The 131949-nt window shown below is 40.1% G+C and overlaps 1 protein-coding gene across 3 annotated transcripts; it reads left to right on the top strand.

Annotated features, from left to right (window-relative positions):
* Positions 1-45099: 45099 nt before the first annotated feature.
* Positions 45100-129953, top strand: Dhrs4 (Dehydrogenase/reductase 4). 3 transcript variants are annotated; one of them, XR_011017542.1, is made up of 8 exons: positions 45100-45486; positions 45572-45700; positions 90073-90328; positions 94587-94733; positions 103011-103145; positions 113417-113472; positions 125845-127325; positions 127382-129953. XR_011017542.1 is itself a non-coding variant. In XM_067145950.2 (7 exons), coding segments are annotated over exons 1-7 (840 nt in total). In that variant the 5' UTR covers positions 45100-45484; the 3' UTR covers positions 125960-129953. The 3 variants fall into 3 exon arrangements, 2 of the variants coding, with proteins under 2 accessions (XP_067002051.1, XP_068081236.1); XM_067145950.2 differs by having other exon boundaries at positions 125845-129953; XM_068225135.1 differs by having other exon boundaries at positions 45101-45443; positions 125845-129953.
* Positions 129954-131949: the final 1996 nt, after the last annotated feature.

Below are 131949 nucleotides of genomic sequence, written 5' to 3'. Positions count from 1 at the left end.
ATGAGGAGGGAGTAGCGGCGAACACCAAATCGTGAAGTAATCGGAGGGCGGACACAGACGCTAAGGGAGCAGCCTCCCATCCCCCCCCACCCGCCACACTGTGCATTGTGGACTGTAGGCCAATAACCCGCATCTCCAAGAAAACGTTATTACTGAAACTGCAACAAAGAGAAAACAGACGACGATTTTGGCATGAAACAGGCCACGAAAAAATTGATGTTAGAATATACGAACATTGAGGCAAACAGGAAGACTAAAACAGAGCTGCGCAGAGATGACGAACTACCAACTTGCTATCTGGGGATTAAGTGAGGTCCGATGGAAAGACTTTGGAGAACATCGAACACCAGAAGGTTTCACCTTCCTTTATTTAGGCAATGAAGGGGGAAATGACCATAAAGAAGGCATAGGAATGATCTAAGCAAAACAGCTGACAAAAGCCTTATAGAATGTAAACCGATTTCGTGAATAATTATGACAGCATGATCTAATACCAATGTCAGGAACTTCAGCATAATTCAGTGTTATGCACCAACTGAAGCAGCAAATGACCCAGACAAGAATAATTTTTACGCCTCACTAAATGAAACGATGTATGGAAATAAGAAAAGAGATAAAGCTACTCGTCCACGATGCAACTAAAAAGGCATGCAACTTCGATTTGAGCAAGAAAAGTTGAGTGGCTTCGTGTAAACAGTCATGCAATTCGAGAAGTTGCACGCACCACTCGAATTCTGCGCAACTTCCAAATTGCGTGCAAAGTCAAAAGTGGCATCGTGTACACAGCGGAAGAGAGGAAGTTGCGCCATCTGAAAGTGGCGTGAAAAGTTTAGATCATTTTTGTGGCGCAACTTTCTGACGTGGCCGTCTGCTGTGACATTATACTGATGTTTGAGAGGTTCACACTCGGGAATAAATTAACGTAAATACGTACCTGTATATCCTTTATTGTAAATGAAATATAACATGCCTCAAAATAGATACCCATCTTAGTAATAATTGAATAATTTACGTAAGTTCATTTACAGGTTACAATGTCTCAGAACACGAAATGAACGAAGGAGATGACGAGAAAGCTGATATATTTAGTTGAAACAGAAGAATGTTTATGGAAGTTTGAGGCAACGGACTACAGAAATAAACAAAAACGGCAGAGAGCGTTCATCACGATGTAAATAGCATCACAAACTTCAGATATTACACGTGAAATAGAGCATGTCGGTATCAATGACTGATAACTGCCACCTGTAACAAAATAAAATGTAGGAAATTACAATAAGCTAAAAAAAATTATTCCTTATGTGTACTGTATAAAATCCATATTTTTAAAAAATCGGCTTACCTGTTGCTAAATATCTCAATGTCAACACAAGGCGTTTCGTTGGTGATATTCATTTTCTCATTAGCGTGTCTTTCTTTTGTATCAACCGCGCTGCTCTTCTCGGCAGATATTCAAAATCAGTCGCTGACTTTCGCAGGATATTCTTGCAGAAGACTTGGTCTCCCATGTACAATTCCTGTAGCAAGTTATTAACAACACCACAGTATTCACGACCTAAAATCCGTTTCCTCGTCCAACATTTCCGTTTCGCTCTTTCTCGTCTTTATTTTCGTCGCCATAATAAAATTAGCGAAAAGCATGCCGCCGATAACACCTCGCCAGAAGACATGCTTGCTACTATCAACAGCCACATTCGCTAGAACAGCTGACTAGGAAAGTTGCATGCGAGAAAACTTGCGCTACTTAAATAGCGTGGTGTAAAGACTCGGTGCAACATTTCCTTGGGCGTGCAAGTTTTCGTGTTGCGCAACAAGAAAAAAGGTAAACTTGCGTTCTGTGTGTAAACAGTGCCTGCCATTTTTCTTGCGCAACACAAAAGTGGCATGAAAGTTTTGTTGCATCGTGGACGAGTACCTTAACAATATTGATGGGAGCTCTAAATGCTAAATTGGGCACTGATAGTGAAGGAGTAGAACATATAATGGGAAACCACGGTTTGGGTGAAAGAAACGACAACGGAGAACGCTTCATTGACTTTTGTGCAGAGAGGAATATTGTGATCGGTGTAACTATTTTCCCGCACAAGATTTGTCACAGGATAACATGGATGTCTCCCGATGTTGTGACGGAAAATCAGATAGTCATGTGGCCATTTCGAGAAAATGGGAGTCAATAAAACGACGTTAGAAATAGCCGAGGTGCAAATGAGGGGAACGACCACCATGCCATCCTATCAAATTTTCGAATTAAGTTCAAAGAAAACAAGCAAGGAATGGACAACAAGCATAGAAAATATGATGTGATGAAACTAAGAAATTAAAACCTTAAATATCAATTTAGATTACAGTTAAGAAACCGTTTTGAAGTCCCTGGCAAGGAAAAAATGAGGGTACCTTCGAAGAGGAATGGGAAACGTGAAAGTAGATATAGTGGAAACTATTGAAGAAGTGCTAGGATTAAGAATAAGAGGAGTACAAGACTGTATAACAGAAAATACATGGCAGAAGATCAAAGAGAGGAAGGAAGTTAAACCGATGCAAAACTCATCACCAGAAACTCACTGTACAGAAGGATTATAATGAAAAAATAGGGCAATGAAAAGAAGTGTTAGGAAAGATAAGCGAAAGTGGGTGGAGGACCAAGCGTTCAAACCAGAGTCTGCTGCTGGAACAGGGGACTTGAAGACTTTATACGAGGTGACAAAAGCCCTCTTAAGGAAGAAGACCAATAAAGGAGTCCGTAGGGTTGGGAACTATGTCCCTGTTTCGGCACACTGTGCCGATGCACAGTTATGTTCCGCTGTTCCGAACACCGAGTGTCAATTATTCCGAAACATTCTCAATGAGACCGAGATAGTGACTCCCTGTCCCGTCAGAAGCGCCACTATGCACTGCCTTTCGTCTAATAGCTGTCTTTTTTGTTAAGAATGAAGCCATATTTTCCATTGTCGACATAGTTAAATGCAATAAAAACTTTTCAGTCTGTCAAACACACAGCAATTACAATATAAATTATAACACCATGAACATATCTGTAAATACACACTAATATACAAAAAATGACATGTTTCGTTCTACAAGAACATCCTCAGATTCTATCAAATCACTTAAAACATGCTTATATATGTACAGTATTGATTACGTTGTGTAAACCTGTCAATGATAGACAGTTTAGTGTTGTTATATTTATTTAATAGTTTATAGTTTATCTACTGTGATTGGAGGGTGCTTGTTTTCTTTCGCGATTTGTTTAATGATTTGTACCTCTTCATTGAAATCCATATCAATGAGCACATAAGAAATATCGCCGGGAAACCACCACACATGACAAAGAAAAATACGTACTTCTCAACAACGTTAACAATAACACATACCGGTACACGGTAGCTAATAATTTCAAGAAACAAGGTTTATAAGTAGCCTTTAGAACAAATAACACACACTATAGAGACACATCAGCAAGTGCAACCTAAACAAGAACCCATTCTCAAAGTCAGGAATATATGAACTCAAGTGTCAAGAACCTCACTGCAATGCCACATATATAGGTCAAACGAAACGCCATTTCCACACAAGATCCAAAGAATACAAAACGCGGTCAGATATAATCGGCATTCAGCCTTCGGGGAGCACATATACGACTGTTCACACCATTCACAGACATCAACACTGATCTAAAAATTTTACACATCGAAAATGAAAGTAAATCTTTGAATATACAGGAAGCAATAGAAATTTACATCGCAAAAATGCTAATGTAACTAACCTAAATGACATTTAAAAAATTTCCCCCTCTTCGCTCTATTCACATAACATCTGTACAACACGTCTCATTAAGTCAGCTTTTATCTTAATAATAAATAAACTTTAATAGTCTCTATTTTAATTCCCTACTTTATTAACCTGAAATCTTTAATTTGCATTCATCCATATTACATAAAAGTACATTATAACATGAAGCAGGTCAATAACCTTCACTCCCCTCTCCAATATTTATGGAAGTTTCCACAACGCTCCACAAGGCCCCTCCCATGCTCCTCCTGCCTCTCCGCGAGCAGTGTGCTGCCCAGAACTTTCCATGAGCACAGTCCTGAAATAGTGATTGGTGGCAACGGACTTAGCATCGGCAGTCTTGATAAGTACGTAAGTTTCTACGTAAGTTTTCCATTATATTAGTACTTGTAAACTTATTTTATTTTTGTCATTACTGGCTCATGTTATCACAAAAGTGTCTATCATTGACAAATTTACACAACGTAAACAATACTGTACTTATATAAGGGTGTTTTAAGTGATGTGGCAGAATCTGAGGATGTTCTTGTAGAACGAAACATGTCATTCTTTGTATATTAGTGTGTATTTACAGATATGTTTATAGTGTTATAATTTATATTGTAATTGCTATGTGTTTGACAGACTGAAAAGTTTTTATTGCATTTTACTAGCTGACTGTCGATACCGGCTGAGTGCCGCCAAGTGCTGGCGTGTTCCGTGTTCTATCACATGCTCTTTGTTCTGTGAGTTCCGTTGCACCGGCAACTGGCCTCCGGTACATGCGAATTACGTAATGTGTTCTGTTTTGTTTTCAACTGTTTTGTAAGAGTGTTTTCATTGAAGCCTAGTAACACAACCGTACGCAAGACGGTAAACTTTGTATAATGTCGCATCGGAGTCCTGTTTAGGATTATTTTACGAGAATAAAACCAGACAGAGTGAAATTTAAATTATGTTTTTCTATTTTGTCTGCAAGGGGATCTTCAAGCGACACAATGACAAGACATTTCAGACTTAAACATCCCATAATTTTTATTTTGTGTTCTACTTCCACATTGTGTTTAAGTTTTATTTTCATGTTTTGCTTGTATAGCTTTACTTTTAATCTCCTGTTCCGCGCGTATATATTGTTTAATTTTTATCTTCGTGTTTCGCTTGTATGAGTTTTTATTTTCTTGTTCCGCTTGTATATCGTGTACGTAAATAGTGTACTGACGAATGTCTCTTCATCTGTGCGAGTATACTTTTAATTGGTGAAAATAACATTTAACATTTGTAAACACATCTACTGCCAGTGTAATTGTGACAGGTGTACCATATTTAAGAATGAATGAAAACATTCTTATCCTAAAAACAACATTTAGACATAAATTTTTGGGTGCGTATTTCAAAGTTCCGACTACTTTCTTCACGCGCCGTGAAGTTATATCCAGTCCCTAATTACTCAGAATATGGCTGATACATTCAAACGTTGAAAATATACCTTATTAGTTACTTTTAAACAAATATACTCCCATTATAACCGGGTTATGTGTATTTCATATTGACCGAAAACAATTTAACCTAAAAGCAGTGTTTGAATGTGATTATTGGGCACGAATTTTAGTGTTCCGAATGTTCCTTCACGTTCCGTGCAGCTTTATGCTAGCCGTAACTACACACAGCACGTTCGGTACAGCAACCCTTTCCCGCTGATGCGGAGCATGTCATGTTGCCTCACGAATTTCTCTCTACTGCGCCGTTACTGTCCCGTGTGACCTGTGCCAGCACACTGTACCGAAACATTCCACCTCAAGCTCTTAATGTTGCGGAACAACTGACTGTTCCGGCTTGTCCAACCCTAGTCCCTATATGGAGTAAGGAAGGAAATATGCTTACTGGAGAAAATGAACAACTAAAGAGATGGAAGGAGCATCTCGAGGAAGTGTTAAACATGACTTAAAGGAGCAATTCAATGAAGTGTTAAACATGACTTAACTTTTGACATATTCCCTGTTGCCTCCTCTGAAGCATAGGGCCTTGGCGAATTTTCTCCACACAGCACGGTTCCTGGCCATTTTTAACTGCACTCCAGGTCTTGCCAACCTCTGCAATTTCCTTTTCAATCGTCCTCTTCCAGGTCTTCTTGGGCCTATCTCCCTTCTTCTTCTTCTTCATACCGAAGGTCGTAATTAGGTTATCCGTTCGGTTTTGTAATTTTGCTTCAGTTTCTATAATCAGATTATTTAGGAAGAGCGAGTGATCAACCCACTGCTTCCGAGTGCCTTGACGGGGCTGCCATCTTAATCCTGAAGCATCAAGCTGATTTTCTGTCGGGGTTTCTTCCCTTAGCCTTGGAAGTTTCTACTTCTACTGCAAGGCAGCAATTTTTGTTCTATTTACCCACACAAGGAGGGTTGTCCCTTCCGCCAGTTCCACCGTTCCGCAATCCGCTGAGATCTTCACCGTAACCCTGGCAAGGGACCGTTACATGGGACTACCAGCCAGTTCAACTGGACCAAGGCTTTTTAAAGAAGTGTTACTCTTCTATCACTCGCCCTTTGTCCTGACTTGTAACATCCAGAGTCTGGCTTCCCAAACATTGGGCCCAGGTTGGTGGGGTTAAGTGTTAAACATGGACTGGGGAAATGTTCGAATGGAAGAATAAGGGGAAGAAAAATAATTCCAGAAGTAATAGACACAAGAATCAAGATCGACCCAATTACGAAGGAGGTATTCATCACTGCTATCAGGAAGATGAAAAATGGTAAGGCACCAGGAATTGATAATATTCACCCAGAAAACGTAAAGTAAGACATTGAACTATCAGCTGAAATATTTTACCCCCTGCTTGCCAAAGCGTGGGAACAAGAACAGATACCAGAATTTTGGATAAAAGGACTGCTTGTGAAACTCGCAAAAAAAGGAGATAGGTTGAAATGTGACAATTGGAAAGGTATTACATTACTGTCAATTCCAAGCAAAGTGTTCACAGGGATCCTGCTCAATCGAAATGTAAATATTGTAGACCAGAAACTGAGAAGAGGACAAGCGGGATTCCGTAAAACTAGAACAGGTGTTGACCAATACAATACACTAAGGATCATAGTGAACAATGTCAGGAATGGACTACGACATTGTATCTTATGTTTGTAGATTTCCTTAAAACATTTGACTCCCTGAGAAGAACATTTGTGTGGAAGGCGCTGGCCAGGTATGGAATACCTGAGAAATTTATCAACCTGATCACGAGAGTTTCTACGATAATTATAGATGCTAAGTGATCCATGAAGAAAAACTGACCGAAACAATCGAGGTGAACTCATGAGTTAAACAAGGGTGTATTCTTTCTCCTGCCATGTTACCATGGATGTGGTAATGAGGGAGGTGATGTTTGGAGCCAAAACTGGACGTCAAAGGAAAATAATGCAGCACCTGGAATATCTGGATTTTGCGGAAGATGTATGTGTCATATCTCAGAGTTTAAAATATGGAAAAAAATGAAGCGCATACAAAAATGCGCAGGTAGAGCAGGAATGAAGATCAAATGCAAAAAGACAAAGGAAATGCGAATATACAGCAAAATGACCCAGATCGGAAGTTCCAGATAAATGGAGAAGAGATTGAAACGGTGGAAGAGTTTCAATATCTAGGTAATATAGTGACAGAGGGTGATGGTACCGGCGCAGATGTTAAGAGTGGCATCAAAAAGGCAAATTTCGCATATGTTCAGCTGTATGCGATATGGAAAGTCCGTGACATCTCAACCAAGAAAAATCTATGCATTTTCCGTAGCAATGTTAAAGCAGTCCTCCTGTATGGAGGTGAGACCTGCAAAGTAACCACTCAGATCACCAGGAGTCTGCAGGATTTCATCAACCGTTGCCTCAGAAGAATTCTCCGGATACAATGGCCAGAGAATATCACAAATGAGGAACTCTTGAAGAGGACAGGATGACCCCACATAAAACAGTACATAAAAAGCCCCCTGTGCTAAGTTGGGCTCATCAGTTTGTGCCTAACACACCCACCATGACGCATGGCTAGTGCATACCGCTGGCAACACTTGTACGAACGGAAGTCACCAGACACGTTTACACATTGTACGAAATAACTCAGCTTTTCACACACATTCATTCACTAATAACACAGTGCTACGCCCACGCTGATAGCGAAGATTGTGCGTCTACTACTGCACTCTTACGGCGACTTGAAGAAATATTGGAATTCGCGCCTTCGTGTGTTAAGGCTCGTTTATGCGGGTAGAGTAGCGAGGAGAGTTGAGCAGAGAGTAGAGTAGCTGCGTTACTCTACTCTACCACTGTCTGGTAGAGTTGACACTCGTATCGTTCATACGGGAGTAGAGTCATACAGTAGAGTAGTAGCACCATGTCAAGGCGTAAGCACATCGTAAGGAAGTGTTTAAAGATATATTAGTGCAAGAGGTTAGTGAAGCGTTAGAAGAAGAAGCAAATGAGGAAAGAAGGGAAGTAGGCACGATACAGTCGGGGCATCAACATTAATTCTAAGAGAACTTGCTACAGAGGATAAAGAAGAATACAGATAGTGTATGAGGTTAACGCCTGATAACTTTCAGACATTGTTAGATACTATACACCGCAAATTCAAAGACACGACACAGTGATGAGAGATACAATAACACCGAGAGTTAAGCTTGAGGTGACTGTGAAGTTCTTGACCACTGGTAATAGCCATCAACACACTATAAATCACGCTTAGCGTAGGCCTAATTTGTAGCAGCTTCTTCGCCATAATTATTGATTTATTTATATAGTTTTTTCTTCGTTGCTTGTACGGCCCAGGTGTAGAGCCTAAGCTTCAAGATCTGACACTGTCCTGCGAACAATAATTATTTTGGATATTCCAAACAAATTATGCAATTATTCAATTTGTTGGGGAAATTACTGTTATTGTTGAAAATTAATGGCAATGGCAAGTGATATGTAGAAGATCCCTATGCGGGTTATTAATATAATTAAAGTACACAGTCCTGCACCATTGTCTTGCCTAACTTAAACACGTCGAGACACATGATGAACACGCTGTGTAACACTGAAACTCGAGAAACCTTCATTTAAAGGGACAATCCAGCTGACACTTTTTATATTTTATGTTGCATCTTCGAAACATAGGTACAATCCTTCTTCTATCGAAAAGAGGCAAGTCTGTTCTCCATTATAGGACAGTACACCTGCATTTGCTTGACCTCTAAATGTGTAACTCCCCTTAATATCACTCAGCTATAACGTTACGTTGTGGATGAATAGGCCTAATGTACTTAGATTTTAGTATTACCTTGCAAAACATACTTTACTAAACCACTTAAGAGAGGGAGTGTAGATGTCTGCGGCACCACCTCCAGACTTGTTGGATTTACGAATTTTCATCAGTTCTTGGTTGTAGGTACATTGTTTTCTTTATTTTATATTTAAGTTCCATTAAACCAAAACCCTCTTTACCCATTTTCGCAATCAAGTCCTGTTCCGTCGCCCATCTCATATTCTTGTTTCGTAAATAATGCTGTTTATGTTTTATAAACATTCTTTTTCACGGTAAAGTTCAACAAATTTGCATGTTTCTTCTTCCGTCCACTTCATTTTGCCGCCAAATAAACGCACAGATTCTCAGTTTACCGAACGGAATATTGTCTGTACACACATGGGAATAGACGAATGGCGTGCGAACGGAAAAGTCGAGCGTCCTCGGTCTTCTCCGCCAGCTCTTGGAGCTCGGTTCCGGTGGAGGGGGAAGGATAGTGGTAGAGTTACTTTACCACAGCAGAATTCCACTCTACTCTACTGCCTACTATTGAAGGGTCAAACTAGCTCTTTTGAGGGAGCTAGTTCATTCGCTCCCGCACCTAACTGGGAGTCGTTCAAAAGAGTCGACTCTTGGGAGCAGGAAGGTTGGAGCGAGCCGAGGAAGTCAGAGGCCGCTCTCCGCCTCCAGGTTCGTTCGTTCATTCGTTCATCCGGTTTAGGACAGACGGCTCTTTATGACTTCTGGTCGCTCTTTATGACTTCCTGGAACGAACGAGATAGTGCAAATTGTTTACATTTCCCACAACAGATGGTAACACGATGTCCAGTTTTATAAAACAAAAGAACAACTAATATATGCACCCTTTGCAACATCGGCAATTAATATAATTGTTACCGTGTTTTGTGGATCAACAGAGGTGACAGAAGGTGCGGGCTGGAATGGGTCTAACTACAAGTTCGAAAGATGAAATAAATTTCAACAAAGGTTATATTTTCAAAACTTAACAGTGGTGACATAGAATTTGAAAACTTAACAAGTCAACAACAAGTCAAAATCAGGTACAAAAAATTATAAGTGTTAGGGGATAATTACGAGATCTGGGCTTCGAGACCCACAATTACAATCCTTGAGCTATTAGCCCAATTTTTGAAAGTACAGAATTAAACAAAGGGGCAGAAAACTCCATCATGCCAAGGAGCACTTGCTCCTAACTACAATGTTAAGCCTCCTAGAGGCACTTTCCAAAATACCAGAAAGAGGGGACCTGCTCTCAATTTTACAAGCCTTATCAAAGGCCACAATAACCCTTACTCGTAACTGCCCTCAAGGCACACATACAGTGAAACAGGGGTATCTAATATCCAACCTACAGGGCCTTTTCATGAAGAAAACAAAACATCAGGATGAGTTACTGGCCCAAAGTACAGAAGGAACTGGAAGCGTAAACGTGCACTCCAAAATACACCTTTAAAACCTAAGTTGCTCTAGGCCGGTACACAGGGGCTAATCCCAAGCTAGGGAGGTGACCCGTATGAGAACCTTAATACATAAAGGAAGAGAAGAAACGGTTATGAAAACGTAGTCACCTCAGTTTCAAAATGAAGGGGAGTTCGAGAGGGTAAAGCACTCTCTATCCCCGCTTTACAGTGAAAGAAGTTTGTAGATTTTACATAGACAGAAAAGGAATTTACATTTTAAAAGGTAGTTTACATACTAAATGTTTCGAACCCTTCCCGAGAGTTAAACTGCTGAGCTAGCAAGAAATGAAGATGTTAAAAGGCCATTACCTTGTAGAAGAACAGCTGCTAGAAGAAAGAGGCGCTTCCCGCCCCCTGCTACATATCCACACACAGAATTAGATGTTGTACTAGTGGCACCGAGACAAGAAAATCAGCAGTTTTTATACCCTCGTGGAAAATTCGAGGCCTTTCAGGAATGAGTAGACACACCCTTTCGCTTTTATTGGATATTGGATAGCTTAGAGCAACATATCTATGTCGAAGAAGACATACATGATTGGTTGGAAATAAATTAAATTTGGGATTGGCTAAATTCAAAACAGGCGAATAGAAAGGATTAATGTTGCCAACCCAAAGATAACAGAACAAAATATAGTAAAAACAAAACTTATGAATACTAAATTTCTTCAGAAAAGTTCATTCCCTTACACCAGAGTGTATTCCCATGGTTTTTTGTAGAGACATCTGTTAGAGAATTTCCACACTTCTTGATCCATGAAAAACAAAAGTAAATCACAAACACTCAGTGACATATTCTGATAAACCGTAGAACTAGTTCAGTTGTAAAGTTCAGAACTTCTCCTATAGAGGAGCTTCAATATCAATCAATATCAATCAATACTGATCTGCATTTAGGGCAGTCGCCCAGGTGGCAGATTCCCTATCTGTTGCTTTCCGAGCCTTTTCCGAAATGATTTCAAAGAAATTGGAAATTTATTGAACATCTCCCTTGGTAAGTTATTCCAATCCCTAACTCCCCTTCCTATAAATGAATATTTGCCCCAGTTTGACCTCTTGAATTCCAACTTTATCTTCATATTGTGATCTTTCCTACTTTTATAAACCCCATTCAAACTTATTCGTCTACTGATGTCATTCCACGCCATCTCTCCGCTGACAGCTTGGAACATACCACTTAGTCGAGCAGCCCTTCTTCTTTCTCCCAATTCTTCCCAACACAAACATTGCAACATTTTCGTAACGCCACTCTTTAGTCGGAAATCACCCAGAACAAATCGAGCTGCTTTTCTTTGGATTTTTTCCAGTTCTTGAATCAGGTAATCCTGGTGAGGGTCCCATACAGTGGAACCATACTCTAGTTGGGGTCTTATCAGAGACTTATATGCCCTCTCCTTTACATCCTTACTACAACCCCTAAACACCCTCATAACCATGTGCAGAGATCTGTACCCTTTATTTACAATCCCATTTATGTGATTACCCCAATGAAGATCTTTCCTTATATTAACACCTAGATACTTACAATGATCCCCAAAAGGAACTTTCACCCCATCAACGCAGTAATTAAAACTGAGAGGACTTTTCCTATTTGTGAAACTCACAACCTGACTTTTAACCCCGTTTATCAACATACCATTGCCTGCTGTCCATCTCACAACATTTTCAAGGTCACGTTGCAGTTGCTCACAATCTTGTAACTTATTTATCACTGTATAGAGAATAACATCATCCGCAAAAAGCCTTACCTCCGATTCCACTCCTTTACTCATATCATTTATATATATAAGAAAACATAAAGGTCCGATAACACTGCCCTGAGGAACTCCCCTCTCAACTATTACAGGGTCAGACAAAACTTCACCTACTCTAACTCTCTGAGATCTATTTTCTAGAAATATAGCAACCCATTCAGTCACTCTTTTGTCTAGTCCAATTGCACTCATTTTTGCCAGTAGTCTCCCATGATCCACCCTATCAAATGCTTTAGACAGGTCAATCGCGATACAGTCCATTTGACCTCCAGAATCCAAGATATCTGCTATATCTTGCTGGAATCCTACAAGTTGAGATTCAGTTGAATAATCTTTCCTAAAACCGAATTGCCTTCTATCGAACCAGTTATTAATTTCACGAACATGTCTAATATAATCAGAAAGAATGCCTTCCCAAAGCTTACATACAATGCATGTCAAACTTACTGGCCTGTAATTTTCAGCTTTATGTCTATCACCCTTTCCTTTATACACAGGGGTTACTATAGCAACTCTCCATTCATCTGGTATAGCTCCTCCGACCAAACAATAATCAAATAAGTACTTCAGATATGGTACTATATCCCAACCCATTGTCTTTAGTATATCCCCAGAAATCTGATCAATTCCAGCCGCTTTTCTAGTTTTCAACTTTTGTATCTTATTGTAAATGTCATTGTTATCATATGTAAATTTTATTACTTCTTTGGCCTTAGTCTCCTCCTCTATCTCGACATTATCCTTGAAACCAACAATCTTTACATACTGCTGACTGAATACTTCTGCCTTTTGAAGATCTTCACATACACACTCCACTTGTTCATTAATTATTCCTGGAATGTCCTTCTTGGAACCTGTTTCTGCCTTAAAATACCTATACATACCATTCCATTTTTCACCAAAAATTGTATGACTGCCAATTATGCTTGCCATCATGTTATCCTTAGCTGCCTTCTTTGCTACATTGAATTTTCTAGTAAGTTCCTTCTATTTCTCCTTACTTCCCCAGCCATTTCTGACTCTATTTCTTTCCAGTCTGCACCTCCTTCTTAGTCTCTTTATTTCTCTATTATAATAAGGTGGGTCTTTACCATTCCTTACCACCCTTAAAGGTACAAACCTGTTTTCGCATTCTTCAACAATTTCTTTAAACCCATCCCAGAGTCTGTTTACATTTTTATTTACCGTTTTCCGCCCATCATAGTTACTTTTTAGAAACTGCCTCATGCCTGCTTTATTAGCCATATGGTACTGCCTAACAGTCCTACTTTTAAGACCTTCCTTTCTATCACATTTATTTTTAACTACCACAAAAACAGCTTCATGATCACTAATACCATCTATTACTTCAGTTTCCCTATAGAGCTCGTCTGGTTTTATCAGCACGACATCCAGGATATTTTCCCTCTAGTAGGTTCCATCACTTTCTGAATCAGCTGTCCTTCCCATATTAACTTATTTGCCATTTGTTGGTCATGCTTCCTGTCGTTCGCATTTCCTTCCCAATTTACATCTGGCAAATTCAGATCTCCCGGTACAATCACATTTCTTTCCATGTCGTTTCCCACATAGCTGACTATCCTATCAAATAATTCCGAATCCGCGTCAGTGCTACCGTTTCCCGATCTGTACACTCCAAATATATCAAGTTGCCTGTTATCTTTAGAAATGAGCCTTACACCTAGAATTTCATGTGTCTCATCTTTAACTTTTTCGTAGCTTACAAATTCTTCTTTCACCAGAATGAACACTCCCCCTCCCACCATTCCTATCCTATCTCTACGATACACACTCCAGTGCCGTGAGAAAATTTCTGCATCCATTATATCATTTCTCAGCCATGATTCAACTCCTATTACAATATCTGGTAAATATATATCTATTAAATTAATTCTATTCCTTTCTTTACAATACTTCTACAGTTCAACACTAACAATTTTATGTCACCCCTACTTGATTTCCAGTTCCCTGTTCCCTTATCACCGCTCACTAGGCCATCCCGTTTCCCTGAATGTACCTCCCTATTACCCTTCCAAACAAATTTCCTAACTTATATGTACCACTGCGGTTTAAATGAAGGCCATCTGAGCTTGGCGCGACATTTGAACTTGCGTCGTGGAGGTGTACCGCCCGGTACAATAATGATAAAGCTTTATATACAGTAAGGAAGAAGTGTATCACAAATATACAGTATTAATGGATGACTCGCAATATTACTTTGCCTATGTTCCTTTCTTCTTAAAATGATGTCTGCGCCATTTTTCATGGCACGTTATTCATTACTCGTGTTTTGGTTCGTACTCGAACCTGTATATCTGTTTTTTCTTATGCTTGATTGTCACTTTACAAAAGTCAATGTTTCCTGGTTTTGTCGTCAGAAGGCAGTGCTACGCCATCTTTAATTTCCAGGCCTTGCTTCCTGCCCTAATGATGCAATGATGGTTATTCCTTGCTTTTCCAATGGAATCGAGGAGTAAAACAACAACTAAACGAGACCGCTTTTCTGACCTATCAGAAGGTTTTCAGCAGATTTAAAATATGATTATCCCTATCTAACTATTTTCATTGTTCCTTTATATTTTTCAGGTACGTAGGCCTACATTTTATTCTATCTTTTTGGTACTTTCATTGTTATTTTACCCTTTGGTGTGTGCTGTTCTGTCGTTGGGCGCACGGTTGTGTGTGTGTAAATCAAGGTTCTTAAACACTACTAAAGGTTGGGCCAACGCGAGACGAGTTGCTATTGGTTAACGAAATGACGTCACAAAAAGAGCAAAGCAGCCGAGCCCAGAGCGCGCAGATCAGTAGGAATCTCGTAATACCAGCAAACATTACAGTTTCTCAGAACTAACTGCAGACCAGGCAAAGTTTACTGCTGTAATAAGACTGAAAGAGGGTACAGCATAGTAAGTTTTCATTATTTCTATTACGAATAAGGCGTAAATGTAACGTGACGGCACACTGTCCAACGCCTGAAATTTATTAACAAATCCAATTTCCTCTATTTAGTTTGAGGAAGGTTACGCGCTCTCAAATCTGTCAACATAAACATTTAGATATATGAAATGTTTGTAATATTAAATGTTGACAGCAGAACTTCCGTAATTGAAGTACCGTATGTTAACATACGATACACTGACTCACTTCCGCAGATAACGAGTTTAAAGCTTAACACATAACAGCAGCAGTAGTAAGTTCATATTCGAAACCATGCATAGATATTCCTACTTTTTAAAATTAAAGAGTAAGAAAGAACAGGAAAAACACTTAATTACAACACAGTCCTACCTGTGAGATCAGATGTCATGAAGTGGTTGCTTTTGAAGATAAAATCCACTGCCGTGCATTTCGCCGATGAGCTGCTATGGATTTTTCAGTCCTTGCCCGAATGTTCATTTGTCGTATGCGTATAAATGTTCTCGTTCTAACATACATTTTTACTATTTCTGGTGGTACAGCGGGGAATTTACTGCTAATTATTTGACACACTTTGCGTATAATATTACGTATGCGTGACAGTTCAGCACGTCCGTGAGTGTCCGTGATCTGTTCTTCTCCATTTTTTGCTCCGAAGACTGTGGAACTGACGAATTTCTCAGGAATAATTGTGCACTTACTGAGCTACTACTGTACATGCTACCGGAAAGGTTCTCTGTAGGTACTGCATCTTTTTTTCAAGATCTCCTTGGGAGGTAAAGGCAGCAATTCTGCTCTTAAATCGCGAACATAATTGGCGTCAGTAAAATGCCGCGAGCACACAGTAGAAGTAGCTATATTGAAGAAATCCTTCCTTTTACATTTTTGTATCCAAACTTTTTGCAGGTCTGAAGCTTTAGGAAATGAATCTGTTCCTTTCGTCTTTCGGCTGTATGACAGACAGCCAGTTACTGCACATCCAGGCATTGTTGTCAGTTATTTCGAACAGATATTATCTGGTTTAGCCTAACAAATTTAAGAAATTTTATTCACACTCAAAATTTCGCAAAATGACACGGAACTGTATACACTACTATGATTCTATGAACACACAGAAATTTCACACGCAAATATAAACACTACAATGATACTATGAACACAGAAATTTCACACGCAAATATGTACACTACAATGATACTATGAACACAGAAATTTCATTCCAGCTACTGTTACACTCTTCACACAATTAACGAAAAGAAAATAAGTGCACCTCACTGCACGAAACACAGCAACTTAACAGAGATCACAGAAACGAACTACGACACACACACTACGCAAAATACAGTAGGCCACTATATAAACCAATATCAATATACGGAAATAAAGTACGTGTAGATATTACGTGGAAATCCTTTCTTTATAAGACAGACAGCGATAAACAACGAAATAAGATACACGTGCGGTTGTATGCTACACGGTCACGGTGCTCCTGTGATGACGTCACGAGCAGGACGAGGGAAAACTAACATCTACTGCGCAGCCAATCTGGGCCACCCGTGGTGTGTAAATGTGTCGGGCGAGTTAATTGCCTATTTCATGTACGGTCCCTGTGATTTGAATTTATGTACCTCTACATTTATTATTCGATTAAATGAGTGTTGGTCATTCGGGTCAGAATCTACATAATTGGATCTGTATGGATTGTGACCTTGTACACCTCGTGTGCCTTGGTTTGCCTATTGCATGAACCTCTTGTTCGATGCTTCTCGTTTCTACGGAATATTGTCACTTATATCGACGCAGTCTCTTTTGGTAACCCAGCTTGATGGGGAGATCGTTGTGTGTGTAATTGCCCTTTGGACGAACCGATGGCCTCACGCCACATATTTATTATTGTGTTCGTGTGGATGGTTGTGCGTGCGTGGGTGTTGTGTGTATGGATTTGACGGACCAGAAGCCGCACTATATTATGTATATTTTGCTCCTATTAATTCATGTGCTGTTTTTTAATATTGCACCTCCATTTATCCTCGTACCTGACCGGGCCTTGTGTCTGACTTATTTTTGATGGCCGGCATTTTATTTCTCATTCCCGGTTTTCTTTTTTCTCATTCTTCTGCTTACTTGACTATTGACGTGCGCAATTTTGTGGTTTCCAGCCATGGAGGTTCATAACTGATTTTCTCGGCCCCCTTTGTCCCTTTTGACGCATGTTTTTTCTCCTTTCTGATGGGTCATCTAATGAATGCTATAATGAACTAAGAGTAACAATATAAGTAAGTGAACATCGACCGTGTGGACGTCTTGTGAAAAATGAAGAGAGAAGCATGATAGTATTGTGTAATTGAACGTTTTAAGTTGAGCTTTATTACCGTTCGCTATTTGGTGGGAAGCTTGGCCGAGAAAAATTTGGATGTCATGCTCTCTGTGTATGTAATTCTTTTTGAAATTTTTGTATTTCTTTTTAACATTTTCTATTCAATATCCTACTTGCACGTTTCATTGATAATCTTTTCTTCTCAATTTTCTCTTTCAATAAACTGGGTATTTGTACGCTAATTTGCTTTTGATTTACAGTAGCGTTAGTCCTTTAATATTATTACTATTATTAAGGGACTGATCTACAGTTCAAGGCTGATATGTGTCGCCTTTCCCTATCGCGATCACCGGACCTCGTGTTATTGAGTGCACTCGTTTCCTCGCGTCTTCCCGTATTAATTATCTCCTTTATCCTTTTTCCGTGATACGAGTGCGGGTAATGGCTCATGTCTTTCAAGATTGAATGCGCCGTAACGAGACGTACGGTCAAGATATTGGCACTACTTACACGTTAATAAATAATTGTTTAAAAATGTAATGGGCTGTAAGTTACTATAGTATATACTATGGCACGAGTCATTTATTCATAAAAGCCCAAAATAGTGTTATTTTACATTTGCTAGATTAATCATACACCTCTTTGTATGTCGGGACTCGGAATCGTCTGTAGACGACTTAGGTAGGTACCGGGCGGGGTGTTGTACTCGGTAGAGCAGTTGCCACGCTCCAATCTGTTGAGACTCAGCCCTAGCTTGGGGGATTCGTCATATAAGTTACTATAGTATATACTATGGCACGAGTCATTTATTCATAAAAGCCCTAAATAGTGTTATTTTACATTTTCTAGATTAATCATTGCTCCTGTTTTTATTTGAAGGAGCGAGATGGCTTGAGATAATTCACCTTTCGCCACAACATATGGCAACACAATGTCCAGTTAGGCACTCTATTCATGGAATAAAACAAATGAACATTTAATATATACACTGCTGGAAACATTGGCAATTAATCTAATGATAAAGCTTCATATACAGTAACGAAGAAACGTATCACGATAATACAGTGTTAATGGATGACATCTAATATCACTTTGCCTAAGTTCTATTCTTCTTAAAATGATGTCTTTCAAGATGGAATGCACCGTACGGGACGTATGTTCGAGACGTTGGCAATACTTCCGTTCGATCCCGGCAGTCTAGATGAGCATTATGACAAGTGGGAGGCCTAGGATTCACCGCTATCTAGCACCACGCGTGACGTCATGCAAAGACGAACATAGCCAACTCCACTCCGACCCCAAACAGTATCTTACTCCAGCACCCGATAGAGGCCAGCGGTTGCGCGCTCAATGGGACTCGCATTAATGTCATAATTTAGCCTTTTTTCGCCATCTCCGTCGTTGCCCTCCTGTGTTCCTGCGCATTCTTTTCTTTCAGCCAGGTGATTGCTCACCTTTAATTCGTTGCCTTGCCGAGGTAACAAAGCAAATTGGCTGGCATCACGTAGGAGGTCGGCCAATCCACAATGCTCTTCACATGTGTCGTACGCTTCTTCCCTCTCGATCTCACCGAAGATACCATCCTCACCGACCTTCGTCCGACCTGCGCATATTGTGCTTGCCAACTCTACACCAGGGCTCTACTTACACAATTCTGCAGCTGTTTCTACTATTCTCAAGACTGGCGCCCGCATCCGTCATCACACTTACGTCACTGAACCAACTCCGGAGCATATTTTAGTGCAGCTCATAGACAACGACACACCACTGCCTGCAACCACCGCTCCCCCCCCCCCCCCCCCGCGCTGCGACCACACACCCTCCCTACCGCTCACCCCCGCCACCTGTGTCCAGCACTCCCATTACTTCAGTCGCTACAACCACCACTACTACCACCACGATTACCATCTCCGGTCACACCTCCTCCTCTACCGCTCCTCTCTCTAATACTACTATGTCCCATTCCTCCCCGCTCATGATACCTTCTCTCCCTCTGCCTCCCTCCTCTGTTCCACACACCTTCCGAATGTGTCGCTTCAGCCATCTACCGAGCGGCTTTCATCTTCCGTTCCTCCTGGCAACATGGTGACTTCATCACTGGACACACCGCCTTATACCAGCACTACCACCGATAGCTGCGTCGTCTGCGGTGTGGAGCCCAGCATACCATCAGCTTTCATCATCCAGGAACTCCGCCGGGCAGGGCTCCCTGTACGCCGAGCCTTCCGTATCTTCAACAAGGATGGTCCCACCTATCTCGTCAGGCTTCATCTCCCTACTGCTCAAGACGCCGAACGCCTCATCGCCACTGGAATCCACATCACCGACCGCCACCATAGGATAGAACCCTCTCGTTCACCTCCCCGCACGTCACCACGTCCCCCGACACCTCATAGTCGTCCCCGGCCTACCCCACCTCCCTCACCACATCGTCCCTCATTTTGTCCTTATCCACCGCCGCCCCTTCCTAGTTGCTTCTCACCACCACCTTCCTTTGACCTCCTTCGCCTTTTCCTCACTTCCTTGGTAAGCTTCTCCTTCTTTTATCACACCATAGCCCTTCACCTATTTCCCTCGCATCTGGTCTAAACCCTCTCATCTTCACATCACTGTTCTATATATTCTTGTATTGTCACTCAATAAAGCACTATACCAAAATATTCACTACACCTACCTTAGCCAAGAGGCCTTTACATCCCCTATTGTTTTTAAAATCACCTTTTCCCACCTCCTACTTCTCACAAATCTTCCCAACCCCGCCCATGCTCCTGGCCAGAGGGAGGGCGTAACGCTCCAGGTGGCCCACCCCACCCCTTCCGGGTGGTGAATGAAAACTTTTCACACACACACACACACACACACAATTGAAGAAAATATTGAAATATACACTTTCACTGTAGTACACATTTTATAAATGATGACATGAGATCATCCTCAGTAGTAATAATTATTGAAAATTGTTGAAAATAACTGGAAGTATATTTTAAAATTAGAAGTTTTTCAGAAATACAAATACAAAGTACGCCTACACACTAAATTTTATATTAAAATAAGTATCATTTTGTCAGAAACATAATGCTGAACTTCAGCGGGATAGGAATATACCATAAAATAATTTTATTCAGAACTGTTCTGTTAGATTTGTGTCTTCAGACAGAATCCCTGGAAAACTCTCTGTAAATAAGGAATATTTATTCACTGTTAAAAAAAGAATATTTTCATGACAGCAAACGATATTTTTAAAATTCAGTGGAGCTTTATTATCAAAGTAAAACGAAGATTCGGTTAGTTACCAGCTCTCAATAATTAATAACATTGTACAAAGTAAATATATGCAATTTTTATTCAATAATAGCTAGTTATCTCCCTAGAAATTATATCTTTAATTAATCTCCGTTTCAACCCAAACCTCGTAATTATCTCTATTTCTGTTTATATCTCCATGGCAGTGAGAAGGTGAGAAATACAATTGGGCAACCATCAACGCTTTAATTTAATTTAATTTCATTTCATTCAATCATTTTTGTTGGCTTAATGAAATTCAATAAACTTTGACCTGTTCCTAAGCTCGTGCTAATAATTCCGGCATTCATGACGGAACACGTGATTGCCTATAAATATGAGAAAACCTCAAGAAACGCACATGTCAAATAGAGAAGAGAACTGTACAACTAGCCATTGATTAACTTACAAAAATAAATAAATAAATAAATAAATAAATAAATAAATAAATAAATAAATAAATAAATAAATAAATAAATAAATAAATAAAATAAAAAAATTACGAAAATAATATTAAGGAAACAAACACTAAATTATTACACAAACCAGCAACAATTAACGCAGCTAACACAGTACTTTTGCTATTGCCTTTACGTCGCACCGACACAGATAGGTCTTATGGCGACGATGGTGCAGGGAAGGGCTAGGACTGGGAAGGAAGCGGCCGTGGCCTAAATTAAGGTACAGCCCCGGCATTTGCCTGGTGTGAAAATGGGAAACCACGGAAAACCATGTTCAGGGCTGCCGACAGTGGGGTTCGAACCCACTATCTCCCGAATACTGGATACTGGCCGCACTTAAGCGACTGCAGCTATCGAGCTCGGTAAAACACTGTACTACTCCGAATATCACAAAAGCGACTGAGATCAAGCCAACCCACGTGGCGATAGAGTTCTTAAATGTGGCATCTCTGTTATAGTTGCCATAGCGTCAGACCATTTTCGAGAAGCGTTAGTCAACTTTTTCTCGCCGGTGGCGCTAAACGTCAGCCTTCAACTCTCGTTGGCCCAACTATAGCTCTCAAGGAGCTAGGAGTAGATACAGTAGAGACAATACGTGACACTTTTCGAGATATCGAGGGACAGCGATTAGAGCTCTGTCTAGCGGAGTGACCTGAGAGTTACTGATTCTGTCATATGAGCACGTGTATTTGTTTGTGAAATTTTTGGGGTTGTTTATGCGTTTGCTTTAAGTTGACACAAGTAAGTAGTAGCGTGTATAATTCCTGTATATCTTCTGTCAATATGAGTGGAAAGATATGTGCGGCGTTTGGCTGCAATAACTATGAAGTGCAGAAGGATTCGCGGTCTTTCTTCCGTTTCCCTTGTGACAAGAAAATGTAAGTAAATACTGTGTTTTCATATATATTCTTCCAGTTACAAAGATATATTTATAGAAGGCCTACTTCCTAAAATTCTGACCTGTGCGACCCATATTTTAACTGGCTTAAAATATAATAAGCTTATTTTATTGTATTAGTGCAGCAGTTAACCTTCGATACCGATGTGTTGTTGTAGGTGTGATCTGTGGGTTTTGATTTAATTCAAGAAAATGCATATGCGTATGTGTGTGGCTGATTGTGTTCCAAGTTACCCCATTTGAAATGCCGTAATGCGTTGTCAAGCACTGAAGAAAATATGGGTGATTTAAGATATGTGATGATGCAAATTTCCTTTACCCTACTGTAATGCCAGGTATTGCTTATAGGGAAGTTTTGAAAGTTTTTGCGGCTAAATTTATAGATTTTCTTTATGTTTATGTTTCTTTATGTTAAAAGGAAAATTGTCCAGCTCTTCAATGTAAATTCATTGAATCGTGTGTGTAAGGAATGCGCCGATATTTTTATTGACAAGTATCCTAATGTGATGTACAATGCATTTAAATGAGGAAAAAAGACAAATATAGCCGTGAAAGTTCAGGCAGGTATGCTAAAGCTAAAAAAGTAATGCATAAATGAAAGTTCAAGCCCTTTCACAGCAGTCCATTTCACATCTTGATTATATGTCTAATTTGTGCTGTTGTATGTGTGATCTGTGGGTTTTGATTTAATTTAGCTAATGCATATGCATATGTGTGTGGATGATTGTGTTCCAAGTTACCCCATTTGGAATGCCGTAATGCGTTGTCAAGCACTGAAGAAAATATGGGTGATTTAAGATGTGATGAAGATGCGAATTTCCTTTACCCTACTGTCTTTATATAATAACCTGTTAAGTAATTCTTCATTTATGTATCCAGAATTGCTTTAGCAGCTTTGAAGTTAATATTTTAGCAACACTTTCTTTCTAGACGTAATTTATTTATCCATTCCCGTATATACATCTTCACTGATATTTGAATTTAGCGCGAATATTCAGGTCACGCCACTAGGATCGCCGCTTGCGAATTGTCTCCCATTTTGGCAAGGCTAAATCCGGAAGTGTCGCGCGTATTGTCTCGACTGTATTTGCTAGGAGGGAGCTAGCTCATACAAGAGTCGACTCGTAATTGAACGACTACCTCTCTCAGTCTCGTTCGCTACATCGTCCAGTGCGGTTGGAAGTGTGCGAGGTTTCGTGTATAGTGTCACTGACGTTTCTAGAACTTGCGCTTAGTTTCGAGTTACCTCTGCGTGTGAGTAGTGCTGTGGTGTCATGATTACTGACAGTGGATGCGATGCGGAGTCTAATCCTGCATCAAATAGCAATGTTGGTCATGAAGAAGTGGTGAATATGGATTTAAATCTGAACGATAGCTCTCTTAATACCTCTTCTTCGCAGCATAAAACCCACCGTAATACTTACCTTGCACCACCTGCTCAACCTCCTAACAATGTTGCCTGTACTATGTACCCATTTATTCACCCAGTCCCATATATTGTCTTTGTCTCCTCCAAAAGTGGCAATAATATTGGTAACCTTCACCCTGTGTCTCCTGGTCGTTTACTGCATGAACGACCATTTCCTGTCAAATCAATTCAGTATAAAGGTCGTAATAGGATACATGTAACCTTTAACTCTGCTGCTCATGCTAATGCCTTTTTGAAGAATCAGTTTCTTTATACGCAAAGGCTACATGCCTTTATACCACACTCCAACATCTTTCGAGTCGGTATTATCAGAGGTGTAGATAAAGAGTTATCTGAAGCAGAAATTCTTACTTTACTCAAGAGCGACATTAAAGTTCATTAAAGTAAAGATTGTCTTTTGTTCAAAAACATTGCCAAAATTTGTCTCCATTTATCAGGTTTCATTGCAAGTTACACCTTATATCTTCTACCCAATTATTTGCTCCAAATGCCAATGTTATGGTCACACGATACGAAATTGTCAGTCTAATACATTTCGTTGTCCCAACTGTGCCTTAAACCATGCCACCTCAGACTACCTTGCCAATGTAAAACTATGTTTACATTGTAATCGGGAGCATTCCACGGGCTCATCTGACTGTCCTGTCCACCTGAGACAAGTGGAGATTAAGAAGCTCATGTGCATTGATAATATCTCATTTTTCTGAAGCCGCCTCCAAATTATTTCCACCTAATTTTTCTGATTGTAGTAACCTTCAACAATTTCCTCCTCTTCCCACTCCATCTTCTCCTCCCATGCCAGAAATGCCTCGCAAACGTAAATTCACGCAAGTGATCGTAAACGACTTGTCTTCCAAGCCACCTCCCGGCTATGCTAGAGCCGGCTATCTCCAGATCGTGCAACCCACTCATTCCCTGCGTTCTATGCAAACTCTGTCTCATCAATACCCCATACCACCCACCCAGCCAGCTCCATCCACATCGAAACTAGTAACCCCTTTGCAACCCGTACAACATCCATTACAAACAGGTAACACGCCAACACAGCGGGAACACGTCCAACAGTGTGTTTTCAATCTTCTAATGCAAATTATGCACCTGCTTGGGGATCAACCCACTATTTCACCCGTGCTTAGTCAACTACGAGAATGTTTATAGTTTATCTTTCATAATGGTAGTGAGCATTCTACAATGGAATGCTGGAAGTTTACAAAACAAACAATATGAACTAGAAATTCTAATCTCCCCAATTAGTAGCCCTCCAAGAAACTTGGCTCTCACCTAACACTAATTTCTATTTTCCAGGTTATTGTATTGAACGGCATGACGGACCAGGGTTTGATGGTGTAGCTTTTATGATCCATAACTCGTTATCATTCCCTCAGTTACAACTGCAATACATCATACTCAATACATACGCCCTTGGAATTCTATATCACAACACATACGCTATAAATTTATATAATCCACCAGATAATTACCTCTCCTTTGCACAATGGTTAAATTTTTTAAACCAATTTCCATCTAATAGCCAACTCCTTCTTTTGGGAGACCCAAATATCCATCAAACTCAGTGGGGAGCTCATGTGGACACATCCAAAGATACACAGTTCTTAAATGCTGCAAATCAACACAATCTCATGATTCTTAATGATGGTTCCCCTACTAGACTCACTCCTCCAGGTTCGTTGCCTAGCGCAGTAGATATATCACTTTGTCGTTACAATCTCGCCTCTATAACCACGTGGAGAGTATTAGGAGACACTCATAACAGTGATCACTTTCCCATCATACTTATGGACTTGGGCATATCACTCTTAACCCTCCTACCATCTATTCTCCTGGTCAAATTCACTCCCTACAACATTTTGATGCTTTGTGCTTTAAGTCATTCATGGTACAACAACTGGAGAAATGCCCAGTGACAGCATTATCATATCATTTAATTATACAAATGATAGTAAAGTATCTTGACCTCTACCACCCATTTAAAATACCTTCGAATAACACGACATCCTGAACCTCTAAATTAAAGTGGTGGGATTCTGAATGCCACCCGTTAGTACTCAAACGAAAGAGACTTTTCAGAATATATCGAAAAACGTTAACCCCCTCACACTATTTTCATCTTAAGCATCATATTGCACATTTAAGACGTGTTTTCAATTAAAAAGAAGACAAGCCTGGAAAACCTTTATGTACTCCTTTAATACACATATTTCTGCATCTCAGTTGTAGAACGTCGTACGTGCTCTTACCAGAGCTTCGAATCATATCCCACGCCCTCATATAACGTCGAATATTCTTAATGAATTTCTAACATCCCTAACTCCAGATCATGTGGTCCAACCTTTCACCCCAACTTACTCTTCTTCTTCTAGTCAGTCTTCAGTCCTTTCACGTCACATAAGTCTCCTTGAGCTTACATCCATTCTTAACTCTTGTAAAACATCCACACCAGGTCCCGACTACATTTCTTATATGTTAAGAGAATTACCTATCAAAGACCTACAAGTACTTGTACATTATTTTAATTTTGTATTAACCACTTCCACTCCACCTCCGGAATGGAACACTTTTTTCTTAGTCCCTGTTCCAGTGTCTCGTCTTCTCATGACAACCGCTAAAAATATCAGGGGCATAATCTTAGCATGTTGTATATGTAAAGCATTACTCAAGATAATGATCCAACGGTTTCTTTGGTTCTTAGAGTATTATTCCCTCCTTCCAAAATACCAATACGCATACTGTAAAGGCAGAAATGCTCCGGATGCGATTAATATACTTATCATCGATACATTTTTAGCCAAATCTAGGAAACGGCACACTGTCACTTCCTTGATATTCGAGGAGCCTTTGACTCAGTACCCCTTCATCTGTTATGGGACGTGTTATCGCGGAGAGGAATCCCTACTACCTTCGTAACTCTTCTGCGTAATCTGCTTATATATCGCACTCTTATTTTCAAAACTCCTCTCAGTGCACTATCCCCTCGTCAATCGACAGTCGGGCTCCCACAGGGAGATATCTTTAGTGGACTACTCTTTGCATTATATTTACCCGACCTTGAACAACTAGCCCTCCAATTTGCCAGAATCCTCATGTATGCTGATGAGATAGTGATTTATTTTTCCCATAAAGACGTTGATACCGCTCTGCATTGTATAACTCAACTCCTGATTAATGTCCAGTCCTGGTTAAGCACACATGGATTATCATTATCTCCTGATAAATGTTCTGCGCTAAATTTTACTAACAAGCGCTACATATGAAATTCCTATCCGTGCACATCATAAATATTTTGGCATTATAATTGATCGAAAATTAAAATTTTCCCAACATTTTCACCGCCTACGAAACAGTACTGCCATATGTATTAAACTACTAAAAGATATCACACGTCGTTCCTGGGGAGCTGATCCGGTCACAACAAAATGAGTGTACTGCGGAACAATCCGTGCTCGTTTTGATTACTGTGCACACATAATTGATATTGCATCCCACTCCGCACTTCAGTACCTCAATACTATACAACATCAAGCACTACGAATTTGTTTTGGCGCATTATATACCACTCCCACAAATGCACTATTAGTAGAAACCGTGAACCTCCTCTTATTCTTCGCCGAATAGCTCTTGTCTCTAAATATCTTCTCAAACGACTTCTAGTTGTCTCAAATAAGCTCGTACCCAAAAGTCCTTGCTGACTCATTTCCATCACCTCTCACACAAAATTGCAGAGCCGCGGCTTTAATTTGGGCTTATGAGTCCGTCTCCCCATTTAAATCTTATAGTATTCGTAGCAATGTGTTACAATAATACTCTGTATTATACGACGTGCTTTAATACACTCTTTCAATTATTTTTTCTAAAGCTTCATCCTTTGCTATGCTCCCATACCGGCTTACATATTTTCCCCTATTTTCTATAAAAGTTCTTATGTCAGCTGTTCATGCTAGTAACAACTTTTATACAGACGGTTCCAAACATTCTTGTGGTGTTGGAGCTGCCTTTTATTACGAATAAACCCAGTATGTTGAATTGTATCATTTAGCGTCACATTTTTCTATTTTTCTGAAAAATTTCTTGTCATACGACAAACGTTACTCTACATAAAAATTCATCGATACATTCCGCCAACATATTTACTGATTCCCTATCTGTGCTACAATCATTAAAATACAAGTTTACCTTAAATTGGTATGTATATAATGTAAAACAAATCCTATTTAATTTATACCAATTAGGTGTTCAAATTACACTCATTTGGTTACCTGCCCATAAACACATACCACAGGTAATGAACAGGCTGATCGATTAGCCAAAGAGGTTTCCATATTAACTAAACCCCCGTCAAAATTTTCTACTCCAGCATCTGACTTCTTTTCTCTGATAGAATGCCAACAAAAACTATCATGGCAACACCTACAGACAACATCTGCACGCTTGAAGGGAACTTTCTATCATAGTCTGCAACCATTATAACTACTAGTACTGGTATCAGAAAGCAATCTACACCCGACGACATATCATTAATATCTTACGAATTCGCCTTAATCACGCTCTCACACCCCTCTATAAATTTCGATTTCGTCTACAACAGCATCCTCTATGTGATTGTGGTTCAGAAGGTGCCGATATTAATCATCTCATCTTTCAATGTCCTTTGCATAACTCCTCTCGACGCCGCCTGTACTTAAGCTTACCAACTTTAAATTACCCTCCACCAACGTGCATTACATGTTTGGTCTCCAATCCCTCCCCCACGATACTCAGCATATTAAATCAGTTCTTAGATGACTCTAATATACACCTCTAATCATTCATTAGAAACAATACTCGACATCTTTTCAATATTGTGACTCCATGGGGAGTACGTATTTTTAAACGGAGAATTCACTTCTCCTTTAGCAGGTTAGCAATCCCTATTTGCTAACACGGCGGGACCATGTGCTTGGTCTGCCACTGCAAAGCAGAGTCCTGTAGGGGCGTGCCAATCCAGCTGATGAGCCCAAATGGCACGTCTGTGTGAAACTCTGCAAATGCACACGGCCTAACCACCCCAAAGCTGGTTCTATTCCCGTGATGATTTAAATTGTTTCTTAATATTTTCCCTAACAATTCGTATACTTCAGATTACGAATCTGTATTTTGACTTACCTCCCTCTCACGCCCGCCTTTAATTCACTCCACATAGACACTGTCTATTGTCATCCCCCACCCCCAAACCGTGGATCCAATTTCATTGACGTCATACAATCACAGCGTTACGAGAATTGGATAGTTGTTTCCGACATCAACAAACCCTTTCTCATTCTATGTCCCCAACATCATTTGACAAGTTATTACTTTCCCTCTCAGTCCAGCGTCCCACATTTTTTAAAATGTTTCACCCCTGAGTCGTTACTCCTCCCTTTCCTTTCTATACCTTAAATGTTGACCCGGGCTTGTTCGTCTTGTAGAAAGCCGCTGAGGCGAGTCACTCTAGCGTGAAGACTAGTACCTTGTGTCCTTACGTGTTTACTATATATCCTGAGCATTATATATGTAATTCTATTACAAACAGGTGTATATCTGCTACGTTTTCTAGTGAACTACTTCATATGCTTAGGAAACATTCTTTGTGTCAATTTACTCTCTGCTTAATTCAAACTGCAAGTCCTTGTCGATCAGATAATCTTGAGAACATCATTTGTGTACTAATTTATAGGAATTTGGTGCGAGTGTAGACATTGTACAATTCTTTATAAGTATTGTATCTGGGTGACATAACAAGCCCATAACAAGAACGACAAGGTCTCAAGGAGGAAGGAGGGAGCTAGCTCTTACAAGAGTCGACTCAGGGAGTAAAGAATACAAGGAGCTGCCCGCTACACTACTCTCTGTGGCTATCGCTTGAAGCCAACGGCCACACCGCCCCCCCCCCCTCCATGGTTACCAAAACATGGCAATTCTTACGTTTTGGATATATACAGACTAAGACATTGTTCTCGGGAGTAGGGAAACTTGGAATCGCTCAATTAAGTACAACCGTTCTCAAACTAACACGGCGATTAACTGTAACAAAATTTTCTGGCAAACAGACCTATTAATGCTTTTTTACTGAGCTCTAAGGAAGCGTTTCTCACGACCTCAGCCTTAAAACTACTCTCTCGCTAGTTGACTGTCGGTACTATAAACCGAGTATATTAAAAACAGTAGATGCAAATCTTCACCAGATATCAGTAAAGATAAGGAGTACCGGCAAACCGCAATCTGAATGCTTTAGGTGAATGTACAATAGGTCACCAAACTGGACTTAGCAACATTAGGCCTACTTACTACATATTTCGGAGTGATGATCGTGTTGATTATTGTTTTAATAGGAATTAAAACCATCCTCTGAAACAAGTGTGAACAATGCAGGACTCAGTTAAGGGCCCCTTGGACGCAACCCACATTCCGAAGTTAAGAGCCCCTTAGGGCCTTAATCGCCTTGTACGACACGTGGTGGTGATTATTGTTTTAAGAGGGAATACAACTAGGTAACCATCCTGTATTAACAGTAATTAGGAGGAAAAATGGAAGGGATCCGACATTTCGAAAAATGAAGGTATCGACCAAAGAAAGACAAGGGCCACGAATGGCGTGAAAATTAAACTCCCTAGTCCTCGAGTGCTCTAATTCTGTAGGTAAGAACGGAATGCTTCCAAAATAGTAGGTACTGCATTCTACTTCAAAACAACTTTCTTCATGGGCTGATCAAACAATTCCAGGTTTGGAATGTGCTGAACATATTCTGGTGTAAGGAGAAGGTATCCAATTTTCGTGCCTTTGCTGGCAGGACCTAGTGTTTACAGCGCACTGTGTCTTCTGGTATAGGCTAGAGCAATTTTGTTACTTTCATAGATCTGTCTCTGTCTTATCCTTGGCTTTGACAAAATGAACGTGACTGAGGTATGAGTGATGCTAGTAATGCCAATCCTTATGCAGCCAGTTCCTGCTATGAATGGTGTGAAAATGCTGCTAATAGGGTCGGTTGGTGTATGCATTTCACTGGACTTGGCAGACTGATATGTAATAGCAACTCTGGCTCGGTGAGGAAAGCAACGGCAAACTACCTCACTCCTCATTTCCCTAGTACTGCTCTTCAGTGATGCCTATGCCATCTATGACAGCTAATGGCAGAGCTGTAGAGGATCCCACCAGCGTCCATCCGTCCATCCATCCATCCATCCATCCATCCATCCATCCATCCATCCATCCATCCATCCATCCATCCATCCATCCATCCATCCATCCATCCATCCATCCATCCATCGATTTAATTTTCCCTTCTAATGGCCTTAATCCTCTCTGCTCTGCTTTCTTCATGAACAGGAAAGCTCAGGGAAAAATTGACGATCAATAACAAGTCTAACCTAAAAATTCTTACGAAAAGTGGACGGTGCTTCTGAGACTCCGTAATACTAGCACAATAACAATGGAGGTAATACAATATACGGTGCTACTTATTACAAGCCATACTTAGAATCTTACCTGTGAAATGTTATTCCAGGAATATTTTTGGATTTCCGATTCGTGCGACCGTATGCACAGCACGACATTGTAAGAACTACATCAACTAAATATTAGTAAGTCTGTCTCTTTTACGTTTTACCGTGTCGAACAGTGTTTGCATCTGTCCCGCAATTACAATTTGCGTTCACCGTGTTCACGTCAATGAGCTGTGATAGATTTGACTATCAAAAAACAACATGCGTTCTCGCGCCTATTTACGACCATGCCCCCTATGCAGACCACTGTCATTGGTCTTCACTCTCAGAGCTTCAAGGCATCTCCCTGTATTCTTTACTCCCTGAGTCGACTCTCAACGAGAGAGCTAGCTCTCGCCAATGAGTCGTTCAAAAGAGTCAGTTCGTTCACGAACGACCCATCACTACTGCCTACGGAGCCTACTTCTCTACCGTATTTGCTACTAGCTATAATCAAATACAGTAGAGACAATACGCGACACTCAGCGAGATATCGAGGGACAGCTATTAGAGCTCTCTTTAGCGGATTGACCTGAGAACTACTGATTCTGTCATAAGAGCGCGTGTATTTGTGTGTGAAGGTTTTGGTGTTATTTATGCGTTTTTAGAGAGTTGACATAATTAATTAGTAGCGTGTATCATTCCTTGATATCTCCTCTCAACATAAGGGTAAAGGTGTGTGCTGTGTTTGGATGCAGTAACTATGAAGTAGAGGAGAATGAGCGGTCTTTCTTCCGTTTCCCTCGTGATAAGAAAATGTAAGTAATATTGTGTTTGCATGTATATTCTTCCAGTGACAAAGAGATTTTTATAGTACTTCATAATCTTCTGACCTGCTCGACCCATATTTTAACTGGCTTAAAATATAATACGCATATTTTATTTTATAAGCCGGCCCCGTGGTGTGGGGGTAGCGTGCCTGCCACTTACCCGGAGGCCCCGGGTTCGATTCCCGGCCAGGTCAGGGATTTTTACTCGGACCTGAGGGCTGGTTCGAAGTCCACTCAGCCTACGTGATTAGAATTGAGGAGCTATCTGACTGTGAGATAGCGGCCCCGGTCTAGAAAGCCAAGAATAACGGCCGAGAGGATTCGTTGTGCTGACCACACGACACCTCGTAATCTGCAGGCCTTCGGGCTGAGCAGCGGTCGCTTGGTAGGCCAAGGCCCTTCAAAGGCTGTAGTGCCATGGAGTTTGGTTTAGTTTGGATTTTACTTTATAGTGCAGCAGTTAACCTTCAATACCAAAGCGTTGTTGTAGGTGTGGTCTGTAGGTTTGATAATTCAGGAAAATATATATGCATGTGAGTGTGGCGGGTTGTGCTCCAAGTTACCCCATTTGGAAAGCCGTAATGCGTTGTCAAGTACTGAAGAAAATATGGGTGATTTATGAAATGTACATATTTTGTTGAAATAATATGATGATGCAAATTTGCTTTACCCTAATGTAATGGCATTATGGCAAGTATTGCTTATAGGGAAAGTTTGAATGATTTTGAGGCTAAATTTTTAGATTTTCTTTCTGTTAGAAGGCTTCAAGTTAAAAGGAAAATTGTCCAGATCTTAAATGTAAATTCATTGAATCATGTGTGTAAGGAATGTGCCGAAGCTTTTAAATGAGAAAAAAGAAAAATCTAGCCGTGAAGGTTCGGGCAGGAATTCTAAAGCTAAAAAATAATATATAAATGAATGATCAAGCCCTTTCACAGCAATCCATTTCACATCTTGATTATATGTCTAATTTCAGTCTTTAAATAATAACCTGTTAAATAATTCTTCATGAATTTATTCAGAATTGCTTTAGAAACTTTGAAGTTAATATCTTAGTAACACTTTCTTTCTAGACGTAATTTATTTATCCATTTCCGTATATACATTTCCATTGATATTTGAATTTAGCGCTAATTTTCAATTCAAGCACTAGAAGCGCCACTTGCGACTTGTCTCCCATTTTATTAAGGCTAAATCCGGAAGTGTCGCATATTGTCTCTACTGTATTTGCTATAATACTCTACTTGCTACTATCCCAGTCGTTTACACACGATGCTAGTAACTCTATTTCTACTCTACTCGCCTCGCTGCACTCCCCGTGTAAAAGAGCCTTAGTGGCATAAAGCAGGCAGTATAAGAGGATCGAGGGACATCGTACTGTATGGTTCGTTGTGTTCGAGGTTTCGTGTTCGGTGTCTGAAGTTTCTAGAACTTACTCCTGCGTTCGAGTGCTAGCTTGCGTGTGATTGTGAAGTGGTGGCATGAGTTCTGGTAGTGGAGGTACTCGGGACTTTCATCCCGCGTCAAATAGTAATGTTGAACGGGAAGAAGAAGTGAAAATGGATACAAACGTGAATGATAGTTCTACTCCTACCCCTTCGTTGCAAACTTCGACCCAATGCAATACTAACCCTCCCCTTCCTGCTCAACCTCCTAATACTAGTGCATGTAATTTATACCCATTAAACCACCCAGGACCATATCTTGTTTTTGTTTCATCCAAACAAGGTAATGACATTGGCAACCTACACCCTATGGCTATAGGGCGTTTACTCCATGAAAGGAACTTTCCTGTTAAATCCATCCAGTATAAAGGCCGTAACAGGATTCAGGTAAACTTTCACTCTCCTAATCATGCTAATGACTTTTTGCAGAATAAGTTCCTTGATACACACAAGTTGCATGCCTTTATTCCTCACCCCAATATCATCCGCGTAGGCATTATACGCTTTGTTGAGAAAGATCTAACTGAATCCGATATTCTTACTTTACTTCAGAGTGACGTCAAAGTTCATTCTGTTCATCGCCTACGCCGTAAATCCCTCCAAGATGGTCAGGCAGTATATCTTCCTACCGGCTCCGTAAAGATTGGTTTTTGCTCCAAAACGTTGCCCAAATATGTTTCAATCTATCATGTAATGTTAGAAGTCAATCCCTTTATATAATACCCCATTATTTGTTCCAAATGCCAGCGTTGTGGACACACCATACGCAATTGCCTGTCCACTAACTTTCGCTGTCGCAACTGTGGTTTGAATCATCCTACCTCAGACTGCCTTGCTAATGTCAAACTATGTGTACATTGCAATCGGGAACACGAAACGGGTTCATCAGATTGTGCTGTTCATCAGAAGCAAGTGGAAATCAAAAAACTCATGTGCACTGATAACATCTCCTTCTCAGAAGCTTCTGCTCGACTATTTCCACCTACTTATTCTGAGTATAATAACATTCAACAATTTCCTCCCCTACCCTCTCAACATCCTTCTCTAATACCAGACGCCCCTCGCAAACGCAAATTCACACAAGTGATTGTTAAGGATTTGCCACCTAAACCTTCTCCCGGATATGATAGAGCTGGGTGTCTCAAGCTAGTGCAATCCACTACATCCTCTCGCCCCTCTCAATCTCTGAGTTATCAATACCCCATTCAACCCAGTCAGCCAACTCCCTCAACATCGAGCCCGTCAATGCCTCTGCAACCCGCACAGCATCCCCAAACAGGTACTACACTCCTCCAGCGAGAACATGTTCAACAGTGTGTTCTCAATCTTCTCATGCAGCTTACTCAACTAATTGGAGATCACCCCAATATCTTACCAGTTATTAGTCAACTTCGCGAAAGATTACACCTTATCTTTAATAATGGTAGTACGCATCCTTCAATGGAATGTTAGGAGCCTACAAAATAAACAATACGAATTCAAAATTATCATGCACGAAACATCTCCTCATATAGTCGCTTTGCAAGAAACTTGGTTTTCTCATACAACTAACTTTTATTTTCCCGGATATTCTATCGAACGCCATAACGGACCGGGATTTGATGGTGTCGCACTTATGATACATACTTCGTTATCGTACACTCCATTACATCTACAATACATAATACCAAATACCTATTCCCTAGGTCTTATATATCAGAACACATATGTTATAAACTTGTATAATCCCCCTGATAACTACATCTCTTTTGCCCAATGGTTCAAATTTTTTAATCAGTTTCCACCTGATACCCAAATGTTGTTTTTGGGAGATGTCAATATTCATCATACTCAACACCTCCAAAGGCACACCGTTCTTACATGCTGTAACTCAACATGATCTCTTGCTTCTGAACGATGGTTCCCCTACCAGGCTCACTCCTCCTGGTTCGTTGCCTAGTGCAGTCGATCTATCACTTTGCTGCAACTCTATTGCCTCTATCACCACGTGGCGGGTACTCAGTGACACTCATACATTACTTATGGCCACGGGTATATTCCTAAAAACCCACTTAACGACCATTATATCGCTCCGCTACGTTCCATGAAACAGTTCAATGCTTCGTGCTTTAACTCCTACATGGTAACCCAATTGGAGACCTTCCCTGTAACAGAAATATCCTATCACTCACTGCTCAAAATAATAACACAGTATCTGGACCTATACCATCCTTTTACACCACCATCAAACTCCATGACAACTGGTGCCTCTAAATTAAAGTGGTGGGACAGTTAATGTCACCAATTAATCCTTAAACGCAAGAGACTCTTCAAAATTTATCGTAAAACTCTAACCCCTTCACACTACTTTCACCTCAAACATCATATTGCTCATATCAGACGTGTATTCAATCAAAAACGACGACAGGCCTGGAGAACTTTTATATCCTCTTTCCATAACCATATTTCTGCATCTCAATTATGGAATGCTATCCGTGCTCTCACCCGGGCTTCTACTCACGTCCCACGCCCTCAAATCCCGCCGACTATTCTGAATGACTTTCTAAGGTCCCTCACTCCAGATCATGCACTTCCACCTTATACTCCAGCTATCTCTGCTCCCACTCGTCAGTGTTCAGTCCTTTCTCGTCCCATCACTCTCCCTGAGCTCACGTCCGTTCTTAACTCCTGCAAATCATCCATTCCCGGTCCTGATTATATCTCTTATGCTATGTTACAACAGTTGCCGACCAAAGACCTACAAGTGCTTGTTCAGTACTTTAATTTTGTGTTACATACTCCTCCTCCCGATTGGAACACTTTTTTCCTAGTCCCGGTTCCAAAGCCTCGACGTCCAATGACCTCCCCTCACAATATTAGGGGAATAATTTTGCCATCTTGTATACGCAAACTATTTCTTAAACTCATGCTCCAAAGGTTTCTCTGGTACTTAGAATATTATTCCCTCCTTCCAAAGTATCAGTATGCTTACTGTAAAGTTCGAAATGCTCAGGATGCGATCAATATGCTTATAATAGACATCTTATTAGCTAAATCTCGAAAAGAACACACTATTGCTGTCTTCCTCGATATACGAGGTGCCTTTAATTCCGTCCCCCTGAATATGTTATGGGATGTGTTATCACAGAAAGGCATCCCAACCACTTTCATAACTCTTCTACGTCATCTGTTAACGTCTCGCACTCTAATCTTCAAACCTCCTCGCACTACGCCATCCCCTCGTCAAGCTACTGTCGGCGTCCCTCAAGGTAATATCTTCAGTGGAATACTGTTTGCTTTATATTTATCTGGCCTCGAGCAACATGCCCTCCAATCTGCCTGAATTCTTATGTATGCCGACGACATAGTTCTCTACTTTTCCCATAAAGACGTAGATGTTGCTCGCAAATGCATAACACGGCTGCTCATTCAAGTTCAGTCCTGGTTACACACTCATGGGTTCTCTTTATCACCCGATAAATGCTCTGCAGTAATCTTTACTACCAAGCGGGTTTACAACTCCGAGCCTTTACTGTTCGATACTTATGAAATTCCCATACGTTCGCACCATAAATATCTTGGCATTATCCTTGACCGTAAATTACAATTTTCCCAACATATACAACACCTACGCAACTGTACTGCCACGTATATTAACCTCCTAAAAGCCATTACACGTCGTTCGTGGGGAGCTGATCCTGCTACAGCAAAATTAGTCTAGTGCTCCACCATCCGTGCTCGTTTCGACTACTGTGCACATATAATTGATCTTGCATCACCATCTGCCCTTCAATCCCTCAATACAACTCAAAATCAAACACTACGAGTTTGTTTTGGTGCGTTGTCTACCACACCTACTAATGCCTTATTAGTTGATACTGGTGACCCTCCTCTTCTCCTTCGACGCAGATTTCTAGCATCTAAGTATCTCCTCAAACGACTTCCAGTGCTCTCCAATAACCTTCTACCCAAAATACAATTACTCGCTCAATCATTCTCAACACCTATCACACATCCTTGCCGAGCCCCTGCCTTAATTTGGGCATTTGAGTCTGTCTCCCCTTTTAAATCTACTATTATTCGTAGTCATGTGCTACCATACTATTCTGTGGCATACGACGTGATTCAATATACTCCTACTATTATTCATTCTAAAGAATCTTCTTTTGCTATGCTCCCTTACCGGCTTTCATTTTTTCCTCTACATTCTAAAAAAGTTCGCATTTCATCCACTAATGCCTGTCCCAATTTTTATACTGCTGGATCCCAAAAATTCTTGTGGTGTCAGCGCTGCTTTTTATTACGAACAGACTCAGTATGCTGAATTGTTTCACTTATCGTCCCACTTTTCTATTTTTTCCGCTGAACTCCTTGCCATACGACAAACATTACTGTACATCAAACATTCATCCATACAATCTGCTAATATATTCACTGACTCTCTCTCCGTGCTCCAAACACTAAAATCTAGCAAGTTTACGCTGAACTGGTATGTTTATAATGTCAAACACATCCTCTTCAATTTACACCAATTAGGTGTCCAAATAACCCTCATTTGGATACCTGCACATAAGAACATACCAGGCAATGAACGAGCCGATCGCTTAGCGAAAGAGGCTTCCCTCTTATCTATAACCCCAGTCACATTTTCTGTTCCAGCCAGAGATTTCATATCTCTCCTCAAATCACAACAACGACAAATATGGCAAAACACATGGACAACATCTGCATGTCAGAAGGGCAAATTCTATCATAGTCTCCAACCCATACTACCTACTACTTTCTGGTATCAACACTCCACCTACACTCGTCGTCATATCATCAATATCATACGTCTTCGCTTTAATCTTTCCCTTACACCTCTATATAAATTTCGATTTCGCTTACAACCGCATCCCCTATGTCATTGTGGATCTGTAGATGCTGATATCAATCATCTCTTTTTTCAATGCCCATTGTACAACTCTCCTCGCCGATGCCTGTACTCCAGCTTAATACAATACAATTATCCACTCCCCTCGTCAATTGCATGTCTCGTATACAAGCCCTCTCCCACAATCATACGTATCTTAAATCAGTTCTCAGATCACTCTAATTTACAACTCTAACCCCATTTTCCCACAATACATTGACACTACTTACATATTTCATCATATTCTCATTTGCCTCCCGCCCTCCCTAACGCCTCCTCTTCAACCAAGACACATAGCTACCGTTTATTCTCATCTCCCCCTCCACCGATCGCGTGTACATTTTCATTGATGTTCATATCAACACACTGTCGCCCCTCTTCATCTTTTGTTTACGATTTTCTTCTTCTTCTTCTTCTTCTTGATATTTGGTTGGGCTCTGTTTTTAACTAACACCCAGTTCCAATACTTTGTAAATGATCGAACACTCAAACATTTAGTTATGGTGACTAAGAAATACTTTATCTCACAGTACAAAGATCACTGGTATGGGTGAAAATCTACATCTTGTGGGTGTAAGTGTAATAGACATAGGAGTAAGCACGGGGACACAAGGTACTATACCTTCACGCCGAAGTGACCCATCTTGGCGTCTTCTACTTTGACATACGGAACGGGTCTACAATTGGGAAGGACGAAGGATAGAACACAACAACTAAAGGAGCTCGTATTAAGGATGGAATAACACAAATAGAGGGTTAGAATGTAGAAATCGCGCAGAGTGTAATGAAAGCTTACCAATGACATGTGATATGACTAACGACGTGATACCCTAAACCGTACCTACCAAAGAGCATCTGACCTACAAAGAGAATTTACCTACTGAATCTGGATCTTTCGAACAAAAGAACAACGTATTAACATATGTGCTAGAGGGGACAAAAGACAATAGTAACGCGAACATTGTGCTCATTTTCTGCTAGAGTTGTATAATAACAAAAATTAAACAAAACCTAAGTAGGCATAGTCGGGAGTGTTATGAAGACTATGTAAGTGACACAACTATTAATGAAACGTGAATCTTATGGTATGTTTACAATATGATGCCCGTGTCATCTAAGTATTTGTGTAATATGTATATTATGTCCGGTGACGGATTGTAAACAAGACAAGCAACACTTGTTGGAAGCGGTATTCGTAAACAGATGAGACTTGCAATTAAGCGTGTTCGAGCCTGAGTATATAACTGACACTGGAGAATGAGGTGATTTGCATCCGCCTCATTTGAACCACACTGACATGTCGGTTGGCTGACAATATTGAAACGGTACTTTAACATGGGCGTAAGCGAATGGTTGAAACGTAGCCTAATAATAGTTATTATAGGACGCCGTGTGTAAGTTGATCGTTGATACCAGTGTTTGATTGGCAGAGAGGGTTGGATACTGTAATAGAATTTCCCTTTTATTCTTGCAGTGTCATTCCAGAACTGTTGCCATGTTGCTTTTTGATGTTGCTTTAGTAGTGGAATTAGATCGGTAACTGGAGTCATAAATGTCATTGGAGGGGTGTTGAGCAGTGATGCTTGTTTGGCAGCTTTATCCGCTTTTTCATTACCGGGAATATTTTTATGAGCTGGAATCCATATAATTGTAATCTTAGTACCAGTAGTACGTAGGTCATATAATAGTTGTTTAACATTATAAACATACCAGTTCATCGTGAATTTAGAAGACTGGATCGATTGTAATGCTGATAGAGAATCTGTGAAGATATTAGCGTTCGGGATTGCTTCGTTTTTTATATACAGGAGTGTTTGTCTGATCGCTATAAGTTCTGCAGTAAAGATAGAGAAATCCGGGTGGAGTTTATATAGTTCAATGTGTTGTATTCGTTCATAATAAAATGCTGCTCCTACCCCGCATGAATTCCGAGATCCATCGGTATAGAAATTATGTCCAATGTTAGAGTATGATAAGCGAAGTTTTTTCGAGGGTGTTGAAAACATAGAGGTTTTATACTGTAGGAATGCAAAAGTAGTAGTTGTAGCTTGGATAGCATCTGTTTAGTATTGTACTACCTCATACGGTACCGTATAATGGGGAAGTTTGGTGCACCTTATGATATTGGTTGTTAATGTCGATACATATTGGAATACGGTTATTAGAGCAGGGGTTCTTTTGTCTCTGATATTATATGAATTGTATCTTTCATGTAGTAGTTGGAGTTTCGGTACAATAGGATGAGAAACTGTTATGAAACGTCGTATGAGGTACTTGGAAGTAAGGAACTGCCGACGTATATGGAGGGGTGGTTCTCCCGTTTCCACTTGTAGAGCATTCGTGGGTGTAGATTTTAATGCACCAAAACAAATACGTAATGCGCGGTGGTGTATAGTATGTAGCTTATTCAGTGTTGCGGGATTAGCAATATCAATGATATGAGCGCAATAATCTAATCTGGAGCGAATTGTAGCACAGTATACTGTCTGGGCTGTTGTAGGGTCTGCCCCCCATGATCGTCGTGTTATAGCTTTGAGGAGTTTTGTATAATTATCCGCCATATTTCTGAGGTACTGGATATGTCTAGTAAAGGTTAGTTTATTATCTAGGATGATGCCGAGATATTTATGATATGTATGTATCGGTATCTCATAGGAAGCCACTTTTAATGGTTCAGTGTTGTAGACCCGTTTCTGCGTAAAAATGAGTGTTGAACACTTAGTTGGAGATATTGATAAACCATGGTCACTTAACCAGTTCTGTACGTCAAGCATGACTTTAGTAATAGTATTACGGGCACCATTAATATCCTTCCCTGATGTATATATGACTATATCATCAGCATAGAGTAAGATACGTGCATGTTGGAGTACAAGCTGTTCGAGGTTTGAGAGATACAAGGCAAATAATATGCCACTAAAAATATCGCCCTGTGGAAGGCCATCTGTAGCCTGACGTGAAATAGGTGGTGCATCAGGGTGTTTTATTATAAGCTTGCGATATGTATGGAGGTTTCGGAGTAGTGTGATGAACGGAGTAGGAAGTCCTTTGGATGATAATGCGGCCCATAACATATGCAATGGGACTGAGTCAAACGCTCCCCGTATGTCCAGAAAGATGGCAATTGTGTGATATTTTCTTGTTTTAGCAAGTAATATGTCAGTTATTAGTATATTAATGGCATCTTGTGAACTGCGACCTTTAAAATAGGCATATTGGCATTTGGGAACCAATTCATAGTATTCTAGGTACCATAAAAAACGTTGTAGTAGTAGTTTTAAAAATGCTTTGCGTATACAAGAGGCTAATACAATTCCACGAATATGTTTATGATTATTCAACGGTAGCCGAGGTTTTGGAATAGGTATTAAGAAAATTTATTCCAGTCGTCCGGAGGGGTAGAGGTTTGTAGTATGTGATTGTAGTGATTAACAAGTGCTTGCAATGCCTGGTTGGGGAGTGCTTTTATCATTGTGTAAGTAATGTAGTCCGGACCAGGTGTGGATGTGTTACATTTTTGTAGCGTTGCTGTGAGTTCACGTAGGGTGATGTTCTGTAGCAAAACTGAAGACGATAGTGGAGAATCGTTACAATTAGGGACGAACTTTGGGACCACCGTATTGGGAGTTAATGAATAAAGGAATTGTTCCAAAATATCTGTCTGAATTAAAGGTCTAGTAATATGTGTGGAGACACGCGCTAGTGCTCTAACCGCGTTCCATAATCTTGTTACGGATATATATTTATGGAAAGAATTGATAAAGGCTTTCCAAGCTGTGCGCCTTTTTTGATGAAATATGCGACGTATTGTAGCAGTATGGCGTTTCAGGCGAATATAATTCACTAAGTTTAGTGTTTTCCGATAGATTTTAAAAAGGCGTTTTCTTTTAAGAATGAGGTGGTGACATTCATCATCCCACCATCTGAGGCCACCAATATTGTGGGAGTGTGCATTGGGTGTTCGGTTAAATGGGTGATAACAGTCGAGATATTGATATATAATGTGATAGAGCTTATTGTAATTAAACTCATCGACTGTATATTTTTCAACCTGTTTTAGTATAAATACCTTGAACGTCTCGGGATCAAACTTATGTAAAGAGCGTGTTGTACTCATTACTTGATTGGACCATGGGGGTTTCATTATAGATCCGGGACCATGAGTTATAAATATTGGATAATGATCACTGCTATGTGTATCACACAATGTACGCCAAGTAGTTGTGGATGCTATAGTATAACTGCATAATGAAATATCCACTGCACTTGGAGGTGCTCCAGGGGAAGTTAGTCTGGTCGGTGACCCATCATTGAGAATTACTAGATTACTTCGCTGTATTGCGTTTAAGAAGTTAGTTCCCCTAGGTGTGTCCACTTGGGAACCCCAATGGGTATGGTGAATATTCATGTCCCCTAAAATAAGTAGCTGGTTGTGGGCATGGAATTGTTGAAAAAATTGTTGCCATTGTCTATATGATATATATTGGTCAGGTGGGCAATATATATTTATGACATGTATATTATTAATTATTATACCAAGTACATATACGTTAGGTATTTGACATTGGGGATGAAATAGCTGATATGTGAATGATTGATGTATTAAAAACGCTACTCCATCATACCCCGGGCCATCTATGCGTTCAATTTGATAATAAGGTATAGAAAAAACACTATCGGGCGCAAGCCATGTTTCTTGTAAGAGTACTATATCCGGTGATGTTTCTTTTATTAATATTCTCAGTTCATGGTATTTATTCCGAATACTTCTAGCATTCCATTGAATTATCTTCATTGTCTTTAGAGAATAGGGACTGTAGGCTGTCGCAGAATTGTCCAATCATGGATAACATATTCGGTTGGTCCTTAAGTAATGGGGGTAATAGCAACATGAGCGTACGTAAGCATTGTATGACTTGGTCTTTTTGCATATCATGTTGAGATGTCAAAGCTGCTTCGTTTACCGTTTGCTGCGATAAGGGTTGTCGTGATGTAGTTGGGTTCTGCTGTAGATGTGAAGGGGGGTGGTGCTGAGCTGGCATCGCTGCGTGCCGAGGAAGTTGATAGTTCTGCAGAATTTGCATGTGCCCCATACGATCATATCCGGGAGTCGGCTTGGGTGGCAAATCTTTAACAATAACCTGTGTAAACTTCCGCTTACGCGGAGCTTCAACAACCGGTGTAGGCGCAGGAGTATGCAAGGGGGGAAAATTTTGAAGAGTGTCTTGTGGGGCTATAATCTGTGGGTATAGACGCGAAGCAGCCTCAGAATAAGATACATTCTCGAGGCACATTAGTTTTTTGATTTCAATTTGGCGTTTGTGTACCTCACATTCAGTCGCTCCTGATGCGTGTTGCTTATTACAGTGCAAACATTGTATTATATTAGATAGGCAATCAGCTGTCGCGTGGTTTAAGGCACAATTTTTGCATCTAAAAGTGGACGACTGACAATTTCTGAGAGTGTGACCATATCTTTGGCATTTCCCACAAAGAATTGGAGAAAAAATAAATGGAGTCACTTCTAACACAACTTGAAAAATAGAGACATATTTGGGAAGATATTTCGCCCAAAAGACTACTTTGACTGATCCAGTTGGCACGTATACGATCTTCCCGTCTTCGATCGTCTTACGATTTAACCGTTGTACAGAATGGACCTTAATATCACTTTTGATTAGAGCTAATATGTCAGGTTCAGTAAGATTTTTGTCAACTCCTCTAATTATACCTATGCGAAATAGGTTTGAGTGTGGAATAAATGCATGTAAGTTATGTGAGGCAAGAAATTTACTTTGTAAAAATGAGTTAGCATGTAATGCAGATAGAAAAACGACCTGAATCCTGTTTCTCCCTTTGGGTTGAATGGAGTGAACATGGAAATTATTTTCATGTAGAAGTCTTCCGAGTGCCATTGGGTGTAGGTTGCCAATGTTATTCGTACTTTTACCGGACACAAATACAATATATGGTCCCTGATGATTAGTAGGGTAGCTATATGCAGCAAGATTATGGTTAGTGGGTATAGTAGTCGAATTAGGAGTATTAGAAGCTTTATGATTATTAGTCACCGAGGAATTCTTAGAGATAGTTGCAGAATGGTGATTCGTCTTCACTGTTTCTTCATGATCGACATTATCATTAGCTAAAGGATCAGGTTCTTCACCTCCGCCACTGTCACTATCCATGTCGACCTACGAGTTGCACGCTACCACTCGGCAAGCACTAAGTAGAACACTCTAGAACCGACTCGATACAAGCGCATGCGCTGTACAACCGCACCACACGACAGAGCGAACGAGACTTGTTTACGATATCACTGACACTTTGCCGCTCTCTACATCCCCCATATACGTTGCTCAGATATTTCTTTCCATCTGTCTAAAGTCCTACACTCTCACATATATCCACCCCTCCGTCGTTCCACTGCCCTCTCCTGCTTATCCCTTATATGTTGGCCCGGTGTGTATGTTTTGTAGAAGTCGCTGAGACGGCCACTCTAGCGTGAAGATTAGTATACCTTGTGTCCCTGTGCTTTTCCTATATCTCAGTCTTGTATACGTATTTCCTCACTCTCAGTTGTCTAGGTGATACGTCTTTTCCTGAACCACTTCAAGTGCTTTGAACCCATTTTGTGAGTCCGCTGCATGGTCTACTTCCCTCAATCTTCAAGTACTTCGTACTCAAAAAACATTGTAAACTGCATTGCTGTACTACTTTATTGAACTTGTGTGCGCGTGTAGAACTAGTACAAATATAATGCAGTATTGTGTCTGGGTGAAATAACGAGCCCAAATCAACTTCACGAACAGAACAGAATAGGAGGATCGAGGCAGGGGTGATTATGATTAATATATACTCTCTGCAATCACAAAATCACATGTTTTGTTTTTGACATAACCTAGATCTAAAAACACATTCATCGACGAAAATTATAGAGCTCCGAAGTTTTGTAGTTTTTCCCGTAACTTCGGTAAGATATTGACCCTTGTGAGGAGTTTCAGTCATATGCCCGACAACGTTTTGAAAGAATTTGACTTTTGGCTCTGTCAAGTCTTACATGATCCTTGGGACTACTGTGTGTCGGTTTAGAAGGTTTTCAAGCGACTGATAACGAGTATTGAACGACCAGACCCCAGACTCTGAACGGAGAGATTGCAAATTAACCCCACAGTGCCAATCGGAAAACTTGGTGCTATACGCCGACGTTATCTGCCGCATATTCTTCATACGAGGTCTTCCCGAAAAATTAGTGAGCAGATAACATTATCTTTTGCTGTATCTATAAGCTAAATGTACGGGTAGTGACTTGCCATTTTATACATATTGCGTTCTCACTTGTTATATAACGCTTTTTTTACTTCTTTACTTTTACTGAAGGAATCTGACCTTCCTTGGCATGTTGAGGAAGATCATACCAGCGTTCACGGCGGTTGCAAGAATGAGCAGTGCAACCACCGGTGCTAAATTAAAAGGAAAGGTAGCGGTTGTCACAGCATCAACTGACGGGTGAGTGTGGTCATGAGGGGTACTCGTATTATAATGTGATGGTATGGGATCAGGGGAACAGTTGTTCCGCGCGCACCTGAATGTAGCGAGTACTGGGCTGCGGAAGGTAAAATTATAATGAATGTTGTAATTGTTAATCAAAAAATAAATAAATTTAATGTCTCATATGATCTTTGCTCAGAAGTGCACCGCGTTCATAGCGCTATCACAACCTATCATTAACTCTTTCACTGTGCCAGAGTAGGCCTATTGACAAAGTTCACAGTATGCAGGTGTAATATTGGGGGTGACTCTCCTCATACACTCAGAGATCTGAATTCTGTAGTTATCCCCATTTATGTTAATTCACTCTGTATCTCCATAGGTGTTGTGATCTACGGGAAGGCTTTCTTTAGCCTTCATCCACTCTGGTGCTATAGGCCCTAGTGGATTGCCATAACTGTGTCCTGGCTATCTCAGGTTTTACAGTGAGTATTATTATTGTCTGCACAAGGGTTTCCTTGATTTCAGCCATCTCCTTGGAGGTTGGTGATCAAAGAGAGGGTAAGCTTGATCCTGTACTGACTTTGTTAGTTCAGTTTGTGCTCTGATGTTCCCCAGGAGGGGCTATGCCTGTCAGGGTGTATAGTTTATTGATAGGTGTAGATTTCAGGAAGCCAGAAATTATTCTGCATGACCCATTGAGAGCAATATCCATTCGTTTCACATGAGTTGAATGATACCATACTAAGCAATGGAATAACAGACAGCTGATGCGATTTTATGTAGTGTCTGAGCATTGGCGCCCCAGTTTTCCCCCATCAGTTTATGAAGTATGCTGTTTCTCATGGATAATTTTTATTTCGTTGTCATACGATGTGATGTGCCTTGTGAGATGGGGTGCGATCCAAAGTTACTTCTAGTGATCTCCTTCCCAGGTACTGTTCTTTGCTGCTTCCCTGTTTCTGAGGTGAGAAGCACAAACCTGCATCTTGGATGGATTAGGTTTGAATATATTTTTTTCATAGTAAGTTGAAAGGTCTTCCAGTGTACAGAGCAACTCTCCATCTTTTCAAACTTTTCACTTTGTGCTGTCAGATAGGAATCATTAGCATAGATGTGGAGATGTAGGCAGAGGAAAGGTGAGAGAATGCTACCATATGGTAGACATTTTGTTGAGTTTTCCAGCAACTGCATCTTGAAACTCTACAAAGAACCTCTGGTTCTAGAGAAGGGAAGCAAAGTTTTCTGTGAGTTCAAAATCTTTTGTAATTTGGTATAGTTTATCTAGTAGAGTTTGATGTTGAACAGTAGGCCTATCGTAGGCAGCTGTTAGATCTACAGAGATTGCTCCAGTTATTTTCCTGTTTTCTAAACTGTCTTCTGTACGTTATGTAGTTTTAGGTTTAATACTTGTGAAGTACAGCTCTTTCCTGGACTGAAACCTTCTTTTTAATGTTGATAAGCAAAGATCCCTACTATTGATGAACTTACCCATTTCCTAAGAAATATTTTTTTCTGTTCACCATAGAGAATACCTAGTTTAGAGTAAACTTATGAAAATTGATTTTAAAAAATTAATTCAGTCATATTTCGTATAGAAGAGTGGAATGTCAAAATCGGAACTTAAAAATCTCCATTAGCTTGCGAGATATGAAGATCCTAAGTTTTAAGTAGGGGACAGCGTGGCATCACTGTTGCCTTACGACAGGATATCTTGCACCACTTCCAGCTATCTACGAGTGTTTTTCAGTGCCAGTACATTGTTTGGAATAAATAATCATGTCCAGAAAATTGAAGCCTTATCAATTTGAACCAAAGTGCACAACATCTCGACTAGAAAACGTTCCACCGGCATCTGTTATTTCGGAAAGACAGCGAAACACCGACTGGTGTAAGTGCGAACATTGTGAAGCCATGTCCACTGCTGCTGAAAGTTTCTCCTGTAAAGAGAGTGAAACAATAAATGAAGTGTACGGAAGTGTGACGTGTATTGCTTGGCACAAGGACATTTCTATGGTTGTGTTAAATTTTACAGTGTATTAAATAATGCATGTTGTCTTCACATGGATAAAATTAGTATCCCCTATATGAAGGAAAGACTGGCTATGAAAACTAATGCTAACTGGCGGTACCTACATAGCCTTTCATCAATTTGTGTAGTGGGTCAATTCATGGTCTCTTTTAGGAAGAGAAAAGAGTTATACCATTTTATATAGTGAACAAAATCAGAGAACAATATCCCCAAGAAGGAGGTAGGCCCTATATACGTAGTGAGATTCTAGGCTGTTGATGGGCAACAGCTGGAATACTGTGATTAATAACAAATTTAGAAGTATATTTAGAATATTTCAAATTACTTTGTAATATATGTAGATGCATGCTTTGCAACAGGAACAGATTTCATTCCCCTCATGTTTAGCGCAGGCATTGACCCTTTTTTCAACACACATTTTGTATTTTGTCTCAGGAGTTCAGCTTTATACTTAATAATAATTGATAGTTTATAGTCCTGCTCTCTGAAATGTGTAGAGCATACGAAACTATGTCGGCGGGCTGGTGAGAAATTAGCGCGACTGCTTTTTTATTAAAAGTAATAAACTTCATTGTTAGGTTCCGTATTGAGTTGAGACTATGCTTAAAGTAAATACAAAATTTTAATATTCCACCTTCTCAATACTAAAAAATCATGTGATGTTTTTACAAATGATTTTTTAGTATTGAGAAGGTGGAATATTAAATCAAATGATTTTTTAGTATTGAGAAGGTGGAATATTAAAATTTTGCTTTTTTATTGCCAAGCTCGATACCTCCCTGGAGATTTCTCTCGATTGGGGAATCTGTGGAAAACCTACACCTTCTTCCTTTGATGTTTTTGAAGTGCTTGCATGGTTGCAACCATGCACAACACAGTAGACCATATTTTTACTTAGGTATTGTTTACAGTAGTTAAACATGCTGAACCCACAGTTGCACTGTCTGATTCTGCTATACATACTAATAGTGCACAGGAGGTGGCTAGCCAACAGTGACGTCACTCGCTTAGGTGCTGTGGCCGTTTTTCACTTGTATCTCCTGAAAAATATAAAATAATGCAATAGGGTTTTCAGCACATTGATTAAAATTTAATTTTAATGTCTCTTCTGATATTTCTCGTAGGTAGGAGGAAAGACAGAGGTAGGATGACAATAATGGAATGTACTGAGGTGATCTACAGGCCTGCTATTGAGTAAAGCAGATTGTATAACACCAGGATTACCAAACATTCTTTCTACCTACTTTTACATTTTTAACCAATAGAAAAATTGTTTCTTAATTCTTGCACTGGTTACTCTAATACTCAGTGAATGTTTAGCAAGTAAACCTTTTACCCATATGTTCTTAACAAAATTAAAAATTATGCTCTTGGACTTTTATGATAGTGAAACATTGGTTTTTGTCCGCACATGGTTTAATGTTTTTAGATTCAGAGGACTTTTATCAAGAGGACGTATACTCATAGTTTTAAGATAGTTGGTGCTATTTTTTAAGTTTAAGTCATATGTTTATGGATCTCGTTTTTAATTAGGTCTTGCCAGTTCTGTAAAATTTGTATGTACTTTATGCATTGTTTATTGTAACTTTGTCTACGTATATTTTTCTTATTTTTGGCTGATGATGATGCACACCAGCATCGAAACCAGTACCGAGTATAATAAAATGTTATAATTTTTCTTATAACACTATATGGTATTGAATAGGTGGACCTCTCTTGTTTCCATTAGATACTTTTACTAATGCGGTCATTTTGACCAGTAGTAACACATATTGATTTCTTGAGGATATTGTTGTCAGAAAAAGGTTAAAATTGAGTACAAAAACATCATAGACCCTATATAATTATGATCATGTAACACTTGTAAATGAATGAATGAATGAATAAATAAATAAATATACACTAGTAAGGCAGAATGTTCTTACACACGTTAGCTTAAATTATATACCTATCTGAATCATGCTTCTTTTCAACATATTTGTCGCACTGTACACACAACTTTTGCTTGGTCACCTTTGAAGTGAGTTTACCACAGATCAGATTTCTACACATTGCACACCTTTCCTTTGTCTTGTTCCTTTTACAAACTGTGACGAGACACTGTCTGCGATGTGAACTTTCTTCGGAGGCTAGGGCCTCATTGGTGCAGCCAACAGTGACAGTGGTGTTGAGAGGCCTACTAATCTGAGGACACGTAAGGATGTACTAGATCAGTGGCCAGCTGTCTCAGGAATATCCTTCTCGCTATTTGCTTTCCGGCTGTTGCCTTATACAGTGCATAAGCATTTATACTAGTGAGATCTGGTATGTTGAAGACATGCACTGGCCTTTGCAGACTCATCAATTTTACGATGTACTTACGGTCCATTTGATCTGCAATGTCGACACCAAATTTGGTAGAATTGCAGAAAGAGACTGACTCTGATTTTTTTCTTTGGATGTTGTTTGTTGATGCTTACGTCAGTTCTTGTTCTTTTTACTTTGGTAGGACATGAGAGTTGGATCTTCAATTTTGTGCACTACTGTGCTGTAGCATGAGTCATTGCTGCTCTTCACAGAAGGAGGAACTTCTCTGCTACTATGTTCAGTGTGCCTACGATACTTGTGTTCTTTTTCTTCAATTATTTTTATAGTTTCAGTGAAGTGAAGAAGTTATCACAAGTAATATTTCTTCCCTGATTGATGAAAGGGTCAGCAAAATGCAATTCTACATGTTCACTTAAAAGTGTCCAATCGGTGAGTCGCGTTTCATCTTTCCCAAGATAGGAGAAACTGTTTGCAATATACTTTGCTTCCACATCGGCAGCCAACCAAAATTTAATACCAAGCTTGTCTGGTTTATTGGCCATATACTGCATAAATGGGCAACTAGTTTTGATGGAAAGAGCTGTTCACCCACATTGATGTTCTCACCAGGTCTGTAGCAAATAGTACAATTAGATATAAATTTGTCCCACACAACGGATACAAACGCAAATCTATCAGTTTTCAGGCGATCCTTGCAGGTAGATTTTTCACCGAATCGAAGAAACCTTATGACTTCCAGGAAACGGTTTCATGTCATAGTTTGGGAGAAAATTCCAGGACCTACTTCTGTGACACAGATTGAGAACATTCATGTCAGCTCAATAAGTTCCGTCTGCATATAAAAGACTAATGAAAGCATCCAATTCTTCCAAATAAAGTGTCCATTCAGGATTGTTCAGAACTTCGCGGGCTCTAACCTCAGTACATCGTTTGATGTGGCACAGCATGGATTCATCAATAAAACGATAAGTGGCAGCGGGTAAGTTTCTTCAATGTGGCATTTTGCATGTCCTGTGGGACCTGGGAGTTCCCTGAGAATATTTTACTGTCCTTGACGGCCTGGTAGGCTTTGTAGATCAACGCGAGTCCACACTATTCCATCCAAAGCAACCTCTTCCTCGCCGACCGCCACGGGCTGACGGCGCCCATTTGTTGACTTCCCACAGCGTACGCTTGGCCTTCTGCAGTTGATATCGTGCTCCTTCCTAGTGATTTCATTATTTGCCTTAATGTTTCCTTCACCCACAAAATATATAACCAAACTTACGCTGTGCACAGAAGCACGTAAATACAAAATGACTAATGTCAAATAGGCTTACTTTTGTCATCAGCTGTTTTGCTGGTGTGCGTCCACCACCATTTGGCGGGTAATTCCCTAATGTTTGAGGTCTAAGGCTGCTATGTAATTTCTTTTTCACATGGCAATCTTTACAGGACTAACTCAACTAGAATCACTATCCGAACTATTTCCATTTTCCAAGCTATACATGTCTATGCAATTATCGAGGTCTAAATCACTCCCAGCTTCATTGCTCGATTGTGATGGGGAAATATTATGTAAATGGTTCAGAATTTTGGCATCCTCCAGCAGACTAAGCAAGAACATGTTTCCTCGGAGTAATTAAAAACAATTGCAAAAATCTAGCTTGAATGTTTGTAACGACTGGACATGACATTTTGGTTGCCGGGCTGAGTGGCTCAGACGGTTAAGGCGCTGGCCTTCTAACCCCAACTTGGCAGGTTCGATCCTGGCTCAGTCCGGTGGTATTTGAAGGTGCTCAAATACGACAGCCCCGTGTCGGTAGATTTACTGGCACGTAAAAGAACTCCTGCGGGACTAAATTCCGGCACCTCGGCGTCTCCGAAGACCTTAAAAAGTAGTTAGTGGGACGTAAAGAAAATAACATTATTATTATTATTATTATGACATTTGGTTGCTCGTTATGATTTCACACCTTCCATTACTGAACAAATACTGACTCTATTTTCTTGTCAGTGTACTTGAATCATTGTTTGAAAAGAGCCAACAGCTGGCCCATTTTGGTACAACAATATGTTCTATTCAGTACTACGGTAATAAAGAATACTTTTACAGCTTGTTAGAATGATATCCCTTTCTAAATGAATGCCAGAAAAGTTGATATATAGCTACTGCAGTGGCGGTCAAAATGACCATCCGGTAAAAGTAGGTATATGACCTCATAACATTAACCAGGAATGAGTTACGGGTATTTGAAGCTACCATATAATCCTGAATACCACCCGCACATTTTTCCCCAAAACATTGATTCTAAATCTTGGGTGCAGGTCATTATCAAGCCGTTCATTTTTGTAAATATTTGCTACGTTTACATGGAGTATTGAAATAGATTTGAATACAGTTACCGTACTCAGTATACCACATGTAAACGGGCATTCAGGTCTTATTGTGTTTTAGTTGCGTTCTAGAAAACAAGATCGATTTTTTCTCAATATGGTTACAGTGGCATGTAAATGTGAAATGTAAGGTAATGAAATACGGTAAATCAAAGAATATGGGTAAATATGAAAGCCGCTGCTGCGGATGCTCGATTGTAATTTGTTTCACAAGTGTTGCTGGCATGCTGGTGCGCGAATAGCTGATCTCGCGGGATATTGTACTTTGTGAGAGTCGAGACTGTTGGTTATGGAAGTCTACCTCATTTACATTCGAGTTCCGTATCTGTCCCGTGAAAGTGCTGTCTTGATAGTAAGCGATGGATTCAAAACGGCGTCTGCGGTCATTTACTGTGCGTGAGAAAGTTAAAGTTGTAAGCGAAGCTGAAATATACGGAAATCATGCCATTGTAAAAGTTTCAAACAAATTTATTTAAAAAACTACTCCAATACGGCTATCATAATGAGACTCATAACATGTAATCATGCCATTGGCAGAAAGTACGATATTGATGAATCATGTATTTGTGATTGGTGGAAGAAGGAAAATCTTCTAAAAAGTAATGGCGATCACAGAGCGTTCCGCGGGTGGAGTGCATTGTTTCTGGAAATTGAAGAACGAATTTGTGATAGAAAAACGTGAGTTAGGATATGGTGTTCCCAGTGAAATGTGTCAATTGAAAGCACTAGAGACCTCAAAAGAACTCAAAACACAGGGTTTTACTGCAAGCCACAGATGGATCTGAAACTTTCATTAGAGAAAGGGATTGTGCATTCGGAGACGTATGTCTATTTCACAACGCCTCCTTGGGGCGTATGAAGAAAATTAACGGCCTTTCAGTGTCACATTATTCATTTGAGGAAGCAAAATTCTTATTTGCTGTTGCAAATTGGGAATGCTGACCAGACACCTGTCTATTTTGAAATGCCATTTGAAAATACAGTGGATACAAAGGGTTCTAAAAGTGTAACCATCAGAACAGGTGGTAACGAAAAGCAACGATGCACAGCTGGATGGACAGTGCGTTAGTTGAGGACTGGGTGAAGTGCATTTGGCAACATCGCCTGGGAGCTTTGTTACAAAAACGAAACATGCTTGTGTTGGACAGTTACCGAGGACATAACAACTGACGCCATAAAAGATATGATGAGGAAAGAAAAAAACGATCTTGCGATATTCCGGGAGGACTTGCTTCTATTCTACAGCCGCTGGATGTGTGCGTGAACCGGCCTTTCAAAACTGCAATGAAACAGTTGTATACCAAATGGATGTCTGATGGTGATCACACGTTAACACCAACCGGACGAGTGAAGAGGCCTGAAGTGGGATTAATATGCAGCTGGATCAAGACCGCATGGGCGTACATTCCCAGCGATCTAGTGTCCAAAAGCTTTAAGAAATTTAGAACTTCAAATTCAGTGGACGGTAATGAGGACGACTATTTGTGGAAAGATGTCAGTGACAAAAGTTCCTATGGTGAAACTTCACATGACGGTGAATTGTGAATGATCTGAGTATTGGACTGAATTTATTTATGATTCTTGTGGTGATTTTATCAATTGTAAGCTGTTTGAATTTATATTTATGGAATATTCGAAGAAAATTAAAGAGGTATGTAAGTTATTTGATTTTTTTATTTTTTCGATATTTTGCCGTCTCAAGTTTAGGGTGCGGGTCTAATTCGGTGGTGGATGGTATTCGGGATTATACGGTATATGCTGAAAAGTACACTAAAATCATTAAAAGTCACCATGGATTTGTATGTCCTAACCTCATAACGAGAGTGATAGAGAAAACAGAACTGAAAACTGTCATTTTGACTGCTGTGGTAAACCTAGTATTAAAGAGGTGCGCGGTATGGAAAGAATATAGGCCAATAAATTGGAATGCTTAAGGAGGTGGAAATCATTGTTTTAAGGGGAAATACATAAGGAAAATAATTTCTTTATAGGTAGAAGAGAAAGTGGTCAGACTATTTTTAGAACAGAAGAGTAGAAGAATTGAACCAGAGGTATATTGTAGGAATCATGAAAGTGAGGAGTCAAGCACAAATACAATAAATGGAAAGCAATGGCAAACTTGTTGAGTGTTGGTGGTGGTGTGGTGATTATTGTTTTAAGCAGAAGTACAACCTTGGAATCATCTAGGCCTATAACACTAATCAGGGGAGAGCATGAAAATGAAAGAATCCTTAAACCTCATAAACCTAATACCACAGGGTCAGAAAACAAGGGTTTACCAAGTGGGGTCAGATTGGAAAAATGAAAGCGAGGCAGTTGTCATAAGTAAGTGCAAAAAGTAAGCAATGCAAACCGCTGATAAGGGCCCCCCTGGTGATTTGTTTCCACTCACAAATTATGAGTCGTGTGGGTGTTACATGTTTCTCTGGTAAGTGGTGTAGCCTGTCCATCAAGGCATTTTGCAACTTCCCTAAGAGCAAACATTGTCAACATTATCACATTGAGATCAAATCCCTGCACATGTCTTAGGTCACTGCTTGTACAGTAAAACTCTAATTAATGTGAAACATTACTGCATTTGTCCCATCCTGGCCAAGAGGTTGAAAGATTACAAAATGAAGTAGTTCATGGCATCTATGCCATTGGTATTCATACTGTAAACCTCATCGCCTTTGATGAAGAAAGAAAAAAGTTAGTAAGTAATCAATCTTCTAGATTTGAAACTGTTGCGGCACAGTGAGTAGAAGTTGACGAAGAAGAAGAAGAAGAAGAAGAGGATAGATACAACCTGTATATTCCCTACTATGTTGGTAAATTTTAGATCAAGGGCCTTGATGTTTTGGGATGTATGGTCATAGCCAGAAACACAACTACTCCTTTCTTTGTCGACTTCTGCATCAGACTCCGAATCAACAAAGGTGTCAAACATGCCATTTCCCTCACAACACTGAAGGAATTCATCAAATTATTGATACACCATTTATGTTCATCCTCATGTTGACACACTCAGTGTACTGTATGTAAATCACAAATTTATTTCTTGGGATTTTTTATTTAATTTTCTTTTGTAAGCTGTTGTAGGCTGTTCATTTATAAATTCCAGGCAGATTGATAAATATTAAAATAAAAGCATGCTATAGGGGTGGGGAAGTAGTACTAAACAGTCATGAAGATCTGGAATCTTGTCATGAGAATTCCAGATCTTCATGAAAGATAAAGAGCAATATACTTAAATTTCATAGAATTAAGTCATGGGTAGAAGGATGGAAACTTCGAAAGGAACACACATTACGATAAACACAATGGCAAGTCAATGCAGGAAGAGAAAGATAGAAAACATGAAAGGACAAGGACAGTGTCAACATCTTCATACATTGTTGTCTGCAATTAGATGTGTTCTCCTGATCAGTCTCAGTTTTTCTACATATGTTTCTCCTCAGCCCTCATGAGCTCTTCTCTGCTTCCTGGATAGAGATGAGCAGTAAGCGGTCTCAGGCTCGGCTGGGCACATAAGTGTGTCTGCCAGCTAAGATAGGCTTGCATAGTGTGACAGCACTATAGAGCGAGGCTGGGCTTGTTACGTTATAAGGACAACATCAAGGGAGCTCGGCTAACAGGGTTTGGTTTGATTTGCAGGCTAGGCTTACTAGGGCTGGCAACCTGGCCAGGCTGAGTGGCCGATTACTGGTGCGCTGCACACTAACAGTTTGCAGCTTTTCCTCCTGAATTAAATGAAAGATATTTGGTATTGATTTGTAAATAATGTAATTGTAATTGTACCGGGCGGTACACCTCTACACCATTTATTTAAAAGTTGCGCCAGTTGAAACTCCTCTTCTGGAGGAAGGTTGAACTTTATCTACTCTATTAATTCTCTACTTTCTCAGATGATGTCACCACGTGGAAAATTTTGAGTTTTTGAACTGTGTCACTTTTGATGTGTTTTTGTTTCGCTTGAAGTAAGAAGTGTGAACTTTCTCTTCTAGAGGACACTACTGAAGATCAACAATAGCGCACCCTAGTGCGGAGTCAAAGAACTATTTGTTGGAGAAATTTTTATTTCAAAAGTTTGTTTCTTGTTAAATTTCTTTCTGTTATTTGTTTAAGTTGGCTGTATACCCCTCTTTTTCCCCTTGTTTTAGATTTATCCAATCCCGAATTTCTTTTAGTAATTTCTGACCAATCTGGTGTATCTTCCCCCAACTTGTATCTGTTGCGGGGTCCTATCCAATAAAAACATTGTGGGCGGGTGTTTTCATTCCCCTAACGCCTAGAAACTTCCGCGAGAGTATATAAACTGCTGATTTTAGGGTCTCCGGGCCACTTCTGTTCCATCTTTCAGTGTATTAAGTACATAGCAGGAGGCGGGAAGCGCCTCTTTCCTCGGCGGCGGTCAACAATAAGGTAATGGCCGATTAATAAATTTTTTCTTTTCTTGCTCAGCAGTTTAACTTTCGGGGCGGGTTCTAAGCGTTCAACCATGTAACCTTTTCCTAAAATGTAAAAACAACTGGTATCCTATTTTAAAACGACATATCGCGATAGAGAGTGCTTAACCCTCTCGAGCTCCCACTCACATCGTCTTGAGGTGAACTTATTCTCTCAACCAATTCTTCCGTAATGTAATGTAAATTGCTATTAAGTCACCTCTGTAGTATGGGATTAGCCCTTGTAATAACGGCCTAGTGCCAAAGTAGGTTTTAAAATCAAAGTGTATTAGGAGTGCAAGTTCGCCTCCTCTCAAATTGTTTTAGAGGTCATTCAATTAACCTGCTTTTCATTTAATAGACCTCAGTAGATTGGGTATTTTACCCCTGTGTTTATGTCCGTTGAGGACAACTTGAAGGTGGAGTTTGGTGTGGCCTAGGAGAGGCTTAAATTAAAGAGTGTGTGGCTCTTTTGGAAACGGAGTGTTGTATGCCTCGAGGAGGCTTTACTGTGTAATTTGGAGCAAGTGCTCCAGGGTTTGATTGGGGTCTTCTGCCCCTTTGTTAAAATTTGTATATCGGAAAGTTGGGCTAGTTGCTCAAAAATTGTGAACTCAGGGCTCGAAGCCCAAACTCTGTAATCCCTGTAATTGTACATTTTAAATTGTGTTTCGGCTACTAAGTACCTGTTCTTTGTTATTACTTAATATTGAAAAGGAAATATAACCTTGTTAACTTTTACATTAACTTTGATTCCGTAGTTTGAGACCCATTCACGCCCGCACCTTCTTACACCTCTACCTACCACCAAAACACGGTAACAAGTGGTAGCAGAGCGTGGTTGAATGGGTCTCAATTTAGCCCCTTTTGACGGCTAAACATTGTTTGTTCCGAACTCTAACCATTTTCTCAGTTGCTGGAATTTTTTGATTTTTTCCAGGTTGTTCTGTCATCATGCCCGGCCCTCGCGATGTTCTCCTTCTTAACTATTTGCGCAAGGAGGAGTTGATCTATGAATTGACTATTAGAAATGTACAATCTGGAGGCACGGTTGCAGTAGACACTAACAAGCTTAGAGAGTCCCTTGATTTGCCCATTTCCATCCCCAATTTGGGAGAGAAAGAAATTGACGACTCTCTTTCCACGATCACGGAGAATATTACTGGGCTAGCTTCTGTAGTTAGTTTTTTTGATGAAAATGATCCGTCTCCAAATCAAATTAAGCGTGTGCAAGGCAGGCTATATCATTTTTCGAATAGGGTTAACGATCTGTTGTCTCTAAAACTGAATGACGTTCAGAGGAAGGAAGCTAGTACGCTCCTGGAAAATATTTCCGAGTTATCTAGTAAGGTCACTCAATTGTTAACTGGGGAAGTTCCTCCCAAATCTGATCAACCCACCATAGTGAATCCAGGTAGTGAGGAAGCGCCTCCCAAGGGAGAAGTTAATAGGATAACCGTTGCTGCTCAAACTATCCCTGCCCCATTGGACAACGAATCTGAACGTCGTGCATCATTGAGTAACATCCGTTCTGAATTGACTTCCTTGCCATTGAAACCTTTATCTACTATGTCACCCGGATTTAGTAGCTTGCCTCATCCATTGGCAATGTTGCTCAGAGGTATATCCAAGTTTTCTGTTAATACCACCAGTGACGTAATTTCATTTTTAAGATTTCTAGTGGAATTTCAGGATCATGCCCTGGTTTTTTCTCTGTCTCCATGTCAAATCTTGCAAATTATCTATCCGTATGCTATTGGTATTCTCTCCGACAAAATAGTAAGAGCCATAGCTGAACAGTCATCTATTGAAGATTTTCATGCACACTTGCTTGCAAACTTTATTCCCGCCCGCGCGAGGTCATCTCTGATTCAAAAGTACTATTATCGAGTACAGAGGTTGGATGAAAACTTGGCTGATTTCATACAAGACATTAAGTTTTATACCAGGGTGTTTGCTCTTCACTTCCCTGAGGATCAAATTGTACAAGCTATTGTGGAAGGCATTTCACCATCTTATAGGTCATACTTGTGTTTTGCGGCGTGCCCGCAAACTTTCTCTGAACTTGAAGCGTTGGCCGTCTCAGCGGAAGGAGTTAGATACGCCGATTCTTTGCGTGTAGCGAAAGAACCCCCGCCTTCCTTTAGTAACACTTGGCCTCCACCTCGCCGACCAGTCACGCCCCATAAATGTTATGCTTGCGGGTCGCCTGACCATCTTCGCAATAAATGTCCATTAGTCAAAAGTAGTAGGGCAAATAATGGAGCTGGTTCAGCACAAGGCTGTTTTAAATGTGGGGCCTTCTCACATATCGCCAAGAATTGCCCAAACTCAAATAGCACCCCCTCCTGCTCAACTTCTGGTGCAAATTCCACCTATGCCAATAATAAAAAGTGACTAGTGGCTTCGGCTGAGTCGACTAATCAATCTTCCCGAGACTCAGCCCCTAGTAAACAGATTGTAAATGCAGAGAACGATCAGCCTTCAAGTTCATCTTTTGAATGCCCTAAAGAATGTCTTAGGATTGCGGCGGATACCCCCGCACCTGTTCCTTTTCTTAAGATTGAGGTAAATAACGAGCCTATAACAGCTCTCTTAGATTCAGGTAGTGTTTGTTCGATTATTGCGGCTGAATGGTATTCTAAATTGAAAACGGTTTGTAAACTTCCTGACTATGTCTCTTCTCCTGTTCAATACGTTTCGGCTAATTCATCTCCATTAGAAATTCTAGGTTCCTTACTGGTCAAAATTCGTGTTTTTAAGTTTACATGGAAAGTTAAATTGTTTGTGGCCAAGCAATTGTCTTGCCCCATTATATTGGGAGCTGACTTTATTTCTCACACTGGTCTTGTGCTCGATCTGCAGTCTAGGTCGTGCACATTCAAATTTGCTTCTAGTTGTAAAATTCCACTATTAAAGTGTAATTCTGTGTCATGTGCTTCTATTTCGCCTACCCAGGATGAGATGTTGTTAGACCTTAGACATCTACCTGAGGAGCAGGCTGATAGTATTCGCAAACTGTGTCAGTCGTTTCCCGAGGTGTTCTCTGATACTCTTGGTGTCACTGACCTTATTGAATACAAAATTGAGGTTACGGATTCGATTCCTGTCCGTTTTCCACCGTATAGGCTATCTCCACCTAAAATGAAGGCTCTGAAGGAAATCATCGATCAGATGTTGAAGGACGGTATTATTAGGCCCTCTAAGTCAGCGTATTCTTCGCCTATTTTTCTAGTACCGAAACCTCAAGGAGGTTTCAGGCCTGTCATTGATTACAGGGCTCTCAATCGGAAGGTGGTGTTACAATCTGTGCCCCTTCCCGACCTTCATTCTTGTTTTTCATGGTTTCGTAAGGCCAAGTTCTTCACCATCTTGGACTTAAATCAGGCCTATAATCAAATTCCCCTTGCCGAAGAGTCTAAACACCTTACAGCGTTTGCCACGGACTGGAATTTATACGAATACAACCGCGTGCCTTTCGGGCTCCCCACGGGGGCAGCTGTGCTCACTAGGCTACTAGATAGGGTCTTCTCCGACATCAAATTCGAGTACTTATATCACTACTTAGATGATGTCGTAGTATTTTCAGAGACTTTTGAAGAACATCTAGATCATCTGCGAGAAGTTCTCGATCGCCTTCGTAAGGCTGGGTTAACTGTTAAGTTGTCCAAGGTTGCCTTTGCTAAGCCCTCTATGTCATTCCTAGGGCATATTGTGTCACCCGATGGTGTAGCAGTCGATCATTCTAGAACACAGGCCATCCGTGATTTTAAACCTCCCAAGGACATTAAAGGTATCGCCAGGTTCATTGGTATGGTGAATTTCTTCAGAAAGTTCATTCCTAACTTTGCTAATAGAGCGGCGCCCTTAAACCTTCTTCGTAGGAAAGGCATCAAATTCGAGTGGGGACCTTCTCAACAAGCCGCTTTTGAAGACCTTAAATTAGCTCTTTGTAATGCCCCTGTACTTGCTATGCCTGATTTCTCGAAGAAATTCATCGTCCAAACCGACGCGTCGTCGTCAGCAGTAGCTGCAGTCCTTCTTCAAGAGACTGAACTAGGGAGGCGACCCATCGCCTATGCGTCTAGGACATTGTCGGCTCAAGAAGCCAAGTATTCCATCTATGAGCTCGAAGGTTTGGCAGTCTTATTTGCCTTAGAAAAGTTCCGTCTCTATCTGGAACACGTTAAATTCGACCTGGAGACAGATAATCAAGCCTTAAGCTGGGTCTTAGGTAGGCCGCGTCGTACTGGTCGTATAGCCCGCTGGGCTATTCGTATTTCCGCCTTCCAGTTTGATGTTAGACATATCAGAGGTACCGAAAATGTTGTTGCTGATGGACTCAGCCGTATGTTTCATAACGACGTAGAGACCCACGAACCGGTCGACAGTTCATCACCTTCCGAGTCCATACTATCTGGTGTTAATGCCATCTTAGCAGATGCTCCCATGCTTTTTAGGGATATTGAGAAATACCAACGTGAAGATCCGACGCTGGCTCCGATAATGGAAACCCTTTCTTCTGGGGAACATGCTGTCCCTTATGTTCTGAGGAATGGTGTTCTATGTTGCCCTTCGAGGCATGATAAGTTGATGAAAGTTGTTGTTCCAGCGGTTCTTGTACCTATGATCTTCAAATACTATCATGAGACCCCATTGGGGGGGCATCTTGGAATCTTTAAGACTCGTGAAAAGATTCGTGAAATGTTCATATGGAAAGGTATGGACGGTGAAATTCGGGAACTTGTAAAAGCTTGTAAATCTTGTTTGATCAGTAAACCCACCATGTCCACTAAAGTAGGCCTTTTGTCTTCTCATCAAGCGTCGCGCCCCATGGAACGCCTGTATATTGATTATGTTGGACCCTTCCCCCAGTCGAAGGGAAATGCCAACAAATTCATCTTTGTATGTGTAGATGGTTTTACCAGATTTTCTTGGTTATTTCCGACTAAGCTGGCTACCGCTCAGTCCACCATTACCTGTCTAAATTCTATTTTTGCTTCTTTTGGTCCGTGCCAATATATTGTATCTGATAATGCTAAGGCGTTCACATCAAATCTTTTTCGTAAATTCTGTTTTGACTTGTCCATCTCTCATGTAACCACTTCTGCTTATTACCCTCAACCATCTCTGGCTGAACGGGTTAACCGTAATCTCAGGTCCGCACTCATTGCCTATCATCATGAAGATCCTTCCAGGTGGGACACGTCCCTGCATTGGATAGCTTTTGCTTTGAATTCGGCGGTTCATGAATCTCACAAGTTCACTCCAGCTTCTTTAATGTTCAAGTTTGTTCCCAACTCGCCGCTCTCTAACCTCTGGTCTCTGAATGACATTCTACCCGAGATAATAGATCCGGACAACATTAAAGATCTTTGGAAGAAGGCTAAAGCCAATCTTAAAGTGTCTCATGAAAAGGTTAGGGAAAGGTATGATCGTGGACGGAGACCAACCCCTTTGAAGGTAGGTGACCAGGTTATGGTCAAAAATTTTGTTCCCGCGGGCAAGCTTGCCCCCAGATTTCATGGGCCTTGTATCATTCTCGATTTTCTTACGCCGGTTACCTTATTGCTAAGTAATCCAGCCACCGAGAGGATATTTAGAGTTCACCTGTCCCAGGTGAAACCGGTGTAATTTCTGTGTTAACTTGCTTCATATCATTTTGAAAGGATATGAAGGTTATATTTTTTTTTGAGTTTCACTTTTAAGGCATTCTGCCCCTTCTGTAATATTTTGGTTTTAGATGTAAGCCTTGTGTAAAATCTGCCCCGACCCGTTAAACTGCCATCCTGTTCTTGCCACGGCCATTACCACGCTCCCGTCTCCTGCTCCACCTTACACTGTGGCTTCATAATAGTAAATGCCATGGATATCTACACGCCGCTGGCCCCTCAACCTCTCCACAAGCCTGTACCCTCAAAGAAGATGATAGTCCAACACAATTCTGCCGCCTAGCTTTAATGTTTCAGCGCCCCCGCAGCCGCGCAGCGCCGTGCAGCGACTGGGGAGGGGGATGGGCCCCCTCCTCTCCAGCGAGGACGACATGTGCACGGCGAGCCGGAACTCTCCTCCCGGCCAAGGCTGATGTGCGGCGCACGACCTGCTACTGGCCCGCAGCCTGTATATGTTCACCGCGGGCGCGGCGTGCTTCAACACCTCTGCTCCCCTCATAGTGCGGGCGAGCGGGATCTGAGGGTACTTGAGGGGTCCGAGCGGCCTCCTTTTGGACGCAAGCTGCAACGGCCGGTCCGGCCATCCAACTTCATCAACATCAACTACATGGACAGTTACTATAAGAGATAACTACATTTGGGAATTCAACAGCAATATTTGGTGGACCGTGCAAAAAATTTTTCTTCACTTCTAAGTATTAAAAGTTTATCTTCAGAAATTCAAATTCTACAAACTTAAAGACTTTCATTCACCTGCAACAACAACATTTTGAAACTGAATTAAGAAATCTTGTAAATGCTTCTGCTATCTATCTTCGTATCAACATCATTACTTGGACTTTGTTTCAAACTGATTTCATGTGTCACCCCTGGAGGAACTTTTGGGGGGGGAGGTCTGTACCGGGCAGTACACCTCTACACCATTTATTTAAAAGTTGCGCCAGTTGAAACTCCTCTTCTGGAGGAAGGTTGAACTTTATCTACTCTATTAATTCTCTACTTTCTCAGAAGATTTCACCACGTGGAAAATTTTGAGTTTTTGAACTGTGTCACTTTTGATGTGTTTTTGTTTCGCTTGAAGTAAGAAGTGTGAACTTTCTCTTCTAGAGGACACTACTGAAGATCAACAATAGCGCACCCTAGTGCGGAGTCAAAGAACTATTTGTTGGAGAAATTTTTATTTCAAAAGTTTGTTTCTTGTTAAATTTCTTTCTGTTATTTGTTTAAGTTGGCTGTATACCCCTCTTTTTCCCCTTGTTTTAGATTTATCCAATCCCGAATTTCTTTTAGTAATTTCTGACCAATCTGGTGTATCTTCCCCCAACTTGTATCTGTTGCGGGGTCCTATCCAATAAAAACATTGTGGGCGGGTGTTTTCATTCCCCTAACGCCTAGAAACTTCCGCGAGAGTATATAAACTGCTGATTTTAGGGTCTCCGGGCCACTTCTGTTCCATCTTTCAGTGTATTAAGTACATAGCAGGAGGCGGGAAGCGCCTCTTTCCTCGGCGGCGGTCAACAATAAGGTAATGGCCGATTAATAAATTTTTTCTTTTCTTGCTCAGCAGTTTAACTTTCGGGGCGGGTTCTAAGCGTTCAACCATGTAACCTTTTCCTAAAATGTAAAAACAACTGGTATCCTATTTTAAAACGACATATCGGGATAGAGAGTGCTTAACCCTCTCGAGCTCCCACTCGCATCGTCTTGAGGTGAACTTATTCTCTCAACCAATTCTTCCGTAATGTAATGTAAATTGCTATTAAGTCACCTCTGTAGTATGGGATTAGCCCTTGTAATAACGGCCTAGTGCCAAAGTAGGTTTTAAAATCAAAGTGTATTAGGAGTGCAAGTTCGCCTCCTCTCAAATTGTTTTAGAGGTCATTCAATTAACCTGCTTTTCATTTAATAGACCTCAGTAGATTGGGTATTTTACCCCTGTGTTTATGTCCGTTGAGGACAACTTGAAGGTGGAGTTTGGTGTGGCCTAGGAGAGGCTTAAATTAAAGAGTGTGTGGCTCTTTTGGAAACGGAGTGTTGTATGCCTCGAGGAGGCTTTACTGTGTAATTTGGAGCAAGTGCTCCAGGGTTTGATTGGGGTCTTCTGCCCCTTTGTTAAAATTTGTATATCGGAAAGTTGGGCTAGTTGCTCAAAAATTGTGAACTCAGGGCTCGAAGCCCAAACTCTGTAATCCCTGTAATTGTACATTTCAAATTGTGTTTCGGCTACTAAGTACCTGTTCTTTGTTATTACTTAATATTGAAAAGGAAATATAACCTTGTTAACTTTTACATTAACTTTGATTCCGTAGTTTGAGACCCATTCACGCCCGCACCTTCTTACACCTCTACCTACCACCAAAACTCGGTAACAGTAATAATCAAGATTGATCACTGCTGTAATCTCAGGATAGTGTTCTAGCTCCCCATCTGCGTCCATTTGCATTCCCAGTTCTAGGTGATGGAACCAAAGGAGCATGTTTTATATTGTTGGACTGTTGTCTCCTCCTAAATCATCCATGACTTCTTTGAAAGATTCATCATCATCATCGATTTGCCCTTCCAGCGAGCCGGGTAGGGTGTTTGAAAACGAGCGTCTTCCAAAGTTGCCTATTCAAAAACATTTCGTTGTCCAAGACAGATTCCCAATTCTATTCTCTTCTCTCCACGTCTTCCCTCAGTCTTCTTCTTGGTCTTCCAGCTGGTCTTCTGCCTGTTATTCTCTTTTCCAAATAACGACATGGTAACCTTGTGCTATTCATTCGTTTAACATGCCCAAACCACTTAAGTCTAGATGACCTAAGTCTTTCCTCCATCGATTCATTTAGACCTAGGTTAGATCGGATCTCATCATTTTTCACATGATCAAGTCGGGTCTCTTGGAGGCCAGTTTTACAGGCTTGAATCCTACTACAATCCTTTGATGTTAGTGTGCAGGTTTCCAGAGAATATGTAAGGATGGGAATGAAATATGACTTGAACATGGTCATTTTTGTTCTTTGTGGGACCTACTATGGGATGAGAAGATGAGCTACGATACTGTCAAAGTTAGAGCCTTTGGTTACTCTGTTTGTTATTTCTATCTCAGCTCTGTTATTACTAGTCATTACGCTTCGTAAATAACTGAATTGGTGCACTACTTCAACTTGGTGGTCCTGTATTTTTATGTTGCATTCTGTATTATGTCTGCTGATTTTCAATGCTACTGTTTTTGATGGGTTCAGTTTCATTCCATAATCATCAAACTTCTTACACCATGCATTCAGATTATTTTGCACTCCCTTCTCTTTTTTATCCCATATTGCCACATCGTCTGCAAACACCAGAGCCTGACGATCTTTATTACCTTTTCCTTTTAGTTCCTTTAAAATGGTATCCATAACTGCTATGAATAGAAGAGGTGATAAGGCACTTCCCTGTTGTACTCCTTTGGTTGTATTGAACCATTCAGAGTGACCATCTCCAATCCTGACACAGCTTTTACAATTTGTATACCGGTATAGCATTTGGATCTTCCTAATGATGTACTCCGGTACACCAAGTTTTCAAAGACTTTTCCAAATAGTTGATCTAGGAACATTATCATACGCCTTTTCAAGGTCCATAAACACAATAATTAGGTCTTTTCCTCTTTCCCAGTGTTTCTCTGCCAACATCCTCAAAGCAAATATCAGATCTGTTGTGCTTCTTCCAGTCCTAAAGCCATGTTGTTCCTCTTCTAAGATAGGCTCTTTTTTTTTTTTTTTTTTTGCTACGGGCTTTACGTCGCACCGACTCAGATAGGTCTTATGGCGACGATGGGATAGGAAAGGCCTAGGAATGGGAAGGAAGCGGCCGTGGCCTTAATTAAGGTACAGCCCCAGCATTTGCCTGGTGTGAAAATGGGAAACCACGGAAAACCATCTTCAGGGCTGCCGACAGTGGGATTCGAACCCACGATCTCCCGGATGCAAGCTCACAGCCGCGCGCCTCTACGCGCACGGCCAACTCGCCCGGTAAGATAGGCTCTAGTATATCCCTTACTCTGGCTTCAATGATCTTCTCCATAATTTTAAGGCCGTGTGATAAGAGGGTAATGCCTCTGTAATTTTCACTTTTCCTTTTCCTTTTCCTTCTACTCCCTTTCTTAAAGATAGGAACTACCATCCCTTTTGTCCAATCTTCAGGTATTTCGTTATCCTTCCATATTGTTCTGAGAACTCTATACAGCCACTGTATTCCTGGCGGACCAGCAGCTTTAATCATGTCAGCTGTAATTTTATCAGCTCCTGCTGACTTACCACTTCTCATCCTATGGAGAGCTTGCTCTACTTCTGTCCATGTAATTGGGATATCTTCCTCTATTGTCTTCTATCCTACATCCTCAACAGAGATCTCTTTAGGAAGTAAATCAAATCATTCATTCATGAATTCTTTATTGATTGCTTCCAGGTTATTTATTACTTTTTCTACTTTCTTTCTTTCTTTCTTTCTTTCTTTCTTTCTTTCTTTCTTTCTTTCTTTTTTTTGCCTGTAGTTGCAGCCAACATGACCTCAATCATTTTTCTGTACTGGTTATGTACAGATTTTAGCATGATCAGCTTGGTATTCCATCTTGTTTCTACGTACATCCTGATACAGAGTATGCTCGGCATGACTAACTAATATCACTAAGTTTACACAAGGAGTAATTTAAATACAATAAATTGTATTGAATAGGTGGTATTTAAATACAATACAATTTAAATACAATAAATTGTATTGAATAGGTGGTATTTAAATTATACGTTATGTAAAGTTAGTGATACAGCTGTTTTCAATATGGAATAATGACGAGAATAATGGTTTGTAACGACTAACTAAGCCTATACATTTGAAATAGGCCGCAGCTTTCTGTGTTTCCTGAATTTTGTATATTACATTCTGTGTCTCACAATGAAGAAAATCATCCTGGTATGTATGCCACAAAGTTGTATTTAAACAATGATCTACATGAGGTATTCATGTTAAGCCTTCGTGTACTGTTAAGGCCTTCCTAATATTTGCACCTCGATCTGTTACAAATGTAACCCTTTGTAAATCTGGCAGCTGAATTCCTAATGTAGCACATAAGGTGGTAAATTCTTTCATGATGTTTTCACCCGTCTTCAGAGTATTGGGGAAGAGGAAGGTTAAAAGAACACTGGTTTCTATTGCCCACTCATTATTGTAGTGAACCATAAGGGTGAAAAAAAAATTATTTCTGTTATCATTTGTCCATATGTCTGTACTTGCAGCATAATAATAAAAACACTGCATTGCATCATGAACATCTGGTATTATAGAACAATGAATATCATTGGCCACTTAACGTCTTCACCGGGAAACTGTTGTCTGGTGCGCTATCACCTCAGATGCATTTACTTTACCTAAGTTATTTCCAACTAAGGTTACCTTGTTCAGCAACCCTCTGATTTATCAATCAATCAATCAATCAATCAATCAATCAATCAATCAATCAATCAATCAATCAATCAATCAATCAATACTGATCTGCATTTAGGGCAGTCGCCCAGGTGGCAGATTCCCTATCTGTTGTTTTCCTAGACTTTTCCTAAATGATTTCAAAGAAATTGGAAATTTATTGAACATCTCCCTTGGTAAGTTATTCCAATCCCTAACTCCCCTTCCTATAAATGAATATTTGCCCCAGTTTGTCCTCTTGAATTCCAACTTTATCTTCATATTGTGATCTTTCTTCCTTTTATAAACGCCACTCAAACTTATTCGTCTACTAATGTCATTCCAAGCCATTTCTCCACTGACAGCTTGGAACATACCACTTAGTCGAGCAGCTCTTCTTCTTTCTCTCAATTCTTCCCAACCCAAACATTGCAACATTTTTGTAACGCTACTCTTTTGTCGGAAATCACCCAGAACAAATCGAGCTGCTTTTCTTTGGATTATTTCCAGTTCTTGAATCAGGTAATCCTGGTGAGGGTCCCATACAGTGGAACCATACTCTAGTTGGGGTCTTACCAGAGACTTATATGCACTCTCCTTTACATCCTTACTACAACCCCTAAACACCCTCATAACCATGTGCAGAGATCTGTACCCTTTATTTACAATCCCATTTATGTGATTACCCCAATGAAGATCTTTCCTTATATTAACACCTAGATACTTACAATGATCCCCAAAAGGAACTTTCACCCCATCAACGCAGTAATTAAAACTGAGAGGACTTTTCCTATTTGTGAAACTCACAACCTGACTAACCCTGTTTATCAACATATCATTGCCTGCTGTCCATCTCACAACATTTTTGAGGTCACGTTGCAGTTGCTCACAATCTTGTAACTTATTTATCACTCTATAGAGAATAACATCCGCAAAAAGCCTTACCTCCGATTCCACTCCTTTACTCATATCATTTATATATATAAGAAAACATAAAGGTCCGATAATACTGCCTTGAGGAATTCCCCTCTTAATTATTACAGGGTCAGATAAAGCTTCACCTACTCTAATTCTTTGAGATCTATTTTCTAGAAATATAGCAACCCATTCAGTCACTCTTTTGTCTAGTCCAATTGCACTCATTTTTGCCAGTAGTCTCCCATGATCCACCCTATCAAATGCTTTAGACAGGTCAATCGCGATACAGTCCATTTGACCTCCAGAATCCAAGATATCTGCTATATCTTGCTGGAATCCTACAAGTTGAGCTTCAGTGGAATAACCTTTCCTAAAACCGAATTGCCTTCTATCGAACCAGTTATTAATTTCACAAACATGTCTAATATAATCAGAAAGAATGCCTTCCCAAAGCTTACATACAATGCATGTCAAACTTACTGGCCTGTAATTTTCAGCTTTATGTCTATCACCCTTTCCTTTATACACAGGGGCTACTATAGCAACTTTCCATTCATCTGGTATAGCTCCTCCGACCAAACAATAATCAAATAAGTACTTCAGATATGGTACTTATCCCAACCCATTGTCTTTAGTATATCCCCAGAAATCTGATCAATTCAAGCCACTTTTCTAGTTTTCAACTTTTGTATCTTATTGTAAATATCATTGTTATCATATGTAAATTTGAATACTTCATTGGCCTTAGTCTCCTCCTCTATCTCGACAGTATCCTTGTAGATTATATTTTCTATAAAATTCTTATTGTAGCCATTATGAAATGCGATATTGCGTATGGTGTTTAATTCTTTATTAAGGTCTGATTTCGACATTATCCTTGTAACCAACAATCTTTACATACTGCTGACTGAATACTTCTGCCTTTTGAAGATCCTCACATACACACTCCCCTTGTTCATTAATTATTCCTGGAATTCCTGGAGGGAGCCTGAGAAACGGCTACCACATCCAAGGAAGGCAGCAGGCGCGCAAATTACCCACTCCCGGCACAGGGAGGTAGTGATGAAAAATAACGATACGGGACTCATCCGAGGCCCCGTAATCGGAATGAGTACACTTTAAATCCTTTAACGAGTATCCATTGGAGGGCAAGTCTGGTGCCAGCAGCCGCGGTAATTCCAGCTCCAATAGCGTATATTAAAGTTGTGATATAGATGTTGATTCCCATAGGGAATCTGAGATATTTGTCCTGAATGAGTAAATTTATAATACCAATATAAATGGTCCGTTATTGGACATTATAAATTTTCCAGCTAACTCATTCCTGGCTGCCAGCGCCTCGCCCTCGTGTGCTAGGGTGGGCTCATCAGTTAGTACCCAGTGGTACGCAGTGGCCTCCATGGTATGCACTGGCCAGTGTATTGGTGCGTGTGCTGGGTACCAACTGATGAGCGCACCCTAGCACACGAGGGCGAGGCGCTGGCAGCCAGGAATGAGTTAGCTGGAAAATTTATAATGTCCAATAACGGACCATTTATATTGGTATTATTAAAGTTGTTGCGGTTAAAAAGCTCATAGTTGGATTTGTGTCCCACACTGTCGGTTCATCGCTCGTCGGTGTCTAACTGGCATGGTTCGTGGGACGTCCTGCCAGTGGTGGCGAGTCGAAAGCGCGCGGCCGCCGTGCTTATCCGCGTGCGGTTCCTGCGCGCCGTAGGCGGACCCCGATGAAATCCTACCGCGGTGCTCGTCATTGAGTGTCGAGGTGGGCCGGCACGTTTACTTTGAACAAATTAGAGTGCTTAAAGCAGGCCGGCTGCGCCTGAATACTGTGTGCATGGAATAATGGAATAGGACCTCGGTTCTATTTTGTTGGTTTTCGGAACCCGAAGTAATGATTAATAGGGACAGGCGGGGGCATTCGTATTGCGACGTTAGAGGTGAAATTCTTGGATCTTTGCAAGACGGACCGAAGAAAAAGGATTTGCCAAGCATTTGCCAAACACTATTTGAGAAAGTTAATGTCCTTTCCAATTTTGACACTTTTATTTTTAGGTTCAGAAAGGTGTTAGATCTTTCTTTGCCTGGTTGGCCAAGTTATGACTTACCTAAATATCATTATTTTGATTCCGAATTGGCATTAACTCAACTGTTATTTGAGCTTCAACTCTTAGTTGAGTTAATACCAATACAGAATCAAAACAATGATATTTATAAGTTGAAAGTAATTTACTCCATTAATTCTTGTGCTACCATTGAAACCGTGTACCTGACACAACACTGAAAGGACGTAGGTCTTAGGCATACATTTTAACACAAGCCCCTGTTATTTCATTTTTTATAGAGTTAGGAATAACTCTACTGCATGAAGCACTCATCCGACTCAAAAGAGTACAAGTGCAACTTTGCCTTGATAATGTGCTGGTATTTGAGCTTCGTAAGACTTTCGTCTGGAGCGTGGCATTGTATGGAAGTGAAACATGGACGATAACTAGCTCAGAAAGAAAGAGAATTGAAGCTTTTGAAATGTGGTGTTACAGAAGAATGCTGAAGGTGAGATGGATAGATCGAATTACGAATGAAGAGATACTGAATTGAATTGGTGAGAGGAGATCGATTTGGCTAAATTTGACGAGAAGAAAAGATAGAATGATAGGATACATATTAAGACACCCAAGATTTGTTCAGTTGATTTTTGAAGGAAGTGTAGGCGGTAAAAACGGTAGGAGTAGACCAAGGTATGAATATGACAAGCAGATTAGAGCAGTAGTAGGATGCAGGGGACATATTGAGTTCTCTGGATTGTCTGGGAGAATAAAGAGGTCCCTGAGGATTGGCAAAAAGGAATAATCATTCCAATTTTCAAGAAAGGCGATAAGAAAGTATTGAAGAACTACTCTGATATCCAGTGTTGTTAAGATAATGGAGAGGATACTGGAAAGTAGGATAAGGTTGAGGGTTGAAAATCAGATACAGGAAAATCAGTTTGGTTTCAGAAATGGAAGGTCAACAATAGAGCCCATTTTCATTATGAGACAACTAATGGAAAAGCAATGGGAGTATGGGAATGATATGGTGATGACATTCATTGACATTGAAAAGGCATATGAAAGTGTCCCCAGGACTAAAGTTTTGGACAGTCTGGTGCAAAAAGGAATTGGACAGGGATTAATAAAAATGATTATGGCAATGTACAAGGAATGTTGTAATTGCATGCAAACACAAGTTGGCAGGACAAGTTGGTTCAAAATCGCTAGTTGGCTGAGACAGGGAAGTTTTCTATCGCCAATCCTGTTTACAATAGTAATGGATGACATCATGAGAACAGCAAAAGTAGCATATGGAGGAAGTCCCGCCCCGCGGTGTAGGGGGCAACATGTCCGCCTGTTACCCGGTGGCCCCGGGTTTGATTCCTGGCCTCGTCAGGGGTTTTTAATTGTAAATGATTAATATCTCTGGCCTTGGGACTGGGTGTTTGTGTCGTCCTTAATGTTTCTTTCCTCACATTCAACACTTTACACTTCTGCAATTTCCAAATACATGCAGGTTTCTAACATATGGTGCAAGTAGGGGCAAAAGATCTTTCTAAATCGATGCCCCGAACAAATAGCATTTAAAAAAAAAAGAGCATATGGAGGAAGAGAAATGATCATTATGTTATTTGCAGATGATATTGTGATTTGGGGAGAAGAGGACATGAAAAGTTTCAAGAACAGTTGGATGTGGTGAATGGGAAGATCGAAGAATGTGGATTGAAAATAAGTGTGGAAAAGAGTAAAACTCTTGTTATGACTAGAGGGGAGAAAGAAGGGAAAGGTCAGATTGGACTTGCAGACAAGCTCGACTGGATGCTGAGATTAGTAAGAGGATTCAAGCTGGAAGCTGTTTCTATCCTAGTGTAAGAAACATGTTATGGGACAAAGATGTACCAATGCAAGCAAAGGAAATTATGTACAAGATGTACAGTATTACGTATCCATAACAACTTAGGGAGCAGAAACTTGGACAGTGACAAAGAAGGATGAGAGTCGAATACAAGCAGCTGAAATGAAGTTCTTGAAGAGTATGTTACAGAAGAGTAGAAGAGACAAACTAAGGAATGAGAAAATCCAGGAAGAAATTGGAGTGGAAAAAATGAATGATAGAATGGAGAAGAACCGACTAAGATGGTTTGGGCACATAAAGCAAATGAGTGATGAAAGAATACTAAAAAAAAGGTGATGGAAATGCAAATGCAAGGAAAGAGAGGCCATGGACAACCACGATTGAGATGGAAGGACACAATCCAATGCAGTATTACAGAAAAAAATACCTGGACTGGGACACAGTGTTGGAGGAGGAGTGGTGGAAAGAGTGAAGAAAGTGGAGGGGAACCATATTTGCCCCTACCAGGCTACAGCTGGATAAAGGGAAATGATGATGAAGAGGCACTGTCCTATTTTGGATTGCACAAATTCTGTTTTCTGTCTCTTGTCATCAGTAAGAACATAAAATCATTCGTATTTTTCACTCTTCCGAGCATTATGTTTTTTAATGCACTCAGTTTTTGTTTTTGTTTTATTCTCGACTTAGAATATACACTTTTAGGTTAAGTCAATATTCCACCTTTACAATCTTCCCTTTTTTCATTCTTTCATTTTTATATCATAAAAGCTTGCTTAATTTCAATTTTTTTCAGTTTTTTAATAATAATCTTTATTCTCATTCTAGAGCCGTCCACTGTATTTTTATGTACGTCATACAATCTGATATTCCACCTAGTTTTAATAAGAAATGTCAACCTTGCACCAATATGACGTTTTTTACATCTTCTCACTGGATTCCCTACACATGCTCGTTGATCGTCTTTTTCCTGCTACAAATAACATTATGCACTTCATTATCAGCTTTTGCCGATGCACCTGAATGTTGCATGTCAATGGTACCCTCAAGAAGAACTTTAACAACAAGCTTTACTGTATCGTCTCATGTGTATGATTTTCATTTTGTTTATCAACAGCTTTTGAATGTTTGTACTTGGAACAATCTGGAACATACTCGCTATTTTGGTTGACGTGTTCGGCAACCCGATTTATTTTAATGTGTTGTTCTGTCCTTGTTTTTTTGGTGCTTTTTCTTAAATATTTTACGGCTGATGATGTCTACAAGTTAGATGAAACATGTCTCGTCATAGTTAATAATGTTGTTTAAATAAATAGAAAATAAACTTATGGTATTGTAAAGGTGGAATATTGACTTAACCTAAAAGTATACGTACGACAATACGGACTTTATGATGAAATTTATTTTATGTAATTAGAATATACATGTTCAACAAGCATCTAACTGCATTGAACTGAACACAGGTGTTCTGGATTCGTCACTAATGTGACTCAAGATCTTTGAGATCGTCATGACTTGAATATCAGGAAGCTTGTGCTGGCCAGCCAGTAACGTCATCGCATCATGTTTAGGCTGGGCTTGGAGATACAGACTATTTCTTCAGCTTGAAATGGACTTGTTCTCTTCTCTGTTTCCACCTTCATCAGGAGGGCAAGCTTCAAGATGCCATCTTGATAGATTTTCAATCTTGATCTGGGAAGTGTAGGATAAGAGGAAAACTGGATAAACATGGGAAAAAAGAGACAGAAAGGTAGGTCATTGCAGGTGGTAAAAGACTGAGAACACAGGACAGACATCAAAGGAGGAGAACCCCACCACCACCACCGCATCACTAAGTTGCAGTAATGGTAAGGAACAAACAGGTGCAAATCAAATTATGGATAAAAAGATATTGAATATCAAAAGGAACAAGAAATAAGATAAACACAATGACCAGTGAGTGTGGAAAGAAAACTCAAAAGGATAAGGCTGACGACACACGGAGCGTTTTTTGCCGAGTTGGCACATGGTTCTATGGTATCAGATGGGATGAAATGGACACAGCAGAGCTCGCCGACAGGCAACAGATTTGTTGACACAGCCTGTCGTTTGCTGGCAGTGCAGTGAGCGTTTTGAAGACTTTGTGCACGCTCTAGCGCCATAGATTGAATACATTCAGACGAATTTAAACGGCATTGTATCATTGGTAAGTATTCTTGTTTTAGATTATTAATGCGCTACATTTATGGAGCCAAGGATTTGGGAGATGCATGGGTTTGAAATCCGTCGTTGGCTTTCCAGAGAATAGTTTTCTGTGGTTTCCCATTTTCACTTCCAGGCAAATGCCGAGACAGTTCCTGTCTATAGACCACTGCCAATTTCTTCCACCTCCTTACTGAATTCCATTCACCATCATTCATTTCATGTTCATTAGCTCCTCAACTATGGTTGATGTGAGGAAGGTCATCTGGCTATGAAAATATGCCGTATCAATTCATCTCACCTCATCCTGGACCTTATATCAAGAAATGGGGCTAAGAGGTAGACATATATTATTAGGTTACTCCTCGCTATGTCAGCTTTGGTCCGGTATGGCAGCCATGTTTTTTCTGTGTTGTGGTCTGAGAATTATAGTTCTTGCCTCATCTAATGTCGCGCTCAGTTGTGTTTTTTGCCACAGTAATCGAAAACCGCTGTGTTTATGTCGCAGGCAGCGGCATACTCGTCAGAAACTGTTCCGTGTCTCATCAGCCTAAAGGCAGTCTCTACATCTTCATACACTGCCATCTTCAAATAGATTGGCTCTCTTTATAGAATATTGAGATGGCTTATTTGTTCTATATCAAAGAAAAGAATTGACTGATTGAAATGAAATGGTGTATGGCTTTTAGTGCTGGGATTGCCTGAGGACATGTTCAGCTTGCCAGGTGCAGGTCTTTTGATTTGAATCCTGTAAGCGACCTGCGCATCGTGATGACGAAATGATGATGAAGACGACACATACACCCAGCCCCCGTGCCGGCGAAATTAACCAATGATGGTTAAAATTCCCGACCCTGCTGGGAATCGAACCCGGAACTCCTGTAACCAAAGGCCAGCACGCTAACCATTTAGCCATGGAGCAGGACATTGACTGATTGATATGTCATTTTAAGTAAATACCATCTTAAACAACATAGTGAGCATTTTTCTTCAATAAGAAATATCACTCTTTATTTTAAGTCGATAATATCAAAATGCTAAATAATGTCAAGTACCAGTATATGGTTAAAACTGAGGTAAAGTAAACTCGGGTCCTCATCCTGAGGTGGTGCAGCTCTTTCCAGACACATCCCCAATGGAGGTAAGCTGCATTTACCATTTTAACCACATACCAGCCCTACTGCCATTCTGAAATTTCTGGTAGTACCAGGAATCGAACCTGGGCCTCCGAGGACGGCAGTTAATAATAGTGCTAACCGTTGCGCTACGGAGGTAGACTGAAATTGAGCTAGTAAAACTATGCAAGTCTTAGAACATTCACAGCTCTTCGCTAGACTTTAGTCATGGATTTGGCCAGTGTCAAACCTTACTGAACTAAGTGGCTCAGCATGCTGAAGATGTGTTAAGTACAGAATAAAAATGGCCATCTGGATACCACTAGCTGAATTTGGAACCTTCTGATGTTCTGTCTGATGCTCTACTGATTGAGCTTGGGTGCCCTAGGTCATATTTGTTCCGCTGGAAAAAAATCTGAACTACAGGTCTGCCTACACAACTGTTCAATTATATTGCTGTCATAAAAATTATACATTCAAGTATGTGTTTCAGGCTTCAGCATTATCCCTCAGGTTGAAATATATATATAATCCTGTATTTAGAAAGCTGACCCTCAATGGGTTTGCCATAAGACACAGTATTGAACAATTTTTATGTTTTTGAACATAAATGGTTCCTTAAAAGAAGCACAGACTCACGCAGCTGCCTTGGCAATTGTGGCTAGGTAGCTTTCCTTGAAGGAAAGCCTCTTTCACAACTCGGCCATCATCCCCGGTATGGTACCTCTTGCACCCACTAACAATCTGTAGACGTCTGTAGATGGTGATGGAGTTCACATGATATTTCTCCATGATATAATTGGATACTGGAATGTAAATTCGCTGCTTCCCAGATGGCACATTATGAGGCTGTTTTACGCCTGATTCTAGACATACTGTTTTACCGAGCTCGATAGCTGCAGTCGTTTAAGTGCGGCCAGTATCCAGTATTCGGGAGATAGTAGGTTCGAACCCCACTGTCGGCAGCCCTGAAAATGGTTTTCCGTGGTTTCCCATTTTCGCTCCAGGCAAATGCTGGGGCTGTACCTTAATTAAGGCCACGGCCGCTTCCTTCCCACTCCTAGCCCTTCCTTGTCCCATCGTCGCCATAAGACCTATCTGTGTCGGTGCGACGTAAAGCAATGGGTCCAATATTACAGAACAATCTCCCTTTATCAATGGCTAGAATATCTACTCTTCTCATGCTTCCGTCTTCAGCTAAGCAGTTCACTTCTTCATGTACTTCCCACCCGTTATCGTAAAAGCCTTTTGCAAGAAGGCCACGAATTGTGTGATGGCGAGTATTCCTAATGAGCCGAATGGGCAGTAGCCTACCTCATATTACATGTAGGAGAGATAGAAGTGTTCATTACAGTGCTGAGGACACACCTGCCCGCCCTAATAAATATGTTTACTTTAATAATGTTATTTGCTTTATATCCCACTAACTACTTACATGGTTTTCGGAGACACAGAGGTGCTGGAATTTAGTCCCACAGGAGTTCTTTTACATGCCACTAAATCTACTGACATGAGGCTGTCATATTTGAGCACCTTCGAATACCACCAGACTGAGCCAGGATCGAACCTGACAAGTTGGGATCAGAAAGTAACCGAGCTCGATAGCTGCAGTCGCTTAAGTGCGGCCAGTATCCAGTATTCGGGAGATAGTAGGTTCGAACCCCACTGTCGGTAGCCCTGAAAATGGTTTTCCGTGGTTTCCCATTTTCACACCAGGCAAATGCTGGGGCTGTACCTTAATTAAGGCCACGGCCACTTCCTTCCCACTCCTAGCCCTTCCCTGCCCCATCGTCGCCATAAGACCTATCTGTGTCGGTGCGACGTAAAGCAACTAGCCATTTCCGGATCAGAAAGCCAGCGCCTCAACTGTCTGAGCCTCTCAGCCTGGCTATGTTTACTTTTGCAGTGAATTATCAAAAAACAAGGATCAGTTTCCATGGTAGCCAGTGGAATGAACATACTGCTGTTGGCTTAAATTAATTCATTGTGTTGTCACTGCTGGAATTCAGTCCAGATAGATTTCATTATCAACCAGAAAATGATAAAATCTCCTAAACAATTAGACCCAAGGACTCCATTCAGGAGATATTCTCCTTTCAGTAGGTTCTCTGCTAAGAACCACTGACCAACGTGTTACACCAATAGGGTTTGTCACCAGCCAGAATGTGCGCAGACCGATGAAGAAAGAGCACTTGGTGACAGTTGGTAGCATTGTGGAGCAAGTGGGTAAGGCACTGCTATCACAATGCTGGCTGGAGGATAATACTGAAGTCTACCGTGCCAGAAAGTTATTTTCGAGAAAAACGAAGTAGATATTAATCCTTGAATATTTTCTATATTTAATTTACCTATGTATGTTTCATCATGGTGGCCATGATTGTTAAGGTGTCAAGTCTATATGGCCTGACACCATGGTTAGTTGGTTCGAATCCTTTTGGTCGAAAAAATTTTCACCATCGTATTGTTGGTAGGAGAGATCATGATATACAATGTATAATTGTTAGATTGCGTGACAAAAACCTGGATTCAATTACAAACTTCTCCGCAGAGTTCATGTGGAGTGAGTGCATATGGTGCTGTTGATGGCGATTCGTCCATTGGATGAAGACGTTAAGCCTTGAGCAGACCTCCTTGGTGCTATTTGACAGGAGTACGCTATGTGCTGGCACTTGGTTTGACCCTCTCCCTTCCTACTATCATATATCACATCATTCATTTCATCTCATTAATTCCTCTGATTAGATTGATGTCAGGAAGAGCATCTGGGCGTAAAAAGTTGCTGCAAGGATTCATCTCACTTCATACCTGACCTTGTACAGTAACGGGACAATGATTGGACATACATGTAGTTACATACATATGTTTCATAACTGTACTCATACATATTCAGTTGTTAGAAACTACTTGACTATGATAGAGTTTTATTGTACTTTAATTAAACTGGCTTTTAACTGAGCAAGTTGGCCGTGTGGTTAGGGGCGCGCAGCTGTGAGCTTGCATTTGAGAGATAGTGAGTAAACCCCACTGTTGGCTGCCCTGAAGATGGTTTTCCATGATTTCCCGTTTTAATACCAGGAAAATGCTGGGGCTGTACCTTAATTAAGGCCAAGGCCACTTCCTTCCCATTCTTACCCTTACCCTTTCCTATACTATCATCGCCAAAAACCTGTCTATGTTGGAGCGACATAAAGCAAATTAAAGAACCCTGCGCAAGAACCAGACAGCTCCAAAATATAAAAATTTTCAGGAGACATAAAAAACTTCGTAAGGGCTATCTACGTACACTAGCTAGAAGCAGTTGTAACGTATGTATTGAACTGCAAATGATACAGGTTGTGTTACTGGACTCCTCTCAGTTTATTCACACAACCACTGGAGCTGTCTTGTTTCATGCCTCGGTAAAGTATGTTTGCTATGGAGAATGCAATAACCAGTACTATTTACCCGAGTTATCAACGTAAGATACTCTATTATACAGCAGACTTACTGTGAGAGTAAATATTGTTACAATGCACCAAGATTTGTATACACCAAGGAAATGAAGTTCACAGAAAATTCATCATTATTCAGCACCAACATCAACACCAGGTGCATCATCACTCCCATTTGAAACTATCTGGTTGTAGAACCACAAACAGTCAGGCGGAACATATTTCGAAGCTACATCTCACCGTTGCCAGTAATGAACCTCCTATGTGCAAAATAACAAATTTTTCAGGAGAGATAAAAAACTACTTCATACCGGTATAATAATACTAACTGTACTTTCATAATAATTGAAGCGATCTAGTTCCCTTCTCCACCTGTCCTTTTATAACCCTGTACTGTTTAATTGCAGTAATATCAATTATTTGACCACATATTAAATTTTTATTAATTACGTTGACACATAGGAGATTTGGCTTTATGAATGCAGCTTTTATTATGTTGCAGTTTTACTCAAACACACATTTAATTACAGTTTATTCAGCTGAATTTTATTATATCACTGCTTCCTAATTGTATTTATTAAATTTGTGCTGTGCAACTTTATCACTGTGCTCTTCTGTGAACTTTTTACTTGTCCAGCTTTACAGAGATTATCATAGAAGGAAGGTTGGTCGTGTTTAGTTACCTGCTTCAGTTCTTGCAAATGAGTGAAGTTAAGATATCGTGATTGGCAATAGTGCAGTGTACAAACTGGGTAGATCACCAAATGGAGAACTCATTCTCCTCCTCTGTGGAAGTTCTTTCAACTCTCCTGTGTGTTGCAGTTTGTAATTTATTCTTCCATCAGCTAAGTACTGCAGTTGGCAGATATCTGTCACTACAGACCGTAATGATAGGAGGTTTCATTTATGCTCAAAATCCTTAAAGAAACTGAAATCGACAGTTTTCACATTGTATGGTTTCTTGGGTCTAGCTTGCTCCATTCTGGCTGTATAATCCATGGGTGAATTAATTGGTGGAGGGAAGTAGTGCTCCAGAGTGGCATGAACAGTATCACATTCCATCATAGTGTGCCCTTTTTCCAGATATAGTTGTTGCAAGTTATGAATCTCATTCCGTATTGACGGTTATCACTTTACAAAAGAAAATATTTATAAAATCCTCCTATCAATACAATTCAAGTCATCTGTTAGATGAAGCAAAGTCTATACATGTTTCAGCCTAATCTCAAGGCCATCTTCAGTAGTAAAACAATGATTACATAATATACAAACAAATTAAAAAACGTAATGATGTGAAGTGACAGTGATCATGATTAATGAGTTAAAAACACATTGAGGTGCAAAGTCCTCTCGTCTAATAGATCTTGCTGACTGTTAAATAAAACACTGTGCTGAGGAGTGTAGTGAGACCGTCAATACTACGAATAAAACGTGTAACATCTGTAATGAGAAAAAAGGAATATATGAGTGGATGAAGAACAAGTTAAAAATGATGTACGAAAAGAAAACTCATATGACTTACTTGTAACTAAAAGTTGTCGTCTCGAATGGAGATGACCTTGTCGGTCTCAAGTCACATTGACAACTAAGCCTGTGTGTGGCTTACTGTGTATCTGTGTCGATGTGGTTGGGAGGGGTAATGGAGGGAGAGGCGCAGGGAGGGAGGGACGTTGTGATTCGCGGAAGGAGGGTGTTGATGGAAGGGCGGGTCTTGTTCTAGAATGTCTGTAGTGAAACTCTTTTTTATTAATGAACTGTTCGCAGATGAGCGGGACAAAGGTTTCCAATAAAATATTTTTCTTTTCGTTGATTTCATTTAAGTTATAGACGGGATTGTTATATTGGTCGATATCTATATATATATATTCTCTAGTATATTAAGTAAGGGACCTTTCTGTTCGTAATGCAGGATCTTTAAATCTTGATCAATTGTTGTGTGTTTATGATTTTTCTCTCTACAATGTTCGCTCATGGCTGAGTAGCGATTATACTTTAGGGCATTAAGATGTTCGGAGTATCTTACATTGAAACTGCGACCTGTTTGCCCAATATACGTTGAAAGACATGATTGGCATTTTAATTTGTATATTCCAGAGTTAGAAATTTTTTTTTTTTTTTTTGCTGTTGACAGTATGAGAATTAAAAAACATTTTTGTATTGGTGTGAACGGTCTTGAAAGCTACTTTTAGCTTGTGCTTTTTAAAGATGTTTGAAATAGGATATATATTATTATTATTATTATTATTATTATTATTATTATTATTATTATTAAAGGTAAATGTGGTGAACTTCTCTTTATGGGAAGATTGTTTTTCTAAGGTGGTCTTGGGTTTATTTCTAAATTTATTGAGAATTTTATTCACAAAAGCTTTACTGAAACCATTACCTTCGGCTATTGCATAAGTGGTGTTGATTTCCTTTCTAAAATTCTTACGGGATAAAGGAACATTAAGAGCTCTGAAAATCATACTATTGTAAGCTGTCTTCTTCTGTGTCCCTGGGTGTAGAGAAGTTTGATGGATTGTGTTTACTGTGTGAGTGGGCTTCCTGTAAATATTAAAAGAAATGGTTTTATTCTGATTGCGAGTAATAGTTAAATCGAGATAATTAAGGGAATTGTTGTTCTCGGATTCTATCGTAAACTTTATGTGTGGATCCAGGTTATTAAGTAATTCAAGAACGGTGTTGCTGTCAGTAATGTGAGAATCCAGGATAATAAAAGTATCATCCACATACCGAGTCCAATGTTTGATCCCATTAATTTTACCTATAATGTGAGTGTATTCGAGGAAATCTATGTAAATATCAGCGAGGATTCCCGAGGCCGGTGACCCCATAGGAAGCCCCTTCTGTTGGTATATGATGATGTTAAAAGTAAAGAAGCCATTATTTAATGTAAACTTGAGAATCTGAATAAACTCTTCTATCTCCCCTATAGTCAATTTACTGAATTTGGAAATATTGTTTTTTACTATTTCAATGGTTTTATTGACGGGTACATTAGCGTACATATTTTCTATGTCAAAAGAGTGAAGGGTGTAATGTTTCGGCAACGTGAGATTTTTTATTCTATTGCAGAATTCCAGGGAATTTTTAACTGACGTGTTAGCTTGAAAGGAATAATGTGTTTTAAGAAAATTGTGAATAAATTGGGATATTTTATACGTCGGACTACTTCTGAAGTTAATAACGGGTCTTATGGGGACATCCGCCTTGTGAATCTTCGGTAACGCTTTCGCCGTAGGTAACTTGGGATTCATGATGATCAGTTTTGATTTTTCTACGTCATTAAACAAAAATAAAAAATTCTTAATTAAAGCTTTCAGCTCTCTTTGTATTCTATTGGTAGGATCTTTTTTTACTGCGTTAAAGTTATTATTAGTAAAGAAGAATTGTGCTTTATTTACGTAGTCACTTTTCTCCATAAGCACAGTAGCATTACCTTTATCTGCTTTAGTTACTATTAAATCGTTATCTTTAATTTTCTTTTTGAGATTGCGTATGTTGGTGACTTGTTCTTTATTGAGGTTGCCAGAACCGGTATGTTTCTGATCGAAAGATGAAAGTAACTTTCGCTTAACTTCATATCTAACCTCATTTTGAACGTCTGTAGGTAACCTATTAATCGCTAATTCAGATTCAGCCAACGTAATGATTAAATCGTCGTGGTTGAAGGACGTGTCCCAGTTATGTTTTGGTCCCTTATTTAATATCTTGAGGTCCTTAGGATCAAGGTCAACTTGACTGAGGTTCACTACCGGCGGGTGAAAAACGTTCGATTCCGCGTGATTCTGCGTGTTTGGGGTATTATGGGAAAAAGTCACCAACATACGCAATCTCAAAAAGAAAATTAAAGATAACGATTTAATAGTAACTAAAGCAGATAAAGGTAATGCTACTGTGGTTATGGAGAAAAGTGACTACGTAAATAAAGCACAATTCTTCTTTACTAATAATAACTTTAACGCAGTAAAAAAGATCCTACCAATAGAATACAAAGAGAGCTGAAAGCTTTAATTAAGAATTTTTTATTTTTGTTTAATGACGTAGAAAAATCAAAACTGATCATCATGAATCCCAAGTTACCTACGGCGAAAGCGTTACCGAAGATTCACAAGGCGGATGTCCCCATAAGACCCGTTATTAACTTCAGAAGTAGTCCGACGTATAAAATATCCCAATTTATTCACAATTTTCTTAAAACACATTATTCCTTTCAAGCTAACACGTCAGTTAAAAATTCCCTGGAATTCTGCAATAGAATAAAAAATCTCACGTTGCCGAAACATTACACCCTTCACTCTTTTGACATAGAAAATATGTACGCTAATGTACCCGTCAATAAAACCATCGAAATAGTAAAAAACAATATTTCCAAATTCAGTAAATTGACTATAGGGGAGATAGAAGAGTTTATTCAGATTCTCAAGTTTACATTAAATAATGGCTTCTTTACTTTTAACATCATCATATACCAACAGAAGGGGCTTCCTATGGGGTCACCGGCCTCGGGAATCCTCGCTGATATTTACATAGATTTCCTCGAATACACTCACATTATAGGTAAAATTAATGGGAACAAACATTGGACTCGGTATGTGGATGATACTTTTATTATCCTGGATTCTCACATTACTGACAGCAACACCGTTCTTGAATTACTTAATAACCTGGATCCACACATAAAGTTTACGATAGAATCCGAGAACAACAATTCCCTTAATTATCTCGATTTAACTATTACTCGCAATCAGAATAAAACCATTTCTTTTAATATTTACAGGAAGCCCACTCACACAGTAAACACAATCCATCAAACTTCTCTACACCCAGGGACACAGAAGAAGACAGCTTACAATAGTATGATTTTCAGAGCTCTTAATGTTCCTTTATCCCGTAAGAATTTTAGAAAGGAAATCAACACCACTTATGCAATAGCCGAAGGTAATGGTTTCAGTAAAGCTTTCGTGAATAAAATTCTCAATAAATTTAGAAATAAACCCAAGACCACCTTAGAAAAACAATCTTCCCATAAAGAGAAGTTCACCACATTTACCTTTAATAATAATAATAATAATAATAATATATATCCTATTTCAAACATCTTTAAAAAGCACAAGCTAAAAGTAGCTTTCAAGACCGTTCACACCAATACAAAAATGTTTTTTAATTCTCATACTGTCAACAGCAAAAAAAAAAAAAAAAAAAAATTTCTAACTCTGGAATATACAAATTAAAATGCCAATCATGTCCTTCAACGTATATTGGGCAAACAGGTCGCAGTTTCAATGTAAGATACTCCGAACATCTTAATGTCCTAAAGTATAATCGCTACTCAGCCATGAGCGAACATTGTAGAGAGAAAAATCATAAATACACAACAATTGATCAAGATTTAAAGATCCTGCATTACGAACAGAAAGGTCCCTTACTTAATATACTAGAGAATATATATATATATATATAGATAGATAGATATCGACCAATATAACAATCCCGTCTATAACTTAAATGAAATCAACGAAAAGAAAAATATTTTATTGGAAACCTTTGTCCCGCTCATCTGCGAACAGTTCATTAATAAAAAAGAGTTTCACTACCGACATTCTAGAACAAGACCCGCCCTTCCATCAACACCCCCCTTCCGCGAATCACAACGTCCCTCCCTCCCTGCCCCTCCCCCTCCATTACCCCTCCCAACCACATCGACACAGATACACAGTAAGCCACACACAGGCTTAGTTGTCAATGTGACTTGAGACCGACAAGGTCATCTCCATTCGAGACGACAACTTTTAGTTACAAGTAAGTCATATGAGTTTTCTTTTCGTACATCATTTTTAACTTGTTCTTCATCCACTCATATATTCCTTTTTTCTCATTACAGATGTTACACGTTTTATTCGTAGTATTGACGGTCTCACTACACTCCTCAGCACAGTGTTTTATTTAACAGTCAGCAAGATCTATTAGACGAGAGAACTTTGCACCTCAATGTGTTTTTAACTCATTAATCATGATCACTGTCACTTCACATCATTACGTTTTTTAATTTGTTTGTATATTATGTAATCATTGTTTTACTACTGAAGATGGCCTTGAGATTAGGCTGAAACATGTATAGACTTTGCTTCATCTAACAGATGACTTGAATTGTATTGATAGGAGGATTTTATAAATATTTTCTTTTGTAAAGATATAGTTGTTCCATGGTGATGTTCTTGGATCTGGCGGTATTACTTAAGGCGCTGGCTAAAACCTTGTTCCTATTCTGGTAATTACAGCCATCAGAAATTAAGGTAACCTTATTGGTTGGAGCTGGCAAATTGTCAATAAAATGAACTATGCAGGATGTAAATTCATTTGCACTTACACCACCATTGCCCTCCTGCCATACATAAAGTATAACATCACCGTTTCTTAGATCATGAATTGTGAAATTGTCTACTTGAAGTTTCTGTCTGTAGTATGTCTTGGATGCTTTCTTTTTCTTCTTGAAGGACGCAGGTACATCCTGCTTTTTCTGGGCACGTTTCTTCACTGGGCTGCCTTGACCATCGATGTCTGAATTATCTGCTCCCTTATCAGTAGAAGTTGAAATGTGTTTGTTGTTTCCATGGGCCCATCTCTTGTAACTGTCCTCACCAATTCTCAAAGTGTTTATGAAAAATGTTCGGCAAACACACACGTTCTCCATCAGGTTTACTTAAATATATATCATGGCCTGCGTTCTTTCTTTTGATGTCGCCTGTGGTTTCTTTGCGCCTCCTGAGAACATTCCTTGTGGTAACAAGCCCTCTGATGTATGACTTATTTTCAGCTCAGGATGGAATCTGCCAGAAATCTTTGAACAGTTTGCATCAGTGCTCCTCGTTGATTGTACTGCAAAGGAATGTCTTCTGTTTCTTCTTTATAAATTCTTTATTTTTGCATCTGTTACATAATTTTCTTGCCTCCTTTGTGATTATTAGAGATGGGAATTATAGGCACGAATAGGTTAGAATGCAAATGTATTTGAACAAGGCGCAAGTGTTTGTTACCCGCATGACGGTTCTGCGGTGAGATTTGCATAAATATTATCGATCTGAATTATCAAACCCCTAAAATTTATGCAACTCCCCGACATACCTGTAGAGCGGCTAGATTTCACTTGCACCTTGTTCAAATACGTTTGCATTCTAACCTATTCGTGCCTATAATTCCCATCTCTAGTAGCCTTTTGCTGTAAGCCTAAGTAAGGCTTGCCAAAGAGTCGATTTGAACATGAATTTTCTTTTGCTTTGTGGTTGAGTCTCTTCTTTGCGCCTACATTTTGTAAGTCAGGATTACCAACAGACATTTTGTACTGATCCAGCTCCTCACTCACAGTTTTCTTACCATTGTTAGATGTATCTTCAGTTTCTGTTGCCCCTCTTTCTTTATGAGAGTTCAGTATATCTTGGAGATCATCTTCTTCTACATTCCACTTAATGGAAGACATATTATGTAGATCTTCTAAATCTGAAAGAAATGTTTTAATATTAAAACCTAGTTTCTATCCTTTGTGTGGTTTTATTTGTCAATGTCATAGATTTTACACTAATTGCTTTGTACCCGTATTAGTTTATAAGTTTATAAGTAAAAGGCTTGTAAAACTTCAAACATACCTATTATGGGGCAGGCGATTTACATTGCCTCAACATTTCTTACTGTGCTGGTAAAGTCATTACCATACATCGCCGCTATGGATGCGGATAATTCTTCTAGATGTAACAGAAATGACAATTATTTTGTTAATAAATTTTAGAGGCCACGTGGCTCTTTGTTCACCAGTAATGCAACATTCATAATGAACATAGTTTCTATGATATCCATGCGTTTCAAATTGGGTGGTGTAATTCATATGTACCTGCTGCAGAACTTGTAAGATCCACCGCATCATCCAACATTTCTTCCATGGTAGGGATGTCATCATTTCCATAGCGATTTGTCTCTGTTGTGGGTTTCACAAATACGCCTATGGTGTATGTATGTTGGGTATTCAGCCCGAAGGCTAGTTGGATCCTCATCATCTAGCTGTCATAGATGGCCTAGGTGTCACTGAAGAGGCGTACTAGGGAAATGAGAAGTGAGGTAGTTTCCCGTTGCTTTCCTCACTGAGCCAGAAGTTGCTATTACATATCAGTCTGCCAAGCCCACTGAAATGCGTGCACCAACCAACCCTATGAGCGATGTTTTCACACCTTTCATAGCAGGGATTGGCTGCATAAGGAATGGCATTACTAGCATCACTCAAATCTCAGCCACTTTCATAGTGTCAAAGCCAAGGATAAGGCTGAGACAGGTCAATGAAAGTAACAAATTTATTCTAGCCCGTACCAGAAGACATAGTGCACTGTAAACACTACATCTTGCCAGCAAAGGCAAACACCTATGGTATATTAAAGAAAATAAAAGTTTCATACTACTGTCATCTTACAATCCATAGTAGTTGTTATGTAAATGTGTATACAGTTGTGATAGCCCTTGTGTTTTTGGTATTTTAAGATTTGCAATGCATCTTGTTTTCATCACTGTTTATTAATTGACTTACTTTTGTCTGATTGATCATCTTTTGTAGCTATCTCTAATGCCATTTGTAGAATCTTCTTTTCATGGTTGAACATTTCTTTTCACAATAAAGTTCCTGCAGCAATAACAGTAGAAACAGCAGAAAAAGACCCAACATCTACTTGGTCAATCTGGCATCATACAGAGCAAACAAGCCCTATAGAGTTGTCATTGTCGAGCAGAAGGCAGGAAAGTATAGCACTAATATGTTCAACTCAACCCATAGGAGATATTTCCCGGTAGCGTGAACAGTGTGTGCTATTGTGTAATACTCCTATTTGTCCTTCAAGCACATAGGAGATTTTCCCCATCAATAAAAATGCTAAGCCACATAGGAGGTACAATATTTTGTGGGATTTAACCCATTTAATATTTTCTTACACATTGGAGATTTTGCCACTTCGTAGTGGCAGCCATTCTGAATCTCTTGGTACTAAAATATCATTTTCACAAATTCTGATGCATAGGAGTTTTGTTTCTGGCATTGATGATCTTCAACATCCTTTGCCTTATTTTCATTGACTTTTAAGACACTGCGATGTAGAACACTTGATGCATCTGGTAAGGAAAAAGTAGGTCCCTCTTTCTCCAAAACAGAGACATTCCTTAGGTACCATAGTACTCGCATTGACACTGCACGACAGTCCATTGCTGTTGTATTCAACGTATCTATATTTTGACACAGTCAGAGTTGCACCTTTATGAGCACTGACCTTTGTTTTGAAGTGAGTTGTGTAGTCCAAAAGAACTTGCGACTCGCATTCTTTACCAGGGCACGATAATTTTGTGGCAAATGCATTCTCTCTAGCTTTCGATTTTCCTTCTTGATTAGTATAGACCCTGCAGGAAATGGACAGCTCGAGGAGCTGTCTGGGTTCATGCGCTGGCAGAAACAGTTAAAACAACCCCGACAGCTCCTTTTACACTCCTACTAGGCACCAAATCAGTGGAGCAGTAGAGTTTGTGCACTGGCAGATAGAACTTTTTCCTTAATGATAGTTTACAGGTTAGCACAAATAAGTAAAAAACAGTGGTGCTCAGTGTTTACAAATGTTGCAAATTGTAAGGCTTTGATAATAAAATTAGTTTTCAACTGTGCACTTAGAACTACAGTCGAAACCAGTTATAACGATTTCGAAGGGACTGTCAGTTAACGGCCGTTATAGGTGATAATCACACAAACCCAACTTTTTTTGTTGCTAAAAATCTATACATTTTAGGCTGCACACTTACACGGTTAATTAAAAGAATTTAAAGTTAAAACTTCCATAAACACAAGTGAAATAACTCCTGTATTTCAAATACAGTATTTGTGAACTGGGGCTGAGAGGATGTTTCCTTCTAATCTTTTCACGGTACGTACGGCAATAATATGCCAGAAAAATATGTAATAATAAGTGAGGAAGTAGCAGATGTTTTCCAAATTCGTATGTTTGTCATCACCAGATGGTTCGTTCCAAGCTATGTGTTATGCCATACTCTCATAACTTGTATACACCGGTTATCCCCCTCCCACATACGCACACCCACACACACACTGTCTCACATCATTATCATTCTCTGGTTTTCTCCACACACTTTCTTTCTGTTCTGTTCTATCCTGGTGTCTTCGTTGCATTTTATTTTATTAGTTTCTATTTATTTCTACTACCACATTCATCTCTGATTCGTCCTACGTCCTCTCTGTTACTTCTCACGCACACTCGTTGTGATAGAACATCTTAATTGGAGCTTAATGTTGTTGTCAGCTCCCGCTTGGAATACTAGTGCTGTGCCAGCATACAGCAAGCCACCTGGTGATGGATGAGTGTACCACTACCGCTCCAATGGTAAAGTGTCCTTAAATTCAGACCCTCATTATTGTAGAAGTTTTCCTCATGAAAAGTCGAGATTTTCTTCTGAAGACGCGGAGCAAAGTTCTCTGAGAAATATAGAGAGTTTTACCTTGTTTTCTTGACACAGCATACACCTAAAAGCCTATATCATGTCTGCTGTATAAAAACAGTTTCCTTCTGGTAATAGAGACATTTCTGTGATTGCAGTATTGGGCTTGCAATAGCCCGTCGCCTAGCTGTGGATGGAGCAAGTGTGGTTGTTAGCAGCCGCAAGGAGAAAAATGTGCAGAAGACAGTTAGTGACTTACAGAAGGAAGGTTTAACAGTTTCTGGAGTAGTATGTCATGTTGCTAATGCAGAACATCGCAAGAACTTGCTTAACGAAGCTATCTCCAAGTTTGGTGGAATTGATATATTGGTTTCCAATGCAGCAGTCAACCCAACAGTTGGGCATGTTCTTGAAGTAAGTTGCAAATCATGTAGAGGATTATGTTATAATATATGTATTCGATAGTATACAAGGGACATTTTATTTAATTAACTCTGTGTACTGTGATGGTGGTGATTATTGCTTTAAGGAGAAGTACAAATAGGCACCTGTACCTTTTAACACTAATCAGAGATAAAAGGGAAGAATTCCAACCCTTCAAAGAATGTAGTCATCAACATAGGGAAAGGAAGTGTGTGAGAATGAAAGACTCCCTGAGCCTTGCAAACCCAATTCCTTCAGGATCTGAAGAGAATGAGAACTCTTCTAGGAAGGTTGGATAGGAAATACAGAGGGGTCCAGAAAAATGTAGACTCTCTTGGATAGTTAATATCTTTGGAACAAAATGATATATCATAACAATTCTTGCATAGTAGCGTAGTCCATTGTTTTCTCAATAGATGATGGTCACGTGAATGGCGCGACAATCTTGGTGTGCGTTTTCCAGCAGATGACAGTGCTTCAGTGAATGCAGTAAGATTATCGTTTGAGCAATGCAAAGCCGTATTGAAGTGATATTGAAGGTACGAAAACATGATGGAGGTACAACAGCAATGGTGTAATATGTACAGAACTCAGCTACCAATAGTACAAAAATTTATCATATTTGAGGTAAATTTGAAGCCGACAGTACTGTTCAGGATGTGCATAAGAAAAGTTCTGGCTGACCAAAAACATCAACAAGTCCAGCTTCCAGTGCTGCTGTATTGCTATATTTTACTAGGTCACCTCAAAAATCTGTCAATCAGGGTGCACGTGAAAGTGGGGTAAGCCGATCACCCACACAACGAATTCTGAAAGCTGCGAAGTGTACATTCCAAATCGCTGTACACTATAAACGAGGATGACCCGGATCAAAGGATGGAGTACTGCGAGTGGTTTGAAGGCATGCTTCGCGAGGATGAACGGTTTGCAGGGATGGTTATCTTGTCTGACGAGGCACAATTCAAACTGAACGGTTCTGTAAACTGTGTACTGGGCTCCTGGGAATCCTCACATTCACGTGGACAAACATGTTAATCTACCCGGTGTTAATGTGTAGTGTGGTCTGTTATCGTGCGATTTGATTGGCCATTCTTCTTTGAAGGTACCTTAACTGGTGAGGTGTATCTTCATATGCTGTAAACATCAACTTTACCTGCCATCCAAGAGGTGTTTGGAAGTGAAAGATTTTTTGCTTGCCATCCGAGAGTTGTTTGGAAGTGAAAGATTTTTTGTACAACAAGATGGCGCTCTGCCACACTACCACAGATATGTCGGAGCCTACTTGGATGAAAATCTATCTGGACGATGGATAGGTCGAAGAGGACCTGTTGAGTACCCACCACAGTCTCCAGACCTTACACCTCTAGACTTCAACCTATGGGGGGCCCTTGAAAAATGAAGTTTATTGACAGAAGCCAGCTACACTGAACGAGCTACAAGAAACCGTCAAGGCGATCTGTGCAGCTATCACACCGGCAACACTGACAGCTGTAGTTCGGTCAGCAGTTCAGCTGTATCAACATTGTTTGGCTGCTAATGGAGGTCACTTTGAACACACAAAATAACCTTCCCCCCCATGCAAGAATTGTAATGGTATGTCATTTTGCTCTATTAATATTGACTATCAAAGAGTGTCTTGCATTTTTCTGGACCCCTCTATATAACTGAGGAATCTGACAAGTCAGACTTAGCTAGGGGTCATAGCTGTCGACCCATGCTCCCACCAGTCTCCTCTTATGACAAGCAGGGGATATCATGTACAGGGTCTCTCATATGAACCCAGACTGAGCACACAGTGTTTGTATACTGCGCTACGGCAGCTGTGTCGCGCGCAGCCACCCTGCTTTAAGCGTGTATACAATTTTACATGAAATCTTACCTTATAAAAAATGCTGAAAGTGATGTCTTATTCGAGGATTTGTTTGATACACTTTTTCTTTCAGTTTGCCCCACAGGTAAAAATCGCACACTGCATTTACTGTAGTCTTGAAAAAAATAGGCCCGATTATTCATCTTGCACTAACAGCACACCAAACGCCAATCTTCCTATCATAATGAGGGACTTCATAAACACCATTAGGTACCGGGCGAGTTGGCTGTGCGCATAGAGGCGCTCGGCTGTGAGCTTGCATCCGGGAGATAGTAGGTTCGAATCCCACTGTCGGCAGCCTGAAGATGGTTTGCCGTGGTTTCCCATTTTCACACCAGGCAAATGCTGGGGCTGTACCTTAATTAAGGCCACGGCCTGTTCCTTTCAACTCCTAGGCCTTTCCTATCCCATCGTCGCCATAAGACCTATCTGTGTCGATGCGACGTAAAGCCACTAGCAAAAAAAAACAAACACCATTAGGATTTTCTGAACACAATTGCGAGAGTTATGACTGTTCACACGACCATTAAGATGAAACCAGGCCTAATCTGAAAAGAACACAAGCTGTGGGTCGAATGAACGTTTATTCAATGATGCAAGATGCCACTCACAATACCTCACTCTTGTGGCTGGATCATCAGGTTTCAAACATTGTTAAAACTGTTCTTGTGCGTGCATGTTTTTATTGAACACTGAGCCAGTAGTTTCAAATTTGTTTACAATTACGTGGATCTGAGCTCATGAAGGTGGCACTTCACCAGGAAATTGCTGAACAAATGCATCACGTACACGTCAAGCCAACTCGTACTTAAAATAACTTTTACAAATGAAAATAACTTGTTTCACCATGTTAACAGCTGAAATTCAAACTGGCAACTGGTACGTCGAACAGGTGCATTCTGCCTGCAAGGTCAAGAACTGTGCGCGCGCCTCCCTTATTGCTGCTTAAGTCTCGGAGAGTAAAATGCTGCTGGACGGTCTGGGTTTATATGAGAGACTCTGTATGTATTCTACTGTTCCCAACCCAGAGAAATGGCCAGTCCTGTATGAAAGCTCTTCAGCTGTCACAGCTACCAGGGTCAACACATATGCAAGCCTTCACATCAACTTCAAGGCTCATGTGTCTGTGGAAGAGGTAGGGGTATGAGCTTACCAAGGAACTGAAGGCTAGATGTTGGTTGCTTGCCAGCAGTGCACTCTATCTCTGGTCTTTTATTGCTAGCGATGTAGTTACTTCCTACAAATGGTTGCCAGCTGCAACTATAGAACTTTGAAGTGGTGCGGGTGGCATTTTGTTAGTGATACTGGTCTGCGCACGTCCTGGCTAGTGACAAAACCCATTGGTCTTGAATTACATAGAACAGAGCCTGTAGGATGCTAAACGGTTTATTGTGTCACCTATTCAATACATTATAATATAATATAATATAATATAATATAATATAATATAATATAATATAATATAATATAATATAATATAATATAATATAATATAATATACATTATAATGTATTGAATAGGTGACACAATAAACCCTTTAGCATCCTACATTCGGTATCTTCAATGTGGATTAACAATGATATTTATCACCTAGAACAGAGCCTGTCGAAGGGAGCGTGGCCCGCTCTGCGCTGTATCATGTCAGACCATTGGTCTGATAGCAAAGAAATTGTTTAGGAGTTTTTATTGTGCAGTAGTTGGTAATGTAATCTATTGGTATTGAATTGTAGAAGTGATGCCCTATAACATGAATTTCAGGCAGTGGTAATAGCCACAGGAGGTACAGAAAATGTTGCGTGATTCATAATATTATGGTATAAAAATAACTGTATTTCGTGGGATGGGTTGGTGGAATCCTGGCATTTCACTGCACTCTCCGTCCGACTCGTTGGCTGAATGGTCAGCGTACTGGCCTTCAGTTTAGAGGGTCCTGGGTTCGATTCCCAGCCGGATTAGGATTTTAACCTTAATTGGTTAATTCCAGTGGCTCGGGGGCTGGGTGTGTGTGGCATATTCAACATTAGAAATCATCCTAGGTAAGGCCCTCATCTTCACAGACATGCAGGTCACCTAATAGGCCGTCTACTAGAAAAAGACCTGCACCAGGCCTCTCCGGAGGCCATATGCCATTATTATTATTACTTCACTCTTCTATGGATAATACGAGGCGAAATTTGCATTATTTTACCATTTGCTGTAATGTCTTTTGCACTGAGGGTCCCTTACCAAACTTCCGTCGAGGGTCGGTACTCAGGAGAGGTCACTCTGCTTATAAGAGGATAATTTATCATGTTGAGTGTGTGGATAAATCCATTTTTGGTTAATTAATTAATTAATTTTTGTTGTAATCTTATTTTATAGCCTATTTTTTCCTTCTAGTGCGAAGAATCATCGTGGGATAAGATTTTTGACGTGAATGTCAAATCAGCATACATGCTGTCTAAGGAAGTTCTTCCACATCTTCGCAAACGAGGTGGTGGTTCCATTGTGTACATATCATCCATCGGAGGATTCCATCCATTTGAAGTGAGTCATCAGTGGTTGTTCTGAAGTAATAAACTGTACTTTTCTTAACACTTCGAAGTAGATGTAAACAAAAATACATTTAAGGCATGTGGCAGTTATAAAAAAAATACATTCATTTATATATTGTGAACATAGCAGCTCATGGGTCCCAATTACAGTGTTCAGAGCAATTGTTACATATTATATGTAAAATATTAGCTAGAATATTTTTCAAAATACTCTCCATTAGCATGTATACATTTTTCCATTCTCTGAAACCACTTAGAAAACGTTTCAGTCCAAGCTTCTTTCGGAATGTCACTTAGTGCACTCTCGTACGCTGCAATGGCCTCTTCATCTGACGAAAACCGCTGCCCGCGTATTTTTACCTTTGTCTTAGGGAACAGAAAGAAGTCACATGGGGCCAGGTCAGGTTGATATTGGGCATGAGGTAACACTCGCACTTTTTCCCTTTCCGAAAAGTCCATTGTTCTGGAAGCCCTGTGTGCAGATGCATTGTCGTGATGCAGCAGAAGGTGCCCACTCTTGGACTTTAGGTGCTGTGACCTCCAAGTGGCAAGGACTTTGGGAAGACAGTCATTCACATACCATTCAGCATTGACTGTACGACGTGTGTCCAATGTCACAGAGGTGAGATGCCCCATTTTCGTAAAAAAGTTGCCACCATCTTCTTTCCGGAGCTCCGACTTCGTCGAACTTTTGTGGGTGGTTCCTCCTCTGAAAAGCACCACACAGAAGACTGTCTCTTCGTTTCAGGGTCATAATGGTAGACCCATGTTTCATCACCTGTGACGATATTGTAGGTGTCATCGGACTGCCCTCCATTTAATTTTTCTAGCATGAAATGACACCAGTCCACTCTCTCCTCCTTTTGGCTTTCTGTCAGGAAATGTGGCACCCAATGGGCACATCTCTTGGCAAGGCCTAAATAATCATGAACAATGGTCTGCGCTGCTCTTGACCCAATATTTAAGGTCCCTTCAATGTCACAAAATGTAAAATGTGGATCTGCTTTGATCATTTCCCTCACAGCATCAATGTTTTCTTGAAACACAGCTGTTGCTGGGCGACCGGGACGAGGTTCATCTTCAATTGACTGCCGACCCCTTGAAAACTCGCGAAACCAATTTCCAACTGTGGCTCTAGAAGTGGCAGCCTCACCAAAAACGCGCAGCAAAGAAGAATGGCATTCTTCGGCACTTAATTTCTTTTTATAATCATAAAAAAATATTGCTCGAAAATAGCGGCGCGACAGATCCATCTTGTACCATGTCTGACTCAGCAATGCCTGTGTTTCCTTCCCTCGCTGTGGAGGAACTACTGCTAGGAGGGGTTGCGTGCGCATGTTCCAAGGTCGACAAACATCACTTTTTCAAATAAAAATAATCTCATTGTCCTCAGAATTATGGTTTACGCACTGCTAAAATCTTTCGGCATAATCTTCGTACAGTAAAACCTCGTTTAAACTTTTCTGCAGGGGCAAGGAAAAAGAACATGTTAAGTGAAAAATATGTACTACTGAATACAGGGATATGGAAACACTAGATACAATTTTTTCCGATATGGTTGCATTTTACATCGTGTATCCACAGGTACAGTGAAAACTATATCTACCATTTCTAAAGATAAGAGGAGAATATTAAAAGATGTGAAAAACATGAGAGAACAAATATGAAAATCTTTTCTCCTCAGGATTATAAAATAACAATTTGTAAAATAACAAAAGTGCACTGAAAGGTGTGGAAAACACGAGAGAATAAATATGAAAACCTTTTCTGCTGGGGATTATAAAATAAAAACAGTGCACTGAAAGGTGTGAAGAACACCAGACAACAAATATGAAAACATTTGTACGAGGGTCCATGAAAACAGGGATATGGGAACACTAGATTGCAGATCACACTCTTTCTAAAACAAATGTTACTTGAAGTCTTTTATTTCGGACCAGAGGGTTATTAAACATTATTTTCTGTTCACACTCTTAGACAATGAATTGGAGGTTACTCTCAGCCTCGACTGTGTGACTGCGACTTGGCCGCCATTTTAAATCCGACAAAACTTTGATTCAACCAACTTAAATGATCAAGTCGAAGTAAGTTTCAACATTCGCTCTACCTCTGCGCGCTAAACGATGTGATAAGCCGGTGCCAGTCCACTTTCTGATAGATTTTAATTTTGTCTTCATTTTAAGGAATTTCACGACTTTTTCTGAATCCATAACTAGGCTGTCTCAAGACAAATACGCATCACGCTAGTCAACTTCACACGATTATGTTCCTAATCCATATGTATAGAGCGTTCCAACCTTAAATTGCAGTACAGCTTAGATGGAGCGCGCTGTTGCGAAATCGACTTGTGAAAATCACGCTTGAGTGTGACTCAAACAGGGCGCCACAGTCCCACATTTTTCGTTTGTAATTTTGTAATTTTAAGTGTATTCATTCATACATTGATATTTGTAGGATGGTAAAATAAATACAACATACCTTAATCACTGGCGTTGCTCTCAGGCATTGGACGTACACCTATCATTTCTGCAAGGCCTGATGTTCCCGCTTTGGATGAACCGGGTTCGGGAGATGAACTTGAGGATGATGCGGACGATGAAGAAAGTCGTATTAAAAACTTTTCATCGTCGACATCGTCCTGTAATTTGTCTGCTTTCCACAAATCTCTTTCATTTTTCTTTACTTCGTTCACGTAATTTGCCCAATTGTCTTATGTTTTTATGGCATAAAAATGTTAGTTCAGCATTTGGAACAAAACCATGTTCATTACCCTCGTGGACTAAGGCAAATCACGGTCCTCGGCTTTTCGGTGGCCTAAGTCCCGAATTCACCCCTTCAATGGCGACCTGCCGTGCACTTTTCACTGTCGTATCCTTCCATTCTTTTGTCACTGTCTGCCCAATATTTACCCACGATTCAACTGTGTAAATTATAGCTTTATTTTGTGCCCTCAAACGTTTTATCTCCCTGAGATATCTGTGCCTCCAATTAATAATTTCATCGGTTTCAGTTAAAGCTGCTTTATTACCCCGTCTTAAATAACGGAAGCCTATATCATGTAAGAACGTAGTTTTGGAAAATCGTGGCAAAGAATCTTCTCCATTTACCCGACTCAAAATCACGTTCAATGTCGGTGGTATGTTAGCAAATAAAAGAGAGTGAACCACCCGACGCACTTCACTTCGCACAATTTCATCATATTTAATTTTCCTTGCATTTTTCTGCCGGCATTCTCTTTTTTTTTTTTTTTTTTTTTTTGCGGAAGTTCGCAAAGGACCATGTGGGTGTTCCTTCCTTATAATATAGATTGTTCTTTCGGAACAATCTGTAGCTTTAGCTGTTTCACTGACTGCGCTGCTCATATTCATAGTCTTAAAAAATAATCCAGGACACTCATTATAATATTGCGTTCTTTTCCCCCGAGTTTACATACGGAACGTTTCTTTTTAATTTGACGATCCATTGTACATCCTTCTGCACTTTTTCTTCGAACTAAGAACCCCCGCACGAGCACGAACTGACAACTACACAGACTACACAAACACAACAAACACAATCCACTTGTCCTCAAGAACTATACATTTATCACTGATTTTTTCCGGCCCCATGGCTTAAATGATTAGCGTGCTGGCCTTTGGTCCAGAGGGTGCCGGGTTCGATTCCCGGCCGGGTCGAGCATTTTAACCTTCACTGGTTAATTCCAATGGCTCGGGGGCTGGGTGTGTGTGCTGTCTTCAGCATTTGAATTCATCACAGGTAGGGTCCCATTCTTATAGACGCGCAGGTCGCCTATGCGGCGTCAACTCGAAAGACCTGCACTCGGTCTCTTCGGAGATCACACGCCATTAAATATTATATATATTACTGATCTTTATTTAATCAATCTTATAATACTGATTAAATGAACACCACTGCACATGGCTGTCAGTATATTTAAAAGCTCAGCCAGCCGAGTCACTCATGAAACGTAAACAAACGAGACGTTCTTCCTGTCATAAATTAAGAGATAACGAGTTAAGGACTTGAGGTATGTTTTAAAAATAACTTCCATATCCGAAGACCGTTTGCTTTGCTTTAATCACGCCATGATCCTTCTGCACTTTTTCTTCGAAATTAGATCCCCACGCACGAGCACAAACTCACGAATCACACAAACGAAATACACTTTCCCTCAAGAATTGTACATATGTCACTGATATGTATTTAATCACTATTATACATATTACTGACGAAATGAGCACTGCACTGCATGCGACTGTCTGGAAATGTTAAAAGTGCATGTTTGGGAGATCACTACCGGTACTTCCGCCAGCCAGACAGCCAGCCGAGTCACGCGTGAAACCAAAATTCAAAGAGATATTCTTCCAGTCACAAATTAAGAACTAAGCAAGATAAGAACTTCGGGGTTGTTTTAAAAGTAACTTTCATATCTGAAGACCATTTGCCTCGCTTTGACCCCCCATGCAAATTCAATAGGAAAGACGCTGGTCAGCGACTGACTTTTTCGTGCCTGCACATAAAATTCCCTGAACATGACTGAAAATAAACGCATATACTGCAATTTGTAATCATTTAAATTTTAAAATAAACTTATCTACATCGAGCTAGAATGTTTCTTTACCAGCAGTGAAAAGATTAGGAAAATTATGAATATAAAATAGGAGTTATGACATGATATGTTCTATGCAATGAAGATTTTGCATATGGCTAAACTTTCTCTTATATTACCATTTTCATACTAAATTATTTTTTTTACATTTTATTGTTAACGGCATCAGATGCGCCTTGAAATTCTGTACATAACACGATATTACCCATTTTAACCGATGACATTCTGATTTACGGATATCTGGCAAACCTGCTGCATTAGAGTAGGACAGCGCTACCCGCAAAACATGGGAGAAGGAAAGAGACGGAATTATCCCATTACTGCTGTACTGCAATTTAAGGTTGGAATGCTCTATAGGCTGTCAGGCGACAAATATTTGCTACCCTTCACTGTACCATTCAGCTCAAAATAAATTTCTAATTTCTGAATGGAATGCGAAATACAAGCACAAACAGAGTCGCTGTGTTATTCAGCAATCTCGCTGTTAACTGGCAAGCAAAACTGAACGTTCCTGAGGCTAATGGCTTGCTCCCCGAAGGTGTAACTAATCCTGTGAAGTTCAGGATTTGAAGGCCTTTTCCCATTATCACGCAACTGTGGTGAGGGCTCTTTCTTACCTGAGTTGGAAATAATGTTCCTTTCACGAGGGATGACAAATAACCTTTTTCAGCGCTAGGAAAAATGTGATTGTACTAAGCGGTAATAGCAAAAATTCATGATGCGATAAGTGAGGTAGTTTTATATACATTTAATACGATGAGAATAGGGACTTTGAATTTACGACGTACTAAGGGAAACATTAATGAGGAATGCACTAACAAGGTTTTACTGTATTACATCACAGTACTAATTAATAATTAATATAATACTTAAAACAATTATTGTAACAGGATATTTCATTTGGGGTATAATAATTATTCCTGATCCTTTCAATATCAGCACTTTTAAATCTTTATTGTTCTTATGTTTATACAGTCTTTGGTTTGTCAGATAATACATTTTATCCTCGACGATGCCGAGGTATAAATATTATATGCCAGCAAACTGAATCTTAATGTGGCTCATTATAGTTCAAGTTTCATTATGATACAGGACTCGACCAATCAGAGTTCAGATTTTCATTATGATACAGGTTCTTGACCAATCAGAGTTGATATTTTCATTATGATACAACTGTTTGACCAGTTAGGTAAGGATAGCATCGCACCTGCGCTCAATGCACTAGCTTCGCACTTGTTTCCAAATTCAACCATATCAGACTCACATATTAACATCAGTGCACATTCTACTTCCAATATTCCACAATCACACGGCACATTCCCGCGAATTCACTTCACCAACTGCACAATAAACAATTTGTATTTGAAATGAAGTTATCTTCTATCAAAGCTTTGAGAAGCTCTGCATTCTGTTCATTAAACTCAACTGTCAAGCGACATCTCGACAGAAGTTTATGAATATTTAAAAAATAGTTATAATTATCGTTGAGCATAAACAGTCATGTGCAACTCACCTTTAATGGTAATTAAGACACGAGTATGTTTATAAAACGAGCAAAGCGAGTTTTATAATTTCCATACGAGTATCTTAATTATTGCCATTATACGCTTGTTGAATAATGTACTATTAACGTATTTTCTGAGTATGAATGTGATATTTTCTAAAAGTATCTGAAGCCACCTCTTTTCAGTTTCGACTCAGTTAATTTATAACTGTTAGATTCTTCAGTCTGCCGAAACCAATTTGGAATAAATAAATTTATAAACTATGTGAAAAAGAAACAACAACAATAATAACGTTACTGTTTTTACATTCCTCTAAACTACCTTTGACAGTTTTCGGAGACAGCGAGGTGCCAAAATTTAGCCCTGCAGGATTTCTTTTATGTGCCAATAAATCTATCGGCACCTTCAAATACTACCAGACTGAACTAGGATCGAACCTGCCAAGTTGGGGTCAGAAGACCAGTGCCTTAACCCTCTGAGCCACTCAGCCTGACTAGAAACAATTAAAATATAATGACATGTTTTATGTTTCATTCATGAAAGAACATCATCAGATTCTATCAAATCACAATATATTTGGAAATGTATAAATGTTTTTTTATTTGTGTTTAAATACTGTACTTATGAACCCGAAAGTCTGGAACTTAAACCATTTTAAAAACCACTTTTGTGTTTAATGGCCTCTTAGATAACAAAATATGACAAATCTGCAAAAATAATATTTTAGGTGGGACAGGGCATACTTTTGGCTATGGGGGCCATTGTGGTTCTCTGGTGAGAGGAGGAGATTTTGACATTAACCTCATTTCCTTTCTGTCCAGTTTGATCGTAAGGGGCAAAAGACAACATACCTGTAAAACGGTATTTTCGGAATATTTTGGAGGAGGGTTCCAGTGTTATTGTTTTTTGTATCATATATGATACGTCTGGGACTATACAACGTTTTGACGTTCACGCTGTGCAACTACCTGTACCTTTCAATAGAAGAAGACACAACAATTAAAAATATAAAATGCAGAATGTATCATGTATGATACAAAAGGTCACCACAAGTTATGCTAATTGTCAGAGCCAGAAAAAGATAAAACACATGACTCATCATACAGGGTCTCTCATATAAACTCAGACTGAACGCACAATGTTTGTACTACGGCAGCTGCCTCAGCCGAAATTAAGTCATGCATGATTGCCCTGCTTTAAGCGTGTATACAATCTTATATGAAAGCTTACCTTGTAAAAGATGCTGGAAGTGTCGTCCTTCTTGGGTTATACGGGTATTGAATCTGGTAACCACATTCTGGCTGGCTGATGCGAGTGAGTTCTGCCACTGTAATGATTCTGATTTCATTCGCATTGTTTTCTTTCATTTCCTTCATTGGGTGAAGATTTGTTTGTTACACTTTTTCTTTTAGTTTACCCCATAAGTAAAAATCACACACTGTTGGATCTGGAGAACGAGGGGGAAATAGACCAGCACTGATCACTCTGTTTGCAGACACTTTCGAGATTGTAAGAAGGGAATCTTCTGCTGTATGAGCAGGGGCTGAATCTTGTTGAAACCACCCACGCAATTTTCCTTCTTCTTCTGTTAACTGATGCAAGAACGGCGTCAAAATGTCATCTTAGTACCTCTCTGCATTTAGTGTCGTCTCAAAAAATATAGGGCCAATTATTCGTCTTGCACCAACAACACGCCAAACACCAATCTTCCTATCATAATGAGGGACTGCATAAACACCATTAGGATCTTCTGCACACCAATAGCGAGAGTTATGACTGTTGACGCGGCCATTAAGATGAAACCAGAACTTTTACATACGAAAATACAGTGTTGCAATGATAACTGTCTCACCATGTTAACAGCTGAGATTCAGACTGGCGACTGATGTTTGCCAGGTCGAACACGAGCATTGTGAAGTCAAGAACTATGCGCGCGCCTCCCATACTGCAGCTGCCATAGTGTAGAGCATTTGGTCTGGGTTTATACAAGAAACCCTGTATATGATATGTAGTGTCGCTAGAAGATAAAATAATGAATGTAATGCATGTAATGTGTTGCATTTTAATGTAGTTTGTCTTGTGAATGCTATGTAGGGTCTTTATAACCACAGCAACTTATTACTGGGAATTGACAGAGGAATGAAATACTTTCCAGCTTCTAGGTGCTTATTCTGTCAGTAAGACTGCTCTTCTGGGACTTACAAAAGCTGCTGCTCAAGGCCTAGCCACTGAGAATATCAGAGTGAACTGTGTTGCTCCAGGCATTGTGGAGACAAGATTTTCAAGTGCTGTAAGTATTTTCTTGGTGATCTTTTGCATACTGAAATTTTTGATAGGGAAATAAAATGAACAAACAAATGAAGTACTGCTGCTAGAGTTATTTATTTACATGAAACATTTATCTTGCTTTGTAATTAGAAATAATAGAAAAGTTGAAATTTTCACATCATTTTATTTATTTATTTCTGTTTTAATTTGCACAATTTATAGCAATTATCAAAATAAGAGATTTATCATTTGCAATGTCATTTGTTTTGTTGTTACAAGAGACTAGGATGGCGTTGAAGTAAAAAAGTTTAAGTTCGTAAATTGTACGAAGTAAAGAATGTCAATTTCACTGCTCTGAAGTATGTTTTCAAAAGGCGATCAGCATTCCTGGATTAAAATTGAGGTTGCCTAGGGCAAAAATGCATCAGAATGTTATCGAGGATTATGTGAAGTCTGTGGCGAGAATGCATCACCGTATAGGACGGTTGCACAATGGGTCAAGGCGTTTTGTGTGGGTCGGAATGAGACTGCGGATTTTGCGCCGGACAAGTCGGCCATCCATTCCGCAACATCAAATTTATATCATGAGTGCTCTCATTTCCGTAGACCATTAGTGGACTGTTTGGGAATTATCCGTAGAGAGTGGTTTCAGTCATCAAGCGGTGTGGCTCGTACTGACAAAATATCTTAACTTGAAGAAAATTGTGTCCTTTAGGGATTAACATCAACTCACTGACGCACAGAAGTGGCACTGGTATGCATTGGCTAGCATCCACCTGGACAGATCCTGCAGTGAAGGAGATTCATTCTGCAGTATATTGTTGCCATTGATGACACGTGTGCATGAGCCTGAATTTATGTGTCAGTCGAATGAATGGCCTTACCCAGGTTTGTCACATTCACAGAAATTTCGACAAGAACCCAGTCGGGTGAAGTTTATGCTGATTGTGCCATACATCTACGAGGGTGTTATTCTTATGCATGCTTTGTCTGAGGGACAAACCGTCAACGGTGACTACTATTGCTGATTTCTGGAGCGACATCTGGGTCTGGCTATGCAGCGCAAATGTTTCACGTTTTTCGCAAGACGATTGCCTATCATGTCGCAAACAATGTCGAGCTCTTATTGCTACGGTGGCAGGTTGCGTTGGAAGGTCTTGGAATACCCTCTATACTCACCAGACATGAGTCCTTGTGACTTCAACCTGTTTCTGAAGCTGCAGCAACCCCTCTGAGGCCACCGATTTCCTGACGTGGTATCTGTACCCCAGAAATCTGAAAAATAAGTATGAATAATGGATCCCTGACCTCATTTAAAGCAATTTTATGTTGCATAGGCCGTTTTCATTGTTTCAATCATATTTTGCTCATTTTTGCTTAAATTGAGGTGTCGTTCTTTACAAGGTACAGGTCATCTGCATCAAGTATCGTAAGTGCGACCAGTATCCAGTAATCGGGAGATAGTAGGTTCGAACCCCACTATCGGCAGCCCTGAAGATGGTTTTCCGTGGTTTCCCATTTTCACACCAGGCAAATGCTGGGGCTGTACATTAATTAAGGCCACGGCCACTTCCTTCCCACTCCTAGCCCTTTCCTGTCCCATCGTCGCCATAAGACCTATCTGTGTCGGTGCGACTTAAAGCAGCTAGCATGGAGTAACGAACGCAGGATTTCTAAATACAGTACTGTAGTAGACATACTTTTCTTTCTTATCATGCAATAGACAGGTAGCAGGTTTAGAAGACCTGATTCTGAGAAAGAGCTGCTGTGCAAACATCTCGTTGAGGAGGATGTTACATCATTTAGCTCTGAAGCAAGTAGCAAACAAGGAAATTCCATGTATTCTCTCACTCAGTTTATACTTGACCGGCCCAGTTACAACCCTCTTCCCCTTTCACCACCAACAAATTTCATCAGATTGGTCACTCTTTTATGATTACTACAGTGAATTCTATTATACCTAATGTGAAGCGTAGTGAAGTTGTCAAATTAAGAAATTATGTGAAAGAGTTTGGTGAAGAGATCCTCAGTACTGATGGAACTATTCTATTTGGTGAAGCGTCACTGAAGTTAAGGTAGCAGCAGCAAAGCGATTTAATGGGAATCCATATTGAAAGTTTTAACATACTGTAGCTCTGTCAGTTTGCATGATTTAATCTGTGTGCTGTATTATCACTAATCATTTTTTGGTACTTAAGATGCTTAATGTTAGTAATACTCATATAATTTGCTTCCTACAGTAAAACCTCGATTATCCGTCCCTCGATTAACCGTTCTGCGGATTATCTTTTAAAGATAGAAATTTCATAATGTTCCGCAATAGGTTGAACCACTTTATTTCTTGTTTTAAATTTAACTGCGGATAATCTGTCGCCAAAAAAAAATTAATCTCGATTCTTTTAAAAGCAATGTACAGTTGCTCCAAACCTGAATGAGTGTACTCTTGATGTCAATAATAATAATAATAATAATAATAATAATAATAATAAGGTAGCAGGTAGGGACCCTCTTCGGAGGCAGCCCTACCCAGGGAGTGGCGCCCCTGCCTATGCAAGTCCCAGTCACACTGACCCGGTGTGTATCATCTGGTAAGGGTCCCAGCTCAGAGTTACGAGTGAAGACCTCAACGGAATCTACAGCGGAGAAGTTGAACTTCGGAACGGTGGAGATTGCGGAAGAGGCAGCCCAGTACTCAGGGAATTGTATGAGTACACTATTTATCAGCAGCGTCTGTCTCCCATGTTGGGGGCGGCTGCAAGGTGCTCGGTCAACGGTCTCGAAGGCGGAAGAGGAATCTTAACTCCCAACGGCAATGAGAGCGGAAGAACCTAGTGGAGTAAACCACGAAAAAATAATCATTTCGGACTAACAATCCGATCTTACTTTGGAAGCTAATTCCTTCCTTCACAAATCACAACTTCATTCGCAAGATGGAAATGTCGCTGAAAGAAAGCACTACCCCAGGTGGCAGCTCGGCAGAGAAATCCACCATTGCACTATGCAATGCAACGGGACCTAGGATTTTGGGGAGTCCCAACATCTGCGAGAAAGACGAGTCGGAGCGTCTTGAATCACCTTCCAAACTCAAATTCAAGAAGAACTATTTCATTGGAACAATAAACGTCAACTCACTTACCAGAGTCGGAAAACAAAAAGAACTAGAAAAGCTTCTGGAAAAAAATCAAATCGAGATCCTAGCTGTACAAGAGACAAGATTCCTGGAAGAAAACATCATAGACATCAACCAATACAGAATATTCAAAGGAAAGCCGGCGATTAGAACAACCACCAACATGCCTCTGCTCGGAACCTGCTTCTACGTAAACAAGAAGATAGTAAACAATGTCACAGACTTCACATCAAAATCTGAAAGATTGTCTCTACTAACTATTAAATGCAAGAATAAGAGGTACACTCTCATCAACTGTTACGCCCCGATCAACGAAGACAACAAGAAGAACCCACAGAAAGTTGATGACTTCTGGGATCTTCTGGAAACTGAAATCACCCGGATACCCAAGAGCAACGTAAAAATCCTGCTGGGAGACTTCAACGCACAGATTGGGAAGGAACGAAAGTACAGAGACATCGTAGGGGAATATCCAGCACATAAGAGGACAAACAAGAATGGGGAAAGGCTCGTTGGACTCTGCAAAGCTTTTCAGTTGAAACTTATGTCAACACACTTCAAGAAACTCCCGAGAAAATCAAAGACATGGGTATCTCCGAATCCCGAACTAGGGGAATTCCAATTGGATCACGTAGCGATAACAAGGAAAAACTCAAAGGAGGTGATGAACGTCAAAGTGATTAGGAACGGTGAATTCGATTCATACCACTATCTCTCCAAAGTTAAAATCTGTTTTCTCCCAATAGGACAAAAGGGAGACCCACCTAAAATAATCAGATACAACACAAACAAAATGAACATCACTGAGGACATCATTAGAAACTTCAGGGACGAAATCCGGACCAGCATAAAGGGGAACTGGCAAGAACTATGCACAGGAATCAATGAAGCCGCAAAGAAAACATCCGGACAGGCTAGGAGGAAAAGAGAAATATGGTGGAATGAAGAGTGCGAGGAAGCTCTCAGGGAGAGGTCCGAGAAATGGAGAAAATGGAAATGCTCCAGAGGAAAGGAACAAATGGAACAATTCAGGCAACAGAGGAAAGAAACATCCAGGATATTTCGAAGGACTAAACGATCATTTGAAAGAGCTCAACTGGAAGAGATCCAGACCGACTTTGTCAAGAACAATTCCAGAGACTTTTATCAGATCTTCAAGAGAAAACTCAAAGGATACCAAGCGCTAAGTTTGAGCTTCAGAAACGAACAGGGTAAAATCGGACTGAACAACCAAGAAAACTGTGAGATATTAGCCAGATACTTCCACACTCTCTTGAATTGTCCTTCCCCAACCTCTAAACTAGAATTTCCAGACATACCAGAGAACTCAGAAGATGACGAACCACCAACAAAGGATGAAGTCAAGGAAGCTCTTGAAAACCTCAAAAACAACAGGGCAAGTGGAGAGGACTCAATAACGGCAGAAATGCTGAAATGGGCAGAACCGGAAATCTTAGATGATCTTCACCAAATCATCAAGGAAATCTGGGAGAAGGAGACAATCCCAGAAGAATGGAAAACAGCACTTATCCATCCGCTGCATAAGAAAGGGGACAAGCAGGATGTCAACAACTATAGAGGCGTGTCCCTCCTCCCGATCGCCTATAAAATTCTCTCAAAACTGCTTCTTAATAGAATAGAAGGTAATCTGGACCAACAACTAGGGGAATACCAAGCAGGGTTTAGGAAAGGCCGCTCCTGTATCGAACAAATTTTCAACCTGAAGTCAATACTCCGCCACAAAATGTTGAGTGGTAAGAAAATTGTGGTGTCGTTTATAGACTTCAAAAAAGCCTTCGATTCGGTGGACAGAGAGACTTTGGATAAGATCATTAGGGAATTTGGAGTCAAAACCAAACTGGCAAATATAATCAAAGAGACCCTAACAGGCACAACCTCCAAGGTAAAATTCTTCGGGCATCTCTCACAATCATTTGAAATCAAGACAGGCATGAGGCAAGGGGATGGACTATCCCCACTCCTATTCAACTGTGTCCTAGAAAAGATAGTGAGAATATGGAACTCAGAACTTGAACATCAAGGGATAATCCCGATCTGTCTAGGGAGAAAATCAGGTGGGATTAAAGTCAACTGCTTGGCTTTCGCTGACGACTTTGCTATACTATCAGAAAGTCCAGAGGTCGCAACCATCCAGATCAACCTCTTGGAAAGAATCGCCAGCCAAACAGGACTGAGGATCTCAGCAGAAAAGACCAAATTCATGACGAACATCAAAGATGGACCAAAATTCTTGGAAACAGAGATAGGACGGGTAGAAAGGGTCAAGAAGTTCAAGTACCTTGGTGAGACGATACAGGAGAATGGACTAGAAAAAGTTGCAGTGGAAGATCGGATCTCAAAAATGGAGAGAGCTTATGGCTTGACAAAAAACATCTACAATAAGAAGTGCTTATCTTGGAATTCCAAATTAAAACATTACAACACCGTGGTCAAAACAGAATGCCTGTATGCCAGTGAATGCCTGTCCATGAACTACAAGCTGGAGAAGCTAGAAGTCCTAGAAAGAAGAATCCTCAGAAAAATTATGGGAGCTGTCCAAACTGAAAGCGGATGGAAACTTCGGAGTAACAACGAAGTTTACCAGAAGGTGGAAAGAATCTCAGAGACTATGAAGAAAAGGAGGCTGGCGTTTCTTGGACATCTATACAGAATGAATGCAAACAGACTTACCAAACAGATATTTGATTACTTCTGGAGAAAAAAGACCACTACAGCATGGATTAAGGAAATGAAGAAGGATATGGAAAGGTTAAGCATCTTGGAAGACCAGCTGTTAGAAAGGAATGCGTTTAGGAACACACTGAAGAATTTGGAAGGTGTTCAAGCCGCAGGAAGAACTAGGAAGACCGGAAGAGCCTGGACAGATGAACAACAGAAGCAGGCCAGCGAACGCACGAAGGTTTATTGGACACAGAGAAAACTCCACACGAAGAGAAAGAAATGAAGTTGTAGCGTGATCCTTAGTGGTCCATTCGCTTGTAAAAAAAATAAAATAATAATGTTACTGGTTTTACGTCCCACTAACCACTTCGACGGTTTTCGGAGATGCCGAGGTGCCGAAATTTTGTCTCGCAGGAAGATTTTTACGTGTCAGTAAATCTACCGACACGAGGCTGACGTATTTGAGCACCTTCAAATACCACCGGACTGAGCTAGGATCAAACCGGCCAAGTTGGGGTCACAAGGCCATCACCTCAACCGTCTGAGCCACTCAGCCTGGCTCTTGACGTCAAGGTAACTTGATACAGTAATCTGTTTTTGAGTGATTTTACATTGACTCTCTGACTGTTGAGTCCACGATCATAACATACTGTAACTACTGTACGTACACGTGCAAGTAATCGTGGCATAGCTCAGTTGCTAGCGTCTTCAAAACTGAACGGTTTATGTCAATTTTGTTTTGTAGAATTATGAAACTGTTGATGCCACCTACGTTGAGGAGAGTGTAAAACAGTATCAGAGTCCATTGCCTGCTCATTCGTGACACTGTATAAGATGCTTTCAGTTTATCAACGAAATCCACTCCCCCTTTGGTTAGTTTGTAAAAAGTCAATATTTCAGGTTTCTCTGCTTCAGCCGGTTCCTCATCAGTGTGATCGCTGCTGTGCATAGTTGATAACAGCAGCACTACATTATTTTTCTCGGGAACATACGCCAACAACGTGAACACATTTCCAAAGCCAAGCATGCTGCTCCCTTCCAGTCTGGTTTTTGTTTGAACGAAGATGGGAGGTATTTCCCGTTTGTTTTTCTTTATCGTTCCAGCCAGAGTAAGTATGTGGTTGGTTAGAAGACTGCGAGCTAATGGTACTGACGTATACCAATTGTCCGTGGTGATATTATGGCAGTGCCAGAAATCAGCTGTAATATTCTCTCCAGTACATCTTTACTACTGTTGCTCACTTTGTAGGGTTCATCAGGTTGTTTCCCTGTATATACCTCCATATTGTACGTATGGAAGGTCCTTGCATCTGCATCTGTAAATATTTTTAAACCGTATTTCGTCGGCTTATTTCCTATATATTGATGAAAAGGACATCTGCTACAGAAGGCGTCAAGGATTTTGTCTATTGTGACGTATTCACTCAAAGAGTAAACGATTTGCAATGTTCGACGAATTCCTCCCACACCTGCTGAAAGGCTGTGAATTTGTCAGATTTCTGACAATCTACCCTGCTTGTGAAATCGTTAAAACCACAAAGCAGTCAATAGGAATTAAAACTTTCTGAGACTCGTAGTTGTGCGATAAAGCTCAACACCTGTACCATCTCGAGTCTGTAAATCTTTTAGATTTGTGTAGGACAACTTCTGACATCCTACTAGGTAGAATAATCCTATTACTGCCTTCACCTCTACACAGTTTGTGTGTGGGGCATCCTGAGGCCTTAGGTAATTTTCTCATCTTATTCCAATCCATAGCTTGTGTAATGTACAATTTTGTCTACCACATCATCAGGAAAGAACAACTGCTGTGATTCAATGGGAGATGTATTACGGGCTAAATTTAACGGGCCAGGCAATTGCGATACTATATTATGTCTTCTGGCTCGTACGTTAGACCTAGTACAGTGAATGTCCCACTTAGTTATCTTGCCTTTCCAGTGTATTGAGTTATTGTTGTTTTCTGGTAGAACCCTGTTCTCTGATATATCCATATTTTCATCTTCAGTATCTGCAGGATCCTCGGTATCCGTGTAGTGATCACTTTCTTTAAGAAAATCGTCAATGTTGTGTCTTCTTCTCCTAAAATATTATATGCCTCTTGTTTATCATTCATATCGTCATCAAAAAGCCTCTTCCTTGCACTAACTGGTAGTTTTCGTAATGTTTCATTCTTCCTTTTCCACACTATCAATTAATGTGTTCATCCTATCAACTTCTTCAGGATCCATTTTCACTGATAACACAAGTAAACAGTCAAACAATTCGTGTATACTAATTGTCGCGCATCCAGTTTTAGAACCAAATTTAACAAACAGTAGTAGTTGCCCGCAGTCAAAAGCACTGCACACTCACATAAACATCCACAGCGACAACAGAATACTGTATTTTATCGTGTAATTCTTCCCCCCTCTTTTTTTTCTCGAAAATTTTTCTTGAAAACACTAGGGAGGGAATTATGCGAGTGGTGCTTCTGGGCATTCAGAAAGGAAGGGAAACGATGTATTAGGTAAAAGTTATATTTACGGTAATACTGGTATGTGAAAAAAGTGGTACCTACCGGTATTTATTTTCAATTAACACAAAAGAATACCACGGTTTCATTAGGCTACAATGAAGAGTAGCAATGCATTGTTTCATTGTTTGTTTTCTCTCACTATTCTGGGGCCTCACTTTCGTTACTATCATCACTATTTTCAGGCTCAGATAACACATCATCTTCATTTTCACTATTCCACATGTCGTCCTCGGAACCATCAATGGCACAAGATTCCAGTTTTTTTTTTAACTCTTCTTGACAATATCGACACTAATTTTCTCCCACGCCCGGATTATCCACTCGCACATCGTCGGTATTGATGGCTTCCTTATCTTGCCTCCTGGAGTCAGCTGATGAGATCCCGCCGCTATCCATTCTGAATACAGGCATCGAGGATGTTCTTTGAAAGGTTTGTTGATGCTGACATCTAAAGGTTGAACAATGGACGTTAAACCTCCAGGTATGATGACAGGATGGGATTTCATCAGTTTCAGTTTCTCTTTTACAGCTTCCACAAGGTGACCTCGGAAACTGTCTAGAGCAAGAAGGGACTTCTTTAGTAATAAGGCCCCTGGTCGTCTTCCCCAGACTTTCTCCAACCAATCCACCATCAAATGTGCTGTCATCCAGCCCTTTTCTTGAATTCGCAAGTGAATTCTATGTGGGATAGTCTCCTTTGGTAATGTCTTCCTTTTAAAGATGGCATACGGTGGAAGTTTATTGTCGTCTGCTGTAATGCACAACATCACTGTGCATCTTAGACTCTCCACTCCAGTCGTCTTCACAAGGACACTTTTTGAGCCAGTTGGAGCAATGGTGGTGTTATGTGGCATATCAAAAAACACTGGCGTCTGGTCAGTGTTACCAACCTGAGAGAGTAAATAGTCATATTGCTGTCGCACTTGTATTACGTACCAATGGAACTCGATTACCTTATCTGTGTAGTCTCGAGGTAAACACTAGCGCAAAGATGTTCTCCTCCGTAAACTGAGATTTTGCCGTCTCATAAAATGAATCACCCAACCAATGCTTGCTTTAAAATCCTTTCTGTCAATGTCGAGCGAGCTTTGTTCTGAATCATTTCGTAAGAGACAGCACAACCATCATTCTAAAGTTCATTGACATAAGCAATTACACCATTATCAATTTCGGGATATTTCTCTTCTTTTTGCAGTCATGAGTTTGTCTTTTTGTCTTTGCCAATATCGTATTGAATTAGGAACAGAGAAATGTATTCTTGCAGCTTTCACTCCATTTGTATCGGTGTAAGATACCACATTTAATTTAAAATTTGCCATGTAGTTTGAATATTTCGACATTATGACGACTTGTAACAGACTGACCTAGAAACATGTCTGCAACTTCACTGTTCAATTTTATGGTATGTTGTGACAATGGAAACATTTTTATGTCAAGTACCGCTGTGTTCATTGTTGTCCATTATCAAGTCATTTTAAGGCCGCTCCAGTAAGAACAAACCAGGAGAGGGAATTATGCGCGATATTAATAAAATAATTTTTAATGATGAAAAGTCATAGGGGAGGGAAATATGCGAGGGGGTAGCTTATGCGATAAAATACGGTAGCAACTAGGGAGTGCTACCTGGCTTTAAACACTAGAGGAAGGTTATGGGATAGATATGACGGAGGGAAAAATCTGTCCTACAACAATCCTAGATAGAGTAATAAAAGAAGAATGTGTGCGGTGGAAAAGACTGCTGCGCGACATCCCTAGGGATAAAGACTGGTATTATTATTCCCTTTTCTCAGTCTTCTGGCACACGTTTCTGTCAAATAAATTCATAACAATGCCTTTCTGTTGTATAAATTTGTATATTTTCCTTATGAGCAAATTTCCAGATAATAGATTTAGTTTTTAATATTGAATTGTGTATTGTAATCTGTTTAGTGTATTGCTGGTAAAGTTTGATTTCTCTTTTCAGCTTCACGAATCGGAGTCAGCTAGGGAAGCTGCACTGTCTGCTGTACCTATGAGAAGGTAGGTGTCATAGATTCATGGTTGTTTAATTGTAACCAGGTATGAAGTATACTCTCTGGATTAAGAACAGTCTCGATTTCTGTTGCACGGTGTCCATGTCAGTGAGACCAGAATTTGGAGGGCTATCCGCAGGCCACGAATGATGTTTTAAGAAGATGTACAATTGGGCAGTCATCTATCATAACATTAATCACCGCGTGAGTTGGCTGTGTGGTTAGGGTTGCTTAGCTGTGAGCTTGCATTTGGGAGATGGTGGGTTTGGATCCCACCATTGGCAGCCCTGAAGATGGTTTTCTGGGGGTACCGGGCAAGTTGGCTGTGTGGTTAGATGTGTGCAGCTGTGAGTTTGCATCCAGGAGAAAGTGGGTTCAAACCCCACTGTTGGCAGCCCTGAAGATGGTTTTTCATGGTTTCCCATTTTCACACCAGGGAAATGCTGAGCTGCACCTTAATTAAGGCCACGGCCACTTCCTTCCCAATCCTATGCCTTTCCCATCCCATCGTCGCCATAAGACCTATCTGTGTCAGTGTGACGTAAAGCACATTGTAAAAAATAAAAAATAAATCTTGGGGCTGTACCTTAACTATGGCCATGGCCACTTCCTTCCTAATCCTAACCCTTTCCCATCATTGTGTCAATAACACATTAATCAGAGGAAAAGATGGAAAAGGTCCGACTTTTCAAAGAATGAATTGGTGCAAGAAGGGAAAGGGGTGTGAAAGGGCCTGAAAATGAGAGACTTCCTAGACCCTGCAATTCTAATACTTCCAGAATGGTAGAGAACAGGAGTTTACCTAGGGAGGATGAATAGGATAGATGAAGGTGAGGAGCCTGACATAAGCAATGCTCAGATTCAGGTTGGGGCGGCGTGGTCACCAGTTTACTCTCCCAAGACGGAAGCCCATTTGCCTTATTAGTCAGGATGTATCATGAACGTATTCTACCATACCCACTCACGGGAGTTTACAGACACACTCTCTCTCTTTCTCTCGTCACAACCTAAGTTTACTGTTGACAGATAGAGCAAAACTGGCATTTGCAAGGGTCCAGTAACTAGGGGAGATACCGTATTTACTCGTGTATTAGACCCCCTGGCATATTAGACCCCCGTCGGCTTTTCGAGATGAAGAAAATAGAAAAATATAAATCTCGCAACAACCCCCTCAACATAATTCGTCAGAAAAGAACGATGATTCCGCTTCGAAGTGGCTACAAGGCTTATGCAGCTTTGATGACATCACAAAAAATTTGTGAATAGTTTCGTCTGTACAAGCCATGCAATGAAAACACGTGTCAGAGTCATGCGGTACATCTGTGTTTTGTAGTTAAGAAATGTCCGCCTCCGTAGTGTAGGCCTACTGCAGCTCTGATGACGTCGCACAAATAGGTGAATAGTTTCGTGTCCAACCCGCGCATTGCAAGCACACATCAGTCATGTGTATATGTCTGTGTTTTGTAGTTAAGAATGTCCGCCAGCGTAATGGTTAGCACAATTAGCTGCCATTCTCGGGAACTGAGTTTGTTTCCCAGTACCGTATTGCCAGAGATTTATGAATGGCAGGAAGGTTGATTCGTGGTAAAAATGGTACATGAAACTCCCTTCCACTTGGGGCCTGTCTAAAAAAGAGCTGCACCACCTGGGAATGAGGAAATGAGTTTACTTTAGTTAAGAAATATTCACGGTTGTTGCTAGGCCTATGATTTAGGCAGGCAAGATCATTGTCAAAGTGATCGTTTAATATCTCATAACTCGGGCCAATATAGGGTTTTTTGGGAGAGAAGTAGGTTTAAAACATGATAAAAACAATCCAATCACAATTATATTACTCGCCAATGTACCTAACAAATAATAAAAATAATATTGATTTTTTTATGTCCACACTTACTTTCAACGATTTTCGGAGATGCCAAACAAAACATAGTAGGGTATGCGTTAATAAATAATGGGAGAAACGAATGTATAGAATTAAACATTATGATAATAAAACACATTACCACCACACCTATAGATATCCATAAATACGGTAAACTTTCCTGTTCTTTATTTTTATTCTTTCCGTCGTGTAACTTTTAGCACTATCCAGGCAATACCATACCTAACCTAAGCAATGCGGTCTCTCTTATCTCATTTACAGCCATTTAGGTAATTCTTGATGTGATAAATGTAGACAATAAGCATGAAATATACTTAAAAATAAGGGTCTGGCTTTCAACAGTTGCAGTTATCAAAAGAATGCTTCCAGTTACTATGTATTACATTCGGAAATACAATTCGTGACATATGCTAATTATCAGCTGGTGGTTTGGCACGCTTTCAACAACACGGCTTTATTCAGGAGTTGCTTCTGCTACACATACACCAGCTGGGAATATCAGAGACCATCTCCAGAGATCATTTGGGAATAGCTTCACACAGTTTGGACTCTATAGTCGGGAACAAAACTATTTTGAAAGGTTCAAGAAGACATGACCTTGAATGCTCTCGGTCTCGATTGTAGTGCATGGCTAATGAGATGGGGTCGAGTATGAAGTGAGACGAATCTTTGTAGCGAGTTTTTACGACCGTATGCCCTTGCTGACGTCGACCTCATCAGAGGAATTAATGAGATGAAACGAATGACGTGTTATGAATAACTAAACTGGATTATATTTATTTTATATGTAGGCCTAAAAGACATGTTCACCATTTATTGACTTTTAAAATTTAGAAATACAGTAAAACCTCTCTATAACGTACACCTTCGGGACCGGAAAAAAATGTCCATTATGAAGGGGTGACCGCCCGAGAAAGGTTATGAAACTAGTACCATTAAACATAAGTTGGAACACAATAACCCATGTAGCCTCACTGTACGAGGTTATTGGCAGCACATTAATTTCCAAATTTTCTTCAAAGTTCGTCATTAGCATCAACTTCACTCCCGCTTGTGTCAGAATCTTCATTTTTGTCCTTCTTCCCTTGGATTGACTGAAGAATAATTTTCATGTCTCCACTCTCACTCTCTGTTGGAATATCTGAATCAATTTCGATATAGGTGTTCACTTGTACACTGTAATCTGCTGCATTAATGAACTGTTGTGTTGTTTCCATGCTGTCAGGAAAGGTATTAGATTCTACTTCGGGATATCCACTACTAGTGGGAAACTCAGCTTTCAGAAAGCAGTTATGAATTGTTGAGGCTGTAACGTTTTTCCATGCGTTGGTTATCCATGAAATTGCTTGGAGAACATTCAGTCCCTTTGTCGGTGTTTGAAGGGTTACTTCATTCCCGTTAAGTTCTGATACTATGTGCTTTACAGTTACAGAAAAGGATAAAGGTTTCCACCTGTTCAATACAATAAAATAGTGAAATTATTAGAATATCACTTATTTATTATCTGTCATTTTACTGTACTGCCTTCCAAAAAAAAAAATTAGCCAGTAGAACTCAAATACATTGATAGGTTTGTTTTAAAGAACAGTGTAGAATGTTTACGTGTACAATTTATAGCTCTATACAGCCTAGAAGTCATGTATTCACTCACAGAATTTGAGGTTATCACATATAGGACCCCCCTTTACTTTGTTTGTCTGTAAAAGTGGGGAAAGAAGGGGTCTGATACGTGAGTAAATACAGTATTTTATTATGATGCTTTGTGTTTTAATTATTCTCATAAATTTATTAGTTCACAGTCTACACAATGTAGTGACACTAACAGGGAAAGTGGAAGAAATTGTAGATTTTATGGTTAACAAAGATATAGTATTGCTGAGAATCAGTGAGACCAAATGGAAAGGAAAACGTGAGGGGAAACTAAAGAAAGGATACACCTTATACTATAGTGGAGGAAGAGAAGCCAAAAATGGTGTAGGTCTCATAATTAGAAAAGACCTAAAGGAATACCTAGAATTGGTGGAAAACATAAATGACAGGTTTATTAAGGTCAGATTGAGACTTGAAGCTGGTGTTACAGATATAATTCAAGGGTATCCCTTTCAGACCTGAAAGAAAACTGGAGGTGTGAATTTTTGTTTGTATGTCAAAACTGACTAAAATGCTTCTCAATACACATATTGATAGTTTATTTTACAAAATAAAAACTAACATCCGAAAAAAAGGACCCACACAATTATGCATATCAAAATTCAAAACCTCGTATCAATACGATGATGTATCTTCAAAATTTGCGTTCACTAACCAATGTACACACTTCATTGAATATATTACGGTATTCAGTAAAGCTTCTAGATTAATATAAACGCAATAAATAAATACTTACTTTTGGCACTACTGCTTCCCGCCATCTCGCCGATCAACCGTGTTTTTAAAACTCTTCTTCCTTCGCCCTGGCGGTCAAGCGCATACTAAAAACAATTGAAATACACGCCACGTGTCCCGCACAATCACTGCGGTCCGGTCTAGCACCGAAATAACGTCAAATACGGTCAGGGATAAATAAAATACGAACTCGCACAATTGTGCGTACACGGTCTGAAAGGGTTAGGCTCCACAAACAGGAAATACAGATAGGGATCTAGAGGAATACCTTGAATATCTGGAAGGCTATATACAGGACAAACAAGTTGTGATCATTGGAGACATGAATGCCCAAGTAGGTCAGGAAAGAAAAGGAGATGAAGAGATTATAGGTCCATTTGGATATGGGAAGAGAAACAAGGCTGGAGATATTTTGGTAGACTTTTGCAGAAGAAATGGGCTGATTATTGTTATCACATGGTTTCGAAAGAAAAACAGTCAGAAGATAAGATATAGTTGGGATAACAAAATAAAAACTCTGGTAGATTACATTTTGGTCGAGAATTGTAACAGGAAAATGTTTGGTAGATGTAACAGCTCTCCCAAGTGAATCTTTCGAAGATCACAGAGTTGTGATAGCTAAGTTAAAGATGGGAAAGATACAAAAGATGACTGAGATTAGGCAGAGAAAGCTAAGGGTGTGGAAATTGCAGGAGAAGGAAATAAATGAGTTCCAGACACACATTAAAACAAGTATACCTAAGGAAGACATCAGAAGGGTCAAAGAAGAATGGGCATATTTTAAAACAGTCATGGTGAAGTCTGCAGGAAAGACCTGTGGAAGAGTGTGAGGAAGGAAAAAAGATCAAGAAACGCCCTGGTGGAATGACAGGGTAAAAGATATAGTTAAAAGGAAGAAACAAGCTTCGAAAAGATGGCTGAGAAACAGAACAGCAGAATCCAAAACAGAATACAGGTACTGCAAGGAGGAGTGCTCCAAGATGGTTCAAGAAGAGAATAAGAAATGCTGGCAAAAATTCACTGAATCTCTGCAAGAAGATACAACTGGATGCAAAAGGATCCTATTCCAGTGGGTTCAAAAGAAGAAAAACCCAGGTGAAGGTGCTAACTTCATTAAAAATGAACAGGAGGAAGTGATGACACAGAAGCAGGATATATTGCAGAGATGAGGAAAATACTTTGAACAGCTTTACAACATGCAAAATACCTCGGTACAAGGATAAATCAAAGAACCAGTGCAGATGGAAGATAAAGAAAACAAGGTGTCCATGGCAGAGATTGAGTGGGCCACTGAAAATGAAATGAGGCAAGGCAGCTGGAATTGATGAAGTCACCATAGAAATGATAATAGCAGCAGGAGCAGTTGGTCTACAGTGGTTGTATAGACTCTTCAGAGTGATATGGAGGGAAAAGAATGTTCCAAAAGAGTGAGCGAAAGGGGTCATTATACCAATTTTCAAGAAAGGAGACAGGAAGCAATGTGAAAATTACAGAGGAGTGACACTGATACCTCATACAGCTAAGATCCTTGAAAGAATCTTGAATAGACGAATAAGAGACAGAGTAGAGGGGAAATTGGCAGAACGCCAGTATGGATTCAGAAGAGGCAGGTACACATTTGACCCAATATTTACATTGTGTCAAATGATGGAAAGTTATTTGGAATATGGAAAGGACATGGTAGTAACGTTTCTAGATATTGAAAAGGCGTATGGCAGTGTCCCAAGGAATTTGGTATGGAAAACATCGACAGAGGCACAGATTGGGAATGAAACAATGCAGATGGTAATAGCATTGTATCAAAATTGTGAAAGCTGTGTTAGAACCAAAGTGAGTCACACTGAATGGTTCAGAGTTGAGACAGGCTTAAGACAGGGAAGTGTATTGTCCCCCTTACTCTTCATTATCATCATGGTCTTCCCTAATCTGTTGCTTCATTTCCATAGGTTTAACGTTAAAGTGCCCTACATGTGTTGCCCGGGTGGTGCGAAGAAAGCAACATAACTCGCTGTCAGACAATGTTTTTAGATCTCCTGGCTATACAATACGTACATTACAGATAGAGATCAACTATGCTCTAGAGGAAAAATACCAGGTGCAACATACTATCATGTCTATGGAATAGCCACGTATGTCCGGTACAGAATATAATTGACCACAACTGTGAGCTCACTGCACTAGCCTTTTTACACCTTGTTTTACTTTTGCTTTCTGTACTACCATCCTGGGAGAATACACATCCGAAGAACTTGAAGTGATCCACTTGTTCCAGTTTTGTATTTCCTACTTGGCATTCAGTCCTCTTGGGTTTATTCCCAACTTGACACCACTTCTTCTGCTTTTACGGCCTCATTGGACCACTTCAGCCAGTCATTTTCTGGTCATCTTCTTTGATAAATTTTCTTTCAGAATTTCCCAGTAGCTTTTCAATTGTTCTGATATTTTCTGTCATTACTTATCTGTAAATACCTTTTCCATTGTATGTCGTTTGTCTATTTTGGTTTAAATCTCATATTTATGTTTTTTTTTCAAATCGTCCAGAGTTATTTATAGTTCTTCCATATCCTCTCTAATTTTCTTAATCCATTGTACTTTGTTGCTTCAGATTCCAGAGTTTCTCCATAATTTTCCTTGGTAATCTGGTTTGTGGTGTCCTCATAATGTGACCAAAAAAGAGATCCTCTACTCTGAAACCATTTCATTAGTTATTTCTCTACTATTATTTGACAACAAGAGATATTAACATGTTGGCTACCATGCAGGAGTTATCTCCTCAAAGGATAGCCAGAGCTTGTCTCTCGTGGAGGAGTTAAGTCATTTAGATGGACATGCTCTGTTTTCCTATTCTTTCGGCAAAAGAATGTGACCATAGCTGGTAGTAGTTTTTTGTTGTCAGAAGAAGAGGACTGAGGACACTTTCTTGTAATTTTTAAGCCTAAACAACAAGGTCATTATCTTTATGTTAGGCCTTAAAGTCTTCTGGCAGCATTGTAGCCCGCCAGTACTGTGAGAAATAAATTCAATCAATCAGTCACTACTGATCTTCATTTAGGGAAGACGCCCAGATGGCAGATTCCCTTACTGTTGTTTTCCTAGCCTTTTTGTAAATGATTGAAAAGAAATTGGAAATTTACTAAACATCTTCCCTGGTAAAGTATTCCAATCTCTAACTCCCTTTCCTATAAACGAATATTTGCCCCAATTTTTTTTTTTTTATTGCTAGTGGCTTTACGTCACACCGACACAGACAGGTCTTATGGCGACGATGGGATAGGAAAGGTGTAGGAGTTGGAAGGGAGCAGCCGTGGCCTCAATTAAGGTACAGCCCCAGCATCTGCCCGGCGCGAAAATAGGAAACCACGGAAAACCATCCTCAGGGCTGTCGACAGCGGGACTCGAACCCACCATCTCCCAGCTGCAAGCTCACAGCCGTGCACCTCTAAGCGCACGGGGCCAAGTCGCCCAGTCCAATTTGTTCTCTTGAATTTCAAATAGATCATATAGTGATCTTTCCTCCACTCAAACTTATTCGTCTACTAATGTCATTCTACACCATCTCCCCACTGACAGCTCGGAATATACCACTTAGTCCAGAAGCTTGTCTCTTTTCTCCCAAGACTTCCCAGCCCAAACTTTGCAACATTTCTATAACGCTACTTTTTCATCGGAAATCACCCAGAACAAATCGAGCTGCTTTTCTTTGGATTTATTCCAGTTCTTGAATCAAGTAATCCTGGTGAGGGTCCCATACACTGGAACCATACTCTATTTGGGGTCTTATCAAAGACTTATATACCCTCTCCTTTACATCCTTACTACCACCCCAAATTACCCTCATAACAATTTGCAGAGATCTTTACCCTTTAATTACAGTCCCATTTATGTGATTACTCCAATGAAAGATCTTTCCTTATATTAACATCTAGGTACTTACAGTGATCCCCGAAAGGAACTTGCACCCCATCAACGCAGTAATTAAAACTGAGAGGACTTGTCCTATTTGTGAAACTCGCAACCATTGCGTACTGCCCATCTTACAACATTATCGAGGTCATTTTACAGTTTTTCACAATCTTGTAACTTGTTTATTACTCTATATGGTATAACATCATCCGCAAAAAAGAATGATCTCTGATTCCATTACTTTACTCATGTCATTTATATATTAAAAAACATCAAGTTCTAATAATACTGCCTTGAAGAATTTCCCTTTTAATTATTACAGTGTCAGATAAAGCTTTGCCTACTCTAATTCTCTGAGATCTATTTTCTAGGTTTTATCTTATAGAATTTCATATATTTACGGTTTTTAAAATAATGTGGAAACTCGAACTTTACCTACCGATTTCGACTTTTAACTACCGGGCGAGTTGGCCGTGCGGTCAGGGGCGCGCAGCTGTGACCTGATCCGGGAGACAGCGGGCTCGAATTCCACCGTCGGCAGCCCCGAAAATTGCCCCCTGCGGCGTCCCACTCCCACACCACGCAAATGCTGGAGCTGTACATCAACTACGGCCACGGCCGTCTCCCTCCCACCTGCAGCCCCCCCACCCCGCCGTCGCCATGAGACCCATCCATGACAGAGCGAAGTAAAGCCAATTGTAAAATTTAAAAAATAATAACTTTTACCAACAAGAAAATATATTATCGGATAGCTACATCACGTCATGTGGGCGAGTCAGTACATCTGTAGACAGATAAGCTGGGCAGATAACCTAGATATTATGCTTCTTTGAACAAGAATTGTCATATCGATTCCTTCACGAGTAGCGTTGATTATTAGAAAATGAAAATCCACAGCCTGTTTCCAGTCGTATGACCGGGTCAAGAATGGAATGAATGAAGCCCCCATCTAGTGGCGAGGATAGGAATAGTGCCGGCTGCCGAAGCCTGTCTCACTCCTCTGGGGCAATGATTAATGAATGACAGATAAAATGAAATGCTATTGGAGAGTGTTGCTGGAGTGGAATATGTGAGGGAAAATCGGAGTACCCGGAGAAAAACCTATCTCATCTCTGCTTTGTCCAGCACAAATCTCACATGGATTGACTGGGATTTGAACCACGGAACCCAGCAGTGAGCGGCTGGCGTGCTGCCGTCTGAGCATCGGAGGTGTTCAATTGTTAGAACTGAGAAAAATATTTGAATAGTGGACCCTGAAATGAGCGTACCGTTTGAATGATGGGCTCCGAACTGAGCATAATGGTTTAACGGGGGCTCTGAACCGAGCATACTGGTGGATGATGGGTCCTGAACTGAGCATAATATTTTAATGTTGGGCCTCGAACAGAGCATTCCCTGTGGGTGGGGGCGGTAGAATAACACCCACGGTATACCCTGCCTGTCGATGAATGTGACTAAAAGGGGCCCCAAGATCTCTCAACTTGGGAGCGTGGGTGGCGACTACGGGGCTCTTAGTTGAGCCCTGGCATTGCTGCCACTTACTTGTGCCAGGCTCCTCACTTTCATCTATCCTCTCCGACCTCCCTTGGTTAATTCTTGTCCTTTTCCAACACCCGACGGTATTAGAGCACTCGAGGCCTAGGTAATGTTTCATTCATTTTCACGCACTTCTTTGGCCGATGCCCTCATTTTTTGAAGTGTCGGATCCCTGACCATTTTTCTCTCTCTCATTTGTGTTATATAGAGGATGGTTGCCTAGTTGCACTTCCTTTTGATATAATAATAATCACCTGAACTGAGCATAATATTTGAATGGTCGAGCATGTACTTTGAGCTGCTGAAACAACAGTTGCAAAGAGTGGATTGACATCGCTGATTGATAGTAAAATGCCAGTAGGACGACCGAGACACCATACATGAAGATGTAACAATTGCATATCTTCATTCTGACGTGACAGTATGACACACAATCATGTAAAGTGGCGACAGAGAGCCAAAACAGCAAATGCCACTAGAATGTGGGACAAACGCTAAGGAAGAAGAAGAAATCCATAGATCCCCATTCGCTGTGGGAAGTAAAATGTAAAGAGTAGGTCCATCCGTACATAAATAATTGTACCAATTTTGATATAAATGTCTTGCTAGTACGTAAGCCTGTCTTCGACACTCGAAATTACTATCTATAAAGTAATTGGAAATTCTGTCCGCCTCTGTAGTGTAGTGGTTACCATGATTAGCTGCCACCCTCGGAGGTCCGGCTTCGATTCCCAGCTCTGCTACGAAATTTGAAAAGTGGTACGAGGGCTGGAATGGGGTCCACTCAGCCTCGGGAGGTCAATTGAGTAGAGGGTGGGGTTCGATTCCCACCTCAGCCATCCTCGAAGTGGTTTTCCATGGTTTCCCACTTCTCCTCCTGGCAAATGTCGGGATGGTATCTAACTTAAGGCCATGGCCACTTCCTTCCCTCTTCCTTGTCTATCCCTTCCAATCTTCCCATCCCCCAACAAGGCCCGTATTCAGCATAGCAGGTGAGGCCGCCTGGGTGAGGTACTGGTCTTTCTCCCCAGTTGTGTGCCCCGATCCAAAGTCTCACGCTCCAGGACACTGCCCTTGAGGCGGTAGAGGTGGGATCCCTGGCTGAGTCTTAGGGGGAAAACCAACCCTGGAGGGTAAACAGATTGAAAAAGAAGAAGAATTGGAAATATAACTTATGTATAAAAGTTATACTTGCCAAGATTTTTTTGTTAGTGGTTTTACGTCACACCGACACAGACAGGTCCCACAGCGATGATGGGATAGGAAAGGCCTAGGAGCCGGAAGGAAGCGGCCGTGGCCCCAATTAAGGTACAGCCCCAGCACTTGTCCGGTGTGAAAATGGGAAACCACGGAAAACCATCTTCAGGGCTGTCGACAGTGGGATCCAAACCCCCCATCTCCCGGATGCAAGCTCACAGCCGTGCGCCCCTAACTACATGGCCAACTCGCCCGGTATTCCTTCAGATTCTGAAAATGAGTCCAAAAGATGAATTGTTTTTGAGAAGTGAAAGTGGTCACTACTGTTGAGCAAAATCCCGATCAGGACTGTACATTTGCCCTCCAATTGCTATATTTAATGAAAATATCGGTATGAAGGGAAGTGTAAATATGTTTCTGACTGGAAGTGTATTGTCATGTGTAGATATATTTCTGGGCTGTGATTTTTATGTTTACTTATACTGAACAAACTAACTTGTATGCAGAATAAGTGATTGTTGCAGCTCTGTGCCCTTTGACGTCGTAATAGATTTCTCATTGATATCACATTCTCAAGTTCTGAAATTTTAGATTTTTTTTCGTGTAGTTCCTTTGATAGCCGCCCCCTGGTGTAGGGGTAGCATGCCTGCCTCTTACCCTGAGGCCCTGGGTTCGATTCCTGGCCAGGTCAGGGATTTTAACCTGGACCCAAGGGCTGGTTCGAGGTCTACTCAGCCTACGTGATTAGAATTGAGGAGCTATCTGACGGTGAGATGGCAGCCCCGATTTAGAAAGCCAAGAATAACGGCCGAGAGGATTCGTCGTGCTGACCACACGACACCTCGCAATCTGCTGGCTTTCGGGTTGAGCAGCGGTCACTTGGTAGGTCAAGGCCCTTCCAGGGCTGTAGTGCCATGGGGTTTGGTTTGGTAGTTCTTTTGATAGGTTAAAAAAAACACTCTAAGAATATGAACATTGGTAGCCTGTAAATTGCCCATATAAAATGCCTGGGCTGATGCTTTTAAACAGCTAGTTGGAAGTGTTAGGCCTTTTTTTCTTTTTTGGCACATGTATTTTCATTTGTTTCACCCTTTAGTATTGGAGTTTGATATGAAATTGCTCATTCCACTGTTGAGGGATACGTGCTTGCCACTTACATGGAGGCTCTGGGTTCAATTCCTGGTCAGGTCAGGGATATTTATTGGGATCTGGGCTAGTTCGAGGTCTGTTCAGCGTATGTGAGAACAATTGAGGAGCTATCTTAAGGTGAAGTCGCAGGCCCAGGCTAGAAGGGCAAGACTAACAGCCGAGAGGATTTGTTTCACTGACTACGTGTTGGGTCGCAATCTGCTGGCTGTTTGGGTTGAGGTCAAGGATCATCAGAGCTGTAGCAGCATTGGGAAGGGGATATGAAATAAATGTTTTACATTTCCTAATTAAAAAAAAATATAAATATTTTTTATTCATTCTGTGCAGGTTGGCTCAGCCCCATGAGATAGCTGGTCTTGTATCATTCCTATGTTCTGAAGATGCTTCATACATCACTGGAGAGACTATGATTGCTGCTGGTGGCATGCCTTCAAGACTATAAAGGATGTTGGGTGCAGTATTACTGCTGAGCCATAGTTTGGAGCAACCATTTAAGAGCAGTAGAGTATTCTTGTTCATATAAATCAGTAACCAATGCAATGTTAACAAGTAGGAGCATCCTATAGAAGGTGTTGTATTACATTAAAAGGAGGAAAGGATAAGAGTGAAGATCATACATAGTAATCATTGTTCCAAGATATGTTAACACACTGGTGTCGGGCCCCGAGAATTACTTTTGTTTCTCAACGGTTCTTGTAGTTGACGACTACGAGGATTTTCATTTTTATGCCTCTCGTAGTAATTTGTTGCCTTCTGTTCGAGGTTATGAATTTCTACCAGTTGAGTCATGAAATATAAAGTTACTAGTTGTACATTTTTTCTTTGCGTGTATGCATCCACTCCAAGAAATGTAGATTTACTCCAAGCAGCGATGCTGTTGTCATGATGGCATGGTACAGGCAGTTGTTAATACTGATATTTTTCATGAATTAAGTGTAGACCAAGAAAATCACATCAGTAGAACCAAGCTTTAGGTTAGTAGACCATGGGTGTGTGCGTGCTTGCATGCGTGAGTAATTCACCCAAATGGCACACTCTGGGCAAAACACACACATACACGTGGCCTAATAACCCAAAAGCATGGTTGTATTGCTATTGTTTTGTGATCTGTGGCCATGAAAGCCTGAATTAGTAAGTTTGGAGCATTAATCAGATGTACTGAGAAGTGGTGAATGAGATATTATTGTTGATGAAGTAAGTGAAAGTGAATTTGATCTTTCTGTGTCAAATCAAAGTTTGTGTGCTTGTGTATAGAAGTGACTTAGACACCGTTGATGAAGGTTTAAGCATAGGTAAAGTAGTAGGCACAAGTACTGCGAATGGCTTCTTAACCCATTGGCATATATTTTCTAGTTCTTAGTGTGCCCACGATTAGTTTTTCATTTATATAAATCACAGTTCATGAGAACTTCCAATTTATTAGCTACTGTTTTCTCAAGCATTTTGGCATTTCAGTAGTTTTCATTTTTCATCTTTTTAGTGCTACTGGCACCCAGCACTGCAACATTAGAGGCATCACTGTCAGAATTTTCTGATTTGCTGTCACTTTTCTCGGATCTGCCACTGTTACTATCACCACCGACACTAAATTCTTCACAATCTGAAGTTTCTGAGCCTTTTTAATTATCACTTCTGTTCAGAATATCCAAAATATCCCCGCTAGCTAACAACTGGGTTCTACATGCCATGTTATTCATCTGCTCATCTGTTATGGAGACAGTCATGATGGGGAATAACTTTCCAAGCTCAGTTATAATGCCAACTGGTCAAGATAATCGTGTGCATTTAAATCTAAGAATTTCATTTTTGTCCGTATTGAACTGAGAATGGAAGATAGGGAACTTAAAAGGGTCCACCTTTTAAGTTCCCTATCTTCCATAATCGTGTGCAATCACCATTGCGAGAAAGAGCAACTCTTCCTCTTTCAGACAGTATATAACATGTCAACCTCACCTTACTATTCACTATACTATTTCCCTTCTTTGACATGTATCACGCCTTACGATCTATTGTATTATCGAACAACTCATCTCTATATAGACAGATGGCTACTTTTGCTCTCAGATTTGTCATTCTTTATTTCTGCCTAGTCTTGTCCTTTTTATTTGCCCTCTTGTTTATTCTTGTTAATTTTTGAAAAAGGAAATGGCGACTGAGGTTTCTGACATGGCTTTTCTATCCTATAAAAGGTACTTTAACCATTTTAAATATGATATTGTGAAACTCTTGGTTCTTTTGAGAGACTTCTTGTTCTTATTATCCGTCAGGTAATTATTTTCTTTTACTTATTATTTTGCTTTTTTTGGTCCTCCCAAGATTTGCCATGGTTGCTTTTAAGTGTTTTCTGGGGATACATATTTGTTCTACTTTAATTTCATTGCAAACTTGTTTCTCATTGATCTTATATTCTCGTATGTCTGCCAATGTTTATGTTCCGTTTGGAAACCAAGGACAGTGTAGATCCCGTTATGTTTTCTGCTCAGTTTGATTGGTTTGTGTGTGTATATGCATGTGTGGAGACCTATCTTGTGTGTGCATGGGCATTCTATATTTAGCTCGATTCTGACACCCTTTGGTGTTTTCTTGCTCGTCCACTCTATACTATTCATGTCTACTCTTGGTATGTGGTATGGATGTGTACTGATAACGAGAGTTTTGACTGCATGATATGTTGTTGCTGGTGTGGTGCACATTTTCCCTATTGGTCTGGTTCTGTGTTTGTTTTACCGGACCGGATTCATGAGCAAATTGGTTGTTTTGATTATACTTGTTGTGAACTATTACGACATACTTTACTGGCTTGTCCCTCCGCCCTACGTTTCTGTGTGTTGGTCTCTATGTGTGTTTGTGTAAATGAGCCTGGATCTACATTGCTTTTTGGGTGTCCAATTTCCAGTATCTTTTGTTATTTCATTCTTGTTTCTGGCTTCCCCAGCCATTCTCTTGTTTTAATTTTGGCACTGCCATCTTTTAACTTCATTTGTGTATTTTGAAGGTAACCATGGAAATTTCGTATTTGTTGTTTTCTCCATATATGTATTCTATGCATACTTCTTTGCCTCACCCACCTACCCTCACCTTACTTCTTATTTAATAATATGTTTTCTTTGTGCCTGAAGGATAATAGATTTTCTCTTTGGGAATTTTTGTCGCCGCAAAAAAAAGGGAGGTTATGTGGTAAAAAGGAGGAAGACACTTTGATTCGAGGTCACTTCATTGACCCAAAATATAAAAGGGGAATACTCTAATACCCTGTTGTAATAGCTTTTTTCTTTATGAAAGAGGTGACCTCCTAATTTGGTGGCATTCAAATTTCATTATGATAATATTGTTAAAAAAATGGAAAGAGAGAGAGAGAGCCTGACGTGGCTCAACCATTCATATTCTGATATTCCTGTATGTTATACGTAAGTAACGTACCCCTTGTATTCTTTTCTTCTCTATTATGAGTGTAAGGCAATTTTATTATGTGTTTCCTTTTCATTTGAATAAACTCCCTTTTTATAAGATTATCCCTGTCTTAATACAGATGTGTACTGATTTTAGTGTTGCTTCCTAGACTTGGTCTATTGGTATTGGAAGCCAAGTTCAGCTACTGCCTGTTTCCTGTTAGTTTCGATCACGGTCTACTTTTATTGTCCCTCTGCGTCACTTTGCTACCTCTATTTATGTGGCGGGGTGAGTGAGTTCACATGTCAATGCCATCTCTTGGTGAACGTCTGAAATACGTGCTCAAAGCTACTGATGGTCAGCTCCATGGCTGCGAGGTGTCAAACTACGTTACATTCTGCAAACAGATTGCGAGTATATGTAAGTATATACCAATGAGTTAAAAAACAAACCAGTGAAAAATTTAGAACCATTGGAATTTACAAACGGTCTGATGTGTATGCCACAAGTCCTTTCTTTATTACTGAAGTTGTTGATCATGTATGCTGGAATGGTAATTTTACCCATTTCGGCTTGAACTATCCAGCCAACAGTGTGTAGCAACCTGAATTAAGGGCCTGCCGCCAATGTGTTAACTGGTCTCAGGTCTTCCTTAAAGGTTTGATGCCAAGTTCTGTGATTTTAGCCTCACTTCCTTTTCTGTCCATTATGTCTTCACTGTAGTGAAGTTTTCAGATGCCAATACTTTATTTGAGTAGGTTATGCTTGTTCGTTTGTTGTATTAAGCAAGACTGAAAAATGTTTTCTTTATGAATAATAAGTTAGTACCACAGAATACCGGATGCTATAGATGAGGTGTTGCTGAAACCGGTGCCATTATAACAAAGTTCTACTGTCTTGCATTGTTGAGGTTATTTTGATTTTTGGGCTTGATATATGTTATTTGATATCAATATTTACAGAGTAAGAGAAAATGTTTATGAGAAAGAATGCTATATTGTTGTTGTATTGTTTTAAAAGATGTTGCAAATACATTGTTACTTCACCCCCTTTTTTTGCAGTTAACACTATCCTGCAGTAGTTTTTATCTTTTATTCAGAAAATCTGGAAAGGAGAACAAATTTTGGAGCTTGATAGCAAAAGTGATTTAGCTGTCATGTTTACTAAGACTTGGAGGTTTACTCACCACCTGACACCCCTTTCTTTCGTTCTGCTCTCCAGATTTGGATACAACCACAGAGAGTTGCTTTTCATCTTGAACACAGACCTAGTCCATTTCATCTGGCAAGAGAATTCCCCTTTCCATTACACCAAGGTTGAATGTTACAAGAACTTGCACAGCTTCACACTAATGTTTTAATTATTTATTAAGAAATTTGATGATCCGTTCATTTCAGGATTTATGAACACATCTTTCACATCTAGAGGTGCCAAACGGTGATAATGAAGAGAAAACCAGAAAACCATTGATTCTCTGGACATTTAAACCTTTTATTCAGTTAAGAACAAGTTGTTTTAATATTGTCTTACCCATGCTGTTTGTATTTTTGCATATGTTTTAATTATCATTCAAGATCACGGCTGAAGGTGTTTTCCATGGAAAACGAAATATGTACCAACCAAAAATCTTAGATTAATGTTACTGTAATTTAAGAAAATCGTAAGATTTTAAACTGGGTGAAAGGTGGAACTTCCCATACAAGTTGCAGTTTGTTATATATACAAAAGCTATTGGTGAACTCAGTACTCAACCTGCGGAAGGCTTGTGTTATTATTTGATTTTATGTCACATGACACTCTGACGACCAGGTACCATTTGCTTGTTCAGAGGATGACTTACAACGCTGTGTACAGTATCGCAATATAGCTGCTGAATGTGACATGGAAATATCAACTGGGAAACAAAAACATTTTCTTTCAACAAAGAACCAGTTCCCTGCAAAATTATTCTGAATAATAAACCAGTTAAAAGAATTTACTCCAACTACGGTGGCTACTCCCTATCATTTCACAATCGATAAGAGCAATGCAAAACTTAATAAAACCACGGGCACTATCAATTCAGTCATGAAACCTTGTATAGTCCAAAGGCTCACAAGACTACACCAGTAGTGGTTTCTGGATAGCACAATGGAGCAATGAACCTTCAGTTTATATCAAAGTGTGATTAATTATCACAGTGCCTTTATCAGTCTCGAAGCTATTGTTAAGCCCATCTATCCATAATATACTCACACTGGCTTTCAGCTCATGCGAGCTGCGCAAAAACCGTGACTGGATATTTGTCTGAAATACGCCTTCTTGGAAGGCAAGCTCTCCGCCTGTAGCTAGAAGAGGTGCGGGGGAAACATCAGCCAGTACGAAGATGAGGCCAGGATACTTCTGTTCTATACGCATGCACAATATGTTACTCTCACTCGTCTTTGTAATCGCAAGTAGTATTGTGGGGGGTTAGAAAATTTCTATGTACCTGCTATCTGTTGCCCATCCATCTCCTCAGACCTATTGTTAGTGCGATAGGTTCTCCTACGTATGCTCGGGCTAAATATCCAAGCAAATTGCTTCAGCCACACATAGGATGTACTGAATCATACATCAGGGACTCTTGGTATTTCATCAACAAGCTGTCAGCCATAACCCTTCAACCTAATGCACTTTTGGTGAGTTTCGATGTGTAGTCCTTGTTTACTAAAGTGTCGATTGACTCGGTCATGTCAGTCATTTAACACATTTTCCCTGAGTACATTACTAAGCTATTTTACCACTGCATGACATCCAGCTATTTCTTGTGTGAGAATTTTTACGAACAGATGGGCGGAGTGGTTATGGGAAGTCCACTTCGCCCGTTGTAGCTAATTTCTTTATGGAGCATTTTGAGGAGGAGGCCTTCGCTTCGGTGCCCGGGAAATCTATGATATGGTGGAGGTATGTTGATGATGCATTTGTGTCTGGACAGAAGGTCCTGAGAAACTTCATCTATTTCTAAACCACCTAAATCAGCAACATTCTTCAATAAAATTCACTATGGAGATGGAGTTGGAT

This window comes from Anabrus simplex, chromosome 1, assembly GCF_040414725.1.
Source record: "Anabrus simplex isolate iqAnaSimp1 chromosome 1, ASM4041472v1, whole genome shotgun sequence".
Lineage (NCBI taxonomy): Eukaryota > Metazoa > Arthropoda > Insecta > Orthoptera > Tettigoniidae > Anabrus > Anabrus simplex.
This window is presented reverse-complemented; position numbering and strand designations above follow the sequence as displayed.

Coding starts and splice junctions, on each gene's coding strand:
- Dhrs4 (XM_067145950.2), top strand. Junction 94,734..103,010: donor GAGGATTCCATCCATTTGAA/GTGAGTCATCAG, acceptor AATACTTTCCAG/CTTCTAGGTGCTTATTCTGT. Junction 103,146..113,416: donor AGACAAGATTTTCAAGTGCT/GTAAGTATTTTC, acceptor TTCTCTTTTCAG/CTTCACGAATCGGAGTCAGC.